This window comes from Mustelus asterias, chromosome 4 (assembly GCF_964213995.1).
Source record: "Mustelus asterias chromosome 4, sMusAst1.hap1.1, whole genome shotgun sequence".
NCBI classification, from domain to species: Eukaryota; Metazoa; Chordata; class Chondrichthyes; order Carcharhiniformes; family Triakidae; genus Mustelus; species Mustelus asterias.
Genome location: NC_135804.1, coordinates 104,987,814 through 105,131,992, shown reverse-complemented (window position 1 = coordinate 105,131,992; position 144,179 = coordinate 104,987,814). Strand labels below are relative to the sequence as shown.

The 144,179-nt window shown below is 42.3% G+C and overlaps 1 protein-coding gene across 3 annotated transcripts; it reads left to right on the top strand.

Annotated features, from left to right (window-relative positions):
• The first annotated feature begins 42,104 nt into the window (after positions 1-42,104).
• Positions 42,105-142,190, top strand: ocrl (OCRL inositol polyphosphate-5-phosphatase). 3 transcript variants are annotated; one of them, XM_078211526.1, is made up of 24 exons: positions 42,105-42,254; positions 49,269-49,348; positions 74,973-75,064; positions 80,707-80,745; positions 85,472-85,579; positions 93,067-93,186; positions 95,404-95,512; positions 98,195-98,356; positions 99,273-99,374; positions 101,474-101,588; positions 101,998-102,114; positions 106,681-106,868; positions 108,267-108,378; positions 109,266-109,375; positions 112,208-112,343; positions 116,312-116,422; positions 118,312-118,477; positions 120,563-120,798; positions 122,895-122,918; positions 128,057-128,176; positions 131,955-132,039; positions 133,783-133,910; positions 135,891-136,002; positions 138,887-142,190. In XM_078211526.1, the coding sequence occupies exons 1-24, from the start codon at positions 42,213-42,215 to the stop codon at positions 139,009-139,011; spliced, it is 2,739 nt and encodes a 912-aa protein (XP_078067652.1). In that variant the 5' UTR covers positions 42,105-42,212; the 3' UTR covers positions 139,012-142,190. The 3 variants fall into 3 exon arrangements, with proteins under 3 accessions (XP_078067652.1, XP_078067653.1, XP_078067654.1); XM_078211527.1 differs by lacking the exon at positions 122,895-122,918 and having other exon boundaries at positions 138,887-142,189; XM_078211528.1 differs by lacking the exon at positions 122,895-122,918 and having other exon boundaries at positions 42,107-42,248; positions 49,261-49,348; positions 138,887-142,189.
• The last annotated feature ends 1,989 nt before the right edge of the window (positions 142,191-144,179 follow it).

Here is a 144,179-nt window from a genome sequence, read left to right as displayed (position 1 = left end):
TCATTTTGACAACAGCGAGTTATATTTGATTGAAATTCCACATAAATATTACCTACTTATTTTTGCACATCCTCTTTCTCTGTCTAGAAAACATTTTGTTTTTATTTTGAACTGATGCTGTAGCAAGTCCTTTGTTTTATGTGAACTAACTTTATGTCAGAAACACCCAACACCAACATATTGCTTTTATACAAGACGTTTAATGTAGAAAATATATCCCAAGGTGCCTCAAAGAGTCATAAAAAAGACATGAACATCATGATAAAAAAGAGATATTAGGATAGAGAAGCAAAACTTTAGTCAGAGAGATGGAAACATGATGGAATATTCTCCATCTGCTTGGATTAATGCCGCTCCAAAATCATTCAGATACTCAACATCATCTAGTACAAAGCAGCTGCTTCTTTGGCACCCAATTCACAATCTGGAATAGGTGCCAATACACTGCTTTGTACTGGATGGTTTCAAGGTACGTTAATGTTTTTGAAGTTGCATTAATCCAGACAAATGAAAGTTGCATCATGTTCCTGACTTGAACCATGTGGATGTTGGAAAGGCTTTGAGGAGTTAAGAGGTGAGACACTTGCTACAGAATACCCAGTTTCTGATCTCTTCCTGAAACTACAGTATTTATGTGGCTGATCCAGTTGAGCGTCTGGTCGATAGAGACCCGTTGTGTATTGATGCTGGGGAATTTAATGATGGCAATGCCACTGAATGTTAATGAGGGGTGATTATAATCTCTCTTTTGTTGGAGATGGTCATTGCCTGGCAGTTGTGTAGCGTGAACCTACTTGCTACTTATCAGCCCGGAATGTTGTCCCAGTCTAGCTGCACAAAGACATGAAACTGGAATTCTCTGACCTTGCCCACAGTGGAATTCTCCAGTCCCACTGTAGTAAATAGAGTTTTGGCTAAGTCCCAAGTTATCCGTTCTCGCTGGCAGCGTTGGCGGGCAAGTGAGATCATAGAATCCCGCCCGAACTTTGGAGAGTTGAGAATGGAACTGAACACTTTGCAATCATTAGTGAACCTCCCCACTTCTAACCTTCTTATGGAGGGATAGTCATTTGTGAAGCTTCTGAAGATGGTTAGGTCCAGGATACTGCTGTGAGGACCTCCTTCCACCCCTCCTCATCTGACTCTACCAGCATATCATTCTATACCTTTCTTCCTCATGTACTTATCGAACTTCCTCTTAAATTACCCCTTGTATTTATGTACGACATTATTACACTGAAACATCTTAAAGTGATTCATACATGAATGTACTTTCAACAAATTAATATTTGGGAAACACAGCAGCTGTTCTGCATCAGCAATATCTTATCAATAGCAATAATGTGAATAACAGATGAACTCATTCTTTTCATGGTTTTGGTTGAGGGAGAAATATTACTCACGACACCAGGAGAGCACTCGTAGCATGAAATGTTTACTATCCTCCTTAACTACTGGAACAGATAGAGGAGATTACAGTTTAACATCTCAACCAAGGTTCTGCAAGTACATAGAAGTCTACATTTCTTAACGTACCAAGAGCCTCCCTATGAACAATTAGACTGATCAACTTGAAAAGCACAATATAAAATAAATTTGTATTATATCTTTACCAACTTGAATAAAAACGTAGTTGTATTTTGGTATATGGAGTAACCACTCACCTTACAAACACCAATACTGCCAGCCACTCCGGTAACTGAGTGCAGGACTGGGAGTCCATACGTAATCATGGAACACTCATCAGTAGGATGAAATCCGAAAAAAGCTCATTGCCCAGAGAGCAACTTGCCAACGTATTGCTTTTTAGAATGGGAATGAAGTTTAAAAGAGGGACAAACTGTTATCACCATATGTCTGAAACATGCAGTAAAATGTTTTTAAAATAATATGATTTTATTAGAGTTTGAAGGTTTGAGATGCAATAATTGTATCACATGATTAAAAATCCTCATGGACATAAGAACTCAACTTCAGTATGAGTGTTTGTTTAAAGGCGCATGTTACAAATGCTGGAGACAGCATTTCAGGTTTGTGATATTAATTGCGCTCATAGACTAATCTCATCGGGGAACATTTGTAAAAGGCCTTTTTCAGGGTGGGTCGATTACGCAATCATCCCACACACAACCTGTCCTGTTGAGACAGGCAACATTCACTGCCTCCTCTTCTGAATAATTTCAATGTGCAGTCCAGCACAGAACATGTATGAACGTACAAACAAGGAGCAGGAGTAGGCCATTCAGCCCCTTGTGCCTGGTTCTGCCATTCAATAAGATCATGGCTGATCTGAGAGTAAACTCAAATCTGGATCCCGCCTACCCCCGATAACTTATCACCACTTTGCTTAGCACAAACCTATCCACCTCTGCCTTAGAGCGGCCTGGTGGCATGGTGGTTAGCACTACTACCTCACAGCGCCAGGGACCCCGGTTCGATTCTAGCTTTGGGTGACTGCCTGTGTAGAGTTTGCACATTCTCCTTGTGTCTGCATGGGTTTCCTCCAGGTGCTCCGGTTTCCTCCCACAGTTCAAAGATGTGCAGGTGAGGTGGATTGGCCATGCTAAATTGCCCCTTAGTGTCCCAAGATGTGTAGATTAGGGGGGTTAGTGAAGTAAATACGTGGGGATGGGGGAGTGGGTCATGCTCTGAAGAGAGTCGGTACAGCCCGATGGGTCAAATGGCCTCCTTCTGCACTGTAGGGATTCTATGATCTAAAAATATTCAAACACTCTGCTTCCACAACTTTTTCAGGAACAGAGTTCTAAAGACTCATGACCCTCTGAGTGAAAAGATTTTGGCTAGAATTTTCCAGCCATTCATGCCCCACTGCCACTGCAAGCGAGGACAGAGAATTTGGCAATCCTTTCCCTGCCAGAGGAGCAGAGAATCCCGCTGGCATGAATGGCTGGAAAATTCTGACCTTTACTTCACCTCCCCTCATAGGTTACCCCTTAGTTTTAAACAGTCACCCCTAGTTCTAGACTCACTAACAAGAATAAACTTCTTCTTCTCATCCACCTTGTCAAAACTGCTCAGGATCTTATAAGTTCAATCAAGTCACTCTTCTAAACTCTAGCAAATACAAATCTTGCCTGTCCAACATTTCCTCATAAGACAACTCACCCATTCCAGATATTAGTTTGGTAAACCTTCTCCAAACTGCTTCCAATGCTTTCACATCCTTCCTTAAATGAAGTGACCAATACTGTACAATTATTCTAATTGTGGTCTCACTAGTGGTCTCACTGAAGCATAACCTTCCTACTTTTGGACTTAATTCCCCTCACAAGAAATGATAACAATCCTAATTAATAACTGTACTTGCATACAAGCCTTTTGTGATTCATGCGTGAGGTCACCAAGGTCCCTCAGAGATCTGCAATCTCTCATCGTTTAGATGATATGCTTCTTTTTTAATCTTCCTGTCAACATGGACAATTTCACGTTTTACCACATTACATTTACCATTTGTTAGAGTGGGCAGCACGGTGGCACAGTGGTTAGCACTGCTGCCTCACAGCACCAGGGACCCGGGTTCGATTCCTGGCTCGGGTCACTGTCTGTGCGGAGTTTGCACGTTCTCCCTGTGTCTGCATTGGTTTCCTCCGGGTGCTCCAGTTTCCTTCCACACTCCAAAAGACGTGCTGATTAGGTGAATTGGCCAGGCTAAATTCTCCCTCAGTATACCCGAACAGGTGCCGGAGTGTGGCAACTAGGGAATTTTCACAGTAACTTCATTGCAGTGTTAATGTAAGCCCACTTGTGACAATAATAAATAAATAAATCTTTGCCTACTCACTTAACCTATCTATAAATTTTGGTAGCCTCCTTCATGTCCTCTTCACAGTTTACCTTCCTACCTATATTTGTGTCGTCAACAAATTTGACAACCTTCCCTTCAAGCATTTCACCTAAGTCATTGATACAAACAGTTGAGATCCCAGCACTAATCGCTGTGGCAAACCACACATTACAACTTGCCAACCTGAAAAAGACCCATTTATGCCCTCTCTCTCCTTTCTGGTAGTCAGCCAATCTTCTACGAAAGCCAACATGTTACCCTCTATAACATGAATTTTCCACAGTAAGTCCTGATTTGTGCCTTGTAGAGCAGGCTTTGGGCAGCTGGTAAGTTACTTGCTGCAGAATTTCCAGTATCTGACCTACTCATGTAGCCACAGTATTTATGTGGCTGGTCCAGTTAAATTTCTGATCAATGGTAACCCCTCCACCGTCCCCCTCTCCCCCAGTAATAAAGTGCTGTATTACAATACCCTTAATCCCTATCTGAAGTCTCTTGGCAGCTGTCTTGTAGAATCAGAGCATAGATGTATCAGCCTATTTTTGGTGGGAGGAAATTAAACTGACATATCAATCACCTTGTTTGGTCGTACAAATATGGAATGGTAGGACTGTGCAACAGGGAATATCTAAAGACTGAAGACACAAAAGCAGCAGGCACATCCTTTGATAGCAGCTATTAGTGAAATTACATTGCAGCTGTTAGCATTTCATTCCTGCTGACAAATATTTATCAGCATTCAATCCAAGCTTGCATGGGCAGCTGAACATTTTTTCTCACGGTTTGTCTGAATCATATTACATAATTCATTCTTTTTATTAATCTTATACTGTATGCATCTATTGCTTACTGTCCATCCCTAATTGCCCTTGAGAAGGTGGTAGTGAGTCACCTTCCTGAACTACTACAGTCCTCGTGGTATATGTACAAACGCAGTGCATTTAAGGAGGGTATTCCATGATTTTGATTTCAATGAAGGAATGTTGATATATTTCCAAGTCAGGGTAGTATGTGATTTGGAAGTGAACCTGCAGGTATTGGTGTTCCCCTGTGCCTGCTGTCTTTGTTCTTCTAGCCAATGGAGGTCATGGTTTGGCCCCTGGCTTGATAGTAATAGTAGAGTGTGGGATGTGCTGGGCCATGAGGTTAAACATTGTGGTTGAATACAATCATGCTGCTGCTGATGGCCCACAGTGCCTCATGGTTGTCCAATTTTCAGCTGTCAGATTTCTGTGTATGTTTAAAATGGTGGTAGTGCCACAGCCTGAGGTGACCCTCCAATGTCCCAGGGATTTGAGATTGACACTCCCTGGAAAACGTGCACACACATCCAAAAATGTGCAGGTTAGGTTGATTGGCCATGATAAATTGCCACTTACTGTCGGGGGATTAGCAGGGTAAAAACATGAGGTTACGGGGATAGGGCCTGGGTTTTGCCAGTGCAGACACGATGGGCTGAATGGCCCCCTTCCGCACAGTAGAGATTCTATGATTCTATGACGTGCATAATATTCATCTGGTGGTCACACACCAGCTGCACATTGAGGGAGTCGAACCCCCTTCTGTTGATATACTGGAAGCCCTGATGCCATGGGGCAAGTAGAGCCACATGAATGCCACTGATGACCCCTGCAACTGTGGCAGACCAGCGATAGAGACAAATCTCATAGCCCTCTCGTCCTGATGGGTCTGGTCCAGGTTGAAATTAAGGTAGTCTGGTGCGCTGGCATAGAATTGCATCCATGACCTGAAACATGTAATTGTGTTCAATGACTGCAAGATGCCTCATAGGTCACCTGATGAGCCCTGGAATGATCCCGTGGTGTAGAAGTTGAGGGTTGCCATTACCTTCACAGCCACAGGGAGCAGGTGCCCTCCTTCGCCATGTGGCATCTGGTTTGAAAAAAGGTCATACTAGTGTTACACTGTCTCCTTTGTGAGGCAGAGGCTGCTGCGACATAGGTTGTCCGACAGCACCATGAAGGATACCTGGATCCTGTTAGCATGGACGAATTCAGAAATCACTCCATACTCAGAGTCCCAATCTGGCTTCCAAAGTAGCTTTAGTTAACACCGGTGGAGAGAAAGCTTCTATTCTAATCCCAGTGCTTTCTCCGAAGAGTCAGTGTAAAGGTCTCAACATTTATACCTTTGTTGGAAGATACATTCACATAGTACATTTATACAGTTTGATTTAGCTGGATGTTACCCAGACGAACATAATCGCTACTGTATTGTTTCTTAAATTGCAGAGAGATCGAAACCCATTTCCATATAATAACCAGCTACCGTCTTCATTCATGAAACCAGCCAGAGACATTGAAATACCTTTGCATACATTTAGACCAGTGGGGTGCCTTGATAGGTGAGCCCTTGTTTAGCTCATTCTGTGATTGTCTTGTTGATGCATCTTTGTGCATGTACTAATGTCATTAAACTGGTGGGCTGGCTCAGACTTCATAATGTGCAGACAGGACATTCTGTGGTGTCAGCTTTTAAGCTGTAAGATCTTTTAACCTTGTTTTGTCACAAAATGGATTCTGAGTGCCATCTTATGTATCCTAGCTAAGGGGGCCGATTTGTTCTCCCCCAAGGGTCCTGCACACCCTGGGTCTCCTTCATCTTTGCCTTCAAGCCCCCTGTTCGGTCTAACTTACAGCCGGCCCTTGAGCCTGCTCTGCAACCCCCTGGCCTCCTGGCACTGGGTTCTCCCTGGACGTGGCTCCTCCAGGACCGTTATTAGTAGAATCACCAGCTCCGCTGACTCCATCCCAAGATATCTCGGAATTCTGCGAGGAATGAGAGACAGGGAGAGACAGACAGTCAGGTTGTTGTTCCAGCCGGTTACCTTCAGATCCTCCCAACACCCTTTGTCCTCCTAGTCCTGGAAGCTGTCATCCCTTCACTTTCTCCAGTGGCTAGTGCTCACTGACATATCTGTTACCCTTCCAACTTCTTCGCTTGACTGGCCCCGGTCAATGCCCTTGCCCCATTAGAGTGGCCTCACATCTGGTTATTCTCTCCCTTAATATCTACGTCACAGGAGTTCTGGCAAGTTGTTTTAGTGGGTGCCCATTCCTCATGTGCAGGATCAACTGGACATGTATGTGAACATTGAGGGCATCCTCTATGGCAGACACTGCAATGCTCCCACATTCCGTCCTGATCCCTGCACCCAACCTTTAATCCTTGAAACACGAGTTTTCACCCCTCTCCTTGACTTTGAGAATGTGGGCAGCTGACATTGTTAAAGCTTAACTCCTGATGGACAATGAGTTTGACAAGCATGACTCTCAGGAATGTAACAAGGCACAATGACTCTTTGTGGCAGAGAGACAACCCTAATACGCAGTTCATACTCAGGCTTTGTCATCCTGAAATTGCATTGCTGTCATGTCTTAACGCTTAAAACCCTTGACTAGCCATTGCATAATCTCTAAGTGCCTACCCCCAAACTCCCATCCCTGCCGGCTGAGTATCGTCCTGCCCTTCTCATTTGGGGTCTCATCCAGCCAGCCCCTTAGGCTGGCCTCCTTCAGTCTCATCACTCCCTTCCTCCCGAGCCCTGCTCTCACAGACTGCCAATGCCCCCATGCCACTAACAGCTGGAAACTAATGACTCATTCTCACTTCTTTGCCACACGGGCAGAAAAATCATTCAGGGCAGTGAAAATATTTTAAAATAGAAAGCCTGCCTCTAGAATCATTCAGAGCAGTGAGCAGCTGTTAAAAACGAAAGCCTTTACATTCATACAGGGCTGCAAAGGGTTTTTAAGCCAGACAGGCAGGAAGCTTCAGGGCAACATACACCAGACGCAACCCCCATCCCGGAAGAAGCCCACGAAAATTGCGCCCTCACCACCAACATCCCTCCACAGTTCTGGTGCCACACTATAGGAAGGACTTTTTGCTTTGATTTGATTTATTATTGTCACATGTATTAGTATACAGTGTAAAGTATTGTTTCTTGCACGCTATACAGACAAAACATATCATTTATAGAGTATATAGGGGCAAAGGAAAGGAGAGGGTGCAGAATATCGTGTTACAGTCATAGCTAGGGTGCAGAGAAAGATCAACTCAATATATAAGGTAGGTCCATTCAAAGTCTGATGACAGCAGGGAAGAAGCTGTTCTTGAGTCAGTTGATACATGTCCTCAGACTTTTGTATCTTTTTCCTAATTGAAGAAGGTGGAAGAGAGCATGTCCGAGTTGTGTGGGATCCTTGATTATGCTGGCTGCTTTTCTGAGGCAGCAGTAAGTGTAGCCAGAGTCAACTGATGGAAAGTTGATTTGCGTGATGCACTGGGCTACATTCACAAGCCTTTGTAGTTTCTTGTGGTCTTGGTCAGAGCAGGAGCCGTACCAAGCTGTGATGCATCCAGAAAGGATGCTTTCTATGGTACATCTGTAAAAGTTGGTGAGAGTCATTGTGGACATGCCGAATTTCCTTAGCCTCCTGAGAAAGTAGAGACTTTGTTGGGCTTTCCTAACGATAGCATCGGAATGGAGAGGCCAGGACAGGTTGTTGCCAGGACATGAACACATTGGAGAGAGTGCAGAAAAGGTTTACAATAATAGTTCCAGGGATGCGAAAACTCAATTACGAAGATAGATTGGAGAGGTTGGACTCTTCTCCTTGGAGAGAAGAAGGCTAAGAGGAGATTTAATAGAGATGTTCAAAATCAGACTATACAGGTGTGGTGAACCATCGTTGGTTCCCACTAGATAGTACAGAGCCAGGGTCTGGCCAGTACTACAAGTATGTATATATGTTGCTGTTGGGGTTAGGGATGGGTTGTTCTACTTGTTGCTGTTGGGGTTAGGGTTGGGCTGTTACACCTTGTATTATAGTTATTGTGGTACATCCCAGTCGGGCTCCGCCTTCTGGGAGAGGTATAAAGGTCACTGCTCTGTCTGGGACCCCTCAGTCTGGGATCGTGTATATAATTGGTAGCTTCGTTGTACAGCAAATAAAAGCCTTTATTTCCTGAGCATCTCAAGCCTCGTGTGTGATAACGCGCATCAACAGGTAGGAACTGTTCCCACTCATAAAAGGATCAAGGAGGAGAGGGCAAAGTTTAAAATGATTGGCAAAAGAGGCAATGATGTGAAAAACAACTTATTCACACGAGTGGTTCGGGTCTGGAAAGCACTGCCTGGAAGTGTGGTGGAGATAGGTTTGATCAAGGCATTTAATAGGGCATTAGATAAGTATATGAATAGAAACAATGTGCAAGGGTTCAGGGAAAAGGCAGGAGACTGGCACGAAGTCAGAATGTTCATTTAAAAAGCTGGTGCAGGCACAATGGGCTAAATGCCTCCTTTTGTGCCGTAACAATTCCATGATTATGTGGGCACCACAGTTCAGGAAAGCTGTCAACAGTGCAGAGGATGTTTGCCAGGACTCTACCAGGAAGGACTTTGGTTATGAGGAGAAGTTGGAAAGTGCACCTTAAAACAGAGAAGGTTAAGATGTGACCTAATAGAGCTTTTCAAGATGATGAGAGGTTTTGATGAAGTAGATAGAGAAAAATTACCCTCTCTGGCGAGTGTGTCAATAATAAGAGGTCATAGATTCAAAATAATTGGAAAAGATCTGGAGGGGAAGATAAGGAGAAATGGTGTCACTCCGAGAGTTGTCGGGGCCTGAAAAGGCATAGAAGCTGATTCTATAAATAACTTTAACAGGGAGTCGGAGTTGAAGATGAAGAACCTGCAGGGTTACAGACAAAAATCAGAGATGGAGAATCAAACGTGATTGCTCTTTGAAAGACCCAGCACAGACCTAATCAGCTGAATGGCCTCCTTCTGCACTGCAAGTGTAATTAAAGGTGAAATCTTGTGCCCTCCCTTGTGGTGAGTTTGGTTGTGGGGTGTCATTTAATCTGATTGGTGGGGACCCTGCCTCCTTCCCACCATCACCCCGATTAAGTCGTGGTGGGAAGACCCATGGAGAGCCTTCCCACCCTGCCATCAACTGAGGTTTTTAAATAGGCAATTAATGCCCCTTGAAAAGTTGTATCCCACTACCGCTGGTATTACTTCAGCAACAAGTGGTGGGTCATCACACAGGGAGACAACATGCAAACCCACAGGGGATTGCTTGTGGGCTCCCGGGGGTTATCATTGTCAGGCACTCAGTGTCTGACCTAGGGACATGGCACTGGGAAGGAGAGCTGCTGAGAGCCATCCCATTGCCCTTGCTGCTGACCCCTCCTTCCCTGCACCCACCCTGTGACCCTCCCCTGTCCCTCACCCCTGACCTGGAATCCAGCAATGATCCTTGGCCTCAGGTGGGTGTTGTATCAACAGCAGCCATCGCCTCTGGTTGCCCAGCAGCACTTGGTAAGTGGGATCTCCCAAGGCACCTTTATCCCAGGGGAAGTCTCAACATTGGCCAGTCAAGTTGCTGAGTGGCACACGATGAAGCCAGCTTTCCCGAAAGAGGGCTCTCACCAGCTGGCAGCTGAAGCTCCTGCTGCCTCCACAGGATTCCGGACTAACTTTCTAATAGACACATCACAAATGAGTAAACATGACAGTATTTAATAGATAAAAGCAAAATACAGCGGATGCTGGAATCTGAAACAAAAGCAGAAAATGCTGGAAAATCTCAGCAGGTCTGTCAGCAACTGTGGAGAGAGAATAGAGCCAACGTTTTGAATCTGGATGACCCTCCGTCAGTGCATTTAATAGGATCTACAACATTCCACATTCTCTTTGGCACTGGTAATTTTATCATTTTTATATTTATTCTTACTTTTCTTTTTCCTCACTCTCTTAATCCAATCTTTCTTTCCCTTTCTATTTCTGTAGCTGATTTTACTCTAATTCTCTCACACTCAATCATTCTTCTTTTTCTCCTTCAGATCCATAAATCTAATTTTTAAGGAGAAAGATTGTTGGACCCATCATGTACTGAGGCCCCAGATGTCACGTTGATCTTACCATGCTTCTAGCTTGCATTTGCAACAACTTATCATGAAAAAAAAATCTTAAATGTGCAGGACAAATACAATGCAAATGCTGCTTAATGCCCTGTCACTGCAAATTGCAGCTTGTGTTCAACAAGATTAAATTCTAACGGTTAAAATGATGCTGTGAGATAATAGAAATATTAATTTTAAACAGATTAATGAGCTTTCAAATGCATTAATGCATCTGAGACTGATACTGCATGGAGTAATTTCAGTCAAAGTGGCACTAATAGATTTGTTAGATTTGCCAATGTCACCTAAATAACAAATATTGCTTTAATTATTCGGTTAACTGCTAAGAATAGCCAATTGCAGGGAGAGGACCCAAACCTGGGGTGGAGTGCCAGACATCAAAGTCCTCTCTCAGTTTGAAAACTGAGCCATAGAACTGGCCAGAGAGGACGTCAACCATGTCTGTGCTGATGGCGAGGTGGGCAGCTCACACCCAAGCGAGGTTCCTGCACCAGCTTATCCCTCAGCACTGTGAGTGCTTTTTGTCCTGTTTTAGAATTACCTGCCATGGACTAATTATCTCTCCTTTCTTTCGCAGGCACCTTGGGAAAGTTCCCGAGGGCATCCACAATCTGCCTGTCCCACAGCAGGGCATCCAAAGCAGGCCAGGGCCCTCCAAAGGATGCCTGCCAAGATAATCACAGTAAGAAGTCTCACAACACCAGGTTAAAGTACAACAGGTTTATTTGGTAGCAAAAGCCACTAGCTTTCGGTGCGCTGCTCCTTCGTCAGGTAAGTGGGAGTTCTGTTCACAAACAGGGCATATAAAGACACACACTCAATTTACAAAATAATGGTTGGAATGCGAGTCTTTACAGGTAAACAATTGGAATGCGAGTCTTTACAGGTAATCAAGTCTTAAAGGTACAGACAATGTGAGTGGAGAGAGCGTTAAGCACAGGTTAAAGAGATGTGTATTGTCTCCAGACAGAACAGTTAGTGAGATTTTGCAAGCCCAGGCAAGGGATGACAGCTGTAACCCCCACGACTTGCCTGGGCTTGCAAAATCTCACTAACTGTTCTGTCTGGAGACAATACACATCTCTTTAACCTGTGCTTAACGCTCTCTCCACTCACATTGTCTGTACCTTTAAGACTTGATTACCTGTAAAGACTCGCATTCCAACCATTATTTTGTAAATTGAGTTTGTGTCTTTATATGCCCTGTTTGTGAACAGAACTCCCACTTACCTGACGAAGGAGCAGCGCACCGAAAGCTAGTGGCTTTTGCTACCAAATAAACCTGTTGGACTTTAACCTGGTGCTGTGAGACTTCTTACTGTGTTTACCCCAGCCCAACACCAGCATCTCCACATCAAGATAATCACAGACAGCAGGGTGTAGCAGTCAGCAGATGGCCTCCACCTTTGCTGTGGATGTCAGGATAAGGTTAGGAAAGTTAAAAAGATTTTGAAGCACAATAGTGTTCACAACATGTACATGATGTACATAGATGTATTGCACATTTCCTCTTGCGTATGCCTCTTTTTTATGATGAGCTGCGTTGCTGTCAATCAGGTGTACTACCATGGTCCTTCCCCCAACTTATTGCACATGTCATTATCACGGGTGTCTTGTCTGTGCTGTGTGTTATCAGATAACCATAGTCTGTGCCCCTTTTCCAGATCATTCTTGACATCAGTGATGCTTCAACTTTAATGTTATTGTGCTTGTGGAAGGGACCTCATTCACATGCTTTGCAGGGTCGTGTCATGTTTATGCTTGGCTGTGTAAGTTTGACGCAGAGGTGGGGTTTTTTATTCATCCGTGGAACATGAGCGTCACTGACTGCCCAGCACTTATTGCCCACCCCTATTTGCCCGAGGGCATTTGATAGTCAACCACATTGCTGTGGCTCTGGTGTCACATGTAGGCCAGACCAGGTAAGGATGGCAGATTTCCTTCCCTATAGGACATTAGTGAACCAGATGGGTTTTTCCAACAATTGACAATGGTTTCATGGTCATCAGTAGATTCTTAATTCCAGGTTTATTTTTTATTGAATTCAAATTCCACCATCTGCCATGGTGGAGTTCGAACCTGGGTCCCAGGACATTAGCTGAGTTTCTGGATTAATAGTCTTGCGATAATAGCATTAGGCCATCGCCTCTCCTATCTTGTCTTCATTCTCGAAAGGTGAAGATGTACTATACAAGCAGAGATATGTCCACGCATGGATAAGGCTGTTAGATTGTACAACTCCACTGGCTCTGTCTCTTGGCAGGTTTTTCATACTATAAGCCCAAACTCGGAATTCGTGCACATTTTCTCAGCCATCCACTCTTTCAGAGCGTACATCTGCTAAGCTCACCAATAATTGTGGGCATCTTGCCACCTCAAGGTGACAAGCTCTGCCCCTCTCAGCTACATTATTATTCTGGCTCACAAGTCAAATCTCATGCATCTCTCACCCAGTAGCTGTGTCTAATGAGGGAATAAGTTTCACGTCACAAAGTAAAGATGCAGCTCTGTGCGTTCCCTCACCTGAGCACTTGTCGGGGTCACTGATGTTAATTCCAAATGATGATTTCTGATGGGCAATCGAGCCTTTGAGCATGCTCTGTGAACACACATTGTTCATTTAGACAGTGTGGAGGGCAGTATTGGGATAGGAGCGAGGATGTACTGAAGCTGAAATGTGCTCTTTATTCGCATTCGCATTTGCCTTGAGGGCTTCATGGTGTGTGTGCATTTTGGACTTGGCAATGACCAGGGCTGGCCACAAGGGAACAATGCCTGTGTTAAAGAGGAGATATTTTAATATCTGGCAGGCAAGTGTTTGATGTCATCATGCTCAGGTGGTCTCCAACTCCCATATTAACCTGATGATAAATACAGCCCTGGATCCCTAACTGAGCGTGCCAGATGTCATGTGATTAGGAAAAATGTACCACAGAGAACCGAATCATCTCTAAATGTATTCACAGCAGCAGAACATCATCGCCTGCCTTGTCCCAAGTGTGAATTAACTGATTTTCCGTCGATGTTACACAGAGTGCATTGTTCCATTGCTTCAGATGGATCTCCTTTAGGAGTCTTGTCAGATTGAAGGAATACAGCTATCAGCCCACTGAGGATTGTGCAACAGCTCCTGCCTCTGTAAGCTGTCGTTACAACAGGAATACTGGAGAGACGCTTGAATAGGCAGAACCTTCTGCTGTCTGATGCTGGGACACCCTCCTCCAGTTAACACCTCATCTCAGCGAGGTTTCGTCATCTTTCAAATGATCAGGATAATGTGAGCCTGATGTGTAACTGTTCACTCCCATATTGAATTGTGGGTGAAATGAGAGGAATAGCAACTCTGGTGTTTACGCTGGTCCGTGATGGAGGGCACTTGTCCAAGAGGGTGCTCACTGCAGCTCGTTATCCTCCTGGTGGAATCTGGTGGCAATGAGGGCCTCACATCAAAATTGCACCTTGAGGATCCCTATGGTGTACTCCACCAATGCTCAGGTAGCAGGATGAACTTTGCTATACCTTCACTCTGCAGGACTCTTAGACACCACAAGGGCATTATCAGCCATGACTTTTGAGGATGCCTTTGTCACTGAGGAGTGAGTCCTGGATCCTCTGTGGTCCCTTGAAGATATCAAGGATCTACAATTATTTCTAAAACAAAGGTAGTTTTAAGGGATTTATATTTGTACTGGTAAACATTAGAAATAAGATATAGTTTTATAGTGGGTTTAATTTAATGTTTCTTTGCTTGGAAGGATAAAACTCTATAATTAGACTCAAGCTGGACAAAGCTGCTTGTATGTGTAGAGGTTAGTTTCAATTCCTATGTGATTCTATTGTGCTTAGAAAGGGCTACGGCGCGAAGAGTAAATCAGTCAGCAGAGGTATGCAGCTGTTGCTTAGCAACTGGAGGCCCTGTTAAAGGAAAAAAAATGTTTTTCGTTCTTAGTTTTAGCTGGATATATTGCAGTTATAGGCAGGATATCAGGGAGTGAAGATCTCTCAACTCTGCCAGGAGAAAGATTGGACAGGATGAGAGCTGCAAAGAGACAGGCTTCCTCAAGTACTAGTTGCTGTCCAGATAACCAGAGAATTGGGACAGAAAGCATGTCTAAGGCAACTGTAGTTAAAAGAACCGAGACCAAGGTATTGTTCAGAGAATTCAAGGAAGAGTAAACAAAGTATTCTGAGTTAAAGAGACAATTGCAGTAACCAGATTTAAAGTGGGACGGCAGACTTCAGAATTAAAGCAATTGTTAACAGTTTGTACAGCAGCCAAGACAAATAAATCCTAAAGGGAGTGGTTTAAAATCCTGGATGGGATTCCCTGTTAAAAGTGGAGAGGAAGCTTGTTTAAAAGTGTCACTTGGAAAACCCAGACTGGAGTTTGGAATGCAAATCACTAAGGGAAAGTTATTATAAGAGAAGGTTTTAAAGTATGTTTTTGGGAATGGAGTTTGGAAACTCTCATTTGATCATCATCTGGGGGGATTCTGAGGAGAAATCCACAGACACTAACTTGGGTTCAGAGCAGAGTGTGTGAATTTGGCCACAGTCATCTTGTGTACTTAAACAGAACTTTGTGTGTTAATGAGACCATTACAGTTTAAGATGTACTTTGTAATCCATGTTAATCTTAAAATCTGTGTGTAATTGTTAAAACGAGGGGGGGGGGGGGTAAAGGAGTATTGTACAATAATCCAATTTTTCATGTTTAATAAATGTTTTGTCTTGTTGTTAAAACTAATGAGTGGTCCTGTGGCTCTGTTCCTCCACATTTCCAGGGTTCCATTCTGGAATCCTCCCATTCAGATATACCATCAACTGGGATCATAACATGATCTACTCAAGAGGTATGAGCCACGGACACTTCCTCCATTTATGGCACAAACCTGCATGATAAATTTCTTATTACTGAGAAGCTGTACATTGAACCTTTCTAGTTTATGTATTTGTGGATCTAGGCATGAAGAGTATCCAAAACCTCATGAGTGCATTTGTGCCTGGGCACTTGAGCGATCCCACAGCAGTCCCTAGTGGAGCCCTGGATTGAGCCAATAGCGTAGAAGTTCAGAGCAGCTGTTTCTTTCACAGTCACCGCAATGGATTCCCTCCCAGACTCCGAGGTTCCAATTCCAGGAGAATTTGGCAAATGTGAGTCATCAGATCCCTGGATGCGTGGTGCCGTTGGCGACTGGTTCTCATTCACCTGCAGGTAAGACATGAGAGCTCTGTACACCCTGGCTCTTACGAGCTGCCTACACACAAATTTTCTGTGAAACTCATCCTCTGTTGGGAGGAGACCCTGATGACTCTTGGTCTTGAGGGTTTTACTCTTCCCTTTGGTGAAACAGACACCTCTGTCACAATCTTCTTCTCTCCTGCCTGCAAGCAATAATGCAGGCAGCAATAAATCCAGCATCCATCTTCCTGATGGTCTCCTCTCTGCAGTATCAATGAGCAACAGGCAAGAGTAGGTATTAGTCTCCAAAGTTCCTGTTTTTGTCAAAGACTCATCAGTGCATGCATGTTCAAGCACTTTGTTCCCATGGCAGAAAGTACTCACCCCTGAATTGGTGGCAAATGTGTGGTACGTATCAAGGTTGCACACTCACCACCACCTCCCCATCCCCCAAACATGACTGACTGCTATGATGTTGCTTAAGCCAGGCATTTGGATTTGGGAATTTCAGCCCAGCACTGGGTGCCTCATTCACTGCACTCTAATGCTAAACTCTTGGGAATAAATATCAGGGAAAATGTCTAGCCAGGAAATGAGATTATTTGAGGTGGGCCTGAGGATTCTCTTCTGTGAACTTTCCAGTACCAAATTTCCAACAGGCTTCTGAAGCTTGTCCAGTTGCCCAATTGCTTTGGAATTCATTCTTACTCTGGGAAATATACATAGAGTCTTGGAGTCATATAGGCTTACAGCATGGAAACAGGCCCTTCGGCCCAACTTGTCCATGCCGCCGTTTTGTTACCACTAAGCTAGTCCCAGTTGCCTGCGTTTGGCCCATATCCCCCTATAGCCACCTTAACCATGTAACTGTCTAGATGCTTTTTAAAAGACAAAATTGTACCCACCTCTGACAGCTTGTTCCAGACACTCACCACCCTCTGTGTGAAAAAATTGCCTCTCTGGACCCTTTTGTATCTCTCCCCTCTTGCCTTAAACCTGTGCCCTCTAGTTTTAGACTCCCCTACCTTTGGGAAAAGATATTGACTATCTAGCTGATCTATGCCTCTCATTATTTTATAGGCCTCTATAAGATCACTTCTCAGCCTCCTACGCCCCAGAGAAAAAAGTCCCAGTCTATCCGGCCTCTCCTTATAACTCAAACCATTAAGTCCCGGTAGCAACCTCGTAAATTTTTTCTGCACTCTTTCTAGTTTAATAATATCCTTTCTATAATAGGGTGACCATAACTGTACACAATATTCCAAGTATGGCCTTACCAATGTCTTGTACAACTTCAACAAGACGTCCCAACTCCTGTATTCATGTTCTGACCAATGCTGAATGCCTTCTTCACTACTCTGTCCACTGTGACTCCATTTTCAAGGAGATATGAACATCTACTCCTAGATCTCTTTGTTCTATAACACTCCCCAATGCCTACATTCATTAAATAAGTCCTGCCCTGGTTCGATCTCCCAAAATGTATCACCTCGCATTTATCTAAATTAATCTCCATCTGCCATTCGTCAGCCCACTGGCCCAATTGATCAAGATCCCGCTGCAATCCTCGATAACCTTCTTCACTGTCCACTATGCCATCAATCTTGGTGTCATCTGCAAACTTATTAACCATGCTTCCTAAATTCTCATCCAAATCATTAATATAAATGACAAATAACAGTGGACCCAGCACCGATCCCTGAGGCATACTCACCTGAAGAAGGGGCTTAAGGCTCTGAAAGCTTGTGGCTTTTGCCACCAAATAAACCTGTTGGACTTTAACCTGGTGTTGTTAAACTTCTTACTGTGTATACCACTGGTCACAGGCCTCCAGTTTGAAAAACAACCCTCTACAACCAACCTCTGTCTTCAGTCATCCAGCTAATTTTGTATCCATTTGGCTACCTCACCCTGGATCCCGTGAGATTTAACCTTATGCAACAACCTCCCATACAGTAACTTGTCAAAGGCCTTGCTAAAGTCCAGGAGGACAACATCAACTGCATTGCCCTCATCGACCTTCTTGATTACCCCTTCAAAAAACTCAATCAAATTTGTGAGACATGATTTTCCACTCACAAAGCCAAGCTGACTGTCCCTAATCAGTCCTTGCCTCTCTAAATGCCTGTAGATCCTGTCTCTCAGAATTCCTTCAAACTACTTACCCACCACAGATGTGAGGCTCACCGGCCTGTAGTTCCCAGGCTTTTCCCTGCAGCCCTTTTTAAACAAAGGCACCTGTGGCTATCGATGGTTCAAATATCTCTGCTAGGGGACCCGCAATTTCATCCCTAGCCTCCCACAACGTCCTGGAATATACACTTCATCAGGTCCCAGGGATTTATCTACCTTGATGCACTGTAAGACTTCCAGGATCTCCTACTCTGTTATATGTACACTCCTCAAGACATCACTATTTATTTCCCCAAGTTCCCTAATATCCATGCCTTTCTCAACAGTAAATACTGATGAGAAATATTAATTTAGGATCTCACCCATCTCTTGCGAATCTGCTCATAGATGACCTTGTTGATCCTTAAGAGGTCCTACCCTCTCCCTAGTTACTCTTTTGCTCTTTATGTATTGTAGAATCTCTTTGGATTCTCCTTTGCCTTATCTGCCAAAACAATCTCATGTCCCCTTTTTGCCCTCCTGATTTCTCTCTTAACTCTACTCCTACACCCTCTATATTCTTCAAGGGATCCACTTGATCTCAGCTGCCTATGTAAGTCATGTACCTCCTTCTTCTTCTTGACCAAGGCCTCAATATCCCGAGTCATCCAGGGTTCCCTCCTCCGACCAGCCTTGCCCTTCACTCTAAGAGGAATGTGCTTACCCTGAACCCTGATTAATACATTTTTGAAAGCCTCCCACTTACCAGATGTCCCTTTGCCTGCCAACAGACTGTCCCAATTAACTTTTGAAAGTTCCTGTCTGATACCATCAAAATTGGCCTTGCCCAATTTAAAATTTTAACTTTTGGGCCAGACCTATCGTTCTCCATAGCTATCATAAAACTAATGAAATTATGGTCACTGGTCCGAAAGTGATCCCTCACTAACACTTCTGTCACCTGCCCTTCCTTATTTCCCAAGAGGAGATCACATTTTGCCCCCTCTCTAGTCGGGCCATCCCCATACTGAATGAGAAATCCTCCTGAATACACTCAACAAATTTCTCTCCATCGAACCCTCTAATACTATGGCTGTCCCAGTCAATGTTGGGAAAGTTAAAATCCCTTATTATTACCACCCTATTTTTCTTGGAGCTATTTGTTAACTCCTTACATATTTGCTCCTCAATTTCCCGCTGACCATTTGGGGGCCTATAGTGCAACCCTATCAAAGTGATTTCCCCCTTCTTATTTCTCATTTCTACCCATATAGACTCAGTGGCCGAAACCTCAGATATATCCCCTCTCAGTACGGGCGTGATGTTATCCCTAATCAGAGGTGCAACTCCCCCTTCCCTCTTAACTCCTGTTTTATCTTTTCTGTAGCATCTGTACCCTGGAACATTGAGCTACCAGTCCTGTCCTTCCCTTAGCCATGTTTCAGTAATTGCTATAATATCCCAGTCCTATGTACCCATCCATGCCCTGAGTTCATCTGCTTTGCCCGTCAGGCCTCTTGCATTGAAATAAATGCAGTTTGACCTGGACTTCCCTTGCTGTCTGTCCTGCTTTTGCCTGACCTGTCTAGTACGAAGATTACTGACACTGCCTTTACTATTTAATGCGCTCTATTTAACTTCTGTGCTGTCCTCAACCTTCTCTTCTATCTCCCTACTACTTTGCGTCCCACCCCTCCTGCCAAACTAATTTAAACCCTCCCGAGTGGCTCTAGCAAATCTCCCCGCCAGGATATTAGTCTCCCTCCAGTTCAGGTGTAACCCGTCTTTCTTGAACATGCTGTGGACAAGGGGTTAAAACAAGGAGATTGATTAGTGCCACTTTGTGGGATTAGTCTCACATGAATAGGCATCATTGCTTCACTTTGCTGATTCCCTTCATTGTCACTGAAAAGTTCCTCACATGTCTCAGCTGTGCTCCTCATTTGGGAATATTTCTGCCCGATCTCAAACCAGGGGCCTTCTGCGTGTGAGACGAATGTGATCACCGCTACACTGCAGAAACATAGCAGGTGTTTCTTTAATTGCCACCCACCCCCCCCCCCCCCACCGCTCCCAGTGCATGCACTTGCCCTCCAATCTGCCCACACAGGCCTCACCAGCAGAACTTCTCATTTTAATTTTGTTATGCGCCATTGCTGCAGGTAGGAGGATGGTGGTACAGAACTCTCACTGCCAGACCAGCTTGAACCCTCTCTGTGTAAGCATAGAAACCCCTCCCATCAGGTTTCCCTCCCTCACAAACCTCTCAATCTTCCTCTGTATTTGTTGCTCCCATTAGGTGGCATGGTGGCACAGTGGTTAGTATTACTGCTTCACAGTGTCAGGGACCTGGGTTCAATGCCCAGGAGATCAGGAGCTGATAAGCTGCAAGCACAAGACTTTATGAACCCACCGCAAAGAGGAGCAGAAATTCCCAGGGAGAGTAACAGATTCAGATCAGAGACGATCTTTGAGGCAACTAGCCCAGCAGTATTCCACTGCTTCATTTCTAAGAACACTGAATCCTAATTGTTGGCAAGAACATGTCTAGTTCCTTCTTAAACTTGTACCTTTGCTGGTAATATAAATTTAACGAACATCTTGTATATCCTTGTATTTGTTACAATCTGGACATCAGAAGATTTGAGAATTATTACTTTCTGGGTTCTTCAACATAACTTTTACAAAACTTTATTGATCCCTAAAATCTTCAGCTGCAGCTCAGTTGTAGCACTCTTGTTTCAAAATCAGAAGGTCATGGGTTCAAGCTCTATTCCAGGACTGGAAAACAATGGGTCCGATTTTACCATCACATTGCACCCATTTTTGGGCGCGAAAACTTGGTAAAGTCGGGCGTGAGGTGAGTAGCATGATCCGCGCCCGCCTCCGCGCCAGTTCCTCCTTTACCAAAACGTGAAAATGCCCGAAACGGGCACGACAGCCATTTAAATGCATTTGCATGTATTTAAATTGACTTAATGGGCTGCACGCCCAACTTTACCGGCACTTCCCCTTTTACCACCACGTTCGCCCATCCAGAATCGGCACGAAACAGACAAGCTCCATAAAAGTCTAATTTGGGCACTCCAGTTAGTGAGGAGGTAGGTGCCTTGCGTCCAATGGCTCTCTGCTTGAGATTGGTGAGAGGGGGAGGGAAAGGGGGGGTCTGCTGCCACTCTGCCTGAGATCGGTGGGGGAGGGGAAGGGGGGGGGGGGAAGGGCCCATGATCGATTTGGGTGGCGGGGAGTGGTGAGATAAGTGGTTCAGTAATGTTGTGGGTGTGGGGCAGTGTCTGTGGGGGCCAGGGGGAGGTATTATCCACCCGGGAGGGATGTGGCAGGGGAGTCGCATTCTATCATTATTGTTTCTGAGCATGCGCAGTTGGAGGCGCTGATCGAAGCTGCAGGGTTCTGGGTGCATTAAGCCCCGCCCAGAGACTTCTGCAGTGCGATTCGGAATTGCTGATATTTTTGCAGGCAGAGTGCGTATGGGGGCGCCTCAGAACGGGTCTAAAAGTTGGATCTGAAACACTCCCAGTTTCAAGTCTGCCCAGCAACCTAGAATCAAAATGGTAAAATACCCCAATGTGAAGGCTGATACTCCAATACAACACTGAGGGAGTGCCAGTACTATCAGAGATGCTCACTGGAATTTTCCAGCCCCCCCACCCCCCTGCGACAGGGGCTGCTGGCCATTGGCTGCCTCTGAAATCTTCCATTCCCAGTGAACTCTATGGCATTCTGCATGGTTTCTCCACCCCGACTCGGTGACACCAGAAGCTCCCGCCAGCAGGAACGGCCGGAAACTCCTTCTCTCTGTCTTTCCGATGGGATGTTAAACGGTGGCCCGGTTTGCCTGCTTGGATGGACTTAAAAGATCCCATGACACTATTTTGAAGAAATGTAAGGGAGTTATCCTTGGTATTCTGGCCAATATTTATCCTTCAAACAACATCATCAAAAGCCAATTAAGTGGTCACATTGCTGTTTGTGGGAGTTTGCTGTCAACAAATTGGCTGCTGCATTTCCTGCTTGCCAACAGTGACTACATTTCAAAAAAGCACTTTGTTGGTTGTAAAGTACCTTGAAACATCCTGGTCATGGAAGGTGCTATATAAAAGTTAGCCTTTCTTTTTAAATCTTTTTCCATTATGTGCCTATCTTGCAACATTGTCCAAATTTATTTGAATTATGTTCAATGAGTTACTATTTAAAATGCAATAGCACAAGAATAATGTTGGAAATATGTGGTAAGTGGAATCCTCAAAAAACTATGAAGACATGGGCTGGAATTTTACCGCCACGCCTGACCTGGAATCGGGGCGGGCGCAGCTCGCAGAACGGAATTGGCCTCAGGCGGGATTTTATGAGCCTCGCTTGAGCAAAGTCGTAAAATACCAGCAGTGGCGTGACCGGGTCGGCTTGACTCCAGTCATACTTGTTTCTCATTCCCTGATCTACATGCTAGAGGGTTGTGAATGCTGATGTAGAAACATTTCTGATTTCACAGGGAATCAAGGATATGAAGATCATTTGGGAAAGTAGAGTTGAGACAGAAGATTGATGATGATCTTATTAAATGCCAGAGTGAGCCTGAGGGGCTGTATGTGTGATATATATATATTGTATGTTGAGATTTGGGGTGTGGACTGCCCCTTTAAGAGTACAGGTCAGGCAACCCCTGGGCAATTAGCTCCTTTCAGCGTGGGTCCCTGTTGGGCAATCTTAGACCTGAGTGTGAACCGGTGCACATCTTAAATAAAGAGCTCCCACTGTTCAAGTTAGCAAGACTACCTCATGATTCTTTACGCACCCTTAGTCCATAAGGGAATACGCAATAGTATGGTCTTCTTCTGTTCCTATTTTTTATGTTCTTTATGTTTTCCTCTTCACGCAATGTTTATCATTCCGTTTGAAAAGCATGCTCAGGTAAGGAACAAGACAGGAGCTGAACCACTGAAAATACAAAGAAAAGTAAATTTGTGCTAAGAGCAGATTTGAAAAAAGGGTGAAGAAAGGAGGCAATGTGTACTCAGATCACCAAGAGGAACTTGTTGAGTCGGGTGTCTTACAAAATGCTTGAAAGAGGTAAAAACTATTGCTCATTACAAAGTTCCTGTTTTTCTATAAAACAGCTTGTGTGTCATTCAAACCATTAACTTCCTCTAGGTCACCGTGAGGCATTCGTGCAAACAAAAGTAGATATTTACTCCTCCACTGAGGTGCCGAAGGTTATTTTCACCTTGTTTTATGCAATTGTTGTTAACTATTCTTTTCCAGGATGCAGGTGAGAATTTATGCTGCAGACTATGTGATGGTGCCTATGGTTTGATTTGATTTGATTTATCATTGCCACATGTATTAATGTGCAGTGAAAAGTATTGTTTCTTGTGCTATACAGTCAAAACATACCGTTCATCGAGAAAGAAATGAGAGAGTGCAGAATCATGATGTGTATTTGTCATTTTTAAAAAGATTCACCACAAAATTTGGCTCCATAGCTACTCCTTAGTAGCTACTGTCACCTTGGCTTTGAAAACCATGGGTTGTTTCAGCTCCACATTAACAACAGGAATCCCTGGATCAGCAACTGGCGAACACAAGTCCACCACAGGGCACACCTATTGGTCTCCTGTATCAGGCCCAACTTTCTTCCTCAAATGATCCACATGCTTTCTTACACGGCGACCTTTGACTTCTACAACATAAGAGACTGGTCCCCTTCTTTCTCTAATTTTGGCAGCCATCCATGCAAATATATGAGAATCCATGCTACACACTGGGCCTGATTTTACCATCATGATGCGCCCGTTTAAGGGCACGAAAACTTGGTAAAATTGGGCGTGAGGTGAGTAGCGCAATCCGCGCCTGCCTCCATACCGGTTCCCCCTTAACCAAGGCCTGAAAATGGCCACGATCAAGACAGCGCCCGAAACGGGCACGATGGCCATTTAAATGCATTTGCATTTGCATGCATTTAAATTGACTTAATGGGCTGCACACCCAACCTTACCGGCACTTCCCCCTTTACCACCACGTTCGTCCATCCAGAATCGGCGCAAAACAGACATGCTCCATAAAAGTCCAATCTGGGTGCTCCAGTTAGTGAAGAGGTAGATGCCTAGTGTCCGACGGCTCTCTGCTTGAGATTGGGGGAGGGGGGGAAGGGGGGGAGGGGGGGAGGGGGGGGTGTGGAGAGAGCAGGCGGGAAGGGGTGTCCACTGCCACTCTGCTTGAGATCAGTGGAGAGGAAGGGGGTCTGCTGCCACTCTGCCTGAGATCAGTGGATGGGAGGGGGGTCCACTGCCACTCTGCCAGAGATCAGTGGGGGGGGGGGGGGGAAGGGGGGTCTGCTGTCACTCTGCCTGAGATCAGTGGAGGGGAAGGGGGTCCACTGCCACTCTGCTTGAGATCAGTGGAAGGGAAGGGGAGGGCCACTACCACTCTGCTTGAGATTGGGTGGGGGGTGGGGGAGAGGCCTGCAATAAGTCTGGGTGGTGGGGGGTGGGGGGATAAGGAGGTCAGTAATGTTAGCAATATCTGGGGGGGCCAGGAGGAGGCATCATTCGGCCCGGGAGGGATGTGGCATGGGAGTGGCATTCTATCATTTTTTTTTCCGCGCATACGCAGTTGGAGGCGCCGATCGGAGCGGCAGGGTTTCGCGCGCATTAAGCGCTGACCACAGGTTTCTGCAGCATGATTCGGAATTGCTGATATTTTTGCAGGTAGTGTGTATGGGAGCGCTTCAGAACGGGTCTAAAAGTCGGACCTGAAATGCTCAAAGTTTTAAGTCCACCCAGCACTTAGAATCAAAATGGTAAAATAGGGCCACTATGTGACGATTTCTGTGCTGTGCATTGTCATTTTTAAAAAGACTCACTGCAAAATGTGACTCCATAACATCACAGGAGCCCAGAGGTGGAAAACTGCAGGTTGTGCCCCTCATTATCCCAAGTCCACAAGATTATGAGGGGCATGGACGGAATGGATAGTCAGAAGCTTTTTCCCAGTGTGGAAGAGTCAATTACTAGGGAGCATATTATATGTTTAAAGGAGATGTAGGAGGCAAGTTTTTTACACAGAGGGTGGTGGGTGCCTGGAACTCGCTGCTGGGGGAGGTAGTGGAAGCAGATACAATAGTGACTTTTAAGGGGCGTCTTGACAAATACATGAATAGGATGGAAATATAAGGATATGGTCCCCGGAAATATATGGGGGTTTTAGTTCAGGCGGGCAGCATAGTCGGTGCAGGTTTGGAGGGCCAAAAGGCCTATTCCTGTGTTGTAATTTTTCGTTGTTCTTTGTTGATAACTTTTGACACAGCCCACCCCACACGCTGCCATGTCAAGAAGGGCAGGAACACACGTGTCCTCTGCGTGCATCAGAATCATGCAGCAAATCTGCCAGTTTGTAACTAATGGGTCCTGTGAATGCCTGGGTAACTCACCGCTGTAAGAAGTCTCACAACACCAGGTTAAAGTCCAACAGGTCTTCGTGTGAAATGAACCCAAGATCCTAGTTGAGGCCGTCCTCATGTGTGTGCGGAACTTGGCTATCAGTCTCTGCTCAGCAACTCTGCATTGAAACTGATAGCCTGCACACATGAGGACGGCCTCAATCGGGATCTTGGGTTCATGTCACACTATCTGTAACCCCCACGACTTGCCTGGGCTTGCAAAATCTCACTAACTGTCCTGGCTGGAGACAATACACATCTCTTTAACCTATGCTTAACCCTCTCTCCACTCACATTGTCTGTACCTTTAAGACTTGATTACCTGTAAATACTCATATTCCAACCATTATCTTATAAATTGAGTTTGTGTCTATATATGCCCTGTTTGTGAACACAACTCCTCACTCACCTGATGAAGGGGCAGCGCTCCGAAAGCTTGTGGCTTGTGCTACCAAATAAACCTGTTGAACTTTAACCTGGTGTTGTGAGACTTCTTACTGTGCTTACCCCAGTCCAATGCTGGCATCTCCACATCATAACTCACCGCTAGCATTATTTAAAACACTCACCATGAAACTTTCACGTGAGATGCTTTGGCCTTTCTTCTGTTGCTACAATGTCAGTGGAAATACTGTGTGCTATGTTCTTCGAGGAGCTCACACAAGTTATTGAAATCAGAGGGAGCTGTGCTAGACCTTTCAAGGAGTTAAGTGGATTTTGAAAGCCTCTGTCCAGAAAGCTTTCTCTCAGTCGTGCCAACTTTAGCTGCAGTCCCTCTTGGGCTGCAGCATGTCAGAGAGATGGAGCAGAGGTAGTAAAGGTGCACAGAGGGAGATGCAGGAGGGCTCTCAATAAGAGGCCCTGGATATTCAAATAACACATCTCCTGCTTCTGGCTCAGGGGGAGCAGGGTCTGAGGTGTCTACACTTCAGCAGCAAGATGATCACTGAATTGTGCGACTTCCTTTAACTGGGCCTGAAACTGCAAAACAAGACAAGGACAGCACATTCAGTGGCTCTGGTAACTTCAAAAGCGACTTGTTGTGGCTTTAAACAATAATTGATTTATTAACAATAATATATAAGATAAGGCTCTGGCAGAACTGCAATACATGTCTAATTTGTTCTCCTTCCTCGTTCCATCTGAGGTTGCTCCCTATCCCAGGATGTGTGCCCTTGCTCTCGATTGGCTCGACTTCCCACATGGCTTCCCCTTAGGGCCTGACCTGATCACATGGCCCTCAACGGATCGCTCCCTTAAAAGGGGCCACATTCCCACACTCCTTCCCCCCAACTCCCGAGGCAACTTATGAGTGAAAGAAAGGAAACATCATTAAACATAGGCGTACATGACGCATCAGAGACATCTCGAGGGAAAAACTCATCACAAAGCCAACTGTGTAATCGGAAATTGACTCAGACAGCCAATGAAATTACTTGTAAACGACACCATTTTGCTTGATTCAGATTGCAATCCCATAAAATTCAATGCCATCGGGTCTACCCCAGAGTAAACAACTTCCCATATCTGGTCAACACAGGAAGCTTCAGATCACAGTTCTCAGAGCAGATCATGACTCAGTGTAACTTTATGGCCTGCATCTAGTTTTATTTATAAGTTGATCAAAAATCCCAGCATGCTTAACTCTCAGCCAGAATAGCCCTTTTAATTGCACGATTGTCATTATTGTTGTTAAAATCATTGTTGTAATCGTTCTTTCTCCGTCTACAGACCACATTGCTGTCTGATGTCCCCTGTAGTTCCTGAGATCCTTTCTCTGCATTCTCCAACGTCAGAGCTGTCTCAATGACCTTCTTTAGATCTAAATTGGGTTCCACCAATAATTATTTTTGACTGTTAACCCATTAATTCCACAGACCAGCCTATCTCAAAACATATCATTCAGAGGAGCCCTAGATCACAGTACTGTGCTAATTTTCACAGCCTGGTCAGAAATTCAGTGACAGATTCCCCAGGGTTTGCCTTGCCACATTAAAATGATATCGCTGGAGTATTAAAGACAGTTTAGGGCAGTGGTTCCCAAAGGGTGCGGCGCGCCATACTGGTGCGGCGAGAGAGGATGGCAAGTGTGGCGGGAAGATTCAAGGACAATCAAAGAAACGTTTAAACATGGATAGATATTTTTCCAAAGTGAGAGCAAGAGCATCAAGTGATGCTGAGGATGATCCAAGTCCATGTTGTGATCCAGAATCGCCATTCGAACAGAGTGCGGAAGAAGAGTCATTTAATTCTACACCAGTAGCAGGCCCAAGCAAACCTCCAGAAAAGAAAGTTTGTCGACAATATATGGATAGCTATCTGAGTCTCGGTTTCACATGGACTGGAGATGAAAACGTACCTCGGTCTATGTGTTTGATCTGTGGTGAGAAGCTTTCCAATTCCAATATGGTCCTAGGCAAGATGAAAAGACATCTGTTGTCAAAACATGGAAATCTGGCAAACAAGGATGTTCAATATTTTGAAAGGTTTTTCGAACAGCAGAAATGCCAACGATCATATTTCGAAAAACGAATGACAGTCTCAGATAAGATGCAGATTGTATCTTACCAAGTGGCTGAATTGATTGCTCAACAGACAAAACCACATACAATAACTGAAAAATTGATTCAGCCTGCCTGCAGCTTGATTGTGAAAACTTTGTTTGGTGATGATGCTGAGTGAGAAGTTATGGAAATTCCTTTGTCTGATAATACAATTCGCAGAAGAATAGTTGATATGTCAGCTAATATTGAGAAGCGTGTTTCCGAAAGTATGAAGAATTCTAAATTTGCCATTCAAGTTGATGAATCGACCGACATTAGTGGAAAAGCACAGTTGCTTGCCTATATCAGATTCATTCACAATGACTGAAGGGGGTGACCTTTATGCTTAAGACGACTTTTATGCTTAATATCATGGACATTTTTACGCATGTATATCAAATTTATTTTAAAATATTGTCAGCAGCTCACAGCAATGCAATGACTCATGGGCACCCCTTAATCACTTCAGACAGCCTAATCACTTTAGACTCCAATCAGGGAAAACATAGACAATAGCGCAACTGATTAGATTATGCAAGAAGCTCAAAACACAAAGGGAACCCTCTAGAAAGAGATCAGCCCAGGGAAATGGGTTCACATCATCATCAGCCACAGATCAATTCCACCTATCTATAATGGCCTTTTAACATCTTGCTATTGTGCCACTGCTTTGTGTTATTAGCAGGCACTGATCATGTAACTGGTAGTAAATGATGAGCCTATTACCATATGTTTGGCGCGAAGTTCAAAACCCTATGAATTGTAAAGCACACAATGCCAGGCAGAGCAGTTGACTAGCAGCTGTCTCTCCCCAGGCCTGCGGTTTTTGTTATTTTAAACAGAGAATAAAGTTTGTGTTGCCTTTTTGTACTGTACTCATGTCTGCTTGTCTTTTATGCGGGTAGGAAGCGAGAAACTTCCCCTTACAATGACAAAATAATCACACAGTTTCTATTTTGCAAGGAACTTGAAAAACATACCAGAGGACAAGATATTTTCCAAACCTTGTCTGAGTATTTGGAAAAAGTTGAGATTTCATGGGATTCTTGTATTGGAATTTGTACGGATGGAGCGCCATGTAAGATAGGGAATGTGAGAGGCTTGGCGGCACTCATCAAACAGAAAAATCCAGATGTAATATCAACTCACTGTTTTTTACACAGAGAGGCACTAATCACCAAGACCATTGTAGCTGATTTGAAGTTGGTTGTAGATCAGACTGTGCGCATTGTGAACTTCATCAAAGCAAAACCACTAACGGCGTGGTTATTTGCTCAACTCTGCAAAGACATGGAATCAAAACATCAATGCCTAATCCTGCACTCGGAGGTTCGCTGAATATCCGGTGGAAAAGTTTTAAATCGTGTGTTGGAACTGAAGAACGAATTAAGAGAATTTTTGGACCAAGAAGGGAACCCATTGTACCACCAATTAGATGACAATGAATGCAAAGCTGGCATATTTGGCCGATATCTTTTCCCGGTTGAATGTGCTCAATGCCAGTATGCAAGGCCGCGATGACAATATCCTCACAGCTACAGACAAACTAACTGCATTCAAAAAAAAGCTTCAGCCCTGGCTCGGAAGAGCGATGCAACATAACCTCGAAATGTTCCCACTGGTAAAAAGTTTTAAAACGAGCAATGAATTGTACGGCCTCATACATCTTGCAACACTGGTAGAAAAGATTGATCATTACTTCCCATCGTTGTCTACAGAAAAATTTGACTGGGTTAGAGACCCCTTTGCGAATTCCAGCTGTTCAGGTCTGACATTGGATGAGGAGGAGGAAATGGCCTGCGTTTCAAGTGATCGCACCTTGAAAATGAAACACGGGAGTATGCCACTGGACTCTTTTTGGAAATGCAACCAGAAACAGTATCCACGCATCTCTTCAAGAGCATTAGCTATTCTTCTACAGTTCTCCACGAGATATTGTTGTGAACAGGGATTTTCAGCTCTGACAAATATCAAAGACCAGAAAAAAGAAAGGCTTCTTTGTGTTGTTAAGGAGATGAGAGTTTGTTTGTCTCAAATTAGACCTAATATAAATGAGATTACCTGACAAAAACAAGCTCACACCTCTCATTGAGTTTGTATGCTTACTTAAGGTTACATATGTAAGAGGCTTGTCTATCAGTATATTTTGGGAATGAATCATGTTTTTATGTACCTGCGTTGTTTTATACTTTCTGGATGTCCCATGATCATATTATAAAGTAGTTGTGTTCTATGTTATGAATCAACCACTGCTAGGAGTTGTTTTTTTTTTGTTTTTGAATGTATTTCTTATCAATAAAAAATTTGGTGTGGCGCGAGCAAATTTTTATTCCGAAAGTGAGGCCCAGTGAAAAAAGTTTAGGAACCAGTGCTTTAGGGTCATAATAGCTTTTAACCAAATCCCTCAGTTCATTAAAGGTTTTGGATGTCAGGGGCATCTAGGTATGTCAGGATTTTGATTACACTGAATGCCCGGACCCCACATGCCATCAAAAGGATCACCTTCTGCTTCTCATCTCCCTCAATGCTGTTGGTACAAAAAAAGTAATGCACGCATTCTGCATACTGGGCCCAGTCTTCTTTGCTTACATCGTAGGCTTCAAGTTTCATGAAAATAGATATTTTTCTTACCGGAGGATTACCTATCTCGATAGTAAAGGCTGTCTGGAGGGAAGAGAAAATACTCGCTTTACTCCTTGTTGCCAATGTAATAATCTTACTGAGGCCAGTCTCCTGTTGTCAATCACCTTTTAATTTACAGTGATTTCTGAGTACCATTCAATAGCGACAGAGTGCAGGTCAGTCTTGAGTCTATCAACTGAGTGGAGCCAGCTGGTTTCAAACCTTCTGCTGCTCCTTTCCTAATGGGCAAGCAATCGCCTAATAAGGGAGCTCGTATTCAATGAGGTCCATAGGGACATCTATTGATGATCCCCATGCCATCATAACACAAAAACTGGGATAAAATCAGGCTAAAATGCTGGCCCAAGTAATGTAAAGTAAAGTTTATTTATTAGTCACAAGGAAGACTTACATTAACACTGCAAAAATCACCACACACCGGTGCCTGTTCGGGTCAATGCACCTAAGTGTATGTGTGTGTGAACTAGTGCTGGGGTGTCTGCATGTGTGTGACACAGAAGCAAAAAGATAGCCAGTAGCAGCATCCCTGCAAAAGTATTTTGCAGGTATCTCTCTGGACAGTAACAAATTGAGGAATTTCGTTCAGGTTAACAAATTTGGGGACCCTCACCTGGGGACCGGGTGTAACATCAGCGCACTCAGGTTTGTTCATTATGAGCTGCCCAATCATGGAATCACATATAACAGTAAATGCTTAGACATAGAATCCTACCGTGCAGAAGGAGGCCATTTGGCACATCGAGTCTGCACCAACCACAATCCCACCCAGGCCCGATCTCCATAATCCCATGCATTTACCCTAGCTAGTCCCCATGACACTAAGGGGCAATTTAGCACTGCTAATCCACTTAACGCACACATTTTTGGACTGTGAGAGAAAACCGGAGCACCCGGAGAAAACCCACACAGACACGGGGAGAATGTGCAAACTCCACATAGCTACCCAAGCTGGGAATCGAACCCGGGTCCCTGGCGCTGTGAGGTGGCAATGCTAACCGTGCCGCTTGATTTGGGTTTTGCAAATTCATGGTAGTGGACTACGATCTGTACTTTGCCTATTGAAACCAAGCAAAGGAACAAGCTGTTTGATTCAATCAGCCAGTCGCTGGGACGTAAAGCATAGTATTTCTTAAATATTCTCAGTATCCTTTTATAAACATTTTTGCGCCAATATTTCAAAAATTGTTCATACAACAAAATACCCACAATAGACTGGCCCAGTCACAAGGTTAGCTTAGTGCATCATTCAGAAAATGTAGAATTCAAAACAAAATTTATAACAACTTTTATTTACATTGTACGGTTAAAACATACCAAGACACACCACAAAGGAATCAAGAGAAAATTAATGTAGATCTGAAGAAGGAGATATTGGAGGAATTACTAAAAGTTTGTCAAAGAATTAGATTGAAGGAAGGTCTTAAAAAAGTCGAAGATGAAGAGGAAAATAGAATGAGGAAATATAAAGTGAGATTGTAAGAGTGTAGGAATAAATGGGTCATTTTCAGGTTGGCAGGCTGATACCATTAGAGCACCAAAAGGATTAGTACTGGAGCCTCAGCTATTTACAATCTATATTAATGGTTAAACTGAGGACCAGTGTAATGTATCCAGGTTTGGTGGAGTCTAGAATGAAGGGGGCATAGTCTAAGGATAAGGGGACAGTCATTTAAGATTGAGATTAGGATAAATGTTTTCACTTAGAGATTGTGTATCTTTGGAATTATCTACCTTCGAAAATTCTGAATGGTCAGTCATAGAGTATATTCTAGGTTGAGTCAACAGATCTTTGAATTCAAGGGAATCGTGGGATAAGAGGATCAGGTGGAAAAATTAAGTTAAGTTTGATGATCAGCCACGTGCTTTTCGAAGGGCAGAGCAGATTGAGGGGCTGTACTCCTGCTCCTATTTCATATGTTCTGGAATAATATTGTCACATTTTGTGAGAAGTATAAGAAAAATAAGCACTCGTGTTAACACTTATAAAAGCAGAAATATTGGAGACTCAAATATAGATACTTCAAAATTGGGAGGACAAATTGATACAAATAAAAACCATATGGAAGCTAAGATTTTGTAAGTAAGAGTCTCACTCCAAACCAAAGAGTAATACTGGATCTGTGTAAATTACTGTTTAAGTCCCAGTAAGTAAATTGTGCCTACTTTTGGACACTTTATTATAGCAAAAATGTCAAACCATGGGTAGGGTACAAAAGAGATTAAATAAAATAAAAGGAATGAGAGTCTTCAAAAATAAGGATGGACAAAGTAATTTTTTAATAAGAATAAAGAAATTATCATGTAGATGTGCAAAATTGTAAGATTTTGACAATAGCGTATAAATTTCATCATCAAATAATGTTTTTATGTAAGCAGCTGTTAGGACGTGGAACCAGACACAATGATGGAAGAAAATCCATAATAGTCTTTAAAAGAGAGGTGGATAATAAATGAAAAAGAAAATGTTTAAAGCTGTAGGAAAAAAGAAAGGTAATAAGACCAAGTCAATGGTTTTTAGCAAGCCAGTACAGACATGGTGAGCTGAACAGTATCCATCCATTCTGTAAAATTCTGATTCTATTATGGAGATTGACAAATTAATCTACTATCCGCTTCTATACTCTGCTGTTTTATCTCCCTTCCTTTCCCCCACCATTGGCAGCAAAACTCCAGTTGTTTGCACTGTCCGGAACTCTCTTCCTAAACTTCTCTGTCGCACTTCACTCTCCACTGTTAGACCCATCTTTTCAACCACTCTTGCAGTTCCCTCTTCAAAGTTTTCCACACTCATTTAGCATTTATTCCCAACACTTTTTCTCCCTGTGGATGCCCTGAGCCATTAAAAGTGCCAGAAAAAGGCACAATGTCATTATTATTGCACCCAACTTCAATTTTTAAAAAAACTATAAATGGAATGTGGGTTTGTTCATGCACATTATATTAATCAAGCTATTGTTTTCCCAGAAGTTTCTTGATCAGTAACTCTCCTTCTCTTTCCCTTCCCTGGATTCACAAAAGAAGCTTATAGCAAACTGTCAGTTCCAGACTACCAAATTCTGAGAAAACTATGAATAATGAATACTCAAATTCTAGGGAAGTCAAGACAGACAAAGGGCTCATAGATATTAGCAGGTCCAAGGCTGGAATTTTACCAAGCTACTGGAGCTGGGCCAGGGGGTGGGAGGGTTGGTAAAATGGCTTTAGAAGGAAAATCCAATATAGTCCCATCACCATAGGACATTCCCAGTGGTGGGAGTAGCACTCGCTCATCTACCAGCATACCCATGTAGGTAGCCAATTAATTCAATCAACTGGCCTATTGATGACCATTTTACTAGGCTGCCAGGATTTTATGAGCATCAGAATGGCTCCCTGCCATATTGGGAGACTTGATGTGGAGATGCCGGCGTTGGACTGGGGTAAACACAGAAAGAAGTCTAACAACACCAGGTTAAAGTCCAACAGGTTTATTTGGTAGCAAAAGCCACTAGCTTTTGGAACAGGCTGTTCCTTTGTCAGGTGGGTGGGAGTTCTGATCACAAACAGGGCACAAAGACACAAACTCAATTTACATGAATAATGATTGGAATGTGAGCCTTTACAGCTAATCAAGTCTTAAAGGTACAGACAATGTGAGTGGAGGGAGCATTAAGCACAGGTTAAAGAGATGTGTATTGTCTGCAGACAGGACAGCTAGTGAGATTTTGCACATCTAGGCAAGTTGTGGGGGTTATAGATAGTGTGACATGAACACAATATCCCGGTTGAGGCCGTCCTCATGTGTGTGGAACCTAGCTATCAGTCTCTGCTCAGCGACGATATTGGGAGACTGCCAGCTATATTTAAGTAGCCTTACAGCATCTTTCTGATGTGGGAAACATTCCTTCCAGGAGGCTCCATGTAGCAAAGATGGGCTGCCTGATATCTTTGCCTCACCCCCACCCCCACCCCCCCTGCCACCGCCCCCCCCCCCCCCCCCACCACCCCCCCCCCCCCCCCCCCATTAGCCCCAACATTGCTGCTGGAGGGATCAACCCTCCAATTTTACCAGGATCTGCCTGCCTGTCTGCACATAAACATTTCAACATGAAGATGCCATTTCTTTTCCCTCATTGCCTTAGCACTGGCTACCTCTATTGGTGGCATTGATCTCATAATGGGCTGCCACTGGTATAATATTGCAGTTCCAATTAATTTGACTTGTAGGCTTGGACCCATATTGCGATCCATATTGGAAGCAAGTTGTGTGGAGAAAATCCTGGCCCAGATGTGTCCAATTCAAACATGATGCTAGATTAAGCTAGATGTGACTGAATCATCCATATTTGTTGGCCATAATAGTTGTACTCTTTAATGGGGACGCGATTTCTAAATAAAGAGAACTGCATCTGAAAATACCATGTTATAGACAGCAAACCATGAAAAATTTGGAATGTTTCAGTAAGAATACAAAGTTAAAGGAAGTTGCAAAGAGCTTTGGAACCTGGATTAAGTATTAACAACTGGAGGTTATATTAAGAAAGGTTATAGATTTAATCGAATAAGAACCAAACTGAATAAAGTTTACAAAATGTAACACAACTTCCTTTTTTGATAGCCAAAGTCTCCATGCAAAGATATAGAGAAAAATAACAATAGCAATAAATAAAAGCTTATCTGTGCAAGATCTGTTAAGCTAGTGAACAAGAAAACAAATTAAGTAAATCGATAGTGAATGCAATTGGCATGCTGCCCCAGGCATCCCAGAGTAAAGCCAAGCATTCAAGATGAAAGCAAAACACTCGACTTAGCTGAAGGGCAAAGTTACTTATTTCTGCCCAAATTACAGAGAGTAGGTTGGACATTTCAATCCTGGAAACTGAATAAAAAATGCTACATCATTGGAGATGTTGGCCTTCAGATGAGAGCTTAACTCAAGGCTTTATCTTGGTTCTGGTATATATTTGAAAATGAATAGTGAGTTCAATATGTCCAGGCCAATATTCCTCCTTCAATGGGCTACACAAAAAAACTGATTAACTGGTCATTCATTTTGTGGTTGTTTGTAAGATACTGCTGCGGGCAAAAAGCCACATATGTTTATATAACTATATGTGCTTCCACGTAATTACTTCAAGCACTCTGCTTGTCATACTTTCAGAAATATCTCAGTGTTACTGCTAAGCTATACATGTGCATGGAAGGTACTGCATAAGCCTTGTGTTAAATACCACATTAAAAAATGAAATGTGCTGCACATTGAGAAACTGGTGCTCACAACAATAATACTTTAAAGGCAACATTGGTGGTAAGGTGTTAGATAAATTTAAGCCTATTTTTTCGAGGGGACTAATTCAATAAAATATCTCCATTCAGCTGACCCCTCAGAAACCATCTCCATCTAATGTTTTATGTCAGTTTTAGTTGGAGAAAAATAAAACAATTTGCAAAATGAATGCATCCTTGTTCTGTTAATTGTTCATTAAAAAGTTCATACCAAATTAAAATCAAAGCCGTTACCACAGTGATGGGTAACCTAGGCGAGTGATTGGGCTTGTTAACTAACCATGATTCTATGAATAAGATTAAATTTAATACACACTGAATATTTCACAACGAGTTGTAGAAAGTTTTTAATGATTCATATATTAATAAAACTGCCAACAACTTCAAATGGTATAAATGAAAGAAACATTTATGTTTTCGACAGAGGGAGCGCATAGCTCTCATAATCAATGTTGTGCACAATCAGCATGCACCTCACTTCATTTGCCCTTTTTTATGTCATACCAGTAGGAAAAAAACTATGCAGGTGGAAATCAGCAGAATGTGGCAACCCTACACGTGGGCAACTGTCAACAAAATGTCTTGTGGGCTATACTCAAAACCCAGGTGGGCTTCATGTGGTCCCCGGGCTGCAGGTTGTTCACCAATGCTTTAACACCAAACTGCCCATCAAAATGAGTAACAATTACAAATACACAAGTATTTTAATAGTCTGTACAGAAAATAATTGAGGTTGAAGCACTAACATATAACAACACTGACTGGTAATGTTCGTTTAACTGGTGGGCTATTTTTAAACCACAGGAAGAAATTCCCCCCCATTCACAATGTTTATAAACACTGTAACTCCTGACACTGATCAGCCAGGCACCAGCAACAGTTGTACCTGTCCACTCAGCTGATACTGCATCCACGAGCACGCACATTTTCTCATGTCATTTTATGTTGAGAAATAGGTCATTGATACTGCTAATGTTTGACATTGCAGAATTTAAGCATTAATATTTTGTTTAAAGCATATATGTTGTACAGTTCAGAATGACCAGCTTTCCTACATTTTGGTGTATTTGTATGATTGCTAGTTACTTGAAGGTAGAAGTGACAATTGTAGTGCATCTTATTTGGTCAACAATTTTCAGCATGCTATAATGCAGTGGTTCCCAAACTTTTTTCACTGGGCTGCACTTTTGGAATAAAAACACACCGAATTTAGTGGTTGATTCATAACATAGAAAACAATTACTTTATAATATGATCATGGGACATCCAGAAAGTATAAAACAACGCAGGTACATAAAAACATGATTCATTCCCAAAATATACTGATAGACAAGCCTCTTACATATGTAACCTTAAGTAAGCATACAAACTCAATGAGAGGTGTGAGCTTGTTTTTGTCGGGTAATCTCATTTATATTAGGTCTAATTTGAGACAAACAAACTCTCATCTCCTCATCAACACAAAGAAGCCTTTCTCTTTTCTGGTCTTTGATATTTGTCAGAGCTGAAAATCCCTGTTCACAACAATATGTCGTGGAGAACTGTAGAAGAATAGCTAATGCTCTTGAAGAGATGCGTGGATACTGTTTCTGGTTGTATATCCAAAACGAGTCCAGTGGCATACTCCCGTGTTTCATTTTCAAGGTGCGATCACTCGAAATGCAGGTCATTTCCTCCTCCTCATCCAATGTCAGACCTGAACAGCTGGAATTCGCAAAGGGGTCTCTAACCCAGTCAAATTTTTCTGTAGACAACGATGGGAAGTAATGATCAATCTTTTCTACCAGTGTTGCAAGATGTTCCTGTATGAGGCCGTACAATTCATTGCTCGTTTTAAAACTTTTTACCAGTGGGAACATTTCGAGGTTATGTTGCATCGCTCTTCCGAGCCAGAGCTGAAGCTTTTTTTTGAATGCAGTTAGTTTGTCTGTAGTTGTGAGGATATTGTCATCGCGGCCTTGCATACTGGCATTGAGCACATTCAACCGGGAAAAGATATCGGCCAAATATGCCAGCTTTGCACACCCGTCATTGTCATCTAATTGGTGGTACAATGGGTTCCCTTCTTGGTCCAAAAATTCTCTTAATTCGTTCTTCAGTTCCAACACCCGATTTAAAACTTTTCCACCGGACATCCAGCGAACCTCCGAGTGCAGAATTAGGCATTGATGTCTTGATTCCATGTCTTTGCAGAGTTGAGCAAATAACCGCGCCTTTAGTGGTTTTGCTTTGATGAAGTTCACAATGCGCACAGTCTGATCTAGAACCAACTTCAAATCAGCTACAATGGTCTTGGTGATTAATGCCTCTCTGTGTAAAAAACAGTGAGTTGATATTACATCTGGATTTTTCTGTTTGATGAGTGCCGCCAAGCCTCTCACATTCCCTATCATACATGGTGCTCCATCCGTACAAATTCCAATATAAGAATCCCATGAAATCTCAACTTTTTCCAAATACTCAGACAAGGTTTGGAAAATATCTTGTCCTCTGGTATGTTTTTCAAGTTCCTTGCAAAATAGAAACTATGTGATGATTTTGTCATTGTGAATGAATCTGATATAGGCAAGCAACTGTGCTTTTCCACTAATGTCAGTCGATTCATCAACTTGAATGGCAAATTTAGAATTCTTCTGAAGTCGGTAAAAATACCTCTTGAGATTGGTATGAGTCAAAATACAGTCAGACTTTATTCTCACAAGCTTGAGGGAGAACCTGACCCCTTGAAAGCGGAAGCCAAAGTTCTTCCTGAACACAAGAAGCGTGGACATTTATACATCAGGGTTCCCAATACAAGCCATAAAGCAAAGTCCAGTTAACAGTCCTTGATCATAAATTATAGTTCCTTTAACAGCTTCTGATAGTCTCTAATCATAAACCAGAGTGTAACGGGTATCCTTGGGTCATAAAGCACAATTCTCCTGGTAGTTGTAGTCAAGATGCAACCTCTGGTCCCCCTGCTCTTCCCGCGGCCTTTCCTTTGAAGTGACTGTGTGCGATTGCAGCTGTCCCAGTGGGAGTCCTCCTTCAAACGGCTATTCTCGCACTCTACCATTTGGTAGCTGCTTCCTTTGTTTAAATCATACACAAGCCTACGGGAAACGTAAGACTTACCACCCAACATTTACATTTAACTGTCTGTTTTATCAGAATGATATAAACAAGCGAAGGGACCATGAACAAATGGCTTATACTACTAAAAGTAACAGATGAAACCATGAACAAATGGCTTATACTACTACCAGGAGCAATATAAACAAAGGGGAGACTAGCCATAAGGAAGGGTTATGTTTATGATACATTCCAGGTACAAAGTTCAACCTTTTAGGTACAAAATACATTGAGTTCAAAAAAACATTAACCCTTTCCCTTCTTCACTTCATACTTTCAGAAACACGCTTCTCAATATTAGCTGACATATCAACTATTCTTCTGCAAATTGTATTGTCAGACAAGGGAATTTCCATAACCTCTCGCTCAGCATCATCACCAAACAAAGTTTTCACAATCAAGCTGCAGGCAGGCTGAATCAATTTTTCAGCTATTGCATGTGGTTTTGTCTGTTGAGCAATCAATTCAGCCACTTGGTAAGATACAATCTGCATCTTATCTGAAACTGTCATTCGTTTTTCGAAATATGATCGTTGACATTTCTGCTGTTCCAAAAGCCTTTCAAAATATTGAACATCCTTGTTTGCCAGATTTCCATGTTTTGACAACAGATGTCTTTTCATCTTGCGTGGGACCATATTGGAATTGGAAAGCTTCTCACCACAGATCAAACACATAGGTCGAGGTACGTTTTCATCTCCAGTCCATGTGAAACCGAGATTCAGATAGCTATCCATATATTGTCGACAAACTTTCTTTTCTGGAGGTCTGCTTGGGCCTGCTACTGGTGCACAATTAAAGGACTCTTCTTCAGCACTCTGTTCGAACGGCGATTCTGGATCACAACGTGGACTCGGATTGTCCTCCGCATCACTTGATGCTCTTGCTCTCACTTTGGAAAAATATCTATCCATGTTTAAACGTTTCTTTGATTGTCCTTGAATCTTCCCGCCACACTTGCCATCCTCTCTCGCCGCACCAGTGTGGCACGCCGCACCCTTTGGGAACCACTGCTATAATGTATAGTTAATTCTTGTTTATCAAGGACAAAATATCAGAAGGTTTATTAACTGCACTATATTCAGTTGCACTTTGCCAATTTAATACCTGCCTAACATATTTAACTAATATTGATGTGGTGCAGACCATGGTACAAAGATCTGTGCTGAGCTAGAGCCAGACAGGGTGAGAGCAGAGATATTGCATAAGGACAGTGTGCTTTGGAAGGAAAATGTTGGATTGAGACACAACCCTACCTTTCTTCTGTTTGATCTGCACCATTTTTGATTCACACAGTGGGAAATGCACCCTCTACAGCACTTGACCAAAAGGGTTTATTCAAATTAGTGATCTTTACGCACATTCAAGAATTGGGGTGGAGAAAGCTATATTGGGAAGGTTTGACAAAACATTTTTATGCAATTTCACGGATTGCCAGGCTGTCTGCAACTTTTGCGGCCAGAATGAGTCCATGTTTCACAACTGTGCAATGTGTGTGAGGTTACACCCTCTGTTCCATTAGTTGAAGAGACTGCTCTTCAACTTGTGGATCCAATTCAGTCACATATTCCTGACCTTTGTCCACCTGGTGATGAAGAGTTGGGTGTTGGACACGCCGGAGAACCTCCTCCTGGATCTGTTGCTAGGCCTGGGCAAAGGTAACAGTTTCAGCTTAGATGCAGCCTGTGGGGTTGATCATATCATTCTCTGCTGCTCTGCCACAGCTTTGGCTGCGCCTGGGTGGGGGTGGTGCTAGAGAAGGAGCATGTGTTCTGCCCAGTACACTTGAGATCTCCATGGCCAGTGGAGACCTCAGTGCCTGAAAATGTATGATAAATTCAGAAGATTCAAGCCAAAATGTTACGGCTGTTCATGCTAGTGGGATTTTCCCATCCCTTTGCAATGACCAGAGATTTGGCTGGATGCCAAATTCTCCGACTTCACTGTAGCGGAAGCGTGAAGTGAACAGCCATTAAGATCGTGCCTAGAGTATTTATTTCAGATCCAGTGTAAATTCAGTTTTTATTGATTTTTTAAATATGAGTTTAGTACCCTTCCTAAAATTGACATTTTTGCTTTGTTTTTAGTGTCTCCTTATGGGTGCAACTAATGTTAGAGCTGTCCCCATCAGAAAAATGTTAGTGACCAGATTCAGGAAAGCAAAAAGCTTTGCAGCCTCTTTTAAATAAATTAGGTTGTTTATTTTGAGATAGTAAAATTTGTCATATTTAAATTGTAATCTATAGAGTAGCAATCCTGCCAACCTTTCTGTGATGACACAGGAAGCCCAACTAGAAAGAAACATAATCTATTACAGGATGTAAAGTAAAACCACTACTGTGCTGCAAACACACTAGTCTTTGCCATTCTTTTTGGCAAACCAATTACACACTACCTCCTGCCAGTTCAGCAGGCCCAGTCTGGTTCAGCAGAGTGGCACAGTGGTTAGCACTGCTGCCTTACAGAGGCAGGGTTTGATTCTGGCCTTGGGTGACCATGTGGAGTTTGCACTTTCTCCCTGTGTTTGTTTCCTCCAGATTCCTCCTGAAGATGTGCAGGTTAGGTGGATTCGCCATGTTAGATGCATGGGGATAAGCCAGGGGGAATGCAGCCCGGACATACTGTCTTCCACCTGCTTCTGTCAGGAAAAAGATATAAAAGTCTGAGATCATGTTCCGACTGACTCAAGAACAGCTTCTTCGCTGCTGCCATCAGACTTTTGAATGGACCTGTCTTGTATTAAGTTGATCTTTCTCTACACCCTAGCTATAACTGTAACACTACATTCTGCACCCTCTCCTTTCCTTCTCTATGAACAGTATGCTTTGTCTGTACAGTGTGCAAAAAACAATCCTTTTCATTGTATACTAATACATGTGACAATAATAAATCAAATCAAAATGTGGTTGACTTTTAAATGGCCCAGCAAGCCAAGCCTGTCAGTTTAAGGGCAGTTAAGGGACAAAATCTGGCCCAGCTGAAACGCCCACTTCCCATGGGCGGCGCCGCTCTTGTCCTGCCTCCGTGGGAGGGCCGAGCTCGTTGGCGTTGGCTGACTGGAGCACAGCGATGTTGCTGAGGTGAAGGCGCCGAGAGCCGTGGAGAACAGCGGGTCTGGGAGCTGCGTTTCGGGAGGCCGTAATGGAAAAGCCGGCACCCAGAGCGAGAGGGAAGTCCGTGATAATATCCTTTCAACCGGGCAGGACCGAACAAATCAGCCACTGCGGGGGGGGAGGGGGGGAGGGGAGGGGAGGAGGGACCGGGACCGGGACCTTGGCAACTGGGAGAGACAATAAACACAAGCCGGGGCCAGCTGGAGGAGCAGTGGCAAGGCCGGGCCGGGATCTTGCTGCCGGCTGTCACTGTACAGTCCCTGGGCCGGGATCCTGCTGCCGGCTGTCACTGTACAGTCCCTGGGCCGGGATCCTGCTGCCGGCTGTCACTGTACAGTCCCTGGGCCGGGATCCTACTGCCTGCTGTCAATGTCTAGCCCCTGGGCTACTTGCACCGCTGCAACTTGTCCAATCCTGCAGCCATGTAAAATGTGCAGTGACTGTGATCTGTTTACTGTACAGTTCATCCTTTGTGTGTGAGGGAGAGTGTGAGATTAATTGTAATCCGGATTTATTATGGTGGTTTCTGGAAATCTGTGCTCCCACTGTTCTTAGGAAATGTTTGTTTCAATTTGTTGCCGAGTTGATGCTCAGGAGTCTGCCCCTTTTTCCCGCTTTGCCACTAACTGGATCAGGGCTGTCCTGTCCAAAGCTCTTTCCAACTTCTCACAAAATAAAGAATTGCATTTGTGTTGTGCTGGTTTATGCATGGGGTAGGGTCCCGAATATGATACCATGCAACCCTCTGGTACTAAATCCAAATAGTACACCTTTGCCTGAGCACGAAATGAATGTTGATGGCTCATTGTGCCATGTGGGGACAGCACGGTTGAGCCTCATCCTACCCTCACTTGATACCAGCCTGTGCAGTTGGGATCACGGATCAAACGGGAGTAGGATTCCTGATTATTTCCTTTGCTGCTTTTTTCCAACACCAGCAACTGAGCATGCACAGACCTCCTTGTCTGTATAGCTTAATGTAACTTCACGTGATGCTTTTGATAACGAGCTGAAATGACATCCTGTTGCAAACAACAAAATGGGTCATGCATTTGTGTGGTTTTAATAATTCAGTCTAAATGTTTGACATCAAAGATTCCAATTTTTTTTATTAATTTGTGGGACATGGGTGTCGCTGGCTGGCCAGCATTTATTGCCCATCCCTAGTTGCCCTCAAAGGTGGTGGTGAGCTGCCTTCGGTGCAGTCCATGTTCTGTGGGTTGACCAAAATGCTGCTAGGGAGGGAATTCCAGGACTCTGACCCTGCGACTGTGAATATAATTATTCATAGAATTGATTATTGCTACGCAAGTACCAGTGAATGAACAATATGGAAATATATTTAACTGTATTAGATCACCCAGCTTTCAAATGAAAATCACGTATTTTAATAGCTTTACCAGATCTGATCTTGAAACAATAATGTACTTGTACCCCAAAACGGAAGTTCCTTGTTTCTCTGTTTGTATAAATAAGATGTTAAGTAACGCTTGCTTTTCATAACTGCTTTATACCGGTGGATCTGCTGTGGTATTGCGCATGGTACAAAACCGCAAAAGGAACTAGGTAGATCCAGGCAGTTGGGAAAGAAGTAGAGTAAGCAGTGACATGCCAGCTAATTACAAGCAATGCTCATGAACAGGATAAAACTCTTTTTACCACAGTCCCATTTCTGTCCCAGGTGTGTGAATATGAAGTTAGTTTTAAACTGAGGTAGCTACTTTTTGGTTTTGCAGCATTTGATTATTCTTAACTGCATTACTAACACTGGGTAGCACGCATTGATTGCAAAGCCAAGAGGCTTCTCTGCAATACTAACTTAAATAAATGAAATGTTTACAACTCCTAAATTTCTTGTCTTTCTGGTGATGAAGGGTTGGTTTTATGATCAATTCATTTCTTATGAATCAAGATCGTATTGATCCCTGCTAAGTTGTTGACGGATAATACCTAGTGGTTAGCAGACACCAATAAGAGAATTGGTAGAAACACTAACCTGCACAGTGGTTTTTGGACAGTGATCAGAATTGGCAGGAACTCATCATCTTTTTCTATGTATCAATCCTCTGATAGCACACTCCAAATAAACTGGAAGAGAATTACGAGATATCCACCCAGCTAACCAGCGACCATTGCTTTCTTTTGACCTATGTCTTCTGTTAGGTATACGTACTGCATCACCAGTCACAATTATATTATCAAGAGTGTGTCTTGTTTGTGCAATAAGATAGCATAAGTTAGAAGCCACACCAAAAGCCTCCTAGTTGTTTGTAATGGATTCTGTGATCTCACAGGTGCTTCTCATTTGGACATTGGAGAAAATACAGTCAAAGACATCCAAATAAATCTTTTGGATCAGAAATGTAAATCACAAATTAGGTTAAAGAAATTGTAGAAAAGCAAGCTTTTGGAACATCTTCATGAGTTATTATTCTAAGGGGTGCTTGTAAAGGTAAATTGATCACTAATAATGTTGCAGACACAAATTTGACAGTTGAGATCACATATTCCAATTCAGAGGAGAACTTAGAACAATTTAGATTTAAGTATATTTTGCCATCATTTGCTGAATGTTTGGAATGTGCTGCCTGTGGAAAATGAAAAATGGCATCAAATTCAGAAGGATAGATATTTGACAGTGGAATGGGGTTAAGGAGTATGATGCTGTTTATTGTTTTTTTGAGTTTTGGCTTATCCACTGATCTCCAGGGTTGCGGTACCTTTTCTAGAAGATGTCTCCATTTTAAACTTGCATTTCCTCATAGTACTTGGTAGTATTCATCACACTAAATTTTAATAAATTGGACATCTGTTATGGTTATAGCATTATGGGCAGCACGGTGGCACAGTGGTTAGCATTGCTGCCTCACAGTGCCAGGGACCAGAGTTCGATTCCTGGCTTGGGTCACTGTCTGCAGAGTCTGCACGTTCTCCCCGTGTCTGCGTGGGTTTCCTCCGGGTCCTCTGGTTTCCTCCCACAGTCCGAAAGACGTGCTGGTTAGGTGGATTGGCCATGCTAAATTCTCCCTCAGCTCCGAACAGGCGCCAGAGTGTGACGAATAGGGGATTTTCACAGTAACTTCATTGCAGTGTTAATGTAAGCCTATTTGTGACACTAAAAAAATCTAATTAGCCTCCTCTTGCAAATTGTGAAGCTGTACAGCAATGGTTCAGTGATGGTACTCTCCACCTCTCAAGTCAGGAAGATGTATGTTTAAATCTCACTCCAGAATCTGAATGAAGTAAGTTGACACTTTTTGTGTAAACAGTGTGTTGTCTAAGGTATTGTTTTTTGGGTGAGACATTAAATTGAAGCTTTGTCTGCCAGTTCATTTGAGCATAAAAGGTCTCGCAGCACAATTCAAAAAATTGCAGGGAGTACATCTGTTGGCCTGACCAAGCTTTATCCCTCAGCCAGTGCCACCAACAGTGGAGTACTTGGTCATTTATTTAATTACCATTTGTGCAACCAAGTGAGAGAGAAGCAGATTTAAAAGTACAAATATATCCTACCAGTTTGCACTTTAATTTCCCTCAGACTATCCAAGGGTAAAAGAGGGTATAATTTATTTTTGACTTGTTTGTCGCAATAGTGTAATTCAGTGAAATAGATTTCAGAAATTTACATATGATATTTTAAAAAATAACCTTCTACGTTTACCATTATTCTTATGTACAGACTGGCTGTACTATTTCTTTGCCTCCCTAGACATTTATAACTACCTTATTTCTCAGGCAGCTGGTGGGAAAATTGTTGCATTGTGCTACAGGAGTTATATTAACTGGAATGAGGCAACAATTGGCATGAATTCATGAAAAACTGGTGTAAAGGTTAACATGTAGTTCAAGAAAATAAGTTTATTTTAAACAATGCATATTTTTTATTGAATTGCAATCTATCTTTACTTTTAGCAAGACAATTATAACTACAATGAATATAGCAAAACAAATTTCTGTAAACTCTGGTTATATATGGAATAGAAAATAATTTGTACAATTTCTATGTATGCTTGTTGATTTTGGTGAATTCATGTTGATATGATTGTATTAATACTTCCTTCAGAAATTGTGGAGCACTTCAGTGATCCTATTTGTAATAATTCAGATGATACACTGTTCCAGAAGGACATAAGTATTGTGCAATGTTATGTACAATATGTTCTGTTGCTCTTTAAGGTCACAGACCAACTGCTACCAATTAAACATGAGGGAGCCTAAATTTAGTTGACTCTTAGATTGCAGATCAGAAAGCAAGCCTTTTTATTCTTGTGCTGAATGATGCGGAAAGTACTCAGAAGTGCCCATCAGGGACCTCAACCTGACAGGAAGAAAAAGCCATTTTCCTACCATTGATTGGGAATAGACTTCCATTGCTTTCTGTTTATTATGGTACTGAAATAACTTTTAAGGTGAAACCCCATCCACATTATTGAATTTTTTTTTTGAAGGTTAGAAGTGGAAACAACATTGCTGTGGGGGAGTGAGGGGTGTACTTGATTATGGGGATGAATCTATAGGTTAAGTGAGCATGCGAAACATCTTAAATATCAACAAAATAAATCTGGTATTGTCATTGAGCATAATATTGGATTATCCAGAATAGCAAAGGACATGTGAATATTTTAAATGCAGTCCTGTCCAAACACATTTGAGATTCACTATTATTGCAGAATGAGGTGGGAAAAAAACAAATCACCTCAACATCGAGAAAGCTACTGATGCAGTTTGCAAAATCTCTGCAAATTGTTTGCATTCAGAATACACATATGTGATTAGGAGATCCATTCAATGTTTTTGGGGAAAGGAGTGAAATCCTGGATTTTTGATCGAGGCTGAGGTGATGGAAAAAATTTAACTGATAGAAAAACATTTTAATAGCTAAAATATTGTGCCAATTTTCAGACCTACAGTAAAATAGTACTCGGTGCATTAGACTCTATCATACTCCTTGCTTTATTATGATGTGGGAGATGCCAGTGTTGGACTGAGGTAGCACGGTGGCACAGTGGTTAGCACTGCTGCCTCACAGTGCCAGGGTCATGGGTTCAATTCCTGGCTTAGGTCACTGTCTGTGCGGAGTCTGCACGTTCTCCCCATGTCTGCGTGGGTTTCCTCTGGGTGCTCCAGTTTCCTCCCACAGTCCAAAGATGTGCGGGTTGGGTGGATTGGCCTTGTTAAATTGCCCCGTAGTGTCAGGGGGACCAGGTAGGATAAATATGAGGGGTTATGGGAATAGGACCTGGGTGGGATTGTTGTCGGTGCTGACTCAATGGGCCAAATGGCCTCCTCCTGCACTGTAGGGATTCTATGATTCGAAGATGAGAGGTCACATGACACCAGGTTATAGTCCAAGAGGTTTATTTGAAATCACAAGCTTTTGGACCGCTGGTCCTTCATCAGGTGAAGTGGAGAGAGGCATGCAGGCACAAAATATATAGGTGGAGTGACAATAGCCTGGTACTCACAGGTAATCAACAGTGTCAACAGATAAGTACAGACAGTGTAGTGCAATGAAGGCCGGCTGAAAAGCAAGTCTTTACAGGTAATCGCGAATGCTAATAGATAAGTGCAAGCAGTTAAGTGTAATCAGTATGTATAAAGTATCGACAGGCTGTATAACAAGTGAAGGGATAACCTAAGAATTTAAAACAGAGAGTTAATTACAAATGATCAAAGGGTTAAAAAAGGGGGTGGCATGGATTTGTTGGGACAAAGGGCCTGTTTCCATGCTGTAAACCTCTCTGACTCTAAGATGGTGCTAAACACTATGCAAACTAATTCAGGCAGAGAGATCATCACACGTAATTAAGATGTGCATGGTATCAAAACAGGACAGTCAGGAAGATTTTTTTCCCCCACAGAACAGTATGGTGGGGGTACATGTAGCGCAATATGAACCCAAAATCCCGGTATCAGTTTCTGCTCGGCGATTCTGCGTTTTTGTGCGTCTCGAACGCCGTCTTGGAGAACCCTTGCATGTAGATCGGAGCTTACTCTTTGATTATTTGTGATTATCTTGCTGCCTTAAATTATCGGTTCTCAGGCTATCCCTTCACTTGTTATACAACCTGTCTGCCCTTTACATACTGATTATACTAAACTGCTTGCACTTATCTATTAACACTCATGCTTACCTGTGAAGACTTGTTATTCAACTGGCCTACACTGTCTGTACTTATACGTTAACACTGTTGATTACCTGTGAGTATTGAGTTATCGTCACTGCCTATATATTCTGTGGCTACGTGCCTCTCTCCACTTACCTGATGAAGGAGCAGCGTTCCAAAAGCTTGTGATTTCAAATAAACTGTTGGACTACAACCTGGTGTTGTGTGACCTCTCATCTTTACCTTATTACAGGCATTTTCTGACTTAACCTTAAGCAGCACCATCCACTTTACTAGATAGAAAGTCAGCTAGTGATTTGTAATTCAAAGTTTATCAGCAAACCTAACTGACTTGTGACTTTTGTTTAAATTTACTCTGATAGTCGATTTAAAACAGAAAATCTTGGAGACAGTTAAAACACATGTAGTGCAGTTATCTATACTTTCAATCCGGTATATTGTGTTACATTCCTTATTTTCAGTACTAAGTGAAAATCCAAGTTGGAAAATGGCTTTATTTGTTGCCCTTTTTTAATATTCTGTTCTGACTTTCCATTGACTATTTTAATATACAATAACAGTTTGCATTGGAGTATTTATACAGCACTTTGTTGACTTTTGATTAGCAGAACCCTCATTTCTTTGCTATTTTAAATAATAAATTTGAGTTTGTCAAATGCAAGTGGGATAATAAATGAGCAGGCAGTCATGCAACACCAGTAAAAGTGTGAATAATTACAAGGCTCTAACCAAATTGCTCATCAAGATGTAACCCTTGATTTAATTGCTGTTCTGCAATTTCCCCATTTGTTCCCCTTTTACTCCATCCTGCCTCCCAAGTCTAATTTTTATATATCAGAACTTCCTCTTTAAGAAAGCAGGTGTAGTGTTCCTGATAACTGGCAACTAGTACTACTTTGATTATATGTTTACTCTTTTATCTTCCTGATCTGAAGTGTTCCTTAACAGTTTGAAAAGCTGTCAATGGTTCTGAGCTGAAAGATGGAATGAAAGTGCCCAGGGTTTTGTATCTCGTTGAAAACAAAGGTGAATATGAGTAAGTATGTGCATGTTTTTATTTGGTTTTGCATTTTTGCTGTGATGTATTCAAGTTGATTTCGTAGTCACCTTAACTACCATCTCAAAGAAAATGCCAGTAATATCACCTCTTGATTAGATATAATGATCTAGATCAGGGTTTCCCAAACATTACCAGCTGTGGAACCCTTTTGACCTCCCAAGAGTACTGAAGGAACCCCTGAGAAACATCATTATTGTTTTGGAGAACCAAACCACGTAAAATGATTGTTTTCCCGCAATAGGTAGACAGTCTTCTATTTCTTATGTATTAATTTATTGTGATTAAAAGTTCTTTTGTTAAAAACGTATCATCATGGTCATATCTTTTTGTCATTTTTAACGGGAGGAGTATTGCTGCTCCTTTGTTTCAAGTAGAAAGAGTGCTGCTGGAATCCTGGGCTCCCACATGCTTTCTCTCACACACACACTCATCCTCTCCCTCTCGCTTGCACATTTATCTGCCCTCCCTCTCATGCACACTCATCCTCTCTCTTGCGCACACACAAGCATCCTCTCACTCACCTTTGCTCCAGTATCCGTGTGCACTCTGATCGATACAATTTAATTTTGTGCTGTTTCCATCTTGTCCAATTGGATTGGATTCTGGAGAAGCCAGCCTCTCATTGGATGAGCTGGAAACAAGATGAAACTCAAATTGTACTGATTTGCCTGGTTTGGTATGGAACAGCTGTGAGGCTCCCACAGAACATAGTTTGGGAACCTCTGATCTAGAGGCATGTGAACAGATGTGAGATTAAAGTAGTCTTTGGTAAACTTGTGTGATCCAGGGGTTAGAAATTTAGATTTAAATTCTTTGCCACAAAAGGTTCCTGTGTAAGAAATTAAATTGGCCATTACTTATACTTGTACAAACTGGTTTCTTCACCATTATGTTAATGAGGAATAAGTTAATTTTGGTTTCTGCCAAGTATAGTAAGAATATCGATGAGAGTTTCTGTAAGTTTGTAGATTTGCCCATCTTGCATCCCATTATTTATTACTTTGGATTTTCTTTCCCTAAGAAATGGTGGGATGGCCTAGATTGCATATTTTTATTTTGACTGCCATCGACTTTAAAAACCCATAGTCAACATCAAATGATTCTAAGATAATTAAAGGATAGATCATAAATTTGTTCTGTTCGTCCACCCCCACCATCGCAATAATATGGTTAAACTCAATTATTTTGGACATTGACTGCAACCTGGTGGAACACCAAAAATATTTCTAGTTCCTGCTTGGCCCCTTGAACCACTGTAGTCCATGTGGCGTCCACAGCATCCACAATGGCACGGTAGCACAGTAGTTAGCACTGCTGCTTCACAGCTCCAGGGACCTGGGTTCGATTCCCGGCTTGGGTCACTGTCTGTATGGAGTTTGCACATTCTTCCTGTCTGCGTGGGTTTCCTCCGGGTGCTCCGGTTTCCTCCCACAGTCCAAAGATGTGCGGGTTAGGTTAATTGGCCATGCTAAATTGCCCCTTAGTGTTCCGGGATGAGTAGGTTAGAGGGATTAGCGGGTAAATATGTAGGGATATGGGGATAGGGCCTGGGTGGGATCGTGGTCGGTGCAGACTCGATGGGCCGAATGGCCTCTTTCTGCACTGTAGGGTTTCTATGATTTCTATGAATGCTGTTAAGGAGAGAGTTTCACGATTTTGACCCAATGACAGTGAAGGAATGGCCATATGGTTCCAAATCAGGATGGTGAGTAGCTTAGAGGGGAACTTGGAGATAATGGTGTTGATTATGGGTTTGGAAGGTGCTGTTGGAAGGAGCTTTGGTTTGTTGCTGCAGTGCATCTTGTAGATGGTACACACTGCTGCCACTGTGCATCAGTGATGGAGGGAATAGATGTTGAAGGTGGTGGATGAGGTGCCATTCAAGCAGGTTGCTTTGTTGTGGGTGGTGTCAAGCTTCTTGGGTGTTATTGGAGCTGCACTCATCCAGGCAAGTGGAGAATATTCTGTCACACTCCCGACTCGAGCCTTTTAGATTGTGGACAGGCTTTGGGAAGTCAGGAGGTGACTTCTCAGCAGAATTCCTAACCTCTGACCTGTATTTATAATGGTTAGTTCAGTTTCTGTTTATTGGTAACCTCAAGATGTTGATAGTGAGGGATTCAGCAATCATAATGCTGTTAAACAAGGTTAGATTTTCTCTTGTTGTAGATGGTCATTGCCTGATACTTGCAGATGTTACTTGCCAAGCATGAATATTGTCCAGGTCTTGCTACATATGGGCACGGGCTGCTTCAGAATCTTAAGGAGTCACGAATGATGCTGAACGTTGGGCAATCATCAGCAAGCATCCCCTCTTCTGACCTGGTGACATAGGGAAGGTCATTGAAGCAGGTGGAGATTGTTGGATTTAGGACATTACCCTGAGAAGCTCCTGCAGTGATGCTTGCTAGGATAGATGCAGCAAGATTATTTTTGCTGACTGGATAGTCCAAAAGCTGGTGACATTATGTCAGAACAACGGGGCCGACGATTTGGGGTTGAGATGATGAAAAATTTCTTCATTCAGAGGGTTGATGATCTGTGGAATTCTCTACCACAGAGGGCTGTGGAAGCTTGTTTGATGGATGCGGTAAGAGCTGAAATCAACAGATTTTTGTGCACTAAACGAATTGAGGGATATGGGGATAGGGCTGGAAAGTGGAGTTGATATAATAACAGGCTTGTCCAACTTTTTTGTGCAAGGGGCCACGTTTCAATTTTATCTCACTCAAGGGGCTGATGAGCAAATTTTGGCAAGGTAAGGTTGGCATACTATTAAACATGAATTTCAACAGAATGTTCAGATATGAAGAAAAGAGACAACTTGCTGACCAAGAATAAAGCAATGTCAAAGTAATTAAATACCACCTTCCTGTCAGCCAATCTGCTTTTACACCCAGGCCCAGCATCCACTCTTTCTACTGCCTCCCTGCCTTGCAGCCACTCTTTCTCGCTCTTGTGTGCTTTCTCTCTCTTCTCCCCCTCTTGATAACTTCCCTCTCTCCCCAGCAGACTCACTGGTGTCACTGTTTATGTTTCATGTTGAAGAAAGTACACTTGCTCGTTGCCCCTCCAATCGGAGACTGTTTCTTTCCCACGTTTGCCTAATGAGTCTATAAGAAGCAAACATGGAAGAGAAACAGCTTGTGATTGGAGGAGAAGGTCCTTGCAGAATCTTCTATTTCACTTCCTGGCATTTTAAACACTGTGTCTGCAGGCCAGGATAAAGAGGCTAGGTGGGCTTCATCCTCCTGCAGTCCATGGGTCAAACAAGCCTGATGTATAAATTTAGCCACACACAATGGTAGATGAAACTCGAGGAACAATATGGCCTACTCCAGTTCTTCTTTATAATTTAACTGGTTTTCTGCCTTCTGAGGTATATAGATCTGGACATTGCCACTTCATTAGTTCCTTTGCCCTTAGGTAGGTTCTTATTCTTGATGATAAGCTCTGTAGAGACAAGTCCTCTCCATCCCACCCCCAATCCACCCACCACCACCAGCTGCAACCTTCAGATTACATTTTGACAAATATTTACTTTCCTGCACACTTAGTCTCTGCCTAATGTGTTGTAACTTGATAAATGAATGCAGCTTCTGCTTTTCTCAGTGGCTGTTTTTTTTAAGATGCAGAAATGTTCCTAATTGCTATAGGCACTTACAGTTGTTGATGATAGCAGAAATTCTCTGCTGCCAGTTTTTCTTTTACCTTAGCATATGATAATTTGTTTTGGAATATTTCAAGTTAATCAACTAAGATCTTTGTAGGCTTGGTGAAAGAAAAGATGATCTGTTTGTTTTATCTGATGTATCTCGTTAGTTGTGAGACTTGTTAATTGGAAAATGATTGATTCAAGTTATTCTCAATTATAGTTTTGTTAGAATAGAAACTTGTATTTGATTTAACTCTAAGCAAGCTTTGTGGTACCAAGGTATGTTTCACCTTCGGTTTTGGACAATGTTTATATCTATTAATATGTGACTATTTACCTAGAAACAGAAATCTGATGTCTCTTCCTGGCCTGACCTATGTGTAACTCGAGCCCAACACCAAAGTAGTTGACACTGAAGTCTCAAGTGGTCTGGTTAGTTACTCAGTTGTATGCAACCAGCTTATCAATAAAGTGGCTAACCATTAGCAGCATAGCAGCTGGGGATAACGATAAATGTTAGCCATGTTAGTGGCACTCTAACCCAAGATGGAATTTAAAGGCACCTTGTGGTGAACTAATGACTTGGCTATGTCCTTTCGTTGTTATTGAAAGTGGAAAAAAAACATTCATGTAAAGCCTATCGGCCTGTGTGATGATCTCCCATGTTGGATCCTGTCTATATTTGTCTCGATCCAAATTAGTTACTGTTTATCTTTCAAATGCAGACTATTGGAATTATTTGTGACTATCTTTCCATGTCAGATCCTGTCTATATTTGTCTCGAGCCAAAACTAGTTAATTGTTAATCTTTCAAATGCAGACTATTGGAATTATTTAAGGGTTAATATTGGGACATTATTTGTATTCTGTGGAGCCAGAAAGCCACTTTGATAGACCGACTGCATCAGACTCTTGAGGTATGTGGCGAATGCAGACAATGAGAAAGATAAGATTGCTTACTATATAATTTATGAAAACATGCTTTACTTTCTGAATTACATCAACAGCAGCTTGGCTATATAGCATTTTTCTTGCAACAAAATGTTCCAAAACTCTCCAGAGTTTGTGTGGATACTGCAGGGTTGTAGGGGAGGTGACCAATTGGAGAATTAAGTTTTGAGGAATTTGGGAGGAGGGAAGGAAGGTATTAAAAATGAGGGCCAAAGGAAAAATTTTGGAATGCAGAGTTGTCACAACTGAAGGCTTCTGAGACAGCAGAAAAAAACTGACAGCAAATTAGACTTGAAAGTGTGCTCGGCATACACGTGGGGTGGGAAAACATGATGAAATTATTTCAAGATCCATATTTAACGATTCTTTCTCATTTGACATGAATCGTATGCAGCCATTAATATATTTATTCTGACGTATTGGCAGGTTAGGTACATGAGAACATTAGGTTAGGTGATGTCAAATTTGTACCTCAACCCCATTTACTTATTTATTTTGCATCCCTTGATTCGTTTACCCAACAAAAACTTGCAAATTACAATCTTCAAATTTTCAATTTGCAAAGAGAACAAAGAAAATTACAACACAGGAACAGGCCCTTCGGCCCTCCAAGCCTGCACTGACCATGCTGCCCGACTGAACTAAAACCCCCTACCCTTCCGGGGATCATATCCCTCTATTCCCATCTTATTCATGTATTTGTCCAGGCGCCCCTTAAAAGTCACTTTCGTATCTACTTCCACTACCTCCCCTGGCAGCGAGTTCCAGGCACCCACCACCCTCTGTAAAAATACTTGCCTCATACATCTCCTTTAAACCTTGCCCCTCACACCTTAAACTTATACCCCCTAGTAATTGACTCTTTCACCCTGGGAAAAAGCTTCTGACTATCCACTCGGTCCATGCCCCTTATAATTTTGTAGACTTCTATCAGGTCGCCCCTCAACCTCCGTCGTTCCAGTGAGAACAAACCAAGTTTCTCCAACCTCTCCTCATAGCTAATGCCCTCCATACCAGATAACATCTTGGTAAATCTTTTCTATACCCTCTCCAAAGCCTCCACATCCTTCTGGTAGGCTCGGTTGCATATCCTTTTTGGAGAGAAGGTTCCAGATTCTAATATGGTCTCCGTCCTGGATTCTCCTACTTGAACAAATATTTATTCTGAATATCAAGTCACCTTATCATTTGTATCAATGGTGACTACAACCGCTAGATTGTCATCGAACCCTACCAAGTTCCCTAATGTTCTTTAGAAAAGGAACTCTCTCACCCTTGCTTATTCCAGCTATAAGTGACTTCAGACCTACAGCAATGTGGTTGATTCTTAACAGCCCTTTGAAGTGGCTTAACAAATTAGCCACTCAGTTACATCAAACTGTTACAAAGCAAGAATAAAACTGGACAGCCTACTCAGCAGAACTTGGGTTTTGGATATGATAAAGGCATGCCCGTTCTAGTCAAGCCTGACAACATTTCTCAATAACCTCTGCGGACTTGAGCAAAACTTGGGATTAGACCAACAGCCTGACATTGTCATACAGTGTCAGAACTTTTGGCATGTGCTGGCCCACCAGCATGTTTTCCCAAATATGCTTTGGCTACAAATAAGGCAAATTCAATCAGTCAGTTGCACCTCATCAGGCTACCTCAAAGATGGAAGGTGTCATAGACAGCACTAAGTGCGTATTCCCCAATAACCTATTCAGAAGTGCTTGGTTTGGGTTCTGCCAAACCTCATTACAGCATTGGCTCAACAATGGAAAAAGAGCTGAATTTCAGAAGTGAGATGAGTGACTGCATTTGATGTCAATGCAAATCAGTGGAGCATCAAGGAGCCCATGTAAAGCTGAATTCAATGGGATTTGGAGGGGGGGTGGGTGGATGGGGAACTATGCACTGACTGACATAAAGGAATACGGCTGTGGTTGTTGGAGGACAATTTTTTCTACATCCGGTTTTGGTGCCGCATCACTTTCTCCTTATCGTTTTGTTGCTTTTTACAAGTCTCTGAATCTGCTTGCATATTTGTAAGTGATTTTTTAACTTATCTCGTGGAGAGCTCAACCCCCCAGTTGAATTAATTTTACTGTATTGACTTGAAGTTCTTAGCACTTTGAAAGTGTAGATCATATCACTCTTAAATGTTGAATAAAGGAACAACAACCTGTTGTGAGGGAACCTGTGTTAGATTTAAGTTGTACTTTTTGAGGTATATTTTCACCAAAGCAGGAACTGAACAGAAAGGGAAACAGAACAGTAAACAGAGAAAAGAACTTCTAAGGAAACAAAAGCAGCAGGGGCAGTTGGAGCGGCAGTTGATGCACTTAGGAGCATGAAGGTGGCGGAAAGCATCATAGACAGGAGCTTTAGAGACTTGGTCACACCCAAGGTGCAGGCAGATAGATGGGTGACCACTAGAAGGAGCAGGCAGTCAGTGCAGGAATCCCTTGTGGTTGTCCCCCTCTCTATCAAGTATACCGTTTTGGATACTGTTGGGGGGATGGCCGATCAGGAGATAGCAGCAGCCAAAGCAGTGGCACCATTGCTGGCTCTGTTGTTAAGCAGGGAGGGACAAAGAGCACTAGAGCAATAGTTATAGGGAACTCTATAGTTAGGGATGCAGATAGGCGCTTCTGTGGACGTGAAAGAGACTCCAGGATGATATGTTACCTCCCTGGTGCCAGGGTCCAGGATGTCTCTGAATGGGCAGAAAGCATTCTGAAGGGAGAGGGTGGTACATATTGGTACTGACGACCTAGATGGGAAGAATGATGAGGTCCTACAACAGCAGTTTAGGGACTTGGGTAGAAAGTTAAAAAGCAGAACCTCCAGGGTTTTAATCTCAGGATTGCTCCCTGTGCCACGTGCCAGTGAGGCTAGGAACAGGAAGATAATGCAGCTCAACGCATGGCTATACAGCTGGTGTAGGAGGGAGAGTTTCCGATATCTAGACCATTGGAGTGTATTTCGGGGCAGGTGGGACCTGTACAAGAAGGACAGGTTGCATCTAAACTGGAAGGGCATAAATATTCTGGCCGGGAGGTTTGCTAGTGTCACACGGGAGGATTTAAACTAGTTTGACAGGGGGATGGGAACCAAAGCAAAGGGGAATTAACTGAAGGGGAACCAGAGAGTAGGGCCAGTAAGACTCAGAGAAAGAGCAGGCAGGGTGTGGTTGCTAGTCAAAGAGGGTCTGGTGGACTGAAATGCATTTGTTTCAATGCAAGAAGTGTAACAGGTAAGATAGATGAACTTAGAGCTTGGATTAGTACTTGAAACTATGATGATGTTGCTATTACAGCGGCTTGGTTAAGAGAAGGGCAGGATTGGCAGCTTAACATTCCAGGATATAGATGTTTCAGGCAGAATAGAGGGGGATGTAAAAGGGGTGGGAGAGTTGCACTACTGATTAAGGAGAATATCACAGCTGTACTGCGGGAGGCTCATACAACAAGGCAATATGGGTAGAGCTCAGGAATAGGAAGGGTGTAGTCACAATGTTGGGGGTTTACTATAGGCCGCCCAACAGCCAGCGAGAGATAGAGGAACAGATATGCAGGCAGATTTTGGCAAGGTGTAAAAGTAACAGGGTTGTTGTGGGAGATTTTAACTTCCCCTATATTGATTGTGACTCACTTAGTGCTAGGGGCATGGATGGGACAGAGTTTGTAAGAAGCATCCAGGAGGGCTCCTTGAAACAGTATGTAGATAGTCCAATAGGGAAGGGGCCGTATTGGACCTGGCATTGGGGAATGAGCCCAGCCAGGTGGTAAATGTTTCAGTAGGGTAGCAGACCGGGAACAGTGACCACAATTCAGTAAGCTTTAAGGTACTGATGGATAAAGATAAGTGTAGTCCTCAAGTGAAGGTGCTAAATTGGGGTAAGGCTAATTACAACAATATTAGGCAGGAACTGAAGAATGTAGATTAGGGGCAGATGTTTGAGGGCAAATCAACTTCTGGGCATGTGGGAGGCTTCCAAGTGTAAGCTGATAGGGATTCAGGACCGGCACATTCCTGTAAGGATGAAGGATAAGTATGGCAAGTTTTGGGAACCTTGGATAACGAGAGATATTGTGAGATGAGTCAAAGAAAAAAAGGAAGCATTTGTGCAGGCTAGGAGGCTGGGAACACACGAAGTAAGTTTAGAATGCAAGGAAAGTAGAAAGAAACTTGAGTAAGCAGGGCTAAAAGGGGTCACAAAAAAAATTGGCCAGCAGTATTGAGGAAAATCCCGCAGCATTCTTTACGTATATAAAGAGCAAGAGGGTAGCCAGGGAGAGGGTTGGCCCACTCAAGGACAGGGGAGGGAATCTATGCGTGGAGCCAGAGGAAATGGGCGAGATATTTGATAAGTACTTTGTGTCAGTATTCACCAAAGAGAAGGACTTGGTTGATGAGGAGTCTGGGAAAGGGCATGTAGATAGCTTGAGTCATGTTGAGATCAAAAAGGAGGAGGCACTGGGGTTCTCGAGAAACATTAAGGTAGACAAGTCCCCAGGGCCTGATGGGATATACCCCAGAATACTGAGAGAGACAAGGGAGGAAATTGCTGGGGCCTTGGAGAAATCTTTGTATTCTCACTGGCTACAGGGGAAGTCCCAGAGGATTAGAGAATAGGCAATGTTGTTCCTTTGTTTAAGAAGGGTAGCAAGAATAATCCAAGTAATTACAGGCCGCTTTATCCTCCCACCACAACAAGAGACTTTTTGTACATTTTGATCGAGATAGTTGACATATTTTTAAAATATGTATTTAGAAGACAAGCTAAATGAACAATGTAAATTGGCACCAATTTACCTCATTTACTCAGTGTTTACTTACAGCTACGCAGTTGTTCTGGAATGTACTGCATATTTGTTGTTTACAATAAAGAAAACTTAGAGGGAACATTGATCAGTGCATACTTGGAGAATTGATGCCTTTGTAGAGACATTGGTAATTGATTGCTATTTGGTTAATTCTAGTTTTGAGGGCTGACATACTTAGTTATGCAAGATATTTCCCAATTAAAATTGATCTTGCGACATTTTTTTTTTACAGAAATGTACTGGAATTGGTTAAATTGACGTACGTGATATTGCAATTATTTGCTTACCAAGACAATAAAGGAACTTGAAGTTTGTAAACATTTAAAAATCCTTTGTAATTTTGTAATTTATTTTTTGTATATGGATTCTGGGATAACTGGAAGCTTAAAACAATGGTGAGAAGTAAGAAATTACCTCATAATTTCTACATTGTAGTTTAGTGGTGCATTGCCCCATATTTTATACTCTAGAGTTAGCAGTTTCCTCTCTGAAAACATCGATGTTTGTAGGTTTGATACTAATGCAATGCATGTAGTAATATTGACATATTCGCATCTTTTTACCAGTGCTTAATGCATTCCTGACCTTGTAAATTTTAGTGCCTCATGTTTATTTTATTAACATATTAAAATGGTTTCCTCAAAATATCGACAAGTATTTAGCATTCTCCATTTGAAACACTTCCACCAATTTCAAACATTAGAACCATAGAACCATAGAAAATTACAGCTCAGAAACAGGCCTTTTGGCCCTTCTTGTCTGTGCCGAACCATTTTATGCCTAGTCCCACTGACCTGCACTTGGACCATATCCCTCCACACCCCTCTCATCCATGAACCCGTCCAAGTTTTTCTTAAATGTTAAAAGTGACCCCGCATTTACCACTTTATCCAGCAGCTCATTCCACACTCCCACCACTCTCTGCGTGAAGAAGCCCCCCCTAATATTCCCTTTAAACTTTTCTCCTTTCACCCTTAACCCATGCCCTCTGGTTTTTTTCTCCCCTAGCCTCAGCGGAAAAAGCCTGCTTGCATTCACTCTATCTATACCCATCAAAATCTTATACACCTCTATCAAATCTCCCCTCAATCTTCTACGCTCCAGGGAATAAAGTCCCAACCTATTCAATCTCTCTCTGTAACTCAGCTTCTCAAGTCCCGGCAACATCCTTGTGAACCTTCTCTGCACTCTTTCAATCTTATTTACATCCTTCCTGTAACTAGGTGACCAAAACTGTACACAATACTCCAAATTCGGCCTCACCAATGCCTTATATAACCTTACCATAACACTCCAACTTTTATACTCGATACTCCGATTTATAAAGGCCAATGTACCAAAGGCACTCTTTACGACCCTATCCACCTGTGACGTCACTTTTAGGGAATTCTGTACCTGTATTCCCAGATCCCTCTGTTCAACTGCACTCTTCAGAGTCCTGCCATTTACCCTGTACGTTCTACTTTGATTTGTCCTTCCAAAGTGCAATATCTCACACTTGTCTGCGTTAAATTCCATTTGCCATTTTTCAGCCCATTTTTCTAGTTGGTCCAAATCCCTCTGCAAGCTTTGAAAACCTTCCTCACTGTCCACTACACCTCCAATCTTTGTATCATCAGCAAACTTGCTGATCCAATTGACCACATCATCATCCAGATCATTGATATAGATGACAAACAACAATGGATCCAACACCGATCCCTGCGGCACACCACTAGTCACAGGCCTCCACTCAGAGAAGCAATCCTCCACAACCACTCTCTGGCTTATTCCATTGAGCCAGTGTCTTATCCAATTTACTACCTCCCCATGTATACCTAGCGACTGAACCTTCCTAACTAACCTCCCATGAGGGACCTTGTCAAAGGCCTTGCTGAAATCCAGGTAGACATTGTTTTGTGTGTATTGCCAAAATACATTGACTGGAATTTTCCCAAATATCAGCAAAGGCTGATAGCGGGCAGGAAAATCGGCATTGAAGTGGCCAGCATATTGTTTGTCATATTGTTTGGGACATAATGCAAAAATACTTAGAGGTGGGTCCCACGACATCACGCTGGTGGGGCATGCAATGATTGAGGCCACCCTATCAGCAACTTCGTTTTTTTGAAGATTGATGTGCCATTGTTAAAGGCCACTCCAGTGCACAAAGTTCACTTAGACCGCCCCCCCCCCCCCCCCCCACATGAAAAGATGCACTCACCTGAGCTCCTCTGAGAAGCCTCATCGCCAGGTGTAGGCCGTGGGAGACCAGTCATGATTCATGCTTATCTGCCCTCACACCAACATGAATGGACCTTCTTGAGCGGGTGGGGTGCGAGGGGGGTAGTGTTATCCAAGCTTAAGAGGTCTAATAATATGTAATTGTATGGTAATGATATTGTGTCAGGAATCCAGTTACATCACTGGTAGGGTGGCGGGGACAATTGCATCATACTTTAACATTGGTGTGAAATGCAATTTGGGCATCACACGAGATATTTCGCTCTTGTCACCAACCCTCCCAATTAACATGGGACTGGAGATTTCCCTCCAAAGCTACTATGATGAAAAAAAAACATTGCAAAGAATAAATATTCCTGTTTTCTAATCAACTGTAGATTTCTTTGCAACTTATACAGTGATTTATGTCACAATTGTTATGTACTACAGCAGCATTACTCATTAGCTGCATACAATGATGTTTTCTGCCGGCCATGATGTTCCTGGAGGTGGCAAGAGAGTGACAACAGAATAAAACCGTTTCACAGCGGATTCACCACTGGGGCTGAAGTTCGGAGGAATGGAAGTGTCCTCGCTCTGTTGACCTGGAGTCTTTGAAATTTTAGAAAGTCCCAGTCCTGCTCTTGATAGTGCTGTGCTACGACACTAAAATGCACTCCGCTTGGTATTAAATAGACAGAGTAGTTCATTCAGAGTACTAGAAAAATGCAATGCTAAATGAATTTCGGGCTGAAGAAGTGAAATAATTATTCTACTAATTGAAGAATATTGATGCTGGGTGGCTGAAACTGAAAGTGATATATTTCCCAACACCAACACACTCCCCTCATGAGCAAAGATTAACAAACAAAAAACCTGGCAATGGAAACGGTCATAAGTACAGTGCAGTAAGTTTCAGTTTAGGGTTCACCTGATACTTTATTGTACAAGCTTTGTTTTTATATTTAAGATGTCTTTCAAAAATAAACATTGCTGGGTTGCTGTAATTGTCCATTAATAGAGCACCTAGATATGAGCGTTCACAGCTTTTGTAAATGGGCGATGCAATGGAAATTTCGAATGCTGTAGTTGCATTAAAAACTGGCTGTCATTGTTTCTGTCTAGTGCTATTTTTAAAAAATAAAAGCAGACATGTTATTGGATGTTATGGTTAGTTTATGCCTTTTGTAAGTTTTAAGACTGGCAAATTGAAGTAGACAATAACTGTAGTCTGCTGCATTGTACAGTTACGGGTTTTTTTTGCAGAAATTCGTTCAGACCAGGAAGTGATAACTATTTCTGGTAGATCTTGAGCCCAAAATCATACCTGCTGTGGAGTAACTAGGTTTGTTATCTGACCCTGTTTGTTCACAAAGGCTTTATTTTCCAACCTTAACTGGTGAATGTAGACATTCACTCTGCTTTTATGATCACTATTGGCTTAATGCCAATTTTTGTTACAATGTCTCTGTTTACACAATTAATTTTCTATTTGTTTTTTACATAAAGATTTTTTTCTTATGACTGGCTTGAGCTGCTATGTAAGATTTACAATATTTTCACCAAATGAATATAAAATACTGTAGTGACAGTAAAAATGCAGTATTGCATTTGGAGATGATTTTGTCCAAATACTGCATCTGCTTTTATTACAACAGTGTTTTATATGCAATGGTCGGAATGTTGGATCGTTCCCCTTAACTTCCTGGTTGTCATCCTACCTGAACCATTTCACACTTTTATAAATGTTTCTTTTTGACCTATGGATTGCAAACAAACAGGAAACACTCATTTTTTTAAAAGAAATGAGTAATGCTTGACTCATCACTAAAATTCTTCACTTCAGTAGAAATATTTGAGGAGATCTCATGGAAATATAAGATAATAGGAAAGGCATTATAGCATAACAGAGATAAAGAGAAATTGTAACACAGAGCAGGACAAGCTGCTGGAAGAGGGAGGGGAGCAGGGAGAAGGGCTCACAGCAGGCAGCCTTACCCTTCAAAGGTATTCAGGAAGCCATTCAATGAGGAACGTTGTGTTAGATATCTCTACTTCACTGTGAATATCCTCACTGAAACCTGCCACTTGCAGCAACCACAACTATAATCTCAGCAAGGTGAGGACACAATTGTTGACCACTTCACAGTAACTGTGAAGGGTGGCTATGAAATTATACGCATTGAACCCAATCTAGGTCTGAGTAAGGGATGTTTATAACATCTCCTAATGCATTGCTACCACTGTGGCTGTAACATGACTGGTGGAAGCTTTGAACGGGGAGACAACAAGTTAACCTTTCAGGATGCCCCCAAGTAGCGCTGGCCCGAGAAAGCCAGGATTTGGATTGCACCATCTCACCATGGGTGGCTGGTTTGGTTGGCTGACGAGCAACAGCAAGTCCACTGGCAGAGTGGCAAGTGTGAGAGGAAGAATGCTTTCATTCTGACAGAGGACATCAGGTTCACACTCCATAGTTCCATGGTCACTCTCCTTGGGCGGTGTATCAGCAATCCTAGTAATCTATTGGAGGATGTTACAACCAGAAGTTTCTTTGTGCATTGATATCTGCAGTCATAATGACAGGAGTCTGAGCTTGCATGACAGCAAGTTGATCACTTTAGTCTGAACTTCCACTGCACCCAAACATTGAGTGAATTCTACTTGTGCTGTAATGGGAGCTTTGACGTTGGCTATCATGCATTACATCATGGTTGGATTCACAAATATGGGAATGGAGTAGGTCACTACTTGCTGGAACAGGTGGACTGCAATCTCTGCGCAAGTCCCCACATTCCTTGAAATTGCAGGCAGGTTTTGTGGCAGACTTGTTAATATGTCAATTATTTCATTATGCATAATCATAAACTGTGTTCTGTAGTCTGCCCCATCAATGTGTTCATCTAAGTCCTGTGCAGCAGAATGTGAGAGAAATCTCACACTCCAGTGAGCTGGCAACTGTGCTCCCATAAGTGAGGGCATGCAGGCATGGTGTCTCACCACGTGTAAATCCCACCTCTGTCATCCTCCTAAATTACACCCAGGAACAGTCTGTGAGCTGTTTGCTTTGAGTGTGAAATTGAGTGACAGTGTTTCTTCTTCACTGTCTGATTGCTCTTCTACCTCTGCCTGACTAGGTGGCAGTTCTTGGATATCTGAAAGTTGAAAGGAACAATGTAGAATTGTAACCTGCACAGGAAGCAAAGCAAGAGATAAATGCTTACATCATCTGCTGCTTGTAAATCAGGAGAAGGAGATAGGAGCCGAGAAGACAAATTTGACATGAAAATGTCATCCATCTGTGATTTCAACCTTCTATGATAGCCTCTCCAATGATGTTGAGCACTGCCTCCTCCATGGTGCAAGGACATGTAGTTACACCTGTCACCACTGGCTATGTCTTGTTGCCTCCAGCTATGACCAGCTGCCTTACATTTCCCTCTCTATTGCATCAATTTGTGTGGTACAATGTGTTTGGATAATGTGGCAATCATTGTTGAATAGGTGGCATTGTACGTCTGCAAATTGGGATGTGGGTATGAGGCTTTCAACAGTTCTAAATGCTTGAGAGTGCAAAGAAGCTATAAATGTTGGGTGCGAGTCCTGATTGATAAGAGTGGGCAATTGGAGTGTGGTACATTGAGCAGTGTTTGAAGCTAGCTGTCCAGTTTGTAGCGCATGGCATTTGAAGAGATATTCACTATAAATGACCACTTGTGAAGACCATTGAATTTTTGCTGCATTCAGTGATATTTCATTGATATCTGTCCCACTGCCTTTACAAAGTTTGCCTGAAGACTGTCCTTGTCCCCTATACATAAATTGTATCGCTTTTACTCTAATTCCTCCTTATGATTTTCTTGACCGTTACTTTAAGTTTCGGGGGTTACTTTTTCATTTTCACGTGAGTTCAGGACTTTATTCTTCCGTAATTCATTAGTATTTTATCTCAAATTTGTATTCTAAATGCAATTCCCAATTTACAGAGCTAAGATAACGAAATGGAGATCGCAAGACTGTAAAGAGCACGAATGTAAATCTAATATAAGCAAAATACTGGATGCTGGAATCTGAAACAAAAACAGAGATTGCTGGAAAAATGCAGCAGGCCTGGCAGCATCTGTAGGGAGAGAAAACAGAGTTAACGTTTCAAGTCCATTTGACTCCTCTTCAGAACTGAAGAGAAGAAAAAGGTTGGAAGGATTGCAACAAGATGTAAATCTACTGTTTTCAAATTTTAAGATAAGGAACCGCATTCAATTTTGTAATCTAATCAAGAATTTCATTTATAAGTCAATTGAGCTTCACTGACCGTAGATGAGTGTTTCCTCGCTGTACAGGCTAAATAACATGCAATGCAGTTCTGCTTTATGACACCTCGTTAGAAATATCAGTTCAAAGTACTAAGTTACTGAAAAGAATTTAATAAAGCAGAACCACTTCTCTCCATTCCCCCACTGTGATGGGAGGGAAAGGAACACACAATCTAGACTGCTGCCTACCAATGCTGGCCTCTTCCCAGGTGCAAATGCACACCAGTTGAAGTCAGACCTGGATACAGTTGTAGGCGAATCTCCCAGAAACCCTTTGGCAGAGGAACAGACACAGGCTGGAGAGAACGTGGAACCCGTGGCAGCTCTTCCCTGATGAGCAATAATCCTGGTGATGGTACCTGCTCAGGCCAAAGCCAAGACCCAGAGTCATTATCCAGTTTTCCAATGGCCGCATCCACTGACTTCTGCACAGTGCACAAGGGTTACTGTGTCAAGGCCCAAGCCCCCATTTATCTGATCATCCAGATCCTTGAGCTGGCTGGCTCTGCAACCCAGGGTAAGAAGAAGACCAGCATCATCCCCTACTACCTCCAACTAGCTATCTGCGAGGAGCTTAACAAGCTGCTTGGATAGCCCGTGGTGAAGTTGTGCACAACATACAGCGCATGCTGCTGCTCTGAAAAAACAGGCACCCCAGCAAGGTTAAAGGACAAGATCAGGAATTAAAAGTGGGAGGGAGTGGACCTGTGATGGAGGAGCTGGAGCAGCGACATTGGAGAAACTGAACCTGTGATTGGAGGATCAGCACTTCAGAGATAATATCTCCTGAGTTTGCTGATCCTCCAATCCCTTTTTGATCTTTCTTGAACTTTGTGCCCCCATCATTGAGTTTTTGGGGTTCTCCATGAGGTTTCCAGAACGAATTTGTCTTCAACCCATCATAACTTTGCCTTCAGTTGCCTAGACTCAAAACTCTGCAGTTTCCTTCTTGCATTGTTTTGTCTTGCACACCTCCTTTTTATTTCTTGAAGCTCACCTTTTGGACCAAGCCTGTGGATGCTCATGAAGCAGGAACAGATCAGCGGGAATCCAGTAAATGTTAATGATTGAACTTTGTAGCAAATCCCAAAATTGCGAGAAGAGCGCAGATTAAAACAGCTAATGTGATGAAACTATTGCAGTACTCTGGGTTATCAGCTATTTTTGTATTAATTAAGCAAAAAGGCTGTATTACAGAGGGAGAGTGTTCATGGAAGAACATCTCTGGGAGCTCAGCAAAAAAGTTGCAGAAAATTATATGAGTATCAAGTTATCATTTTAGTTTACAAAGGGGTGTGGTTGGTGACGCAGGGCAACATCATCCTGGTCCAAGTACTTTATGCTGTTTCAAGTGTGTAGCTTCAAGGTAATAACTTGAAGTATAATCTTGAAATATTTAAAAGTTAAGCATTAAAATATTAGGAAGTTGGAAAAATGCAATATAAAGTGTCCTTTTGGACCACATGTTTTTGTGAGTTAACATGTATGAACTGTTGCAATGAATTTACTGTTATCACTTGCATCTTTTTCTTATCCCTCCCTAAAAATTTTGAATTACATGCTGTTGATCAAATAGGGCCATAGAATCTTCTACATCAATGAGCAGGCAGTTTGGGTTTTAACTGCAGGTTTTCATTGAAAGAAAGTAGATCCAATAATGCACTTTAGCACTGTATTTGATTGGCAGCCTGGATTAACAAAATGATGAAATTGCAGCACTTTTCACGAGCTTAATGACTCAAAGCGCTTCACAGACAATTACATTTTGAATTGCGTAACAAAGGAAAAAGTGCCAGTCAAATAATTTGTTTTATTGTGTTGTTTGAGAACAGTCCTGCACTTCTCACATAGTACTGCAGGATCTTTTGGATCCATCTGGGAGGGCAAATGGGGCTTCGATTTATCCAAAATCCAAAAGATTTGTCAGGACTGATGTTGTTGTTCTTCCTGTTATTAGATGCTGAAGTGGGACTTAAAACTTCTGTTTATTACTGAAATCAAAAGATAGTAAAATATCTTCTTTCTCAAAATATAAGTTGTTTTTCTTCCTTTTTTCATTCAGAATACTTTATGTTTGCTCTTGTACAGTGGGTTTGTGGTATTTGCAAGTAGATTTGTTTGTTTTTCTCCACATAAAACCTCCCTTCTCTTCTAAGTTTACATACCATAAGGAATTTTTTTTTTCCTTTCCTGTAATACATCAATCCTGAAGAAATTGTTGTAGCATTGCCAGGTAAAAATTTTCCACCACCACCTCTCAAAAGATCAGCATCAAAATATAGTTGTAGCATCCTAGGTGAGTGTCAGGGTGACACCCTGAAGTCCCTCAGCAGTGCAAAGAAACTCACCTCAAATAGTATTATTCTGCTGAATTGTTATTTTAATGATATTGAAAAATTAGAAAAAAATAGTTTTTCCACCCGTTCACATCTGATATTTTGTAAATTTTCTACCTGCTTGGGTATTGTAGTTGCACAGGAACAGCATGAAAACAACTCATGTTTCTTTTTTTTCTCTCTCCTCTCCTGTCTGCCTCCTATCCCCTCTTTCTGTCTTTCTCCACAGGATCTTGAACTTTCTGGTCCCTTCAATCTGGTGTCATGTGATATGGGTCTCCTGCTGTGCTTGGGGCACTGCAGTTCCAGTGTAGGAGGGTACAAACAAATTTCCTTGTTAAATTTCACTCCAGCCCATTCCCAGGTGAAATTTCCAATTTGGGCTCCTCACCGATAAGCCTGTCTTTCTGAGGGAGACTTCTTGCAAACATTCCTAACATTAATCAACCAATTTCATGGGTAAGGTGTAGTGTTTTTTTAAAACATTTTTTTGTGTAGTCACAAATGTTACTTTTAGTTCTGTATTCTCAATGTAGTGAAAGAGAAAAGCCGATAAGGAAAACCAGAATTTATTTGATTTTTGTCATATTTGCTTCTCAATGTCAACACTGAAAAATGTAACTGTTTGCTTATTTCTGCTTAATCATTCCTCATTAGCAATTACTAGCAGAATCAAATATCTTCAGATTTAATCTTTTGGGCATTTTGCTAAAAGCAGGCCTCACTTGAAAATTATCAGTGATTTTCATGCTGTAGACAGTTGACCCCCTGAAATGTAATGTTTTCAGATGGGATACATTTTAGTACAGATCAATTGCAATTTATAGCATGTAGATGTAGATTGAAAATAGTGAGAGTGTTAAAATTCTTAACAGTTCAAATATGTGTACTGTGATATAAAATTGCAAATTAGACGGCTACCAAAGGGGCATGCTTGGTGCCAAATGAGGGAACATCAATAGTGTTATTGTGGTTTTTAAATTTATACTTTCAAATTAATAACTGGAAGGATAGTTTTGAAGTGCAATCCATTTAAAAGTATAAGTATTACATAGAATCATAGAAACCCTACAGTGCAGAAGGAGGCCATTCGACCCATCGAGTCTGCACCGACCACAATCCCACCCAGGTCCTACCCCCACATATTTTACCCACTAATCCCTCTAACCTACGCATCCCAGGACTCTAAGGGGCAATTTTTTTTAACCTGGCCAATCAACCTAACCCGCACATCTTTGGACTGTATTACATTTGTATAATATACAAATGCTCTTTCTTGTACACTACATGCACAAAATATGCTTTGTCCTACAACATGCATGAACCGTTGCGTTGAATTTACTGCGATTTACACCTTATGAACCTTTTTTGAAAACTTTTGATGTCCTCCGCATTGGTACCTTTTAATTTTGTATTTTGCGAGGAGCATCTTTGGGATAGCTAATGTTCTTAAAATATTCCAGCAAGTCAGAATATTGTACTTAATTAAATTAATTCCATTTCAGAAAAGTAGCAGATTCCAGCCTATGCAACCTGAATTTGATCTGAAGTGGTCTAATGTTCTTGTGACTAATATGAAATTAGTAAAAAGTCTGTTTGTTTTATTATCTGCGCTTAGCCACCATCACAATTGCCTTTCGTGTGATTCCTTCAGCTCTAGAGATTATAAGGTATGGGGCTATTGTGCAAAAGTTAATTCAAAACCATTTATTTCTCGAGAGTTTCTAACCTATTTTGGTGTTGTATTCACTTTGGCCAGCTGGGCATATGTCAAATGCAGACAGCTGTATTTGTGCAAGTAGGAACTATTCTGATTTCCTTTGCCCTAGGAATTTGGGAGAGACTTGAGTCAAAGATAAAGTAGGGACGTGCCTGTGATTCATAGTCCATTTGATAAACAGCTCTGCAACTCAGAGATACTAGTTGGGGGTTTACATTTGACCAGCACACCAGACCTGCAATTGGCAGCACTGAGATAAGTCAGAAACTCTGATATTGAATAGCCTAGTTAGAAGAAAAGCAATCCAGTTGTAAAAGATGCTTTTATATTAAATGGAGAATGACCTTTTTTCGATAGGTGAGGAGAATAATTAAATCTGTAATAATTATAAATCTAGTTAGACCTTTCCTCCAGCTGTGCTCTAGCACCTTAATTTTGTATTTCCCAGTGTTTCAGCCCCTGCAGTGGTGCTCCAAGGAGCTCTACTTCACTGTTTCCCAAATTGTTGTATGTTTTTTCCAATGATCTATAGATAATAGGTGCCATCCTGTAAACAGTGGTACCATTCTGTATGCAAACCACAAACCAGAGAATTAAATGTAAAATCCAGACAGAAATCTCAGTTATTGATGAGCTATGTTATCAAAGGCGTTTTCTTCTGGGTGAAACATTTAAACCCTTCCGGAGGAAGTAAAGATTCAATGTTAGTACTGTATTTTTTTAAGAAAACTAGTGCCTCTGGGATTGAACAAGGCACACATACCATTTGAATTAATATATGCTTCAAAACCACCCTCTCCTTGGTTAATATACATAAATCAATAGCTGGCCCGTCACTCAAGTTCTTTTGAATAATTTGATGGTACTTATGACCAACTTTATTTTTAAAGCTGTTGGTTGTCTGTGCAGAGTCTGCACGATCTCCCTGTGTCTGCATTGGGCACTCCAATTCTTCCCACAGTCCACAAGACGTGTTGGTTGGGTGCATTGGCCATGCTAAATCCTGCCTAAGTGTACCTGAAAAGGCACTGGAATGTGGCGACTGGAGGATTTTCACAGTAACTTCACTGCAGTGTTAATGTAAGACTACTTGTGGACACTAATAAATAAAAATAAACAAACGCTGAATTTGGAGCTCAAGATAATACCAAATGACTGATACAATACCAATTTGTTTTGTGATTTCAATATAGTGAGTGAAATTTTATTAATGTATAGTTACTGAAGAGCAAACAATGTCTGGACATCAAACAATTAAAATGCTAACAATATATAATTAAAATTGGGCCACTATTAGAAGCTGGCAGTGTTTTACGTCATCTGATGGTGCATTGTTCAAGGCCTGGGAGGAAAATATCTTGAGATGTTACATGTAAGGGGTAGAGTCAAAAGATACTTGTTAATATAATGCAAAATACTGCGGATGCTGGAAAAACAGAAAATGCTGGAAAACCGCAGCAGGTCAGACAGCATCTGTGGAGAGAGAATAGAGCCTTCGTCAGAACTGAGAGCAAAGAGAATCAGTGGAGATTATACTATGAGGGGTGAGGGAGGGGTGGAATGGGACAAAGGGAATGTAAATGAGGATACAGAAGGCTGAGAAGGGGTTTAAAAAGTGTCCAAGTGATCAGAATGCATGAATGGCAGAACAGAGGTGCAGATTGTTAAAGGGCTGTTGGGGGGAGGAGCGGGGTGAAATGGGCAAGAAGGAGAGCTGGAATGGAAAGTGGGAAATGGAGGTGAGAAAGGATGATGAAATGGATGAATAGGATGAAATAAAATAAATGGGATGAAGGTGGAGGAGAGTCTTCATGCTCTGAAGTTGTTGTACTCAATGTTCAGTCCAGAAGGCTGTAAAGTGCCCAATTGGAAGATGAGCTGCTGTTCCTCCAGTTTGTGTTGGGGTTCGCTAGAATATTGCAAAAGACCAAGGACAAATGTATGGACAGGAGAGCAGGGTGGTGTGTTGAAGTGGCAAGCGACAGGAAGGTCAGGGTCCTGTTGCGGATGGATCGAAAGTGTTCAGCAAAGCGATCACCCAGTCTACGTTTGGGCTCTCTGATGTAGAGTAGACTGCATTGGGAGCAGCGAATGCAATAGACCAGATTGAAGGAGGTGCGTGTGAAGCGCTGCTTAACCTGAAAGGGGTGTTTAGGACCTGGGACGGTGAGCAGGGAGGAGGTAAAGGAGCAGGTATTGCGCCTTCTACGATACTTGCTCATAATTTATTTAAGATTTGCATTTCAGTAGCTCCTAATCCAATTCATAGTGAGAATCTTAAAATGCTCCATAAAGTCATTGTTTGTCCCTCAAACCAAAGCTGTCATCTTCCAAGCTTCATGATTTGTGTTTCCTCGTGTGATTCAGCAAGCCAATCCTGGAGTCTCAGGGCTTTGGGCAGAGAGGACCAGCGCTGGGGGAGGGGCATTGGAGGCACACTCCCTCCTTCTGCTTACGTCACTTCTCCTTTTTAATGAGGCTTTCAGAGTGTCTTTGAAATGTTTTCACTGCCCTCCTTGAAATTGGGCACTATCTTAAATTGTGAAAAGTGGACCAGTGTTGGAAGCCGATTATTTGGCATCTGCATGGATATACTTTGAAATATAATATCTGTAATGGAGGCAAGCTGGCTTCTGGCCTGAGATATAGACAGTACTGTTGGAGTCTCAAATGATTTTCTGGCCGTGCCTCACACATTGGGTGTGATCACTGGAATCATTTGTGAATTACTGCACCTACGATTGTAGCTGCAAGTAAAACAGTTCTTTTTTAATAAAATGTTCCGCAGCAGCTGTTTGCTTCTGAGTAATACTATCAGCAGTGTGTGGGACAGTCGATACCTGGAACATTCATGACTGCAGCTTGTACACCTTTGAAGTCATTGGGAGTGCTCATTAATGTTATTGTTTCCAAGTTGGAAAATCTTGACATAAAATAATCTCAACCGAGCAGTCTGCCAGAAGACTGAGGAAACTTGCTTTAGTCAATGGCAGGTGATCTTTGCCATAAAGAAACTGGCACCATTTTTTTTTGTAACTGATAAACTGTCAAAATGTCTCTCTATGACTTTTTTGATATCATGACGAAAACAGCTGCAGTACGCAGGTACCTCTTGGCTGCCACCCACAGTACTAGGCCTGGTGTTTTTCCTGCATTTTATGACTAGATTGCTGAATTTTCTTTCATTCTCTGTGAAGAACTTGTGATGGGTTTCGAAATAAACATTTTTGTAGTGCAGGTAAGGTAAACCTTCTAGAACATGTTTTGGGGTACAACATAAGATATCTGGGCCGAATGGCCTGTTTCTGTGCCATATATATCCTATATATGTATGTAGTTTGCTACAAAAGTGAAAAACTGTGGACGCTGGAAATCTGAAATAAAAACAGATGTTAGAAATAATCAGCAGCTTTACCAGCATCCCTGCAGTGAGAACAGAGGGCGGAATTAAATGGTTTTGTAACTGGGCCCATCCACTGACTAGAGGACCAGTGCTGCGGCTATTCCCGGTTCCACCGCCCCCCCCATTCAAATTTGATGTTAATCGGGCACTAACTGGTTGGTGACAAGGTCTTTGGCATCTTAGAGCAAATGTCCTGTTTCCAAGAGCTGCTGACCAAAAGCTCTCCAGTGCCAGCAGCTGGGAGGGCCATCATCAGAGTTAGATGAAAGATGAGGCAGGATCACCAGGGCCAATCATGGAGGCCTTGTCTAGGAGGAGAGTTTAAAAAGGCAGGAGGGGCTCACAAGTGGGAGTGATTTCCCTCTTCTCCCTCCACAACCTCCAAGCCACAGGCATTCTCCGTCGGATTTAGATGCCAACATGGATGTGACCCTGCCACTGCTGGTTGAATACCAGTGGGTTGCCCTGCGGGCTAGGGGACAGTTGGGCCAGGATTCTCACTAAAAAGACTATGGGAGTGATTTTACCATCGGCGCGAAGTAAAGTCGGGCGTAAAGTGCTTAGCGCGATTGGTGCCAGTTTTCACAACTGGCGCCATTTTACGAGTGCCGCATTTCCAGCGTGGTCAGCCTTGCGCTGGAAATGGACAGGAGGCAGGTTAATATATGGAAATGTATTATAGTGCTGTTTTGCGTCTGTTTAGCGAGCCCGGCGCTCAATTGTCCAGACCCCCCTTTATGACCTCGCCGGGTAAGGTTCGCGCCAGTGAGGAATAGACATGCTCCCCATGAACGGGGAGCAGTCGACTTGGCCTCGCCGGTGGAACCGGAGGCCATTGAGGCCCCCCAGAGAGGCTGAGGGCAAGGTGGGGGTGCCCCTTGGGCAGTGTCAGACTGACAGTGCAACCCTGACACCAGGGCAGTGCTTGGGGTTGGGGCCAGTGGGGGGAGGGGTCCGGCTGCCACTCTGCACGGATCGGTGGAGGGGAGGGAGAGGGGGCCCGCTGCCACTCTGCAGGGATCAGTGGAGGGAAGGGAGGGCAAGGGGGCCCGCTGCCACTCTGCAGGGATCAGTGGGGGGAAGGCGGCAGGTCCACAATCGATGGGGGAAGGGGTGGTCCGCGATCTGTCTGGGTGGCGGGGGGAGTCGGTGGCGACTGCATCTTGGGCTGCGGGCCCTCACGAATGCGGGGGGGTCGGGGGGGGGTGGCTGCTTCAGACAACCTGCACTAGTAGGGGCTTGACAGCTCTCTCTTTTCTGTCAGACCCCTGCTACTGCTAATGCGCATGGGCAGCATCAGAAACCTGCACATGCACACTACCTACCTCTGCAGGGTTTTGGGTGTGTTAAGCCCCACCCACAGGCATCTGCAGTGAGCAACAGGTCTGCTGATATTTTTGCAGGCAGTGTGTGTGGGGGCGGGGGGGAGCCTGAAAACACACCCAGGAGATTTTCCCACCCATTTTTGGGACGTACCTAGTTTAATGAATCTCCGGCATTCTGCATCACAGAGTGCCTCAGAGAGATTAATGGTGATAAGGGGCCTCATCCCGCCCGAGAGGCCGGCGGCATAGTGCTGAGTGGGCCACTGCGCACGCACCAATCTGTCGGTGGGGAGATTGGCGCACGTGCATTAGCACCCCCCATTGCTGGCATCCAATTAATGGCCTACCAATGTTATCCCTGACACACGCACACACGCCCAATTTCTGGTGCGAAGCTGATTACGTCGGAATATAGGCCTTGGGAGACTTGCGACCCCGCGTCCGGACGATTGCAAGTCCTGCTACAGATCCTCAGCTGATGTCTCCTGGCCCACTGCAGTACTCGAGCAGTGCAGCAGGCTGGGAGAATCCTGGCCTTGACTCCTGGCTGGGAGAATGTCCTCAACCCATCCCACTCCAGACGTAATGATCAGAAGGCAATGCGGTCTCCTGCACCTTCCTGCCCATTATATGCATCCCATTTCCCAGCTCACTTCAGGGGAGCATTAAATTCCACCCGCATTTAAAGTTTCAGGTCTGTGAAGGAAAGGTCACAGACTGGAAAAATCAACCTTGTTTCAGATGCTGCTTGATCTATTAAATTCTTATATTTACAATTCTCACATTAGCACCTTGTTTTATGTTGGAACCTTAGACGCTTTTATTAACTTGTTGCAATTGTTATATCGTTAACTTATCAAAGGTCATTCTGTTTCTTCCAGATTATCCATATCTGCAACTTCAGAAGCTAATGTTGGAACCATCGCTGGTCAGACAGTGATCCCAATTAATAACCAGTTTCACATAATACAAGGTACATGGAACAACAGCTCTGACAAATTTTTAATCTGCAATGATGCCCAATTAAAAAGAAAATAGTGGAAAATGTGTTCTTAGAGTCATAGAGCTTTACAGCATGGAAACAGGCCCTTCAGCCCAACTTGTCCATGCCACGCAGTTTTTACCATTAAGCCAGTCCCAATTGCCCGCTTTTGGCACATATCTCTTTATATCCATCTTACCCATGTAACTGTCCAAACGATTTTTAAAAGAGAAAATTGTACCTGCCTCTACTACTATCTCTGGCAGCTTGTTCCAGACACTCATCACCTTCCGTGTGAAAAAATTGCCTCTCTGAACCCTTTTGGATCTCTCTCCTCTCACCTTATACCTATGCCCTCTAGTTTTAGACTCCCTATCTTTGGGAAAAGATATTGACTATCTAGTGGATGTATGCCCCTCATTATTTTATAGACCTCTAAGATCACCTCTAAGCCTCCTACGCTCCAGAGAAAAAAGTCCCAATCTAGCCTCGCCTCATAACTCAAACCATCAAGAGCCGGTAGCATCCTAGTAAATCTTTTCTGCACTCTTTCTAGCTTAATAATATCCTTTCTATAATAGGGTGACCAGAACTGTACACAGTATTTAAGTGTGGCCTTACCAATGTCTTGTGCAACTTCAACAAGACATCCCAACTCTTTATTCAATGTTCTGACTAATAAAACCAAGCATGCAGAATGCCTTCTTCACCACTCTGTCCACCTGTGACTCCACATTCAAGGAGCTATGAATATGTACACCTAGATTTCTTTGTTCTGTAACTCTCCCCAATGCCCTACCATTAACTGAGTAAGTCCTGCCCTGGTTCAATCAACCAAAACTCATCACCTCGCATTTATCTAAATTAAACTCCATCTGCCATTCATCAGCTCACTGGCCCAATTGATCAAGATCCTGCTGCAATCCTAGATAACCTTCTACACTGTCCACTATGCCACCAATCTTGGTGTCATCTGCAAACTTACTAACCATGCCTACTAAATTCTCATCCAAATCATTAACTTAAATGACAAATAACAGTGGACCCAGCACAGATCCCTGAGGCACACCACTGGTCAAAGGCCTCCTGTTTGAAAAACAACCCTCTACAGCCACCCTCTTTCGTCTGTCATCCAGCCAATTTTGTATCCATTTGGCCACCTCACCCTGGATTCCGTCAGATTTAACCTGATGCAACAACCTACCATGTGGTACCTTCTCAAAGGCCTTGCTAAAATCCATGTAGACAACATCAACTGCACTGCTCTCATCTACTTTCTTGGTTATCCCTTCAAAAAACTCAATCAAATTTGTGAGACATGATTTTCCACTCACAAAGTCATGCTGACTGCCCCTAATCAATCCTTGCGTCTCTAAATGCATGTAAATCCTGTCTCTCAAAATACCTTCTAACAACTTACCCACTATAGATGTGAGGCTCACCGGCCTGTAGTTCCCAGACTTTTCCCTGTAGCCCTTCTTAAACAAAGGCACAACATTTGCCACCCTCCAATCTTCAGGCATCTCACCTGTGACTATCGATGATTCAAATACCTTTGCTAGGGGACCCACAATTTCCTCCCTAGTTTCCCACAGTGTCCTGGGTTACACTTCATTGGGTCCCGGGGATTTATCTACTTGATGCGCTTTAAGACTTCCGTCGCACCTCCTTCTCTGTTATATGTACACTCCTCAAGACATCACTATTTATTTCCCCAAGTTCCCTAACATCCATGCCTTTCTCAACAGTGAATACTGATGAGAATATTCATTTAGGATCTCGCCCATCTTTTGTGGATCCACGCATAGATGATCTTGTTGATCCTTAGGAGGTCCTACTCTCTCCCTCATTATTCTTTTGCCCTTTATCTATTTGTCGAATTTCTTTGGATTCTCCTTTGCCTTATCTGCCAAAACAATCTCGTGTCCCCTTTTTGCCCTCTTGATTTCTCTCTTAACTCTGCTCCTACACCTTCTATACTCTTCAAGGGATCCACTTGATCCCAGCTGTCTATGCATGTCATGTGTCTCCTTCATCTTCTTGACTTTCTTAATTTTAATCCTACTCTGCCTTCTGTGATTATGTATTCTTGTTTTCCATTTAAACCAAGTTGAATAAATGTGAGTAAATTGATTTAATGATTTGAATTTGGTATTATGATGCAATGTAATATGACGTGGAGAAACAAGATGTGGGTTTTTGAGTCTGCAATTCTTGCATGGTCTCAGCTATATCGTTGAACAATTACTGAGCATAACCCAATGCCTCACTCAAAGTAAAAGGGAAGATAAATGTGGATCTTAAAGCCCCGATCTCAATCACGCATCAGCATCCAGTTAGGAGTGGTTCTAGCAGAGGCCTGAATGAAGATTGCCTGCCTGTATGTTGACGATTTTTGCATATTTGAAGCAATTTTTTCATCTTCTTGGCTAACATAGGTTTTTTGGGGGGAAAATAAGAACTAGGGCTGTGACCAGTAACAAGGATGTTTGGCAATGATTGTTTTCCTCCTTCTATTTATCTTGTGGATCCACATCTATCTGAAACTAATGTGACGAACCACTGCCCCCTTTCTGTGAACCAATGTTTTCACAAGTAAAGACCATCTTTGCTCAGTGGTAAAAATGAGAACTCAGTGTACATTACAGGAGACACATTCGCTACCATCTAGAAGGTCACGGGCAGATGATACCTGGGAACTTCACTATCCGGAGGTTCCCTCCAAGTCGCCATTTGTTCACAGTCGCCAGGTCAAAATTCTGGAATTCCCTCTCTAACAGCACTGTGGGTGCACCTACATCTCAGGGACTAGAGGTTCAAGAAGGCAGCTCACCACCACCTTCTTAAGGGCAACTAGGGATGGGCAATAAACGTTGGCTTAGCCAGCGTCTCCCACATCCCAATAAACAAATTTAAAAATGTATTGGTCATGGAGGCAACTTGCTGGACATCCTGATACCCATAGAAAGAAGCGATCTAGATACATGGGTTAAGGGCACAATGGGTAAGTAGATTGGGAGCAGAAGCAGAAATTATCTTGAAAATATGACAAAGCTACTTGCTTAGGTTATTAATGAGTACTTTCTCAAAAGCATACCAGCCTATTCCTCCAAATTTATCCAACTCTACCACTCTCCTTATCTACTCCTAAGGGGGATAAAAAATCTCCTCAATCTCTGAGATTCCCGGCTCTTACTCCTTTGTCCCACCAACCATAATACTACTATTCCTCAGCTTCTCTTTTTGACTCTTCCATGAAAGTTTTTGTTTCCACCAGATTATTCGACTTCTGCCACGTTGTTGTCACTGCTTCCTTAAGTCCAAGGTGGACAAACTTAAATCACATTTGACATATAGAAACGTAGTAACTAGAAGCAGGAGTAGGCTATTCGGCCCTTTGAGCCTGCTCCACCATTCATCATGATCATGTCTGATCATTAGATTCAATATCCTGATTCCTCCTCCCCCCCCCCCCCCCCCCCCCCCCCCCCCCCCCGTCATTGCTTTCTCTTCAAAGACTTGCATGTTCAAACTACACGTTCTGTCTTAAATCTAGCTGCTCTTTTGAACATGCTGTCCCCTCCCAGCTCTCCCAAAATGCTATTTTCAAATTCCTTCATAAGATCAAAGCAAAATGCTGCGAATGTTGGAATCTGAAACAAAAACAGAAAATGCTGGAAAATCTCAGCAGGTCTGACAACCTCTGTGGAGAGAGAACAGAGTTAATGTTTCAAGTCTGGATGTCCCTTCGTCAGAGCTAATGTTGCTCTGACAAAGGGTCATCCAGACTCGAGACAGTAACTCTGTTCTCTCAAATTCCTTCAGGCTGCCTTGGACATCTGACCAAAGTCAAGAATAACATGCATTGTGATGGGATTGGGCTGAATCATCCTTTCTTCCCTCAATGATATCTTCAGCGTTTCATGTAGTCAACTACCCAGACTTTCCTTTTGCCTTCCATATGCACCCATTTGAATTTATTTCTGCATGTTAAGTGGAAAAGTGAATCGTGTGGAGGACGGAGAAGATCTGCAGAGAGATTTGGACAGGCTGAGTGAGTGGGCGAGGATATGGCAAATGGAGTATAACGTTGAGAAATGCGAGGTTATACACTTTGGAGGAAATAATAACAAATGGGATTACTATCTCAATGGAAACAAATTAAAACATGCTACCGTGCAAAGGGACCTGGGGGTCCTTGTGCATGAGACGCAAAAGCCCAGTCTGCAGGTACAACAGGTGATCAAGAAGGCAAATGGGATGTTGGCCTATATTGCGAGGGGGATAGAATATAAAAGCAGGGATGTCTTGATGCACCTGTACAGGGCATTGGTGAGGCCGCAGCTGGAATACTGTGTGCAGTATTGGTCCCCTTATATGAGGAAGGATATATTGGCATTGGAGGGAGTGCAGAGAAGGTTCACCAGGTTGATACCGGAGATGAGGGGTTTGGATTATGAGGAGAGGCTGAGGAGATTGGGTTTGTACTCGTTGGAGTTTAGAAGGATGAGGGGGGATCTTATGGAGACTTATAAGATAATGCGGGGGCTGGATAGGGTGGAGGCGGAGAGATTCTTTCCACTTAGTAAGGAAGTTAAAACTAGAGGACACAGCCTCAAAATAAAGGGGGGTCGGTTTAAGACAGAGTTGAGGAGGAACTTCTTCTCCCAGAGGGTGGTGAATCTCTGGAATTCTCTGCCCACTGAGGTGGTGGAGGCTACCTCGCTGAATATGTTTAAAGCGCGGATGGATGGATTCCTGATCGGTAAGGGAATTAAGGGTTATGGGGATCAGGCGGGTAAGTGGTACTGATCCACGTCAGATCAGCCATGATCTTATTGAATGGCGGGGCAGGCTCGAGGGGCTAGATGGCCTACTCCTGCTCCTATTTCTTATGTTCTTATGTTCTTATGTTCAAACACAACCAGCATATATTCAGCAATGGCTTCTTTCCAAATCACAATATCCTCTCCAGAAGCTCCCCAATAATCTATTCTTGCCCCCTCTTTTTTTCTTGACCTTCACAATGTTCTTTCTCAATGCCACAGTTGTTCTTTTGTCATTGACATTATTCTCTCACTAAAGCCACTTGTTTAAGAAATGTAAAACCATGGTATCCTGTTCAACTCAGAGTTTCAAATCCGATGCCTTTCAATTCCAGGGCTGTTGATTTTGACCTGCATTCTTTGTTGTTGCCATTGAAACCCTTATGCACATTTTAGTTAACTTCACCTCAGTTTCTCTAATGTCCCCCATACATACTCCCACCCATACTCCCACCCCCATCACTATCCATAATTGACTCCAACACTTGAAAATATGGCTGCTCTTTTCCTGATAAGCCCACCTATCACCTCCATTCTTATTGACTTCTTCTCAGCATCTTGAGTTTGAATCTGGCTTTGTTTTCAAATCTCTTCATTGCCATTCCCTTCCCCTCCTATCCTTGATCATTCTTCCCCTCCCACATTCTTCAGTCCTACAACATTGATCCCACTCTCTGGAATTCTCTCCTTATACACATTCTTTAACATTCAGCACTATATGTTCTAATGATGAGGGAATTTTCAGCTATATCTCGTGCAATAAACTCAGGTACTTACCATAACTAAGAATATTTTGCATCCTTTCAGAGGCCGAGGAGGCACTTTTAATAGATGACCCTTTTACACGTGAGTACTTTTTAATAACTTTTATGAAATTTTAATGTAAAGGCAGAGCAGTGAAGCTTTTTTGCTTTCAGATAGTCTTCATTTTTTTAACAAGTATACTGAAAATAGAATTATTCGTCCTACAAGCACTGTACCAGTTTGATCAGTTTTAATTGATTCTGGGAGATATAATTTGTTTTTTTCGGTCTAGCTGTTACCAGAACAGTTTTCCCCCCCAGCTTCCCAACACCTGATTCCTTGTTCCTCTTGTGTATTAAGGCCCACGGGTTGCTCAGGCCTTTTGCTGCCACACCTGGTTTGGTCTCCTGAGCTCTCAGCATCCCATTTATTCTAATCCATCATCTGGAATTTTCTTTCTTGATTTTGGACTTTGAAGTGTAAATACATAAATTAGTGAAATAAGGGTGATCTATTATATGGCAGAGACAGTACTCCAACTCTCAATTTATCTAAATACTAAATGCTTGCCTAGGTGAAGGGGAGACGGCGTAGTGGACTGGTAATCTTAAGGCACTTGCTCTGGCCACATGTGTTCAAATCTCACCCCAGCAGCTGGTGGAATTTGAATTTGGTTAATAAATCTGGAATATAAATCTAGTCTCATTAACGGTGACCATGACAGCTATCATTAATTGTTATGAAAATGCATCTGGCCCACTCATGTCATTTAGAGAAGGAAATCTGCCATCCTTAGCTGGTCTGGCCTATATGTGATTCCAAACACACAACAATGTCCTTAGAAATGGCCAAGCAAGCTACTCGGTTTGAGGTTAGTTAGGGGTGGGCAACAAATGCTGGTCAGTGATTCCCACAGCCCATGAAAAACATTTTTAAAAGTCAAACATGGCAGCCTTGAAGTAATGACGCATAATCTTACGAAAATGACAGACCAACCACATACTGAACTATCCTAGTCAGAATGAGCCTACTTTCCTCTTTAGGAGAGAAGATGATATCTTCTATCACTCTAGAAACAATGGGCCCGATTTTACCATTTTGATTCTAAGTGCTGGGCAGACTTGAATCTGGGAGTGTTTCAGATCTGACTTTTAAAGAACAAAGAACAGTACAGCACAGGAAACAGGCCCTTCGGCCCTCCAAGCCTGTGCCGCTCCTTGGTCCAACTAGACCAATCGTTTGTATCCCTCCATTCCCAGGCTGCTCATGTGACTATCCAGGTAAGTCTTAAACGATGTCAGCGTGCCTGCCTCCACCACCCTACTTGGCAGCGCATTCCAGGCCCCCACCACCCTCTGTGTAAAAAACGTCCCTCTGATGTCTGAGTTATACTTCGCCCCTCTCAGCTTGAGCCCGTGACCCCTCGTGATCGTCACCTCCGACCTGGGAAAAAGCTTCCCACTGTTCACCCTATCTATACCCTTCATAATCTTGTATACCTCTATTAGATCTCCCCTCATTCTCCGTCTTTCCAAGGAGAACAACCCCAGTCTACCCAATCTCTCCTCATAGCTAAGACTCTCCATACCAGGCAACATCCTGGTAAACCTTCTCTGCACTCTCTCCAATGCCTCCACGTCCTTCTGGTAGTGCGGCGACCAGAACTGGACGCAGTACTCCAAATGTGGCCTAACCAGCGTTCTATACAGCTGCATCATCAGACTCCAGCTTTTATACTCTATACCCCGTCCTATAAAGGCAAGCATACCATATGCCTTCTTCACCACCTTCTCCACCTGTGTTGCCACCTTCAAGGATTTGTGGACTTGCACACCTAGGTCCCTCTGTGTTTCTATACTCCTGATGACTCTGCCATTTATTGTATAACTCCTCCCTACATTATTTCTTCCAAAATGCATCATTTCGCATTTATCCGGATTAAACTCCATCTGCCACCTCTCCGCCCAATTTTCCAGCCTATCTATATCCTGCTGTATTGCCCGACAATGCTCTTCGCTATCCGCAATTCCAGCCATCTTCGTGTCATCCGCAAACTTGCTGATTACACCAGTTACACCTTCTTCCAAATCATTTATATATATATCACAAATAGCAGAGGTCCCAGTACAGAGCCCTGCGGAACACCACTGGTCACAGACCTCCAGCCGGAAAAAGACCCTTCGACCACTACCCTCTGTCTCCTATGGCCAAGCCAGTTCTCCACCCATCTAGCCACTTCTCCTTGTATCCCATGAGCCTTAACCTTCTTAACCAACCTGCCATGTGGGACTTTGTCAAATGCCTTACTGAAATCCATATAGACGACATCCATGGCCCTTCCTTCATCAACCGTTTTTGTCACTTCCTCAAAAAACTCCACCAAGTTTAGACCCGTTCTCAGGTGTGCCCATACGCACTCTGCCTGAAAAAAAATCAACGATTCTGAATCTCACTGCAGAAGCCTATGGGCGGGGCTTATCGCACCCGAAACGCTGCAGCTCCGATTGGAGTCTTCAACTGCGCGTGCGCAGTAAAACAATAAAAAAACGCTCCCTGCCACATTGCTCCCGGGCTGGATAATGCCTCCCCTGGCCCCCACAGACATTGCCCCAACCCCCACAACATAACTGCCCCTCCTTATTCCCACATCTCCCCCCCCCCCCCACACCCCCCAGCTACCCAGACTGATTGCAGCCCTTGCCCCATCCCGCCCCGCCCCCGCCCCCCCCCCCCCCCCGCCGACCGCGCACAGAGTGGCAGCGGATCCTCTCTTCCCCACCTCTTCTCTCTTCCCCCCCCCCCCCCCCCAACCAATCTGAGTTAGAGACCCGTTGGAAGCTCTAATCTTATCTCCTCAGAAGCTGGCGCACCCGAATCGGACCTTTGTGGACCATGTCTGTTTCGCCCCAAATCTGGACGGGCGAACGCAGTGGTAAAGGAGGAAGTGTCGGTAAGTTTAGGCGTGCAGCCCATTTAATCAATTTAAATGCATGCAAATGCATTTAAATTGACGTCACGCCTGCTTTGGGCGTGGTCCAGACGGTGGACATTTTCGGCAATTGGTAAAGGGGCAGTGGGCACGGATCGCGCTACTCGCCTCATGTCTGACTTTACCAAGTTTTCGCGCATGAAAATGGGTGCAACTTGATGGTAAAATTGGGCCCTATGGGTGGGATTTTCCGTCATCGCTTGCCCCAGAATTAGAAAATCCTGCCTAAGGTCAACAGACTTTTGCATGGTCGGCCCCCTGCCCACACCGATTCCTGTGGTGGCGGGATGAGAAAATCCTCCCTGCCCCACTGTGTTGATTGCTCCTATCCAAATATAGAAGAGACTTCTAGTTGAGAACAAATTGCTCACCGGTACCCAGATCAGCTTCCTATTTGTCCCAAGCTTTGCTTTCCTCCATTGGAAATGATGAACATAACAATATTTAGGTTTCAACTTCTGCTCATGGTTCTTAGAAACCAAGCTGGTCAGTTTGCCCAGCAATAATTTACTTTTAGGCCAGTTGAAGGATGTTCTTCCTATGAGTCATTTATCTTCCTCTGTCAGCTATTTTAAACAAAATTATCTTCCAAGCAGGGTCCCTGCAGATTTGTTCAGCTTCTTTACAGCTTAAGCTTTTAAGGGGAAAACACACCTTCTGTATGCATTTCACTCTTCAAAAATGCTGAGTGGTATCCAATCACTTGTTCCCTGGGTGCTGCTAATGATTGGCAGTGTTCAAACGCAGGTGAATTCTCTCCTTAGTCAGTCTGTGTGCTTCTAATTAAGCTGATATAGTTGTGTCCATCTTCCAATATTAAAATGTTTTGCTTGTCTCCCTGGGTCAAGATCAGTTGATGGAAAGACATGCGGGAATTTCTAAGCTGTGTGATGCATTACTAGAGTTAACATGGTTCACTTCATGGCACATTTGACCCTGAAGAATACCAGGACTAGAGAACGTAATTTAAACTGACAGTCGAGTGCTGCATTGTTCAAAGTGCTGTCCTTTGGTTGGGATGTTTAAAGCAAGGATTCATCTGAATGATCTGCTAATTCAAGCAGGCGTTAAAGATTCGTAGCATATATTGAAGAAGGAGTCTCCCCTGGCTAACATTCTTTGTTAACCTCACCAAAATAAAGATTTACTCATCTTTTGCCTCATTGCTATGTATGACATAAATGATGCAATTGTCTACATTGAAGTGACTGCATTTCAAAAATAATTCATTTGACGTAATGCCCTGAGGACATGGAAGATGTTAGATAAATGTAACCATGTTGCTATCGTTCTCTCCTTAACTATTTGTTCTTTTTTTTTCTATTTATTAGTGTTACAAGTAGGCTTACATCAAAACTGCAATGAATCCACTGTGAAAATCCCCTAGTCGCCACACTCCAGCACCTGTTCGGGTACACTAAGGGAGAATTTAGCATGGCCAATGTACCTAACCAGCATGTCTTTCGGGCTGTGGGAGGAAACCAGAGCACCCGGAGGAGACCCACACAGACACACTGGGAGAACGTGCAGACTCCGCACAGACAGTGACCCAAGCCGGGAATCAAACCCGGGTCTCTGGCGCTATGTTGCAGCAGTGCTAACCACTATGCCATTTGGACTACACCAGACAAATTAAGGGAGCCAACTCCATTCCTTGTTGCCCTGCTCAATCCAAACTCTCCCTGTTTTACTGCCACTATAGTCAAAGCATGATTCGGTTACCTCCTGAATTCAGATGCTTTCCTTATTGGCATCCCAAACTTCACACATTTTATTTGAGCACTGTTAGTCACTGCCAACAGTTTCTGTGATTGATTGATTAATTTGATTTTTTTTTAGGCTTATGTAGGATCCGTATACAAGGGGACCAAACGAACTACCTCTTTGAGCTGCCAGATGATGAGTACTGCATCAGCTTCCTCACTGAAGTGAAAAAAATTCAACAAGGTAGATGAGTCCCTTGAAATGTAAAATCAGGAAGATGTTGGCTCCTTTGGTACAAATATAAGACATGATTTATTCTCCACACAACGAACCAACTTGAAAAATACTTAAGATGAGCTGTCTAACTGAAAAATGTAATTGTCGAAGCAGCCATGAAAATGCCCCTAAATTGTGAGTGGTGCAAAATTAAATTGCCCTGGTTTGTTTTGTAGGTAACGTATGCTGCCAGAATGGATAAGGACTGAGCTGCCCACTAGTCTATAAGCCATGGCAGACTGGCATTTTCTAAGTTAATTGTATCCAGATGCTTTTAAAGTCATGGGCATCATTGATTAATTTCAGCCTCTGTGCTGTAATCAGGTTGATAGAGCTCTTCCTGAGAAATTTCCTACGTAATGTGTTTGGAGAGACAGATGTACTATTAAAGCTTGAATTAATAATTTCAGCCGATGGTGTGGCACTGAGCATTTCATAATAAATAGTTAAGAACAAATTGTTTTTATGTACTGTATAAGAATGCCCAAAATATATCCTTCAGCATTTATTCTGTGAAAGTCAACATTACTTTATCTCAGTTTATGAAATCTATTAATAAAAAACATTGCCTTTTATATTGTAAATAAGGTGGTATTACTAATGTTGAAGAGATTATTCAAAGATTTGTGGACAATTGTGGGTTGAGTTTGATTTCACAAAATGATTTTACTGTTTTTATGTAATATTTTTTGTGAAGAATTCAGTAGATAATTAGAATACAGCAACATTGTTCTGTATTAGTTACGCCACTAGCCATTGCCAAAGTTATGGTTTAAAAATGAGCTAGTTGAGACATTGCATGGGTTTAACATTGATGATAAGAGGGTATGAGAGAGGCTGTTTATAGCTAAAGCTGATAACACCAGGTTAAAATCCAACAGGTTTATTTGGTAGCACTCACCTGATGAAGGGGCAGCGCTCCGAAAGCTCATGCTACCAAATAAATCTGTTGGACTTTAACCCTGTTGTGAGACTTCTTAGTATGCCTACCCCAGTCCAACGCTGGCATCTCCACATTAAAGCTGATAAATCAGCAGGACCAGATAGGATGAGGGAAGTAAGGGAGAAAGTTGTGGCGACACCGGCAATAGTTATCCAATCTTCTTTTATACAGCAGGGTATGCCATAGGAGAATTATAAATATTACACTCTTGTTCAGCAAAGTATGTTGGGTAAATATTATAGCTGTCAGTCAGTTAAACCTGAGTCATGGGAATGATTTTAGAAATTTTAGTTCAGGACAAAATTAATAGCCAGTTTGACAAATGTGGATAAATTAAGAAAAGCCAATGTGAATTTGCTAAAGGCAAATTGTGGTCTAACTAACTTGATTGAGTTATTTTTTGGTGGAAAGCAGAAAAGGTCATTGAAGGTAATGTGGTTGATGTGGTGTACATGGACTTCCAAAGACATTATGTTGCACATAATAGGCTTGCTAGCGAAGTTCAAGCCCATGGAATAAAGAAGAAAGTAGCAGCATAGATATAATGTTGGCTGAGTGATAGGTATTACGAAAAGTGGTGGGGGGGGGGGGATTTAATTTAAACAGCCCTGATTTCTCCTCTCACCATCTGTCCATAACAGAAAGATGCTTTGATTTTGATTTCTCCCTTTATAAGCGTTGGTATATTTCCAACCCCTCCGTTCTACTGTGATCCAATATCAATTAATACTTCCACAACAAACTTGAGATGGGGCAAGCTCCGAGGATTAGTTTATTTTCACACACTCAAATGTGAGAGGAGGTTTGCAACGTAGCCTCCATTTCACTCATAGACGAATAAAGGGGATTAATCAATTAATTACAGAATAAAGCCCATGGGTAGAGAATTATTGTTTCACTGTGTTGAGAGACGAGAATTGAAGTGCAATGGTGAATTCCTTCACAGGTCAGTAAGCTGAACTAATGCTGAATAATTAACCTTTCCAGTTGATCTGACTTCCACAATGAGATAGGTATGCAGAGATGAATTAGTCTTGTAGGCAAGGGAATAGAAGTTTAGGGGGGCAATTCTCCCATCCCGCTGTGTTAGTTTTCTGGCACAGCAGGCTGGGAGAATTGCACAGGGGGCAATTCACAGATTCCCGTGAATGTTCACACCCCACTAGCGGTCTGCTCCGCACCAGAAATCAGCAGGGAGGCGGGGCTAGTATTTAAATGATATTTTACTTATCATTTAAATGCTGTTAGCGAGCCTGGGACTGAATTCTCCAGGCCCGCTAGCCTCTCCCACCTCGCTGGAGTGAAAAGTGGGAGTAATCAGAAGGGGGGGGCGGGGGGGGGGGGGGCACGGTGGGGTGCCCCCTGGGCATGTGCATCCTGGCAGTGCCAGCCTGTGCCCTGGCATTGCCCAAGGAACAAGGTGCCCATTCCCAGGGAATACCTTGGTACCGCCATTTTAAAAAAATGAGGGGCCTAGATGGAGAGAAACGCTTCTCTTTTGCAGGTGAACCAGAGAACACTGATCTAAGATAAATGGCAAAAGAAAGCAATGATGGGATGAGGAAAATCATTTTAATTGAGCGAATGGTTAGGATCTGGGATGCACTGCCTAAGTATAGTCGAGTAAGAGTTTTAACAACACCAGATTAAAGTCCAACAGGTTTATTTGGGAGCAAATGCCATTAGCTTTCTCCTTCATTAGCTGCTCCTTCGTCAGATGGAGTGGATATCTGCTCTCAAACAGGGCACACAGAGACACAAAATCAAGTTACAGAATACTGCTTAGAATGCGAATCTTCACAGCTGATCAGGTCTTAAAGATACAGACAATGTGAGCGGAGGGAGCATTAGGCACAGGTTAAAGAAATGTGTATTGTCTCCAGACAGGACAGCCAGTGAGATTCTGCGAGTCCAGGAGGCAAGCTGTGGGGGTTAACGATAGTGTGACATGAACCCAAGATCCCGGTTTAGGCCATCCTCAAGTGTGCGGAACTTGGCTATCAGTTTCTGCTCAGCGACTCTGCGCAGTCACGTGTCGTGAAGGCTGCCTTGGAGAACGCTTACCCGAAGATCAGAGGCTGAATGCCTGTGACCGCTGAAGTGCTCCCCCACAGGAAGAGAACAGTCTTGCCTGGTGATTGTCGAGCGGTGTTCATTCATCCGTTGTCGTAGCATCTGCATGGTTTCCCCAATGTACCATGCCTCGGGACATCCTTTCCTGCAGGGTATCAGGTAGACAATGTTGGCCGAGTTGTGCGGTTGTTTGAAGGCAAGAAGTGGGGGTGTGGGGATAGCCTTGGCGAGATGTTCGTCTTCATGAATGACATGTTGAAGGCTCCGGAGGAGATGCCGTAGTTTCTCCGCTCCGGGGAAGTACTGGACGACGAAGGGTACTCTGTCCACCGTGTCCCGTGTTTGTCTTCTGAGGAGGTCGGTGCGGTTTTTCGCTGTGGCGCGTCGGAACTGTCGATCGATGAGTCGAGCGCCATATCCTGTTCTTATGAGGACATCTTTCAGTGTCTGGAGGTGTCTGTTGCGATTCTCCTCATCCGAGCAGATCCTGTGTATACGGAGGGCTTGTCCGTAGGGGATGGATTCTTTAATGTGTTTAGGGTGGAAGCTGGAGAAGTGGAGCATCGTGAGGTTATCCATGGGCTTGCGGTACAGTGAGGTGCTGAGGTGACCGTCCTTAATGGAGATGCGTATGTCCAAGAATGCAACCGATTCCGGAGAGTAGTCCACGGTGAGCCTTATGGTGGGATGGAACTTGTTGATGTCATCATATAGTTGTTTCAGTGATTGTTCACCATGAGTACAAAGGAAGAAAATGTCATCGATGTACCTAGTGTATAGCATCGGTTGAAGGTCCTGTGCGGTGAAGAAGTCTTGTTCGAACCTGTGCATGAAGATGTTGGCATATTGAGGTGCGAATTTGGTCCTCATGGCTGTTCCGTGTGTCTGGATGAAGAACTGGTTGTTGAAGGTGAAGACATTGTGGTCCAGGATGAAGCGGATGTACCCATTGTACAAAGAACCCCCAGCTTTTATCGCGCCATTACGGACTTCCTACAGAAACTCAACACACATGGAGCAGTTGAACCAGGAGCACTCCTCGTCACAATGGATGTCTCGGCACTCCACACCAGCACCCCCACGATGATGGCATTGCTGCAACGGCCTCTGTACTCAACGCCGACAACTGCCAGTTTCCAGATGCAATTTTACAACTCATCCGCTTCATCCTGGACCACAATGTCTTCACCTTCAACAACCAGTTCTTCATCCAGACACACGGAACAGCCATGGGGACCAAATTCGCACCTCAATATGCCAACATCTTCATGCACAGGTTCAAATAAGACATCTTCACCGCACAGGACCTTCAACCAATGCTATACACTAGATACATCGATGACATTTTCTCCCTTGGGCTCAAGGTGAACAATCACTGAAACAACTATTTGATGACATCAACAAGTTCCATCCCACCATCAGACTCACCAGGGACTACTCTCCGGAATCGGTTGCATTCTTGGACACACGCATCTCCATTAAGGACGGTAACCTCAGCACCTCACTGTACCGCAAGCCCACGGATAATCTCACGGTGCTCCACTTCTCCAGCTTCCACCCTAAACACGTTAAAGAAGCCATCCCCTACGCACAAGCCCTCCGTATACACAGGATCTGCTCAGATGAGGAGGATCGCAACAGACACCTCCAGACACTGAGATGCCCTCATAAGAACAGGATATGATGCTCAACTCATCGATCGACAGTTCCGACGCGCCACTGCGAAAAACCGCACCGACCTCCTCAGAAGACAAACACAGGACGCGGTGGACAGAGTACCCTTCGTTGTCCAGTACTTCCCCAGAGCGGAGAAGCTACGTCATCTCCTCCGGAGCCTTCAACATGTCATTGATGAAGACGAACATCTCGCCAAGGCCATCCCCACACCCCCACTTCTTGCCTTCAAACAACCGCACAACCTCAAACAGACCATTGTCCGCAGCAAACTACCCAGCCTTCAGGAGGACAGTAACCACGACACCACACAACCCTGCCACAGCAACGTCTGCAAGACGTGTCGGATCATCGACACAGATGCCATCATCTCACGTGAGAACACCATCCACCAGGTACACGGTACCTACTCTTGCAACTCGGCCAACATTGTCTACCTGATACGCTGCAGGAAAGGATGTCCCGAGGCATGGTACATCAGGGAAACCATGCAGAAACTACGACAACGGATGAATGAACACCGCTCGACAATCACCAGGCAAGACTGTTCTCTTCCTATGGGGGAGCACTTCAGCGGTCACGGACATTCAGCCTCTGATCTTCAGGTAAGCGTTCTCCAAGGCGGCCTTCACGACACACGACAGCGCAGAGTCGCCGAGCAGAAATTGATAGCCAAGTTCCGCACACATGAGGACGGCCTCAACCGGGATCTTGGGTTCATGTCACACTATCGGTAACCCCCACAGCTTGCCTCCTGGACTTGCAGAATCTCACTGGCTGTCCTGTCTGGAGACAATACACATTTCTTTAACCTGTGCCTACTGCTCACTCCGCTCACATTGTCTGTATCTTTAAGACCTGATCAGCTGTAAAGATTCGCATTCTAATCAGTATTCTGTAACTTGATTTTGTGTCTCTGTGTGCCCTGTTTGAGAGCAGATTTCCACTCCATCTGACGAAGGAGCAGCGCTCCGAAAGCTAATGGAATTTGCTACCAAATAAACCTGTTGGACTTTAACCTGGTGTTGTTAAAACTCTTATTGTGTTTACCCCAGTCCAACGCCGGCATCTCCACATCATAAGTATAGTGGAGGCAGATTCAACTGTGATTTTCATCTGAAGTGAAACGCTTTGCAGGGCTACGGGGTAGGGGAGTAGGAACAGCTGATTTGTTCTTGCTAAAATCCTGTCTGGACGTTTTCTGGCCTCTGTGTGCTATAGCCATTCTGATTCTAAGTGCAAGATTTCAGTTTTGTGAAACATTGACTTCTACATGGACTTTAGCAAGGCCTTTGACAAGTTCCCTCATGGCAGGCTGATACAGAAGGTGAAGTCGCATGTAATCCATGGTGAGCTGGTAAGATAGATACAGAACTGGCTTGGTCATAGAAGACAGAGAGTAGCGGTGGAAGGGTGTTTTTGTGACTAGAGATCTGTGATAGGTGGTGTTCCGCTGGAACCTCTGTTGTATGTAAAGTATATTAATAATTTGGAGTAGAATGTAGAACGTAGCTGGTCTTATTAGTAGGTTTTCAGATGATACAAAGATTGAGAGAGCTACAGATAGAGAGGAGGATTGCCAGAGGATACAGCAGGATATGGATAGGCTGGAGAGTTGGGTGGGGAAATGGTAGATGAAATTTAATCTGGACAAATGCGTGGTGATGCATTTTGGAAAGTCAAATGCAGGAGGGAAGTATACAATAAATGGCTGAACCCTTAGAAGCATTAACACACAGAGGGATCTCGGCATTCAGGTCCACACTTCCCTGAAAGCAGCAACACAAGTGGATAAGGTGGTCAAGAAGGTGTATGGAATGCTTGTTTTCATCGGTCGGAGTATAGAGTATAAAAATTGGCAAGTCATGTTGCAGCTGTATAGACATCTATAGTTAGGCCACATTTGGAATACTATGTACAATTTTGGTCGCTACACTACACAGGATGTGGAGGCTTTGTAGAGGGCACAGAAAAGGTTTACCAGGATGTTGCGTGGTTTGGAAGGCGTTAGCTATGAGGACAAATTTGGTTTGTTTTCACTTGAACATCAGAGGCTGAGGGCAACCGGATAGAAGGTCACAGAACTACGAGAGGTGTGGATAGAATGGATAGTTAGAGTCTTTTTCCCAGGCTAGAAATGTCAATTACGAGGGGACATTGGTTTATGGTAAAAGATGGGAAAGTTTAAAGGAGATGTGAGCGGCAAGCTTTTTTACATAACAGGTGGTAAGTGCCTGGAACGCACTGCCAGAGATGGTGGTAGAAGCAGATTCAATAGCAACGTTTAAGAGGCATCTCGACAGATACATGAATAAGCAGGGATTAGAGCAATATAGACTGCGTAAAGGCAAAATGTCTTTAGTTTAGAAAGACATCATGCGTTGGCACAGACTTGGGGGCCAAAGGGCCTGTTCCTCTTTTTTATTCTTAAGGTACATCTTTTTCCTAAGGCCGAATCTTGAATATTTATTTAGAAAGCATGAAAACATTCAAAAATTGATTACTGGAGAAGACTATTATGCAAGTGATAAATATTATTTCAAGTTTGTGTAATATTTGTACAATTAATTGAATGAATAAAGACAGGATGATTAAACAGCCTACCAACTGCACATTAAACTAAAGAAACGTCTATTTTTAGGTTAAATCTAGCTTTCTTGTCAAGAAATCACTCGAGGAGATTTCTTAAGGTTTGACAGGAAACCAAACATGATTTATTTGCCATTTTCCTTCTGGTCTGACTTTTTCTTTTCCATTCAACAAGCCTTAACTAAAAGCATTGTGGCTGAGAAAGTGATAAAGGATCCATTTGGAATGGAATCAGCAAGTTGGCCCCAAGTATTAGACCCATTACATGGCAAACCAAGTGGAGCAGTTAATTCAGGTAATTGGTTCAAGATATTACTTGGCAAATGTCTTGAGAACTAAATGGCGAAAGTTGGATGCACACCAGTCTGATGCCTGAACCTATTTACTTGGAACAGCTGTAAAATATTTAAGTAGCTTATTTTGTTATTGCTGTGAAATGGGACATGAGATTTTGGCAATAACTCAACCAAAAGTTGGTAAAGTAGAGAGATGTAAAAAGAGGACCATTTAATGTTCTCATAAAATTAATACAGAATTGTATGTAAACATTAGAATATATCTCCTTTGGTACTTTAACATCAGGTACATTTAATCTAAATGCTATCTCTGTAAGTGAATGAATTTTGAGTGAGCTAAAGTCTTGCTCATTGTTTCTCATCCTGGCCCATATCTATCCGTCACATCGATTTGTTGAGCTTTCACATTAAAAGTACATTGTGTCCCATTAGCTCGGAATGTGTATATATATATATATCCATTGCCCTTATTGGTGGCAAACTGCTACACCCGTGAACAATTCTAGTCAGGTTACTGGTCATGATCTACCTCTCTGCTAGACTGCGCTGACTTGAATTTATTGCTATTTATCACAGAATACTTCTGACTTAATTTCCTCACAGAAGGAAATGCATCAGGTCAGTCATATTGAACCAGTTCATCACATGACAACTTTTTGCTTGTGTGTATTATGAAGCTTCGTAAATAATATACAAAATATGTAAATAAATAGAGTTTGATGCATTTTAATCTTCTTCAAGATTTAGAAAGTTGCATGTGTAGAATGCAGTATTACATAATTCATCACATTTGTGCTGTCTTGTAGATTTTTAAAAATATATTTTACATGGAGATAGAATTCTTAAAACAATTAGCATTCTTTTAGGTATGTACAAGTTTTTGAATGTCACAGTGTCATTGCTTTTACAATGTCACCGTGTCATTGCTTTTAATTAATGCAGTAATCTGATTCATTATATATTCATTTTATTATATTTTCAAGGACTCATGCCTCCTTATTAACAGATTGAATGCAAATCATTATCATGAACTATGTTAAATGTTACAGCTAAATGTTTGATTTGGACGGAGTTTAGATCCATATCAATAGAAGTACGTTTTAGACAGATTAAAATTGAAATGTCCTGTTTGCATGTAGCTTTTCAAGGTCAACATAATGTCCTGTGCATATTTGTAAATGTACATGGAGTCCGCTTGTAGCAAGAGAAGAAAAATGTATTGTAGGTGAAATTTTAAGGGATGGATATAGTCAAAAACCTGAATCACTTAAATTCTGCAAATGTTTGCAAAAGGACGACATACATACCTGCTCCTCAAAATAATACCATGAGATCTTCCACATCCTGAGACAAACTGAATCTTAACACATTTGAAAGATGACATGTTAGACAGTGTAGCAGTCCCTCAATATTGCACATGCATATCAGACTTCATGTTAGAGGGACTTGAACTCACAACCATCTGACTCATTGGTGAGAGTGCTACCAACTGAGCCATAGCTGGCAATCCCATTGTGAAAAGAACTCAGAAGTTACAAATGAAAGTTAAATGAAAGGAAACTCAAAGCCCCCTGTTGAGTCGGCCGACATGGGATGATGCAGCCCAGCACCTTACTTATTCCCACCCCTCCAACCAGTTTTGATGGCTGAAATGAAAGTGGTGGTTGTAAAGAATCAAGTTATCTTTTCCATTCCATGTCATTATCTCCGTACATCAATAATGCAGCTTTCCTTGAAAGATTTGGAGGCTGAGGTAGAAATTATAGTGAATCTATGAGCATGGATAGCATATTACTATAAAACAGCATTTATGGCACATTTCCTGTTATATTGGGGGGGGTCTTTTAACCTCTCTCCTCCTCCCCCCCCCCCCCCCCCCCCCCCCCCCCCCCCCCCCCAGCCTCTAATCTCATGTTTTGTTTCCTGAGTCCTTCTGCTATACCCTCTTTGTCTCTGATAGCCAGGTATACATCTGCAGACTTTCCTGACCTGCCATCAACCAGCCCCTCAGTCTGACCCACTGCCAGGTGGGAAATGGAGCAACAAAATGCTGACATGGTCCTGTTGTGAATATGACAGGACCTCAGCATTTCTTGATATCCTGACTCGTGCTGCTTCCAGACCATTCTGTTTGATAGTGTTTGCAAATCTGGATGGATTATGTAGTTTAAGAAATTCTTTCAAGTTGGTTACTTAGCAGTTTTCTTCTCTGTTAGAGTTTAGGTTTGATGATGATTTCACTGATATTTTAAATCTGGAGAAGAAGAATCAACAGAATCAAACTGGAAGCAGTTTTGCATCTGTGGCAGTGCCCTCTCGTATAGAGTGAGTAACACATCTAACTATCATGTTTCACTGTGCTGCATTAGCTGGGACCACATTTGGGCTACTAAAATTGACTTCAATATCCATAGTAAAGTGTAGGGAAGGGGAATTTGATTTGATTTATTATTGTCACATGTATTAACATACAGTGAAAAGTATTGTTTCTTGTGCGCTATACAGACAAAACATACCGTTCATGGAGAAGGAAACGAGAGAGTGCAGAATGTAGTGTTACAGTCATAGCTAGGGTGTAGAGAAAGATCAACTTAATGCAAGGTAAGTCCATTCAAAAGTCTGACAGCAGCAGGGAAGAAGCTGTTCTTGAGTCAGTTGGTACATGACCGTGGACTTTTGTATCTTTTTCCTGATGGAAGAAGGTGGAAGAGAGAATGTCTGGGGTGCATGGGGTCCTTAATTATGCTGGCTGTTTTGCCGGGAAGTGTAGACAGAGTCAATGTATGGGAGGCTGGTTTGCGTGATGGATTGGGCTACATTCACGACCTTTTGTAGTTCCTTGTGGTCTTGGGCAGCGCAGGAGCCATACCAAGCTGTGATACAACCAGAAAGAATGCTTTCTATGGTGCATCTATAAAACTTGGTGAGAGTCGTAGCTGACATGCCAAATTTCCTTAATCTTCTGAGAAAGTAGAGGCGTTGGTGGGCTTTCTTAACCATAGTGTCGGCATGGGGGAACCGAAACCTATAAAATTCTAACAGTACTAGACAGGGTAGATGTAAGAAGGATATTCCCGATTGGTGGGAAGAGTCCAGAACCAATGGTCACAGTCAGGATATGGGGTAAACCATTTTGGACATGAGATGAGGAGACTTTTTTTCATCTCGAGAGCCTGTGAAATTCTTTGCCACAGAAAGCAGTTGAGGCCAAAACATTGTGGGGGTGATTTTCCCATCCCACTTTGCTGATTTTTTTTTTAGTGCAGCAGGCCAAGAGATTTAAATGGGGCCGGATTAGTGTGATCTACGCTGGGTGTCCGACCCGAGCTCATCTCCAGGTGCCATCAGCTCCGCACCGGAAATAGGCACGGAGCTGCATTACAAATGCAGGAGGTCATTTTACACCAATTTTGAATGCAATTAGCAAGCTCTGGACTGACGCCTCTCGGCTCACTAGCCTCCACCCCACCCCCCTCTGGCCAGGAGTATTTCACTCCAGTGGGGTTTACAGGAGCTGGCGGCCCAACCCCACTGGAGTGAACAGGGGGCAGTCGGGGCCTCCCAGAGGTGGGGGGGGGGGGGGGCGTTGTCCCCTGATCACCCTGGACATCCTGGCACTGCTCACCGGACATGGGGCAGTGCAAAGGGGAAATGGCCTAATGGGGCCAGGGCCTGACGGGGCGATCATTGGGGGCGGGGTGGGGGAGGGGATCCTGCTGTCAATCTGCAGTCGGGATTGGTGGGGGAGGGAGGGAAGCCAGCGATCTGGGGGGAGGGGTCGAGGGCAGGGACAGTTGCTGGAGGTCGGGGTGGGCTGGAAGGTTGGGGCTGGGCCCGGGCATGCTTGTGGTGCCAACGATCAGGCCGTGGGAGGGTGAGAGAGCCGGCGATCTGGGGGTCGCAAAGCTGGCAAGCAATTGGGAGGCCGGCAGACAGGGGTCACTGCGCATGCACTGATCTGGGGATGCTGACATTATGCGCAGTGACCTGCTCGCTCATCGCTATGCTGCCAGCCTCTCCAGCGCGAGTGCATTCTGCAGTGCACAAAGTGTGGGAGTTTCTTCTCTGAGCTTGCACTGAAAAAATCAGTGTGATTTACTCCAGTTTTCACGCAAATTCGACACTGAGAATTTTTTTGGGCCTGTATGTTTTCAAGGAGTTGGATATAGCGCTTTGGGCTAAAGCGAATCAAAGGATATTGGAGGGGCAGGGGGGAAGCGAAAACAGATTACTGAGTTGAATGATCAGCCATGATCATAATGAATGGAGAAGCAAGCTCGAAGGGCCAAATGGCCTACTCCTGTTCCTATTTTCTATGTTTCTATAAAATCTATCAATATCTGATTAATTTCTTCTTGAACTGTTCACTCTTTGTTCCACCATCACTGATTGTCTCAGTGGCATTATTAATGTGTGAGCTTTGACTATTAATTTCAACAGCAAGTACATAAAATAATCCAAAGTGTATTTACACTTTCCAGGAAGTGTTGGAAATCCTAGCAGTTTTTCTACTCCCTATCACAGAAGGACACCATGGCAAATTGTGGCACATGCTCTGTCATCAGGAGAGCAGAAGTCAAACCTGGGATTACTTCGTTTTGTAAGGCTTCAGCCTGCTTGTATTCTGAATCATTTTTTGACTGGGCAGTACCAATTAAGTCACCCCCAAAATCGGATAGCTGTTCCCACGGATTGCTTCAAATTGTGTATTTTAATTTTTAAGCATGGCGCTCTGAACCTAATGCCAACCAAATGTTTTTTCACATATAGGTAAAAGCTGAAGATACCTCCCACTGAGAAAGTTAATCTTTTATGCTTGATTTTAAAAACTTAAGTAGCGTGACAACATCAATTGGTGCTCTGTTATTGTCTTTGACATTGATCTATAGAATACAGGTTCATACTAGCTGTTACTCGCATAGTAAGTTCTTATAGTAGTGTATATTCATCTCTTTCTGATTTATTTTCATGCACACTTCAAAGTAACTTGATTTTCTTTACATATAGACCATCTACTGAGAAGGATGGGTCACGGAATGGACAGCCAAGAGTATCCAACACAATGCGAAAATTGTTTGAGCCAAATAATCAATCTGTGGCCAGAGAAGGTCTCATTAAACACTACCTTGCACGACGTGAAAAAGAATATGTCAACATTCAGAACTTCAGGTCAGTATGTTCTTCCATTTTATTATATGGAATTCTGAGACTAATGACTGCAAGGATACTGGATTTTTAAAAATCATTCAGGGGATGATGGCTCATTTAATTTAATCTTTCTAACATCTGTTATAGAGAATTTATTTTTGTCTCCTCATTCTAGGCTTGTTTTATTGTGTGAAATTGTGTGAAGTAATGGAAAGATTTTCAGACCAGCTAACAGTTTTTAATATAAAATAAAAACAGAAAATTCTGGCTAAGCTCAGCAGGTCTGGCAGCATCTTGGAGAGAAACAGAGTTAATGTTATGAGTCTTAATGACTTCCCTACAGAACTGAAGAAAGGTAAAAATGTAAAGAAGGTATAGGGGGCAATCTTGAGCCCGTGCTCTCCATCCACAAGAATGGTGCAAGGGCTCAAGATCCGGCTAAACCCGAAAATCGTGGATCTTGCCGGCAAGGTTGCAATTTCCGATCTTCGCCGCCCCTTGCTGGCAACATAATCAGGTTCACACCCATAACAGATGTGAACCTGATTCCAATACATTCTAATAAATTTTAATTGTAACTAAAAATTCTCATTTACTTGAGTGAAGGCGGATGTGAAATATTCGCTCAACACTCCACCAATGTTCTCTGGCTCCACCCTCAGATTGCCCCCTTGGACCCTAATGGGCCCTACTCTTTCCCTGGTTATCCTCTTCCCATTGATAAAGCCAATCTATGCCCAAGAGTGATTTAATATGAAAAAGGAGTTAGCGTGCCTATGACAGTTTCACACTTGTGCACTTTGCCATCATATTTAGATTGTGTGAGAACCGATGTAATTTTGAAAGAGCTATTTGTTGAATTTCCCTTTGGAATGTTCAATCTTAAATCATTCATTAAGTAACTAGATAAAAATTTGATCTTTGATTCTGTCTCTAGGTTTTTCATTGGCACCTGGAACGTGAATGGACAATCTCCTGATGCTAGCCTGGATCCCTGGCTTCGTGCTGACTCTCATCCACCTGATGTATACTGTTTAGGGTAAGTAAATAGTCATAAATAAAACAAATGTATTTTAAATTTTGTTACAGAATATTGCTGGCTAGGCCAGCACTTCTTGCCAATACCAAATTACCCCTGAGATAGTGGTGGTGAGTCTCCTTCTTGAACTGTTGCAGTCCATGTGGTGTAGCTGCACCTATAATGCTATTAGAAAGGGAGTTCCAGGATTTTGACCCAGCGACAGTGAAGGAACGGCAATATATTTCCAAGTCAGGATGATGTGTGGCTTGGGAGGGAGGACGGGACTTGCAGGTGGTGATGTTGAAACATGTGCAGGCTTTGTCCTTTTGGGTGGTAGAGTTTGCAGATTTGAAAGGTGCTGTTAAAAGAGCCTTTGTGAGTTGATTAATGCCAGGATTGAGTGAATGTTGAAGTTGGTGAACTGAGTGCCAATCAAGCAAACTGCTTTGTTATGGATAGTGTCACAGTCCTCGAGTGTTTTTGGAGCTGCACTCATCCAAGCAAGTGGAGAACATTCCATTATATGGTTACAGTAAGAAGTCTCACAACACCAGGTTAAAGTCCAACAGGTTTATTTGGAATCACGAGCTTTCGGAGTGCTGTTCCTTCACCTGATGAAGGAGCAGCGCTCCAAAAGCTTGTAATTCCAAATAAACCTGTTGGACTTTAATCTGGTGTTGTAAGACTTCTTACTGTGCCCACCCCAGTCCAACGCTGGCATCTCTACCTTATATGGTCAACAGGCTTTGGGGAGATGGGTGGGGTGGTGGTGATGGTGAGTAACTTGCCATAGAATTCCCAGTCTCTAACCTGCTTTCCTAGCCACAGTATTTACATGGTTGGTTCAGTTCAGTTTCTGGTCAACGGCAGTCTCCAGGATATTGGTAGTGGGGGATTCAGCAATAGTAATGCTATTGAATGTCAAGGGGAGATGATTAGATTCTCTATTATTGAAGATGTTCATTGCCCAACTCTTGTGTGGCGCAAATATTATATTAATGATCAAGACTAGACTGATGAGGCAGTCTTTGGCTAGGTTGAATTTATGCTAATTCTTGTGTACAGCACATACCTGCAATTTTGCACGTTGTTTGGTCGATGCCTGTATTGTAGCTGTACTAGAACAGCTTGTCTGGGAATGTAGCTAGTTCTGGGGCACAAATCTTCAGTACTGTTGCCGGAATGTTGTCAGGGCCAGTCGGTTTTGGAGTTTCCAGTGCCTTTAATCGTTTCTTCTTATCATATGGAGTGAATCAAATTGGCTGAAGTCTGGCATCTGAGATGCTGGGGACCTCAGGATATGGATCATCCATATGACACTTTGGCTGAAGATTGTTGCAAATGCTTCAGCCTTGTTTGTTGCAGCTAGGCACCCCCACCATTGAGGAGGTAATATTTTTGGAGCCTCCTCCTCAGATTAGTTGTTTAGTTGTTGTCCACCATTCACTACTGAATATGGCAGAACTTTGATCTGATCCATTGTTGACTATGGAATCACTTGGTTTTTATATAGGGTGCCATTATTGCTGTTTGGCATTCAATTAATCCTTTGTTGTTGCTTTGCCAAGTTGAACCCTCATATTTGGGTGTGCCTGGTACTGCTCCTGGCAACCTCTCCTGTACTCTTCATTGGACAAGGGTTGATCGCTGGCTTGATGGTAATAGTAGAGAGTGACACATATGCCAGGCCATGAGATTACAGATTGTGGTTGAAACACATTCTGCTGCTGATGATGGCCCACAGCACCGCATGGGTGCCCAGGTTTGAGTTGCTCCATCTGTCCTAAATCTATGGCATGTTGCACATTGGTGATGCCACACAACTCCTTGGATGGAATTCTCAATGTGAAGACAGAACTCGGTCTCCACAGGAATGTGTGGTGGTCACTTCGACCAACACTGTCGTGGACAAATGCACCTGTGGCAGGTAGATTGATACGGGTGAGGACAAGGTCAAATAATTAGCAATTTATGACTTATTTGCTACAAAGAATTCTAGTAAGTAAGTCTAATAAGAATTTTCTGAAAAATAAGTACATTACCCTGCAGGAATTATTTTTATTTTTGATGGACTTGGGTGCTGACTTCAAACACTGGTTCTTTTGCTTGTTTTTAAGTTTTCAGGAGTTGGATCTGAGTACCGAAGCATTCTTTTACTTTGATTCCTACAAGGAGCAAGAATGGCTAAATGCTGCAGAAAGAAGTTTGCATCACAAATCCAAATATTACAAAGTAAGTTACAGTGGCTCCAAACTGCAGAAAATTAGTTAAGCACCTGAATATTTGAAAGTAAGTTACTGATTAGTTATCTACAAAGATTCAAACACAATCTCTGGTTATTTGGAAGGACTAGGGACCACTGTTTCAAAATGACGGGTTGCTCATTTAAGACACAGATGAGGGGGTGAATTTTCCCATTCTGCCTACCACAGGAATCGTAGCGAGGAAGGGGCAGACCATGGAATGGTCTGTTGACCTCGGGCAGGATTTTCCAGTTTCAGGGCGAATGTGGCCAGAAAATCTCTATCTTAAATGGGCAACCCAACATTTTGAAACAGTGGCCCCTAGTCCTTTTGTACATTTTCCTGTCACTCACAGATGCTCAGAAATGTTTTTTTCTTCTTTGTTTTCCATGTTTTAGATGAAACTCATTCGTTTAGTTGGAATGATGATGATCGTGTTTGTGAAAAAGGAACATGAAAAGCATATAAGAGATGTAGAGGCAGAGACCGTAGGGACAGGAATCATGGGAAAGATGGTAAGAACAAAGTTAATCATCACTGAAGGAAGTGCACATGAACTGTCAATATCCTATCTGTTCCGTTTCCAGACACTGAATAACCAATTCATTTCCAGCCATTTTTATTATTTTTAATGGTTGCTGGAAGAACTTGCCATCTTCCACATAAAGGTTAAAATGTATTAAAATGTGATGCAAAACAGTTCACATTTTGGGTTCAGATCTTCGGTCTCCGGATAGTGGGAGACCTGACATACCCCAGAAAATGTAAATGGGACCTCTCAGAAATCCCAACACGAGTACTCCTGAGGAAATTGTCCAGGAAGTGTGAACTTCCAGTGAGCAATTCCCATGCTCTCCAGAACCCTCCAAAGAAGTTAGAGATGAACACTTTGCACGGCTCATCTTATTTACCAGGATAGTTACCCAGGAAATGTTGGACAGAAAAAACCGAGCCTAATACCTGGTTAACTACAGAACTGACCAACCAGTCACTCACACTGACCATGACTCCCCCTCAACCCCCTACTTTTTCCCCCTCTCCAACCAGATCTGACTAGCCCTAGACTTGATTGACTCCTCCTGCAATCCAACCTATTTCCCCACCCCACCTCTGACTACCCTCCTAACCACTCCCCGATCTGACTTGATAGCCCTACTACCTGACTCCTTACAGGCCACCAACCTGACCTACCCATTTCACCCATCTGCCGCCCTGCACACTTGCCATCCTACCCCTTTATCCACTTACCTCAACCACCCCATCCCCTTACCCATCCTACCCTTTAGACAACTACCTTTCCCAACATTTCCTTACCCACTTATCGAGTCCATCCCACCAATTTAACACTTCCACCTACCTTACCTACCCTATCAGCTTATCCATTTACCTTCTCTCTGTAGCTTTTCAAAGAAGCTTTGGGACATTTAAACCCTTTACTTACCAGAATACAGTAGCTATTGCCATTAAAAAGGGGAGTGGCTTCTGCACCGATTCTCTGCACTACTCCCACTGAGATTTTTTTTAATTCATTGTACGGAACGTGGATGTCGCTGGTTAGATCAGCATTTGTTGCCCATCCATAGTTGCCCTTCAGAAGGTGGTGGTCAGCTGCCTTCTTGGACCGCTGCAGTCCCTGAGGTGTAAGTTCACCAACAGTGCTGTTTGGGAGGGAGTTCCAGGATTTGGACCCAACAAAAATGAAGGAACAGCGATATACTTCCAAGTCAGGATGGTGAGTGGCGTGGAGCGGAACCTCCAGGTGGTGATGTTCCCAGGCATCTGCTGCTCTTGTCCTTCTAGATTATAGTGGTCGTAGGTTTCAAAGGTGCTGCCTAAGGAACCTTGGTGCGTTCTTGAGGTGTGTTTTGTATATGACACACACTTCTGCCACTGTTTGTCATGTTGGAGAGATTGAATGTTTGTCGGAAGGGACAGCAATTAAGTGAGCTGCTTTGTCCTGAATGGTGTCAAGCTTCTTGAGAGTTGTTGGTGCTGCACCCATCCACGCATGTGGAAAGTATTCCATTGCACTCCTGATTTATGCCTTGTAGATGGTGGACTTCGGAAGGGTCAAGAGCTGAGTTACTTACCATAGGATTCCTCGTCTTTGACCTGCACTGGTAGCCACAGTATTTATATGGTTAACCTAATTCAGTTTCTGGTCAATGGTTATCTCCAGGATGTTGTTAGTGGGGGATTCAGCAAAGATAATGTCATGTCAAGGGGTGATGGCTAGATCCTCTTTTGTTGGCGATAGTCATTGTCTGGCACTTGTGTGACGTGAATGCTATTTGTCTCTTGTCAGCCCAAGCCTGGATATTGTCCAGGTTTTGCTGCATTTGGACATTGACGGCTTCAGTATCTGAAGAATCTTGAATGGGATGCTGAACATATGAAGTCATCAGCAAACACTTCTGATCTTATAGTGAAAGGAAGGTCATTGATGAAGCAGCTGAAGATGGTTGAGTCTAGGATGTTTCCCTGAGGAATTCCTGCAGTGATGTCCTGGAACTAAGATGATTGACCTGCAACCGCCATAACAATCTTCCTTTGTGCCAGGAATGATTCCAGCAAGCAGGAAGTTTTCCCCCTGATTCCCAGTATCACCAGTTTTACAAGGGCTCCTTGATGTCATATTCTTGTCAAGGACAGTCACTCTCATCTCACCTCTGGCATTGAGCTCTCCTGTCCGTGTTTGAATCAAGGCTGTAATGAGATCAAGAGCTCAGTGATCCAGTCAAACTGAAACTGAGCATGCAGGAGCAGGTTATTGCTGATGATCCTTTCCATCATTTTGCTGATGATCGAGAGTAGACTGATGGGGCAGTAATTGGCCTGGTTAGATTTGTCCTGTTTCTTGTGTACAGGAAATACCTGGACAATTTTCCACATTGCCGGATAGATGTCAGTATTATAGCTTGGATAGAAAAGCTTGTCTCAGGGCGTGACAAGTTCTGGAGCACAAGTCTTCATAACTATTGCTGGAATATTGTCAGGCCCACAGCCTTTGCATTATCCAGCTGTTTCTTGATATTGTTTGAATTGGCTGAAGGCATCTGTGATGTTGGAGACCTCTGGAGGAGGCCGAGATGGATCATCCACTCAACACTTCTGGCTGAAGATTGTTGCGAATGCTTCAGCCTTATCTTTTGTATTGATGTTGTGCACTCCTCCATCATTCAGGATGGGGATATTGTGGAGCCGCCTCCTCCACTGAGTTTTTAAATTGTCCATCACCTTTAACAACTGAATATGGCAGTATTCAGAGCTTTGATCTGATTGGTCAGTTGAGAAATCACTTAGCTCTATTTATTACTTGCTGCTAATGCTGATTGGCACGCATGTAGTCCTGTGTTGTATTTTCATCGAGTTGATACCTCATTTTAAGTATGCCAGGTGTTGCTCCTGGCTCTGCTGCATTCTTCATTGAAGCAGGGTTAATCCCTGTAATGGTAGAGTGGGGGATATGCCGGGCCATGAGGTTGAAGATTGTGGTTGAGTGGAGGCTGCTAATGGCCTATACCTCACAGATGTCTACTCTTGAGTTGCTAGATCTGTTCGAAGTCTATCCCATTTAGCACAGTGGTAGTGCCCCACAACACGATGGAGGGTATCCTCAATGTGAAGACGGAACTGGGTCTCCACATGCACAGTGTGGTGGTCACTCCTACCGATTCTGCCATGGACAGATGCACCTGTGGCAGTCAGTTGGTGAGGATGAGGTCAGGTATATATTTTTTCCTCTTGTTCATTCCCTCACCACGTGCCGCATTCCCAGTCTAGCAGCTATGTTCTTTAGGACCCAGCCAGCTCAGTCTGTGGTGTGCTACCGAGCCACTATTGGTGATGGTGCTACCAAGCCACTATTGGTGATGGACATCGAAATCCCCCACCTGGAGAACATTCTGTGCCATTGTCGCCGTCAGTACTTCCTCCAAATGCTGCTCAACATGGAAGAATACTGATTCATCAGCGGAGGGGGAATGGTACGTAATAATCAACATGTTTTACCTGGTGCCATGAGACTTCATGGGGGCCAGAGTTGATTTTGAGGACTTCCAGGACACCTCCCTCCTGACTGTATGATACTGTGCCGCCACCTCTGCTGGGTCTGTCGTGCCGGTGAGACAGGACATATCCAGGAATGGGGATGGTGGTGTCTGGAATGTTATCTATAAGGTATGATTCCGTGATTATAACTATGTCAGGCTATTGCTTAACAAGTCTTTGAGACAGCTCTCCCAATTTTGGCACAAGCCTCCAGAGTAAGGAAGAATTTACAGGATGGACAGGACTGGGTTTGCCGTTGTTGTTTCTGGTGCATAGTTCGATACCAGGTGGTTCGTACAATTTCATTCCTTTGTGTTTTCTTCGTGGGTTGAATACAGCAGAGTGGCTTGCTAGGCCATTTCAAGGGGCAGTTAAGAGTCAACTACATTGCTGTGGGTCTAGATCACATGTAGGCCAGACCAGGTAAGGATTTCCTTCCTTAACGGATATTAGTGAACCAGTTGGATTCACTAATGCTTTACTCAGTTGGATGTGAAGGATCCCCCATCAGAACATCACTCAGAATAATTGGAGGAAGGGAAGTGTCTATTTTTTGGTCTGATTCGGGTCAGAGTAGGGTTTCTGATCCTGATCGGAAGATCTAGACCGTGATTTTAAAGTCTCGAATTATTTTTGAAAATTCTGAGGAATATGTTTACTTTGGTGTAATATTGGGATTAATAAACTATTAATACAAAGGTATCTAGTGAATCTTTGAAACTCACCCTAACTCCATGTCATGGATTATTTAGGTAGGCTTTACTGTCAAGTGTAGGCCTAGGAAAGAATAGTTTGCCGCACTGCATTACCTCATTTAAGACTGATCTAGCATTTGTGTGGTACACTGCCAACCTTCCATTAGGATCTGCTCAACATGTTTATTACTGTTTTTGTGCTACATGGCTATGAAAATGAACAAAGTCACTGTCCCTATTTTAAAATATCACAAGGTTCCGCCATCTGTATAAAATGTACAGGTTTGTGCCAGAGTGGGCAAAAGATGAATTAACATGTGGGTGTCCCCTTCTCAGGGTAATAAAGGTGGAGTGGCAGTACGATTTGTTTTTCACAACACAAGTTTCTGCATAGTGAACTCTCACTTGGCCGCTCACGTGGAGGACTTCGAGAGACGAAATCAAGATTACAAAGACATCTGTGCTCGCATGACGTTCCAAGTATCTCAGCAGAATCAACCTTCTATAAACATTAGTAAACATGAGTAAGTATGGAAAAGGGCTCGAGGAGTATCTGCTATTGTGGAATAAGTTGATGTTCAGCCCAGTGTTTGTGTACTGATGGAAACACAGGGCGCGATCTTAACCGCCCGTTCGCGCCACGCTCTCGCTGCAGTAAGGCCAGAGAATTTGGAGGCCTGCCAAATCTCCGTTCACTGCGGCGGAATGGGAAAATCCCATCGGCATGAACAGTGGTGAGGTTCCGGCCACAATCTTTATTTTGTGTGAATGTGTGTATAAATTTTGAGCTCACCAGGGTGAAGAATATTTGCACTAGGTTATAAGGTATTGTTTCAATTCAATCACCCAGTTTCTGAATCTAGTACTTCAGAGTCACAAATGACATGTTCAAATGCAGTATAATTCTCCATTTCCTCTGTCCCAACAATGTGTGTCATATCCAATCTCAGAAGAACATCCTCTTACCTCACGGTAGCTTTTCCTGAATCCGTTTCCCACTTTGGTTGCCAATTAGTACAATGTTTTCTGTCGTAGGCCCATGCAAACTCTTTGGAAACTGGAATGAGTGTGTTTAAAGTAATTCTATTTTTGATTCTTCTGAAGAGAATACAAGGGAACTTTTGTCCCTTTAAATGTGAACCCAGACTACAGAAGTGAAAGGCACTGAAGCATCCAGTCCCTGGTCTTAATATTAGACTGGACAATTGGGCAGGCATTTAAAGAAAAGAAAAGCAGCACTGTGTTCCAATTTGACATTTTCCAGCATAGTTTTTACTTGTGTTTAATGCAACAAGTTGACTGTAAGTGTGCACTTGTGATGAACTTACTTGGAAATATATAAGAAAGCATGTCAAAAAATGAACACTCACTATCTATTTGGGTGTGCCTTGTAAATTAAACAGCCTTTCCATTGTGTCCTTATCCTTTTCAATTAGTGAAAAATACAATGCAGATTTTTTTGTAAGAAGTAACATTTAATCAAGAAATTTAAAACTGTAGTACTGTATTCTTTACAACAGAGAGAATCTGTTTAAAAGCAACACCCACAGTATTTTTGGGCCTTGTCTAACATCTACAGGTTTGTTGAAAGCCATCTGGGTACATTTGAAACAAAGCACAATTAGTTATAATGCAAAATAGATAGCGTAGCTAATGTGAACTGCTAATGTGAACTGCAACTGCGAACCAAGTAATTTAGAACTTCTGGAAAGGCAGATTATATCTATTGTCTATCTGGAAAAGTTGTTCTCATATACTTACGACACGATGCAAGACACTTTCCTGTTTGAACACAGTACTCCTTTGCGAATGCAAATTATAAAACTACCTTGTGCAGTATGGAGAATTTTGCATGTAATGTAGTCTCTACATCTATCCAAATTGGTTTTATGACCTTATATTATTTACATTTCTTGTCTCAGCGTTGTTATTTGGCTTGGGGATCTGAATTACAGACTCTGCCTCCCAGATGCCGGTGAAGTAAAGTCATTGATAGAGAAGCAAGACTTAAAGAAACTTTTAGAATATGACCAGGTAGGTAAAATTAAATATTTCTGATTTTATACCATTTTCAGTTTAACTGTTAGAACTGTAATTATAAGCAATGTATTTGAAAATAGGACAATTTTGTTTGGTAGTGCTAACTTATTATGTAATTATACTTCAGAATACCAAATAATCAAGTTTTGTGACTAGTTATTAAAACATACAGGTTTAATGGTTATACCTGCAACCTGTTTTAATATTGAAACTCTGTTAACACGAACATTTAGAGTAAATGCAGAATGCTGAAAGAAGAGCAGCAAAATGCAAAATTTTTGAGTCATCAGCATTTGTTCAAATTCTAAGTAACTTATCAGATACTTTTCATGTTGAGCAATGTGACACTGAATATCTTTTTACAGCTATGTTTTTTGAAATTCAGCTTTTTTTTTCAAATAATATTTATTTCGTCAGTATTGGCTTTAAGAACTCTATATGAGCTGGTCTGTTTTAGGTCAAATTGAAAAATAAGACAGAAGCAGAGGTGGTGGTGGTGGGGAGCACGAAGATTACCAGTGTGCTGGCAACATTTACTGGAGAAGGAGCTTTTTGCAATGACTGATTATTCCTTTTTATTATTGACTCATTGCTTAGTTTTGGAAATAGCCATTTTCTCTTCCGAAACAAGTATATATTTTAAAAATTAAAGGGAAAGGTAAGTCCTACTAGCAATATAAACTTTGCAGATTGGAGAAAGGTTGGTGTTGTTTTTGATTTTGTCTTCACATATAATTCAGTGTCTTTGACATCCTTCAGTTCTTCTGCATTGGAGGAGGGTGTCATTTTTTTCACTTTTTTTCTTTGATTTAATTAGGAGCATTATTTGATTAAAATATGTCTAATATTTGATTATGACAATTTTTTAAAATGTTTTTCAGTTGAATATCCAGCGCAAAACTAAGAAAGCTTTTGCAGACTTCCATGAAGGGGAAATTCATTTCAGACCAACTTACAAATATGATACCAAATCAGATCGGTGGGACTCAAGGTAATTAATCTCAATGGACTTGTTTATGAAGAGTGGTATCTCATAACCCATTCGCAAAGGTGTTCTTTAAGTTGCCTGTCATCATTCACAGATATTATGATAGAATTGATTAAATATCGTGGCCAACAATTTCCATTTCAGTTAGTTCCTTACAATTTAAAAAAATATATTTAAAAGCTTTTAAAACATGTCCATTGGTGTCCTTTTCAAAAAAAAAGCTAAATTTTAACAGCCTCCTCGAAGACCCACAGATAGACAGAATTAGTGAAAAAGTGCAAATTTGGACTGGGTGCGTGATCAGCATGGAGCATGTTTCTACACTTGCTTTTTAATTTAGTCGAAAGATCACAGAAACTCAACTTGCAATGGCCATAATTTTCATTTGAATTTTTTTGAGTTTGTGTTTAGTGCTGGTTTGGCTGATCTTAGGAGCAGAAACCCCTGTCATGCCTATTTTAATTGTACAGTCCTAACTAGGTGTCACCTAATTGCTACTACTGGATTCATTTTGGCTTCTCTCTTCACATTTCAACCCAAATGATATTCTGCACTCTGGCACTAATGAAAATTTAGGATAAAAACAGAATGTGTAGATGCAATCTGAAAATCTGAATTAAAAACAAAAGTTCTGGAAATACTTCAGAGGTCTCACAGCATCTATGGAGAGAGGAACAGTTTATGTTTTGAGTTGAAAGTGTCAAATGGCTCACCAGCCTCCATGTTCAAAGGATTATAGGCAGCACTGTGTCACTGCTGCCTCACAGCGCCCAGGGACCCAGATTCATTTCCAGGCTTGGGTGACTATGGAGTTTGCTTGGGTTTCCTCTGGGTGCTCCGGTTTCCCCCCACAGTCCAAAGATGTGCAGGTTAGGTGAATTGGCCACAGTGGATTAGCAGAGTAAATATGTGGGGATATGGGGATAGGGCCTTGATGGGATGCTCTGTTGGAGATTCAATGGACCAAATGGCCTCCTTCGGCACTGTAGGGATTCTATGAATACCCTCTCTGCCATTTCTACCACCTTCATCATGATGCCATCACCATACATACACCCTTCGCCTGTCAGCATTCTAAAGAGACCATTCCATCCATGACACCCTCTATCATTCTCACCATCTTGTCCACTTTCCACGCATCTTCCTGTGTAATACCTGCCCTTTTATCTTCTGCCTCCTCACTGTCCGAGGACTCAAAACTCTGTCCAAATGAAACAACAATCTACTTGGTAGTTTTTTTCAGTTTGGAATACTGTCGTCACTGCTCACATTGCGGTCTCCTCTGTGTTACGGAGACTAGTCACAGATTAGCCACAGGATACCAACACTCAGTCTGCAGGCATGACCCCAAACTTCCAGTTGCCTGCCATTTTAATTTGCCACCTTACTCTCACACTCACATTTCTGTCCTTGTTTTGCTGCAGTGTTCCAATGAAGCCCAAAGCAAACTCAAGGAACAGCACCTCATCTTCCAGTTAGGCACTTTACAGCCTTTTGGAATCAACACTGAGTTCAACTTTTTCAGACCATGAATTCTGTTACCCAGTTTTGATTTTTTATTTTGGCATGTACCAGTCTGAATCTTATTTCTTATATATTTCTTTCAGACAGTACTGTTCATTATTTTTCATTCACACTTTGTACAAATGTTTTGTTTCTTTGCCACAACTATTACCACTGACTTTGACTTTTGTGCCTTGGCTCTTTAGAACTTAATCCCTCTGACTCTCTACCCTATTCCAGATCTTTTTTTTTTCTTATTAATTAGCAGTGGTTTATCATTTGTGAGCGGGAATAAAGTCAGAAGTGGAAACAAAAGTTCTCATCAGGGTGTAACTCCTCTTAGAAGTTGAGACATTATGCTAAATTTTACCAGTGCACTGGTTTAAAATATCCACTGTTGACATTGGGTGCCAAGGACATCAACATTAGTTTTTCGCTGAAAGTGCAAAACTCAATCAAATACATACTTTTACAAAACTCTTTGTACTCTTTGAGAAAGCTTTATTAATTATAAGATTTTTTTATTGTAAATGTGTTCCTGCGTAACTAATTTTTTTAGGGGGGGATTAATATTTCTCACTGCTCTATATCTTTTAGATAGATAGATAGATACCCTACAGTGCAGAAAGAGGCCCTTCGGCCCATCGAGTCTGCACCGACCACAATCCCACCCAGGCCCTATCCCCATATCCCTACATATTTTACCCACTAATCCTTCTAACCTACACATCTCATGACTCTAAGGGGCAATTTTAGCATGGCCAATCAACCTAACCCGCACATCTTTGGACTGTGGGAGAAAACCGGAGCACCCGGAGGAAACCCACGCAGACATGAGGAGAATGTGCAAACTCCACACAGACAGTGACCTAAGCCGGGAATCGAACCCAGGTCCCTGGAGCTGTGAAGCAGCAGTGCTAACCACTGTGCTACCGTGCCGCCCACAATTTTGAAAATTACAATGATGGCTCCCATTCCTGGAGTATTAGGAATACTGGCTAACTCCCTTGGCTGAGAATGCCAGTTGGAGGGCTATCGCAATTTCTTTTAATTGAGGTTTGTTTGCAACACAGGAAAAACTGGCACTGTTTATTCCTCTCCCCTAGCCCCGAACTCCCTCCCTCCCTCTGACTCAAACCTTGCCCACAAAATCAAGGCGATGTTAAATCTCTAAGATGCTGACAAATCATGTAAACCAAATGAATTAGAAAGATGCACACTTTCTATCAGTTTTGATATTTTGCCTACTGCAAATATTTCCTGTTTATTGTACTATATATTATATCACAAAGTTATTGTACCACTATGTCATGTTGACTTTCTCCTTGGCAGTGGCAAGTGCCGTGTCCCAGCATGGTGTGATCGCGTACTCTGGAGAGGTGAAAGTGTACATCAGAAAAGTTATCGAAGTCACATGGAGCTTCGAACCAGTGATCACAAGCCTGTCAGCTCACTCTTGGATGTTGGGGTATATATTGTTTGTGTGTCTACCTCTCTCTCTTGTGCTACTTTTCTACTGTACATAATCTTTCCAACCATTTTGCTGAAAACAAAATTGGTAAACCTGTTCTTTCCTCTCCCACTGCAGTTCCATAATCTGTTCTTCCAAATCAATTCTTCTGAGTTTCATGCCACTTTCTTCCCCAATCTTTTAATTTGATGTTAACTGATTTCCGCTTCCAGGGTTACCTTGTCTTTCCTCATACTCTTTTCAATGTTGGTGTTCAACGCATTCACCTAATAATTAAAATAGTGATTAGAGTAGGAATAAAGGTAGTGAGCCCAGATTGAATCACCTAGAGATGGTAGGTTAAATTTAAAAAGGGATGCTGAATCCAATTTGAGAGAGTGAGACAGAATCTTCAGCACGGGCAGATTTAGAATTATCAAGAAGCAATTTAGGGTAGTTTAAGTTCAATGGGTGAACACATCAGGGAGGAAAGGTATTACCTGTTTTAATTATATAAATAAGATTATGTGTATACAGGTGGGGATGGGCATTCATTTGATTATTACGTAAACAGAAACACTCAGGATTAGAATTGGTGGGTTGTAGAGTTGGAAGTTATACATTTGTAATGTTTCTCTTTGAATAAATCTAAACTGAATAAGGATTGATTTCTGGTTGTTTCCTACACCAACTGGCCATCAGAAATATTCAACCTGGACTCACCCTTAAGGTTGGGATGTGCTTCAGGTCTGGTTAGTGATCAGGGATAGGAGGATGTGTCTTCAACAGAGGCAGATAAGATGACCCCAGATGTGGAGCCTTGAACTTTGCCCTTATTCAATTGTTTGAGGTTTTTGCTTTGTGTGAACGACGGCAGGGTGGAAAAGCAAACTGACCGTGGCACTGTAGTACAAGAGGCCAATAAAGTGGAGAGAGTGAGTATAATATTGGTAGGGGATAGAATAGTCAGGTGGATCCATATTATTCTCTGCAGCAGTTTCAAATGTTATGTTGCCTGCCTGAACCAAGGTAAAGGGCGTTTGTTTGGGGTTGGAGGAGAACTTGGAATGGGAGGGGAAAATCCAGTTGTCATGCTCCAAACAGGAACTGACAACCTATGTAAAGTGAGGTGCTGTTTGAGGATCTAGGCCAATTCATTAGCAGCATCTCAAAGGTAATAATCTCTTAATTACCACCTGAGTCATGTGCAGATTGGCATATGATCAGATGGATCATATTGTTGAATGGTTAGATTTTATTTAGTTGGAGATGATCGTTGTTTGGCACTAATGTTGTCCAAGCTTTTCAGACTGCTTCATTATCTGAGGAGTTGCAAATGGAACTGAACATTTGAGTCATTAGCAAACATCCCTATACCTGGCCTTCTGATGGAGAGAAGGCCATTGATGAAGCAGCTGATGATAATGGTTGGGCCTAGTCACTACCCTGAGGAACTCTTGCGGTTTTGCTGCCAGGCTGATGTGATTGGCCTCCAAAAACCAAAACCATCATTTTTTTGCTAGGTATGACTCCAGTCAGTGATACAATGATATAAAGATAGGTGGGAGAGTAAGCTGCGAGGAGGGTGCAAAGTTTGCATATCGATAGGTTGAGTGTGAAAGATAGAGTGTAATGTGGGGAAATGTGAATTTCTTCACTTTGGTGGGAAGAACAGTAAAGCAGAATAATAGTGAGAAATTGTTAAAGGATGTTCAGAGGAAATTGTGTGTCCTTGTACTGCATTGTGGGTGTTCCTACAGCACGTGGACTGCAGCAGTTCAAGAAGGCAGCACACCACCAGCTTCTCAAGGGGATACAGGTGGGCAATAATTGCTGGCCTAGCCAGTGATGCCCACATCCCACTAATCAATAAAAAACCACAACGTTAACATCCAGGGCAGGAAGCAATTAGTAAGGCAAATGATATATTGACCTTTATTGCAGGGGCGTTGGATAACAAAACTAAGGAATTCTGTTGTACAGGACTGTGATGAAAAAACACCTGGAATACTGTATAAGATCTAGTCTGTACCTAAGGAAATATATACTTGTCTTAGAGGCTGTGTAAAGAAGATACAGGTAACAGATCCTTATCCCCGAAGCTCTGGTGTGCCGGTTTTGGGGATTTTATGGATTTAGGGGCCTAGGCCTTATAATACATAAAATAAAGCTTTAAGAACAAAATGGTTTTATTCAAATTGCTTCCCAGGGCATCAACTTCAAATATAGCCAGTTTTCAGGTCCTTCCAGATTTTAGGACGCCGGATAAGGGAATCGAGTATCTGTACACTACATTGATTCCTGACTGAGAGGATTGTCACGGGAGAAGGGTTTGAGTAGAATGAACCAATACTCTCTGGATTTTAGACGAATGAGTGGTGATCTCAGGTTCTGAGGAGTCTTGACCAGGTAGACAATGAGAGACTGTTTCCATGGCTGGAGAATCTAGAACTAGACAGTATGGTTGTAGAATAAGGGGTTGGCCATTTAGCACTGAAATGGAAGAAATTTCGGCGCTTAGAGGGTTGTGAATCTTTCAAATTGTCTATCCCAGAGAAATTGTGATGCTATGTCATTTCAGGTACATTCAATACTGAGGTAGATGGAATTAAGGTCCCTAAGATAATCAGGTCAAAACATGGAATTTGAGATTGAAAATTAGCCATGATCTTATTGAATGAACGACCAGGTTCAAGCTGCTGAATGGCTTACCGCTCCTATAGTCCAGATAAGGAATCTGTCCTGAGGGGTGGACATATAAAATGCCGTGACACTATTTAAAGAGCAGGGGAATTCTCACAGTGGAACCAATAGCTATCTCTCAGCTAACACTTTTTAAAAAGGCAAATTATGCAGTCATTGGGACCTCGCTATGCACCAAATTAGACGGCATTTTATATATTACATTAACTACAATTCAGAAGTATTTGTTTGGCTGTAAGAATGTTTGGGAATATTCGGAGGGTCATTAAAAAGCAGTGTATAAATACAGGTTCTTTAGGCATGATGGATATAGTGTGTTGTGACCTTCCTGCAAATCTGAAGAAAGGGTGTAATTTTACCCCCCTTTTTTTTCTAAATGCTGGGCAGACTTCAAACTGGGAGAGTTTCAGATCCATCTTTTGGATGTGTTTTCAGCCCTCCCCCCGCCTCATACGCACTCTGCCTGCAAAATTTTGAGCAAGTCTATTCCTCACAGCAGAAGTCTGTGGGCGGAGCTTAACATGCTGCTGCAAGTGCACATTAGCAGAAGCAGGGGTCTGACAGAAAAGAGAGAGCTGTCAGGCCCCTGCTAGTGCAGGCAGCTGAACCAGCTCACCCCCCGCGCAATCGCAGGGACCCGTGGCCCCTGCTGACTCCTCCCACCACCCCCAGACTGATCGCGGACCCGCCACCCTTCCCCCACCAATCGCGGACCTGTTGCCCTTCCCCCACTGATCGCTGCAGAGTGACAACGGGTTCCCTCCCCTCATTAGCCCCGCCCCAGCACTGCCTGGTGGGCATTGCACAGGTGCCAGGGTGGCACTACCAGTCCCTCTTGTCCTCGGCCTTCCCAGGTGGCCTCAATGGCCTCTGGTTCCACCAGCAAAACCAAGTCGACTGCTCCTCGTTCATAGAGAGCATGTCTATTCCTCACCGGAAGGAAGCTTTCCCGGCAAGGTCATAAAGGGGAGTGCGAACCTGGACGATTGAGTGCCAGGCTCGCTAAGCAGATGTAAAACTGTATTAAAATAAATTTACGTGCATTAACCTGCCTCTCGCCCATTTCTGCCGAGAGGCTGACCGTGCCGGAAATCTGGCGCTCATCAAATGGCACCAATCACAAAAACCAGTGCCAATCGCACTAAGCGCTTTGCGTCCAACTTTACCACCACGTCATGCTCAAAAACAGGTGCAACACAATGGCTATGTGTAAAAAATGTAAATATATGTAGAGTGTATATCTAAGAGAAAGATCAGATTAACATCTTCCATTCTTGTTGTAGGTGAAAATTGTAGATGAGCAGAGGTACAAAAAGGTGTTTGAAGATATTGTTCGAGTGATGGATCGGATGGAGAATGAATTCCTACCTTCTTTATCCCTTAGTGGACGAGATGTAAGTGGTCAGCCACAGTATTTTGAGTTTTTAGTATAATTGATTCTAAATGCCTGTAGCCTATGTGAAAACCTCCTTTTATTGTACATGTACTATATATGAATTATCTTTGCCAGTGTTGCAACTGAATGTACCAGGATTGTAGCCCTGGACCCATTAAATGTCACTCTCCATGGAAAACGTATTCCAGGATATTTTTCTTGCAACATTCAAAAATAGTAAAATGGAAACAAAATGCTTGAAATAAACAGCAGATCAGACAGTACCTGGAGAGAAAAGCAGTTAACATTTCAATTCGATGACCTATTATAAGTCCATGAGTACCACTCAGATGGATTCTTTTTCTATTCTGGTTACCAGAATGCTACTTAAATTTTTGCAGGTCAGAGCAAATGAGCGAAGCTGCATGGCAACTATGATCTGTGCCTGGAATATTAAATGTCTACCATTCAAGTCATCCTGCTATAGTTAAAATTACATTTCTGTTCTTTGGTCAGTGTTTCTAGGATACAAAATTAGCCTGTGCCATATTTTCTATTCATAATACTGTTTAGCATTTTGAACTAACTATGTGCCATACAGAACATTCTATAATATAAGATTCAATGGATGATGAAATGTGTTTAATGACAGTAATGGGGGAGTATATCATACAAGTAGTGCTAACATGGGAAAAATATGATTAAGTAACAAAGAAGATCTTTGGTTCAGTAACATTGCTCGAAATTTCCGTCATCCTGCCTTCATTCAGGAGAGGTGTAGGGATAGCATGAAATTAGGTGCAATGGCAAATGATGTCATGCCCACCACCTACCTGCTTCCACTGGTGTTTTACCAGTGATGAATTAGGTGTCATGCAGCCCACCTGCCCTTAGGCCAATTACTTTCCTTAAATGGCCATTTAAGTGCCTCTTTCAGTATTTTACCAGCAGCAGGTGCCCAGGCTACATTGACAAGGGTATCCCATGGTGACTTTTCTGTGGGCTTTAGAGGGAGTTTTCTTCCTAGTCGAGGTGATAGGGGAGGCCCCACCTCCCCTATCACCTCTGCCTAACAGAACAGAATCTGGCAAGTCTACCCCACCTTCTCCAGCTTCCATCACTAGCATGTCTTGTGGACTTTTGCAATCCTAGCACTGGCCACTATCCTTAGTGGCACTGCTGTGACAGAAGAACTGACGCTCCTCTGACTGGCAGCTCTTGGAGGTGGATCATTCTGCCTGGAGGATGAGAGCCGCAAGGGTACTAATTGCCTGATCCCCACAGAATAGCATTGCTGAGTCCAGGGTCAGTAAAGGCAGACTGCCCCAACTTTCTAAGCAGTGGGCAGGGTCACCTCCTCACCATTAAATCCCAGCCCACGATTTTCTGAGATATTTTTCCACAGAGGTCCCAAATAATTATTTTTACACCAATTCAAAGTTCTTCAATATAACATTAAAAAGGACTGTCAAGATTGAATACATTAAAGGAAATAATGTAATAAGCCATCTTAGCAGCAAAGTACTACTCATTAGGGAGCTTAGAATCAGTCTAAATTGTGCAGCTTAACATGTCTGCCATTAACAAGTCAGACAAATTGTTTAACTGTGAATTGGATACTGTAGCATGGAATTTGAAAATTTTCAAATACCACTTAGCATGCGAAACATTAGTTTTTACAGGACATTAATGGTTTATCCTTTCTGAGCTTTATGAAAGTGGCAAAGTGAAAGGAATAGTATTTGTGATTAAAAATCTACAGGTCAATTATTCCAGAATCTTTGAGATACCCTGGATAAGTTTTTTTTTAAAACAGGCACAAGTAATTCATATATTTATTAAAAACATCTTTTGGAATAATTCAACCAAAATGAAGCATCAACGAAAGTTTTATTTCCTTAATTACAGTTTACATTTGGGGACGTTAAGTTCCGGCAGCTGCAAAGGGAAAAGTTTCAGATAACTAACGATGGACAAGTGCCATGTCATTTCTCCTTCATTCCCAAACTGAATGACAGCCATTACAGCAAACAGTGGCTACGGGCAGAACCTTGTGAAGGATATCTTGAACCTTGTAAGTAAACTAAGAATAACAGCCACCATTTAGTGCTCCAGTAATATAATTGTGCTCTCACAGGTCAGTGATTTCTAACAACCTAAGTTGAATTATACCGATAAATAATTTTAATGTTACCTTAGTCCCTAAACTTAAAACTTCAGTATTATTTGTAGAGGTCAGAATGAATTTATTTCTAGTTTCAGTTCTAGCCTTTAGTTTCCAAATTTTAATTGTGTTATATGTGGCATTGTATAGAAGAAGGTTTTTTGACCCGTCGTGCTTGTGCAGGTTCTTTTGAAAGAGCTATCCAATTCCTGTCCCACTCCTCTGTCCATTCCCTATAGCCCGACAGTTTTTTCCCATCATTAATATTTTAGCATCAACCTTTGGAGGAAAAAAATCCACAAAACTTATGTTTTGACAAATGACAACTGTTTAATTTCACGCACAGTTCATGCAGCCACAAGTAATGTTGAGAAATAAACAAGGTCTTCGTGTGCTTAAATTTTCAACATTTCTTCTACAAGTTGTGGATCTATTTTTTTAACAGTGGCTATTATCCTTCTTGACTAAAATAGCCGTATCAGTCTCCATGACTGGGTGGCACAGTGGTTAGCACTGCTGCCTCACAGCGATTCGTGGTTTGGGTGACTGACTGTGTGGAGTTTGCACATTCTCCCCGTGTCTGCATGGGTTTCCTCCGGCTGCTCCAGTATCAAAGAATAAAGAAAATTACAGCACAGGAACAGGCCCTTCGGCCCTCCAAGCCTGCACCGACCATGCGCCCGACTTAACTAAAACCCCCTACCCTTCCGGGGACCATATCCCTCTATTCCCATCCTATTCATGTACTTGTCAAGACGCCCTTTAAAAGTCACTACCGTATCCGCTTCCACTACCTCCCCCGGCAACGAGTTCCAGGCACCACCACTCTGTGTAAAAAATCTGCCTCTTACATCTCCTTTAAACCTTGCTCCTCGCACCTTAAACCTCCCACAGTCCGAAGATGTGCAGATTAGGTGGATTGGCCATGCTAAATTGCCAATTAGTGTTAGGGGGACTTGCAGGGTATATAAGTGGGATTCCGGGAATAGGGCCTAGGTGGAATTGTCGTCAGTGAAGGCTCGATGGGCCAAATGGCTTCCTTCTGCACTGTAGGGATTCTATGATAATGAGCAAAACCTGACACACAAATCAGCTGGTGAATTTTGACAATGCATCTTTCTGTGCTTGAACAGCACTACAAAATATAAATTGTTATATTCACTGAAAAGTAAAATTGACAAATTAAAATCTAATTATTTTCTAGACTGGAATTTTCTGGCCTCCTGTGGTAGGCTTTAGGGCAACAGTGATGACCCCACACACAGAAGGGCTACTCACCCTCCCAATGGATAAGGTGAACCCCCCACAACAGAGCTCCCAGAGTGCCCCCTGTAGCTGTACAAAGGGAGGTGGAGGAATTATAGATCAGGAGCTTAGTAGGTATAAAAATCGTGGACTTAACAGTAGAAGATGAGGATGAAGTAATAGTGCTTATTTCCTCACGTCACATTCTTTTGCAAATCACCTTAAATCTGTGCCCTCTCGTTTTTGATCCTTTTATGAGGGGGAGCAGTTTCTCCCTATCTACTCTGTCCAGCCTACTTATAATTTTGAACATCTCTATCTAATCTCCTCTTAGCCTCCTTCCCTACGAGAAAAACAGTCCTTTATCAAAAGCACTATATTGGCTGTGAAGCACTTTCAGATATCCTGAGGTTATGTTTGTTTTCTTGCATCTTTCGTCGCACCCTTCAACACTCTGCTTCTGGCCTTGTGTGATATTCCCCCTCTCATGGCATTAAAGGATTCAACACACTTCCTTGCAGTTATCCTCTCAGTTCTTCTCTATCTATAAGAATCTATAGAAACTCTGCTTTGCAGGCAAATTCTGTCACATTTTTGGATTTCTCACTCCATGGCTATTCCCCTACTTATTTCAATTGTGAATTGGGACTTCTCTTTTGAAAGTATCATATAAATACAAGTAGCTATGGTTTTATCTAAGTGTCTATATTTAAGAAGAGTTCCTGAATACTTGTAAATGTTCTCTTTCAGATGAGTCTGTGGATATATCACTTGAAGTTTATGTCAGCAAGGACTCGGTGACATTACTAAACTCAGCTGAAGATAAAATTGAGGACATCTTGGTTTTGCATCTGGATCGGGGGAAGGATTATTTCCTAACAATCGGTGGAAACTACTTGCCAAGTTGCTTTGGTACATCACTTGAATCACTGTGTCGAATGAAGAAGCCAATTAGGGAAGTGCCCATCACCAAGCTTATAGATCTGGTAAGAATTTGAAATAATGTTAAGAGAAAATTACATTATTAGTGTTTTACAAATTTTGGGCACTGATTCTTGCAAATTCATCCCTCTTCACCTGTCCTGATTTAACTGAGTGACCAAATCTACATTTACTTGTCAGACACTGATGCATCAAACAGAGACCCTTCAGCCCATCATGCTCATGCTGGCACTTTAAAATTAGCACCATTTTCCTGCTCTTATAATCCTGCAATTTTTTCCCCCTTCAGTCCAATTATAAACTTTCTTTTCAGTTTGACAACAATGACAGCTATGACCTTAAATGAATAACCTTTGCCATAGAATCCCTAGAGTGCAGAAGGAGGCCATTTGACCCGTCGCGTTTGCACCGACTCTGACAGAGCATCTTGCCATATCCCTGTAAATCCACATATTTATCCTGCTAATCCCCCCAACCTACCCATCTTGGGACACTAAGGGGCAATTTAGCATGGCCAATCAACCTAACCTACACATCTTTGGACTGAGAGGGAACTGGAGCACCCCAAGAAACCCACATAGGCAGTCACCCAAGGCTGGAATTGAGCATGGGTCGCTAGCGCTGAGAGGTAGCAGTGCTAACCATTGTGCCACCACCCTGGAAAAATGTTGCTGATATGAGTACATTCTCTTCTTTGCTTCAATGTGGCTCTATTGTTAGATACATGCAAGTGCTAGTTGTTATGAAGAAATGGTTCTGCTGGTAAAAGCAGCAGATAGCTGGCTTTTAGTTGTTACTAACAAACTAATGTTGAACTTCTGTTCTCATTGAGGCAATGGTATTTCTGTGGAGTTTTAGTTACCTCTAAATAATTTGTTTCAGTATGAATAATAGAGACATACAATGAAAATGCACATGAAGTCTGCCCTGGAAGATTTTAAACTATTACTTAATTGTCTGATGATCTGAAAATGATAAGCAACTGTACAAGTTAAAAGATATGATTTTTGCAAAATTACCCTCCATTCTTCTCTTTTGTATTGGGTGTGTTGTGTGCCTATCAGGGGATCAATAGCGGAGAGTACTATAACTGAAGAAACTAATTTGAGAGCATGAGTATATTTAGGTGGATGAGTTATTTCTATTGCATTTACATTGTGTGCTTTGCATGTGCCACTGTTTACTTTTATCCTGGAATGTTTGCCTCAGGATTTTTCCTTTCTTGCTCTATCTTCGCCAGCAGCCACTATGATAACGTTCATCCAGTTTGTCAATTTGGAACTGTTGAAAGTTTTAGTTTATTAGCAATGATGTTCTAGCTCCAGTCAGATAGTGTGTTGGTTTAAACACTGGCTTTTCTGTGTTCAAATCTAGCCAGAATGATTGTCTACTTTTTGTTAACACCTCACATGAAATCTGTTTAGGAAACATGGATCCATGTCATAAAACTACCCAAAATATGGCATTAATTGTCATTAATTTGGTGGTGTTGGGTACAAGGAAGTTGGTGTGGGAAACTGGAAAATGTCTGATACAACAGGGAATAGACTAGGGTGAGAGTACATTGCAGAAAGATATTTACTGAGTCTAATTTTCTATATCTGATCTGAAAGTACTAGCTGTTAACACCCTGTGCCTAAAATGAAGGATATTCGATTCTCTAGCATTCAAATTCCTTGCCTTGATTCGCACAAAAAAGTAACAAATATAAAGTTCATCTTTTTGCGCTAATTTAGAGTCACTTGAGGCTAAGGATGGTTGGTGCACGGTAGTGGAAAATGTCACATTGATGCAATAGGAAGTACATTTTTGAGGTTGCAGCTGGATTATGTTTTTGGAACAGAATAAAGGAAGCTTTATCCTGAATCTTCCTATCCTCTACCTGACTAAGAGTATTTCATTCACACAAACAAAATCTTTTCAAAAATTCTCGCGTTTCCTAGTTGCTGAATTGTACTTCCTCAGGTTCACTTCTGAAGTAAGGTTTTTACAAAGTGTGTATTTTGAAAGTCAACACTCCAAGGAAAAGAAGTAATTATAGTTACACTTATCTCAATTCTGTTGAATCTGCACATATTTTTCAGAAATCTTTCTCTGGCTGATGCTCTTTTTCTCTTTCTATCTCTTGTGCTGTGTTCAGGATGATGACCGCATGTTACAGAAGGTAATGGTACACTTGGAAAGCATTAGACTAATACTGATTGATTACATCTAATCCTTTCTAAATATTTCACAGATTTTGAAGGTTAGAACTGTTCTGAGTCTCCCTAATGACCTTGGATATAAAGTCACTGGTGTGCTACTGAACCACATAAACCAGAAAATGCCAGATTTGATTTCCGATCTGATTGAGTTATCCCATTACATTTGATCTACCGCTATTGGTCCCTACACCCCTGGATAGTGAGGTTTAACTACAAATAGGATCCCTGCTTTTCATCGTGACCCAGAGATCCCTGTTAGAAAGTGCACAAAGAAGGATGTGAGTTGAAAAGAAATTTTATCACCAGGACAAAAAGGGCCTTACAAGCTCTTCCTCCACCAAGTAGTGAGCTAAGACTGGCACTTTCCTTCCTTTTCCCCCAAGTTAAATTGAGTAGCAAGTAATTCTTGCACTTGAAATGAAAATGACTTGGTTGGAAAACCAGCACTTAAATTGTCAGATCTGATTACATTTTTAAATAAAATAACATTGTTGGGTCAGAAATGCCAGTAAAGAAAGTAGGTTTTTACTGTTGGCTTAAGGAACATTCTGTAAAGAGGCTGGAAGTTTTCTCCTCCTCCTCATCCTCCCTGCCTCCATGGATTGAGGTTGAGTATTGGTATCTCATTGAAATGGCCATTCATTTACGAGCCCTAGCGAGTCCAACAGAGTATCTAGTGACTGACTGCTTGACCTTGCAGTGCACTGCATCTGAATCCAATTCTATTCTTGCCCAAACTATGGAGGCGATTCTCCCAAAGTTGCTGAATTGACGAGAAAACTGGTCTAGATCACGTCTGTTTCTTCATTGCAACTTCAGACCGAATCTTCCCACTCTGTGCAATGCAGAGGCCACAATCGTGAATCTCATTAAAAACCTGGGGGGCAGGGCCTATTCATGCCGGAGTCTGACAGCTCTGGAACTCTGCGTGCGCAGTGGCCACGATCTGTCATTCTCCCTGTGCTGGCCAGCTCGATCGCTGGGCAGTCAGGGACCCTCGCAGTGCTGCCCCTCCAGCTCCCCCTCCCTCACCACGGCCTGATTACGGCCCCAATGTCCAGCCCCCTGCACCCAGCAGTGGCAATCTCCCCCACCCCTCCGGCCAGGAGGCAGACCAGCCCGTCCCGATCCCTGGCCGCCCTCCAGCCCAGATCGATGCTGTCTGCAGAGTGGCAGCGAGACCCCACCCCCACTAATCACCCCCTAAGCCCTGTCCACAATAGGCCCTGCCCCTTGGCACTGTCTGATGCCTGGTGGGCAGTGCCAAGGTGCCATGGGCATTTTTCCCCTTGGGCATTGCCAGGGGTCAAAGGCTGGCACTGCCGGGTGCCCATGCCAAGGGGTCACCACCCCCAGCCACCCGCTCCCTTCATTCCGGCGGGATCTCCCGCTAGTTCCCCAAACATGGGGAGCTACTCTAAACCCCACCGGAGTGAAATACTCCTGGCAGGGTGGGAGATGCCGGGCCCTATAATGACATTTAAACTACATTTAAAATACATTTTTAAAAGATTTAAATCACTTACCTCTCTTGCCGCCAGTTTCCAGCGCGGTCCCAACTGTGACTATTCTCTGGCTGCGGGAGATGCGCATGTGTCGGGAACGCATGCACGAATCCCTCAAAATGGCCGACACGCGATTCTCCCATCCCAACGTGCCAAAAAAAGTATGCATCGGGATGGGAGAATCGCTCCCTGTGTGTGCACAGCAATCGTGAAGAGCAAGAAGGATTGGACAACCTGGTTGAATTATTTTACCCCACTCCACCACACCTGGAGATATTGAAACCAACTACATTGTCCCAACTGATGTCCTGTCTGAAATGAGCTATCTCAGCATTAGACTGTTGTCTTGGATATTAAAATAGGGAGCCTTTGACCCAGCCCATTGGAGGCGCTTCCTCGGTATCCCCTTAATATAATATAAAAGGTTCAGTTTTGATGCCTGCCAAAATATCTTCCTGGAGCACTTTTGGTGAATGTAATCCATCAGCAGTTTAAAAAAGGACCCACGGATATTTCATGGCACAAATATACTGTTGCGTTTTTTTTCTTGTGTGATTTTTGAAATACAGTACTGGCACCTTAAGAAATCCAAGAGAGGCTGACTAACTTCTAGTTTTCAAATCTTACCCTGCTATCAACTAACATTTATGGATTGATCTTGCTGTTTTTTAAACAAACTAATTCATAATCTGAAGTATCTGTAGGCTGGTGAACCAAGTGATCTGTTAACATTCACAGGAACATTTTTACTCCTCAGGTACTCTTTGTGCAGAACTGCAATGCTCAATTAGCATATCTATGCTACTTATACTGTTAAGTGTAGAAATTTGCAGGACCTGGCATAGCATATGGCACTAAATTGCTTTAACCATGATGCAAATCTTCTTCCATATCAATCTAATTAAACATTCTTATTGCAATGATGTGGCCTGTTGAGAAGCTATCTCAAATTGCCGCTGTCTTTTGGGGCATTTTTCTAGGGCAAAAAGGAGTGCAGGTGAAAATAGCAAACTTTATAAAGTATCGGTGGATAAATATTAAATTGAAAAACATTCGTTGCTGGTTACAGGTTAAAGCTTATGTAAGTAGACAGACAAATGTAAAATACATAATCCTTAAATTTTCACAGCATTCCTGAATATAAGTCATAGAGTTATTTGTGGTATGGCACAGAGGAGTCCATTTGGCCCATTAAGTCCATGCTTGCTCTCTATGGAACAATCCAGTCATTCCCATTCTCCTGCTCTATCGCAGAGCTGTGCAAGTTTATTCAAGTGCATATCCAGTTTCCATTTGAGATCATTGATTGTCCCTGCTTCCATAACACTCCTGAGCAGCAAGTTCCAGGTCAGTACCACTTGCTGCATTAAAATGTTCTTCCTCATGTTCTCCCTGCATCTTTTGCCCAAAACCTTAAATTGGTCTTTCCTAGTCCTTCCAAAATCAGTTTTGTTTTGTCTACCTTATCCAAACCGGTCATAATCTTGTACACTTCTATCAATTTCCTTTGCTCCAACGAGAACATCTCTAACCTAATTATGTACCTAAAATCTCACATCATTGGAACCATTCTGGCTAATCTCCTCAGATCCTTCCTAAAATGTGTTGTCTAGAACTGGCTGCAATACCCTAGTTGCGTCCTTAACAGAGCTTTATAAAGGCTCAGCTTAATTTGGCTAATTGCATACAGAATACCTCTGTTTATGAAGCCCAAGGTTCCATATGCTTTGCTAACCACTCTCTCAAAACATTCTTCAACCTTCAAAGATCAATGCATGTGCACCCACAGGTGCACCCCATCTGTTCTGCCAAATAGCATCACCTCATACATATCTATATAAATTCTGCCTGCCACTTGCCTGCCCTTCTGCTAGCGAATCTATGTCCTAATGCAGTTGATTAATATCAACCTCGCTGTTTGTCACTCATCCAATTTTGGTATCATTGGCAACTTTTGACATTATATTCTGTGTTCCAACATCCAAGACATTTATACATCACGAAAAAGTCAAATTGGTATGCTTAAGTACGAAATCTGTGGAATGTTTTGCTATGTTTTTGCTCCTTTTCATGTTACTCTTAACGCTGGTGAGAATTCTCTTCCGACCTAAAGGCAACATCAGCAATTGTGAATGAGGTAATAAAAGATTGTATAATTTAACAGAATATTGAACTGTCAGTGTTGAATAACGTATTTTTATAGCTGTGACTTTAACCTTCTTGGAAATAATAGACTAGAATTGACACCTTTCAAGGTGCAGCAAAATGAAACCTGTTGCTAACTCTTGGCTAATGCTGTATTTTTGCATCGTTAATGAACAGTGTTCTATTTGCAGGTTTTGCTGATTTTACTTAGCCAAAATTTGCTGTCTTGTCTGTTCATGTTTTGTTTGCCTCTGATATTCTTTTTTTTTGCTATTACTGTTTCTCTGATCATTAAAAAATCCAACCTTTCCATTTATTATATCCAAAATACTACGCATTCCCAAAATGCTTTCTTTTCCTGCACTGCATCTCTGTTAACAGTGCTTGTAGAATACCTTTACATATTCACACATACAGTGAGCACATTGAGATGAGCTCTGATGGAATGACTACTTTTCAAGCATATAAGTGATTTTTGTCTCTCACTTCCAACAAAATGTTGATTTTTTTTTCCCCCTCCTAATTTTACCTGTATTTGAAAAGAAATCGAGCTGAAATATTTCTACAAATGTTTTCATAAATTGAAAATTGAAATTTGAAGATTTTAATATGTTTCAACTCCAAGATATGTTGTATAACTATGCAGTATAAGATTGATTTGATAGTTGAAATATCTCTCCTGAATTTGTAATTTCTACATTTAAGATAAAATGAACTTGAAATAGACATTCCTACTAATGAAGAGTTCAATCATAGTCCAACACTTTTTCTGCCACTTCTCCCACTCTTCAGTTCCCTAGAGAGTTTTTATCACTCTGTCTCCCTGTCCCTGCATTTCTTTCTTTCTCACAACTCGGTTTAAAGCATTGCTTCTTGGGCACCCAGATAACTATGTGCAATCAAGAGAATACGTGAATCCATGCATTATTAGTAAGTGAAAATGTTACCATCAGATCAAAAAGTAAGCTTTGTGCAAAGTCGTCATCACTACATTCCCTTGTGGCATAATATAATGAAATAGATCATTTCCTAATAACTCCTGGAATTTAAAAAAAGTTAAATATTGCCAGAGTTCAAGTCGTAGCCTTTGTAATGATACTAGAGGACTAACATTTCTGAATATGGCATTAGGCCACAGCGCACCATTATCACTTAGAACTTAGAAATACTGTCGATTTTTTTTGGAAAAGAAAAGCTAGTCACTTTTGTTTTTAAAAAAAACTAATCATTCGTAGTTCCAACTTCTTTGCAAAACTTTGATTTTCATGATGAAGATCAATATTATAGCTATAAAAGATTATAGAAGTAATGCAAGGTCCTGTTGTACTACTTGATCAAGTAAAGCCTAGATCATGGTCGGATTTGAATGAGCCCTACCAATCAGAAATGACTTCTCTCTTTCCAGCAACTGACCCTGATTTGTCCAAATTGTTTACTGTGTTGAACAGGAAAAATCTCGTTTTGAGCTTGTCTCAATGGATAGTATATCAACTGACAATAAACCTCTGCAGATTCCAAAGGAAATTTGGTTGTTGGTGGATCATCTCTTTAAAAATGCAAGTCGGCAGGTAGGTGTAACGAATTTTCTTTCCATCAGTTCAACCTCTAAGCTTTAACTCTTAAGATGGCCAAATACAGATGGAAGTTATGACTATAGGCAAAACCTTATGATCTTTTAGTTTGCATCTTGTGATCAACAAAGAAAGTGGTGAACTAAATGCTGATTCTGGCTATTGAAAGGAGTTCTATCTGAACTATTGTGATTTTGCAAAAACATTTTGGCTCTATTACGATTAAGTTTGTCTGTTTAAAGGAATGTTCTTTCTGTAGCCTTTACATAGAGTTTTCATAATCCAATAGTTATTTTCTTTTAATTATTTTTTGCATTTGTCTCCTTTTTCTTGCCTGAAGTTGCTGACTGTTGCTGGCATATGATTCATTGTTATAAAGGGAGCAACTAAAATTACAGCATAGGAACGGGCCCTTCGGCCCAACAAGCCTGCACCGATCATGCTGCCCAACTGAACTAAAACCTGCCGGGGACCATTTCCCTCCGTTCCCATCCTATTCATGTATTTGTCCAGACGCCCCTTAAAAGTCACTATCGTATCCGCTTCCACTACCTCCCCTGGCAGCGAGTTTCAGGCACCCACCAACCTCTGTGTAAAAAAACAAAATGGCCTCTTACATCTCCTTTAAACCTTGCTCCTCGCATCTTAAATCTATGCCCCCTAGCAATTGACTCTTCTACCTGGGAAAAAGCTTCTGACTATCCACTCTGCCCATGCCCCTCATAATCTTGTAGACTTCTATCAGGTCACCCCTCAACCCCCGTCGTTCCAGTGAGAACAAACAAAGTTTCTTCAACCCCTCCTCATAGCTAATGCCCTCCATACCAGGCAACATTCTGGTAAATCTTTTCTGTACCCTCTCCAAAGCCTCCGCATCCTACTGGTAGTGTGGCGACTAGAATTGAACACTATATTCCAAGTGCGGCCTAACGAAGGTTCTATAAAACTGCAACATGACTTGCCAATTTTTAAACTCAGTGCCCCGGCCAATGAAGGCAAGCATGCCGTATGCCTTCTTGACTATTTTCTCCATCTGCGTTGCCACTTTCAGTGACCTGTGTACCTGTACACCCAGATCCCTCTGCCTATCAATACTCATAAGGGTTCTGCCATTTACTGTATATTTCCTATCTGTATTAGACCATCCATTACCTCACATTTGTCCAGATTAAACACCATCTGCCATCTCTCTGCCCAAGTCTCCGGCCGACCTGTATCCTCAGATGGTCCTCATCACTATCCACAAATCCACCAACCTCTGTGTCATCTGCAGGCTTACTAATCAAACTGGTTACATTTTTCTCCCATGTATGCGTGCATGCAAAGGTCACGGCACTGATCCCTGAGGAACGCCACTTGTCACAGTCCTCCATTACCGTCTGACTTCAATGACCGAGCCAGTTCTGTATCCACCTTGCCAGCTCACCTCTGATCCCGTGCGACTTCACCTTCTGTACCAGTCTGCCATGAGGACCTTGTCTACATGGACATCAGTAAGGCCTTTGACAACATCCGCTGCCCTACCCTCATCAATCATCTTCGTCACTTCTTTGAAAAACTCGATCAAGTTAGTGAGACAGGACCTGCTCTTCACAAAACCATGTTACCTCTTGCTAACATGTCCTCTTATTTCCAAGTGGGAGTAAATCCTGTCTCGAAGAATCCTCTCCAATAATTTCCCTACCACTGACATATGGTTCACCGGCCTGTAATTACCTGGATTATTCTTGCTACACTTCTTAAACAAAAGAACAACATTGGGTATTCTCTAATCCTCTGGGACCTCCCCTGTAGCCAGTGAAAATACAAAGATTTCTCTCAAGGCCCCAGCAATTTCCTCCCTTGCCTCTCTCAGTATTCTGGGGTATATCCCATCAGGCCCTGGGGACTTGTCTACCTTAATGTTTCTCAGGAACCTCAGTACCACCCCCTTTTTGATCTCAACATTGACTCAAACTATCTACACGCCCTTTCCCAGACTCATCATCCACCAAGTCCTTCTCTTTGGTGAATACTGACACAAAGTACTCATTTAATACTTCGCCCATTTCCTCTGGCTCCACGCATAGATTCCATCCCTTGTCCTTGCTTGGGCCAACCCTCTCCCTGGCTATCCTCATGCTCTTTATATATGGATAAAAAGCCTTGGGATTTTCCTTAATTCTGCTGGCCAATGACTTTTTGTGACCCCTTTTAGCCCTCCTTATTCCTTGCTTAAGTTTCTTTCTACTTTACTTGTATCCCGCACTTGCTCCATGTGTTCCAAGCCTCCTAGCCTTGACAAATGCTTCCTTTTTCTCTTTGACTAGGCTCACAATATCTCTCGTTATCCAAGGTTCCCAAAACTTGCCATACTTATCCTTCATCCTTACAGAAATGTGCCGGTCCTGAATCCCTATCAACTTGCACTTGAAAGCCTTCCACATGCCAGATGTTGATTTGCCCTCAAACATCTGCCCCAATCTACATTCTTCAGTTCCTGCCTAATATTGTTGTATTATCCTTCCCCCAATTTAGCACCTTAACTTGAGGACTACACCTATCATTATCCATCAGTACCTTAAAGCCTACTGAATTGTGGTCACTGTTCCCAAACTGCTCCCCTACTGAAATGTCGACCGCCTGGCCGGGCTCATTCCCCAATACCAGATCCTGTAGGCCCCTTCCCTAGTTGGACTACCTACATACTGTTTCAAGAAGCCCTCCTAGATGCTCCTTACAAACTCTGTCCCATCCACGCCCCTAGCACTAAATGAGTCACAATCAATATAGGGGAAGTTAAAATCTCCCACCACAACAACCCTGTTTTACACCTTGCCAAAATCTGCCTACATATCTGTTCCTCTATCTCTCACTGGCTGTTGGGAAGCCTATAGTAAACCCCCAACATTGTGACTACACCCTTCCTATTCCTGAGCTCTACCCATATTGCCTCGCTGTATGAGCCCTCCAAGGTGTCCTCCCACAGTACAGCTGTGATATTCTCCTTAACCAGTAATGCAACTCCCCCACCCCTTTTACTTCCCCCTCTATCCCACCTGAAACATCTGTATCCTGGAACGTTAAGCCGCCAATCCTGTCCTTCCCTTAACCAAGTCTCTGTAATAGCAACATCATCATAGTTCCAAGTACTAATCCAAGCTCCAAATTCATCTGCCTAACTTGTTTCACTTCTCGCATTGAAACAAATGCACTTCAGTCCACCAGACCCTCTTTGATTAGCAACCACACCCTGCCTACTCTTTCCCTGGTCAGTTTAGATGCAACCCGTCCATTATGGTCATTCAATATTCTGGTCATTCTTTAATGTAAGATCTAAACCATGTTGCTAGGCTATAAGACGATTAAGGGCTTCACAGTGAAACCTGATATTGTTACAATTTGTGCACATTGAGTTAGAAGAAACCAATTTCAGAAACAAAGTAATGCCTCTTCCATTCCCCGCCACTTCCTTTTCCTCCTGAAGAATTACTGACTCCATGTAGTTGTACCTGGACCCTCCTCATCTATATACCCTCCTGATATAACAAGCTCACTAGGGTGGTCATTTTTTAGTGCTAGCTGCCAATAGTAGGGAGCTTGTAGTGATGAGACATGCAGGCTCAGACTAGAATTTCATCTGTGTAGTGCTTTTTTTTCCCTTGCTTTCCTCAAAATGGGCATCCTCAAATTTCTAGATCATTGTATAGAAAACCATGTAGCAGAGTTTGAAATGTGAGTTTTCACCAGTGCAGAGAATTTAAAAATTTTCATTAACTTGTTGCTGTTTTGACAGGAGGACCTGTTCCAGACACCTGGTACACAGGAGGAACTTCAACAGATTTTTGACTGTTTGGACACGAGCATTCCACAAACCATTCGTATCCTTTACACTAGAACCTGAAACCAGAGTTAATGTTTTTTTTATTCTTTATTGGGGTGTGGATGCTGCTGGCAAGGCCAGCATTTTTGCCCATCCCCCGTATTTATTTCCCTGGAGAAGATGGTGGTGAGCTGCTGCCTTGAACAGCTGCAGTCTTTCTAATGCAGCTACACCCACAGTGCTGCTGGGGAGGGAGTTGCAGGATTTTGACCCTATAACAATGAAGGAACGGCGATATAGTTCCAAGGCAGGAGACTGTGCATCTTGGTGGGGAGTTTGTTAATGATGGTGTTCCCACGTGTGTGCAATCCTTATCCTTCTAAGTGGTAGAGGTCATGGGTTTGAAAGGTGCTGTCGGAGAAGCCTTGATGAGTTGCTGCAGAGCATTTTGTATGTAGTTCTCACTGCAGCCACTATCAGTGGTGGAGGGAGTGAATGTTGGATGGGCTGCCTACCAAGCATACCAGATTGTCCTGGATGATGTCAAACTTCTTGAGTGTTGTTGGAGCCACATTCTTCCAGACAAGAACTCCTGATTTGTGGCTTGTAGATGATGGAGAGGCTTTAGGGGAGTCAGGAGATGAGTTACATTATTTATATGGCTTTTCCAATTCAGTTTCTGGTCAATGGTGAAATGCAGCATGTTGCTAATGGGGGAATCGGTTATAGTAATGCCGTTGAATGTCAAGGGGAAATCGTATTATTCTCTTTTGTTGGAGATTATCATTTCCTGATGTTTTATGACGTAAATAGGAATCCTGACAGGAACCCTGGATGACTCGGGATGTTGAGCTCTTGGTCAAAAAGAAGAAGGAGGCATATGACATGCATAGGCAGCTGGGATCAAGTGGATCCCTTGAAAAATGTAAAGGTTGGCGAGATAGAGTTAAGAGAGAAATCAGGAGGGCAAAAAGGGGACATGAGATTGCTTTGGCAGATAAGGCAAAGGAGAATACAAAGAGTTTCTACAAATACATTAAGATCAAAAGAGAAACTAGGGAGGGAGTAGGACCTCTTAAGGATCAACAAGGTCATCTTTGTGTGGATCCACAAGAGATGGGTGAGGTCCTAAATGAATATTTCTCATGGGTATTTACCACCCAAAACAAGGTCATCATAAACCTTTTTGCTGTTGATGAGTGATTTTAAGATTTTCAAGCAGGCAAATATGTGGTATTATAGAGTTGGAGGACATAACTTCAATGTAGTAACCTCATTGCCCACAGAGTTGTCCCTCTTAATTGTTTTTATTAAGGGAACCAAGTTGTTCTTATGCACCTGTGGTGGCAATCCTTTTTGCAGCATTGTAAAGTATAGGAAGCCTGCTTTCATCCTGGCAGTATATGTATTTTGTGCAGGAAATTAGATGAGAGGGAAAAAGGACGCAAAAAGAGGCTACATGCTTCATTTCTTTGCACATTATTTGCCTGGCAATGGTTTCAATAAAGCATTTAGTGCAAAAAGCTGACCAATTCTGGATGAAAGGTTGTTGGATATTGTGTTCACTCAATTGAAAGTTTTGGGAACCTATTTTTCACTTGTCAAACCTCCATCATTTACCTTTAACTCAGTGTGCCCTCATTTTTATAAAAGCCTAGATTTATTACAATCCCATATAATTCAACATCTGACAGAAAACCCCCCATTTAGGTATTCTGTGCAAAGCCAAATTTGTATCACTCTTAGATACTCAAGTCAATACCGATCAATGCTGTTCATATTTCCTGATTTTGTGTACTAGCTGGCAGTAACCATTCAGTGGCTGAAGCTCTGCTGATCTTCCTTGAAGCCCTCCCAGAGCCTGTGATATGTTATGAGCTGCATCTTCGATGTCTAGAAATTTCACCTGATAATCGCAGCTGTAGACATGTAAGAGTTACAGCTCCGTAATTGTTCTGTGTGACTATGATGATACTGTATATAAAATGAGATCACAATTGCTTAATGATTCATAATTTGTACAGATATATTTATTTTCTGCAGAAAACACATACCTAGGCAACATATCTACCTATTAAACATGTATTTATATAGGGCCTTTACCATCGATTGGATCAGTGTGGCCTAGGTCATTCACAGAAGCACAATTTGCAGCTGTGTGGTTTGAAATAAATGGAGAATTTGTGTGGAAAGTAAAATAGCATAATAAGTTTTTAAAAAGTAGCATTTTCACGGACAATTCAATGGTAAGCAACCAGTATAAGTTTATAACTTGTGCCCAAACACTTAGTTCAAAAAGTTCTTGACTATCGTGGCAGATTTCCCACACTACACATTTCTGCACATCTAGATATAAAGAATGCTGACTCATCTGAGCTCAAGATGTTACATAGGTGCCAAATTCCTCGGGCTTGATTTCATCAGGTTATAATTCTGAATCAGTAATTAGAAATCCCAGCTAGACCACGGTAGCACAGTGGTTAGCACTGCTGCCTCACAGCGCCAGGGACCCGAATTCGATTCCCGGCTTGGGTTACTGTCTGTGTGGAGTTTGCACGTTCTCCCCGTGTCTGCGTGGGTTTCCTCCGGGTGCGCTGGTTTCCTCCCACATTCTGAAAGGCGTGCTGGTTAGGTGCATTGACTCGAACAGGGGGGTGGTGGTGGGAGTGGTCGAGGTGGCCCAGAAATGTTCAGGGGCCCATCGATCGGGCCATGGCAGAGTTGGAGGGCTAGCGATGCGGGGGTCCCAGGGGCTGATCGGGAGGCTGGCAGTGCGAGGCCACTGCGCATGTGCCGATCTTGGCGCTAACAGATCAGCGCATGGGCAGTGGCCCGCTCAGTACTATGCTGCTAATCTTTCCAGCAGGAATAGGTCCCGCCCACTGATTTTCAGCGTAATTCGTGCTGAGGCACTCTGCAGTGCAGTGTGTGCAAGATTCATTTTGAAAAAACAGCAGGATTTACTCCAGTTTTGACACTTAGAATTTTTTGGGGAGAATCGCCCCCATGATGTTTGCATTGCCAAGAACATAACTGTTAGTTTTTCAAGAAAGATAGATAGACTTGTGACAATCCCCAAATTGAGCAAAGAACCCAGAATCCCATCTGAATTTTTTTATTCAGTAACAGATGACTGTCGTGGCTTCCCCAAACGAATCATTACAAATGCATATGCCTTTGCATGCCATTTCCCACATCCTATCTCACAAAAAGTCCCACTTGCCGATAATTCCCCATCCTTGTCAACCTCTTTGATACCCTGTCAGTCATCAGAACAACTTGCAAATCTACATATGACTCCAAAACCATCTAGGGCCTAGTTGCACCGTACCTGTCCAAATCTCTATTCCAGACTGCATCTTCTAGACCTCAGTTGCTGTCTGTTGAGCCATCCCACACTCTACTAGTAACAGAACCTTTTAGTGATCCCACTCACTAGAGTTCTCTTAAGTATCTCCTCCTTTCCTTCAATATCTTCCTAAGAACCTACATCTTCAGCCACAGCTTTAACCACTTCCCTGATTTCCTTACATCTGCTTGGATCTGGTACCAAGTTGTTGAGTGCCTTAGGACTTTTTGACAAATTAAATGTCACACATAAAGTCATCATTTGTCCATACGTGGTGCAGAGGCATATTATCCCTGAACCTCTGCATATTTATCTGAAGGCTGGATCTGTACAAGTAGGATTTATTGGATAATAATTAGATTTTTTAAAATCTTGTTTTAAACAGCATTGCATCCATCATGCAATGTAATGGGTATTTCAACATTAAGCTCCATAATATCCTGTTATTCATTGTTGTAGTGTTTTACACTATATTATGCCACATTGAATATTTAATATCAAGTTATTGTGTTGATGAATTTTTAAATCTTTATATTTCCATAATTTTCTTTTTTTCCCAGTTGATAACCCAATTGCCACGCAGCCACAGAAATGTGTTTAAGTACTTGATGGCATTTCTGCGGGAATTATTAAAGCACAGTGAAGACAACAAGCTTGATGCCAAGATGTTAGGTAAGAAAATTTGAGCTGTATCATTAACAGAGAATGTCATGGCAACTTTTCTGAAACACTCTCAGGTCCTGAAACCTTTTTTCTCAATAACCATATGGCACTGTACATCTAAGTAAGATTGCTGATGTATTAAATTGAATTATTTACTCTGATCTTGTTAACACTGTTTTAACAAGACTGAAAATGATTATATTCCAAGAAAAGATTTATGCATTCTTCATTTCAGCTGGGGCATCTCTACTTGTATAATAATTTATTTAAAGTATCTATTGAGTCAATTTGATACCAAACCTGGAAAATTTCCATCAGGCCAGTTCTGTAACTAATGTTGCATTATTTATAGAAAATAAATTCTTCCCTAATCTATATAATGTCATAACATGGAATTTGAGAGAGAATTTTAACTTCTGGCACTGATGGAAAGCAAGCAATTGTAGATTATGAAAAAGAAAATCAGCAGGATCTTATGATGAGTGGCCAATGTGCGATAGACTGTTTTCTGCCAACACCTGATGTTAAAAATAACTCTGATTTCCAGAATAATGCCTTGGACAGGAGGTGCTGTTGTAACCTTTTTAAAGTTGCGACTGGAATGACATTTTCACTTCTAGAGATCTAAGAGGCTAAAGGTTCAAACCACATTCAGGGAATTGATCAAATAATTTTGGCCAACATTTCAGTGTAGTATTGAGGGATGTGGCACTTTTCGTTTGAAGATTAGGGAGTTCTCCCTAAGCTATGGCCAGCATTTGTTAGTCAACCAATATCACCAAAATTAATTAACTGGTAGTACAAACTTCTCTGATTCAGCGACTCTCCCATTAGTGGACTTGTGTATCTTTATTTTCCAGCACAGTAGCTGACCTGGGATAGTAACAAAGAAAACCCCACATTTTGTGAATGGGTGTCACCACATGTCTCCAGGTTTCAAAAATGTTTTCTATGAAAGACAGCACAGTCAATATTGTAAGAATCTCTATGTACCTGACTGAAGTGCCAGCCTAGGTTTCTGTGCTCAAGTCTCTGAAGTAGAACTTGCAGTCACTGTCTTCAGTCACGACCTCAGAGGCCAAAGTGCTATCCACTGAGCCATAGTTGAAGCATGTTAAGCAATATTGGGGGCAATCTTGAACCCATTCCCGCTGTCAATGGGAATTCTGGCAGGGGCTCAAGATTGTGGATGGTTCCAGCGAGGGTGGGGGAGGGATGGAGAGCCCCTGAGACCTCGAGACCTCCTTGATGGGCTGGGGGAAGGTTTATTACTGTTCCTTTAAACATGGCGCCCTGATTGCTGGCGTATTGATGCCCCACCGCCTGTGTGACGGTGTGAAGCACACCCCTTCGATTTTTCTTTTTGGCAGAGTCTGGAGAGAAAAACGCTGGTTTTCTTGCCGGAAACAAAACTGCATTTTTTGGTAAGATTTATCCATTGCCTTTTGGAGAATTCATTCAGTCATCCATTTACTTTACTGTTTCAGTGACTTCAGCTTTTTATTGTCGTCGAGTGAAGAACGGGTACTGCACCTTCAGGGAATTAAGCCTCAGAATCTTCAGTCTGTCTATAATAAAGCTTAACTTTAAACAAACATTCTTTATGGGAAAATGGTCAAATTTTCAAAAAATTACAAATGATCAGCCTTGACATTGCTGTGTGTGTGATCTAGCTGTGCATACATTGGTTCCACATTCACCTCGAAAACAGTGATGCCTGTACTTGAAAACTAACTTGTGGGGCTGTGAATCGTCTTGTGCCATCTGAGGACATGAAAGCTGCTTCGTAGATGCTTGTTTGTTTGTTCTTAAGACAATTAGACATTTGCTTAATGAAAAAAGTGTGCTGGAAGTGCACAGTTGGCCAAGCAACATTGCTGGAGAGAGAAACAGTTCGCAACTCAGGTTGTTAAAATGTGGAATGAACCTGAAACATTGCCTGTTTCACCGCGCATGTTAGTTTGGTTTTGTTATTGTTGCCTGACAGTATCCATGCTGGTCTGGTTTTGTTATTATGATTTCATTTAATATTGTGCTATACTTTTAATGTATTCATAAATTGAATAAAAGGACATACCGCAATTTCCATCCCTCTTGTAGACACTTTAACCATGTTCACACATGAAAAATAACTGCTGACAGGCAGCTGTGGAAGCAACCCCCAGCAGGGGTCATTACGTTGAGGAAAAGAAGGGATAGAATTCAGGCCAACAGAGCAAACCATATACATCCAGTGGTTTTTGTTGTTTTAACTCGGGTCATGACAAGTGGGAAACTCTAGCTGTTGAATGCAAATAGCAACATCAGCTGTAGGTAGAAATTCACCTTCACAATGACATGTATTTCAAAAGCTCCAAAGCAAATACCAGCCCTACAAACAAGGCTCCAGCAGGGATCATCCCACATTGCCGGCAAGGGATATAATTTCATGTATGGCACTTGTGTCAAAAGTTGCCTTTCCAGCATTAGCTTGTTCAGCCATCAAGAGAAGTGAAGCAGATGATCTCATCTGACCTCACCAAAGTTCTGAAGCTGCATTTCCATCATCCCTCACAAATGGAAGAGTGCCAGTGCTTGCAGGCGGCTGTTTGCTCTGATACACTGAATTTTTGAACTTGCCTCCCCTGCCTGTTTCAGCTGAGGATAAGCTAAACCAAATGAGAATTCACAAGATTGTCAAGTTTCAATTATGTCTGCTTTGCCCAAATATATTTACAGACTTGCGCAAGTGTTCTGAGATACAAACCTAATTATTAGTTTGTCTTCTGTAAGCTAGTTATTAAACACATGTTTGAAGACCAACATTATTAAATACATGGAAAAACTAGGTTGAAGGCATTGGTATTTTCCTACAAGTTTATTGCATAATTGTTTGTTTTCCTGTAATTCACAGCTACCCTCTTTGCAAGTCTCCTTTTGAGGCCACCACCAAACTTAATTGGACGGCAAACCCAGAACGATCGACAACGTGCTGTGGATTTTATCTATGGTTTCCTGATAAGTGGAGATGAAGACTAAATGCCAGGCGTACTTCTGATAACATTTTTCACTGCACTGTGACAGTAGCTATATTAGTTGTGTTAAAATGGTGATTGAATGATACAGATGATGAGACCTGTTTTTTTTTCATTTCAGTATTGATCTGAGTGAATGAAGGAAGCTCCTTAAATCTTTTTCATCAAGTAGTTTAGAATGCTCGTCACATCATGACCCAGCATAACCGTTCACCTTTCCAGTCATTTCCCATAACCTCTTGTCAACCTGAATTTTTATTACCAATTGCATTGTATCTAAACATCTGTGTTTACTGCCATATTAATGGAAGTTAGAGTGGGAATCTTTTATATAGTTGAAGGTGACTGTAGGGCTGCAATGAACAAGGGAAGCTGCCTCGGATTGAACAGGGAATATACTGCTATATCACAGTATATAAATTCCACATTTGCTTCCATTGTTGAAACACAATAATCATAACTATAGCAAGTGAACAAAAATGGTTACAACAGCAGTAAATGAGTATGAACAGTTATGCCTGTTGAGTACTTCAGTCCCCACAATTGTGGTGGGATTTTTATCTACATGATAAAATTCAGTTTCATTATGTCCTGATGAGACCGAGAGGTAAAGTATCTTTCATAAAAGATTGTTCTATTTTGGCAAGATATTAGCCTAGATTTCCAAGTCAAGAAGACTACATGGAGATGGTGGATTCCATTGGGGCAAGAGGAAAAGAATGGGTTGACTTTTAGAGATACAAATTTAACAATATAGACCACAAAACTGTCTGAAATATGGTTAATGTATAAAATCTTACAAAATTGCTGAAGTTCCAGATGAGGGCATCTGCATAGTTCATGTAGCTAACCCATCCTTGTGTTTTGCAAAATGCTATTCAAGAAATGGATGGAGCAAGTCTTAGTTGTCAATTTCATATTTATTGAACATTTGGTTTGTGACCTAAAAATAGCATGTGCTTTATCTGGAAGGTAATAGTCAGCCATGCATTCTAATTTCTATATGATGACATAAAAGCCTACTTTGTCATTCAAGAGGAAATTAGCAATAGTGCCAATGCAATATATTCTGTTCCAAACCACTGAACTCCATATCCAGTGGATGGGGAATTCATATTCATTTCAGCCTGATTGAATGGCTGAGTTTTGTCCATTTTCAGCTCGCCTTTCAGAAACACATTTCCTGTTTGCCAGTCAAAGTAATATTGCAGTGCCATAGAAAACTCTGTCCTTTGACCAGAGAAGCAATGTTACACAAATGGTACGAAATGTTTTTATTCAACTGGGATAGTGATAGGTTGAATCCATGTATCATTCAATCACTAGTAAAAAGCCATGTGATAATCAACTTAGGCTAATGTATTGTTGCCAGATCCCAGCCATGGGGAGATGAGCATGTGTACATATATTTAAAAATCTATGGCAGTGTCCTTTAAAGAAGAATTTATGTGTAGCCCAGAGTACTTTCAATATAATGTATTCTCGTAGGTAAGGTGCAAAAATCATTTTTCAAATACAGATATCTCCTATTTCATTCACTATGTTTATACATTTCTGTAGAGACACATAGTCAATCTCCGCATTCGGTAAGGAGCATCTCCACTGAGAATATCAACACTACAAACCTTTGAGTTGGATTTCAATTGTCCTTGTTTTCCCCATCAATGCATTACCTGGATGAGATGAATGGTATTCTACATTTGTACAATTAACTTGAATTTTTCATACAATTTGGCATCAATTTGAGTTGAAAAATACAAGACCGTTAATTAGTCCAGATTACACAGCAGTTGAAATGAAAGATAATCAAGCAGCTCATTTTCCAAATTCACTGTAACCAAGAAAAGCAGAAGCGTCAGTGTGTGAACTTGGGCTGATTTTCTGCCAGCCAGCCAGTGCTGGCCATGTTAAATTAAAACATGGAAACCAGGAATTAAATTAAAGTCTTTTAAATTCCTGTCCATAAGTGTATTGAAATGTCTTGATCTGTTGATTAAAGTTTTTATCTTCACTGTTTTTATCACTGTAGTGAACTCAACAGACTCAATAAACTAAAAGATGGGACTAATCAAAAATACCAGTTACAAGAAGTGTTCAATGTCATTGGTGCAGAGGGCAGGTACTTAGATGCCAATCTATGATTCACAATTGTTCTGTAATACACTACAATGTATATTTCAGTCTCTAGGTTATTTCATTATCTTTTGGTTAAATTTTCCAATTAAAATCAATTTAAATCTATATTCAAATAGCATCATTTGTCATTTATTTAAAATATATAGTTTTTGTTTCTGTTATTTTGGCCTTTTGACGCATTTCTTAAGTCAATGTTGCTCCTTAAGCTTAAGCCCCTTAGGTATCAGAAATTGTGAATCAGGATATGTATTGCACTGCAACTATTTCATATATTCATTATCCAGAAGTTTTTGTGTGATATCTGCAAGATGCCTTATGTTAATCATGCAGACAATTAATTTGGCAAATAGAAATGAAGTGCAGCCAATTCCAGCATCATTTTTAAATGGTACAAAATAATATGCGGTAATTGTTACATTCTCAAATATCTAAAATATATACTGTTAAATCGTTTCTCATGAGAATTGGATTGTTATACTGTTCCATAACATTATAGCTGATGCAAGTGTTCCTGTTAATCATATTGCTAAATATAGCCCTCACCCATTCTTCATTCTACTTTCAGTAAGAAAAAAGGAGCTGATATTCAGTACAAAGAAAATCTTTTTAACTGTGTTGTTCTTTTGCTGCTCTATATTTATGATCAGATTTTTTTGAAACTACACGTTAGTTTGAATTATTTATTCAAACTAATGATTTATCTAGAAGTAGTAGTGATTTGATGCCGTGCTTTAACTGTGTAAAACTTTCCTTATACTGTACCGTGCATTTGCAATACTAGTCAATTACCACTCCATTGTATTCCATGTTAGAGTACTGTTTATTGAACTGCAATTGTAGATATTTGTTTCCCTTTTAAAAAGTTATAAATATGAATAATAAAAATAAATACCTTGAAATCTATTTTTAGTTAACAGTAAAACAAGCAATCTTGCAATCCATATTAAATGCACATGACATTGTCAAGTTCAAATAGTTCTATCACATAGGTAAGGGAATCTCAGCTGTTGATTAAAACAAGCCCCAATAATTACTCTTGCAATACTGGGACTTCCCAGAAATTAATCCCTTAGAAGTGCTGAAGCTTATTTTAACATTATATATTATAAGAATGTAGATAATTGTCTCCTTTGTGTTTAAGAAGCAGCCTTTTAAGGAGATGTCTAAACTGTCTATAAAACAGATGCTGCCTATTTTCTCAGGACAAAAGCTAGGTAAGAATTACATTCTGCGGATGGAAGTGACTTGTGTTTTGAACTTGACATTATTAATCATCCAAAAATTGAATGGCAACAGCAAACAAAGCTATTGTTTTTAACATTTGTATTACTATTTTTCGTAGTATCTTGCATGATATATGCAGAGGGTGTGTTCCAACCTACAGCAAAGTAATTATTTGAAACTAAAATGATCACACAGCCATGTTTAAGGGTAGCACTTGGTCAACTTGGCACTTGTCTCTGTTTGCTGAAGCAGATTGCTTTTGTCATGTTCTCGCCTCAATAAGCAAAAACATGAAAAATAAGATTCAAGCTGCAATACTTCGTCTCTTTGCTGCAACTACTGCCCTTTGTTCTAGGACATCTTTGTCAGTTAATCTCTCCTGCCCTCCATCCTATCCCAAACCTTCCCTTTTGTTCTTCAGATCACAAACAACCTCTCCTGGTCCTTCCATGCACGACACTATTAGTTAAAAAAGCCACCCCCACTAAAGCCTCTATTTTCTCAGGAGGCTAAGGAAATTTGGCATGTCCGCTATGACTCACCAACTTTGACAGATGCACCATGCTTGGTGTGGTTCCTGCTCTGTCCAAGTCTGCAAGAAACTGTAAAGGGTCCTGAACGAAGCCCAGTCCATCATGCAAACCAGCCTCCCATCCATTGACTCTGTCTACACTTCCCGCTGCCTCGGAAAAGCAGCCAGCATAATCGAGGACCCCACACACCCCAGACATACTCTCTTCCACCTTCTTCTGTCAGGAAAAAGATACAAAAATCTGAGGTCACGTACCAACCAACTCTAGAACAGCTTCATCCCTGCTGCCATCAGACTTTTGAATGGACCTACCTCGTATAAAGTTGATGTTTCTCAATACCCTATCTATGACTGTAACACATTCTGCACCCTCTCCTCAATGTACGGTATGCTTTGCCTGTATAGCATGCAAGAAACAATGCTTTTCACTGTATACTAATACATGTGACAATCAAATTCCTTCCCCCTTTCCTTTTCAATGGCATGCGATCCAACACATTTCTCCTACAGTTCTGAAGAAGTCATATTTGAGTGAAACTGCTAGACCTGCTGCGTATTTCCAGCACTGTGTGTTTACTGCGGAGGGGAGGTTGAAAATTTGAAATTGATTGCTTTTGTTTAAGTTGAAATTGTAATTCTTGGTTCACTCAAGAACAATATCCGTGCATTTGAAAGGCATGCTGGATGGCCAAATTACAGATGTATGCCACATACCCTCTTTTTGACACTAAGATGCTCTGTACTACTATGTTAGATCATCTTTCTCTATTTTCCTATCCTGTTGCAGAGAGATGCTGCAGCCTCTGCTCAGCTTAGAACTACAAGCCTACATACTTCTTGGCACTGAGCTTTACAGTTCTAATACTGAACATCACTGTGGGCTCCAGGACTTTTGTCCAAGTTGAGCACTGTTCAGTCTGTCCTTTACTGTAAATGGGATAAGTCCTAGTTATTCAATTGCATGATGTTTAATAAATAGTTTCAAATTTATTTTCAAATTTGCTGAAATGTTATATGCAATTCCACTGTATCACTAAACTGCATCCATTTGATTTTGTCACTTATCCATGAGATGGTACTTTCCTTTATGCCATGCATAGCTCTGTGTTCATCATTCAAATCCCGCAGGGCATGACCACAAAAATCAAGGCTGATGCTCCAATGCAGGACTGAGGGAGCACTGGCCTGCCTGAAATGCCATCTTTCAATGAGACTTTAAACTAAGGCCCCATCTGCCTGTATAGGTGGATGTAAAAGATCTCATAGCACAGATTCAAAGA

Coding starts and splice junctions, on each gene's coding strand:
- ocrl (XM_078211526.1), top strand. CDS start 42,213: ATGGAAAAGCCGGCACCCAGAGCGAGAGGGAAGTCCGTGATA. Junction 49,349..74,972: donor GAAAACAAAGGTGAATATGA/GTAAGTATGTGC, acceptor TGTTTCTTCCAG/ATTATCCATATCTGCAACTT. Junction 108,379..109,265: donor AACTTTTAGAATATGACCAG/GTAGGTAAAATT, acceptor AATGTTTTTCAG/TTGAATATCCAGCGCAAAAC.